The 144,179-nt window shown below is 45.9% G+C and overlaps 2 protein-coding genes across 10 annotated transcripts in view; one reads left to right on the top strand and one right to left on the bottom strand.

Moving 5' to 3' along the window:
* eea1 (early endosome antigen 1) overlaps positions 1-43,089 on the top strand; it is a 96,823-nt gene extending 53,734 nt beyond the window's left edge. For all 3 annotated transcript variants that reach the window (XM_072562344.1, XM_072562343.1, XM_072562345.1), the window contains 14 exons: positions 4,091-4,204; positions 5,782-5,937; positions 9,239-9,378; positions 10,853-11,171; positions 11,445-11,546; positions 18,035-18,229; positions 18,444-18,626; positions 22,718-22,903; positions 25,104-25,235; positions 30,222-30,407; positions 32,192-32,430; positions 35,191-35,311; positions 38,285-38,383; positions 41,262-43,089. In XM_072562344.1, coding sequence (XP_072418445.1) covers positions 4,091-4,204; positions 5,782-5,937; positions 9,239-9,378; positions 10,853-11,171; positions 11,445-11,546; positions 18,035-18,229; positions 18,444-18,626; positions 22,718-22,903; positions 25,104-25,235; positions 30,222-30,407; positions 32,192-32,430; positions 35,191-35,311; positions 38,285-38,383; positions 41,262-41,384 — 2,295 coding nt within the window. In that variant the 3' untranslated portion in view covers positions 41,385-43,089. The remainder of the gene's footprint in view (positions 1-4,090; positions 4,205-5,781; positions 5,938-9,238; positions 9,379-10,852; positions 11,172-11,444; positions 11,547-18,034; positions 18,230-18,443; positions 18,627-22,717; positions 22,904-25,103; positions 25,236-30,221; positions 30,408-32,191; positions 32,431-35,190; positions 35,312-38,284; positions 38,384-41,261) is intronic.
* A 3,386-nt stretch (positions 43,090-46,475) lies between these two features.
* plekhg7 (pleckstrin homology domain containing, family G (with RhoGef domain) member 7) lies at positions 46,476-143,211 on the bottom strand. 7 transcript variants are annotated; one of them, XM_072562336.1, is made up of 17 exons: positions 143,064-143,210; positions 121,772-122,488; positions 104,463-104,491; positions 96,969-97,102; positions 96,759-96,799; positions 94,023-94,118; positions 92,534-92,683; positions 88,301-88,396; positions 84,749-84,832; positions 82,959-83,069; positions 81,252-81,426; positions 78,761-78,876; positions 69,282-69,375; positions 68,192-68,271; positions 53,012-53,165; positions 50,774-50,871; positions 46,476-46,743 (listed from the first exon to the last, which is right to left on the bottom strand). In XM_072562336.1, exons 2-17 carry the CDS (start codon positions 122,459-122,461, stop codon positions 46,633-46,635), a joined length of 2,259 nt encoding a protein of 752 aa, XP_072418437.1. In that variant the 5' UTR covers positions 122,462-122,488; positions 143,064-143,210; the 3' UTR covers positions 46,476-46,632. The 7 variants fall into 7 exon arrangements, with proteins under 7 accessions (XP_072418437.1, XP_072418436.1, XP_072418441.1 ...); XM_072562335.1 differs by having other exon boundaries at positions 143,082-143,210; XM_072562340.1 differs by having other exon boundaries at positions 104,463-104,488; positions 143,082-143,210.
* Positions 143,212-144,179: the final 968 nt, after the last annotated feature.

The raw sequence follows: 144,179 nt of genomic DNA, 5'->3' as shown, positions 1-144,179 counted from the left end.
ACAGGTCGGCGCAGCATTGAGGGCTGTAATGTTCTATGTTCTTTGTAAAGCTGTAGAATTCCCAAATGGAGAATGAAGTGCTGTTCTTCCAGCTTGTGCTGAGCTTTACTGGAGCACTGCAGCAAACCTGAGAGAGATGTTGGCCAGGGAACAAGGCGGTGTGCTGACGTAGCAGGCAAGTGGAAGTTCAGGGTCATTTTTGCAGACCGAACATGGGTGTTCTGTGAAGCAGTCATCCAGTCTACACTTCATTTCACCAATGTAGAGGAGACAATATTGTGTGCAGCGAATGTGCAGGTAAAGCACACCTGGAAGATGCTTTTGGGCCCTTGGATGCTGAGGAGTGAGAAAGTAAATGGAGAGGTGCTACACCTTCTGCAGTTACAGGGGAACATGGCATGTGGCCATCCGCAAGGCACAAGTCAGGATGTCATGGAATATTCCCCTCTTGCATGGATGGATGTAGCTCCAACAACTCTCAAGAAGCCTGACATCTTCCAAGACAAGACAGCCTGCTTGACTGGTACCACATCTATTCCCTCCACCACTGATGCTCAATAACAGCAGTGTCTACTCCTAGGGCTCCTTAGACAGCAATATTCAAACACACGTCTTTGCCATCTAAAAGAAAGAGGGAAGCAGATACCTGGGAACACACCACCTGCAAGTTCCCCTCCAACCACACTCCATTCTTGCTTAGAAATACAGGTGCACAATCATTTATCCAAAATGCTCGGGACCAGCTGGTTTTCGGAATTCAGAATTTTTCAAATTTCAGAATAAGTGACAATTTGGTGAAATTTTTAAAAACCTTACGGGAGGAGTAGACTCACTGAGTAAAACTGGCCTTGAGACAGAATTGAGGCCTGCCAGTGCTGGGCAACTCTCCCCCATGTTGTATTTGAGTGGCACGCATGGAGTAGGTATTGACTTGGGTTAACTGTTTGCGCGCCAAACAACCTTGTTAATGAGAAAAAAGCTTCATAAAAAAACCTTCGGACTTGGAGCTTTTCAGATTTTGGGTAAAGGGTTGTCTATTTGTATGTTGCTGTTCCTTCAGTGTCATTGGGTCAACATCTGGGAATTCCCTTCCTAATGGCATTGTGTGTCTAATGACAACACGCGGACTGAAGTGGTTCAGTAAGGCAGCTCATCACCACCCTCTTAAGGGCAACTAATGATGGGCTATAAATGCTGGTCTAGCCAGAGACGCGCACATACCATCAGTGAATAAAAACAATAGGAAGGAGCTGTTTCCATTGATAGGTGTTGGTACTTGGTAGATATAGATTTCAGATCTTTGGCAAATGAATTGGGGAAGATGATTTGAGTAGCAGCAAATTGTGATGGAAAACGCATTACCTGAGAGAGTAATGTATAGGTTCACAAATTACTTTGTAAAGAGTATTGGATAAATACTTGAAAAGGAAAGCTTTTTGTAGGGATCTGAGAAATGAGCAGGAGGGTGGTAATAGTTGAATAACCCTTTCAAAGTGGTACTATGTGCCAAATAGCCATGTCTGTTGGTTGCTCGGACATTTATGGACATGACCTCTAGAGCTTGCCATGTGTCAAATTCAAAAAGTCGTGGTGTTCAATAGGAATGAAGAGATAGGTATTTTAAAGTTTTGATATTGATTGGGAAATAACATCCCACTTGAAGTGTTGAGATGACCTAGTAAGGTAGAAACCTGACATGTTTATTAAAAAGGGTGGCATTGGTGGCTCAGTGGTTAACACCACTGTCTTACCGCGCCAGGGACCCAGGTTCATTTCCAACTTCGGGCAACTCTCTGTGTGGAGTTTGTACTTTCTCCCTGTGTCTGTATGGGTTTCCTCCCACAGTGCAGGTTAGGTGAATTGCTAAGTTGCCCATAGTGTTCAGGGATATGCAGGCTAGGTTCCTTGATCTGCATTGTAAAGTTGTTTCAGCTGCATAACCCCAAGTTCAGTTTAGCAAAATGCCTCCACTGGATGTGAATTCAAACCAAGCACTTTTTCTAAACAACTCCACATTCTGGGCAACGGCGGAAACTATCTGTGAAAGTTCAACATACAGCTAAGAGATAGTCAAGTGAAGATCAGAGTTAATTTCTATATCTCACACTCTGATGTTCATGTGATATAGGATGAAAATTGAACTCCACCTCACGACAACATGGCCTGCACAATATAACTGAACTTGTGGTTCAAGTCTATCCATTTCTGGAATATGAAATAGACTAGTACTTAAGGATCCAGTTATGTGCAGGAGCAGTGCTCAAGATCCACTGATCATGGTTGCACATTGAGCTTACTAAGATGGTGAGGTGGGTCATTGAATCATAGAATTCCTACAGTGTGGAAACAGGCTATTTGGCCCAACAGGTCCACACCGACCCTCCAAAGAGTATCCCACCCAGACCTATTCCCCTCCCCTACAACTCTATATTTCCCTAACTAATGCACCTAGCCTGCATATCCCTGAACACGATGGGCAACTTAGCAATTCACCTAACCTGCACTGTGGGAGGAAACCCATACAGACACAGGGAGAAAGTACAAACTCCACACAGAGAGTTGCCCGAAGTTGGAAATGAACCTGGGTCCCTGGCGCGGTAAGACAGCGGTGTTAACCACTGAGCCACCAATGCCACCCTTTTTAATAAACATGTCAGGTTTCTACCTTACTAGGTCACCTCAACACTTCAAGTGGGATGTTATTTCCCAATCAATATCAAAACCTTAAATACCTATCTCTTCATTCCTATTGAACACCACGACTTTTTGAATTTGACACATGGCAAGCTCTCGAGGTTGTTCAACCCTTCAGGCCTTTTTCCAACATTCAGTTATGTTGAGACTGATCTCTCCCTCTGCTCCATTTGCCTGCTTATGTACTATTAATTGTTTTTAATTATCGTGTTTTTAATTAAGAATCCATCTATCGTGGTGTTGGGTGAGGGACATTCATGCTAAATGTTGTAATCAGGTGAAGTGGACTTGGAGGCAGGTTAATTGGACCAGGATCTGTAAAAAGAAAATTCTGACCTAATTTCCAAGTTACATATTCTCCTCTTATTTGAATATTTCCATTGTAGATTTTTTGCGATAACTCTCGCATCGCTTCACCAAGAGCCCCTGTCCAATGAACTGCTGAACAGATAACCAACCTTTCTCTTGGAGAGCTCTACTTCTGAATACCAGGAGTTCTGCATTTGTCCTGTGCCACACACTGTAATTCTGACCACTCAATTAGTCTCTTTGTCTTTTTTAGTTCCCCAGTTTTCATTTCAGTAGCCACCTGAGGTAACAGGTGTCAAATGGTCTCACTCACCATCCTGACTTGGAAACATAGCACTGTTATTTCAGTGTTACAGGGTCAGAATCCTGGAATTCCCTCGCTTATATAATTGTGGTGTGTCCCTACAGTAGACAGACTGCAGTTTAATGCCAGCTTCTATATGTCAACAGTCAATTGTCAAAAATGGTCCTGCCAGTAAAGTCCAGGTCAATGAACAAATAAAGAAAATGCTAGACATTCCAGTTGCATCTTTTTCATGAGCTTTGTTTGGTTTTCAATTTGCTCAAGAGGATATTTCCAAAACTTCAATCTTTTTACAACATTGTTCACCAAGTGTGAGTAGGACAAGGGCACTCAACCATTCTCCTCACGTGAGTCTACTGGAGGTTTCCAGCCCATTTGAACTGGATATTTCTTTGATTTTTGAATTGCAGAAATAAACAAAATGTTTCATTCTTATTCAATCTATAATAATTTATAGCGAAATCTAGAAGCACTTTTATCACACACAGGGAAGTGTAGATCCCTCCACTGAAAAGCTGTGGCTGCTGAACATTGAGGTATGAAATGACTGGATTTTTGCTGGGCATTTTATAAGGAATGGTGGAACAAAGACTGCTACATGGAATTGAGGTGCAGAGTGGAATTGAGGTGCAGAGTGAACTTGATCTAATTTAATGGCAGGGCAGGCGTGAGGTGCCAATTGCCTGCCTCCTGCTCCTATGCACCAGCCTTAAATGAGCTATTCGGACCCCTGAGGGGGCTAGCTGTTTGTGTAATTCATATATTTTCTTAAATCCTTTTCAGGTGAAGGGAAAAACTGAGCTGCTGCTGTCTGCGGAAGCATCCAAAACTGCACAAAGAGCTGACCTGGAAAACCATTTAGAAACTGCCAAGCATGCCCTTCAGGATAAAGAGCAGGTACTGGAGTTAGGTGCATCCTTACTTTTATGTCATCTTTCTAAATTCCTCTGTCTGCAGTACGATGGAAACTGCCTACGTAAACATGTCACATTATAATTGCACCCTCCTGCCAGTTATGGTGCCATTGCATAAACGGCAAGAATGTTTAATTACCTTGTGATAAGTTAACGATTTAATTTGTGTCTGAAATTGATATGCCCAAATTTATAATGGAAACACACTTGCAAGAGATTTCTGTGGATTTAAAATGAGTACATTATTTATGATTAGCACTGGCTTGCATTCTTTCTTCAGAAGTAAATGTCAGGTGGTGTCAGCACAAGCATGATTCCAGCACAACAGCTACTATTTGTTTGTAATTGACAGTACGCTGTGTAAAATTAGGGAAAGTCATGTGTGACAACTGCACGAGGCGTGCCCCAACACACACTGGCCAGTGAGCTGGGAGTTTTTACAGCTTGTTTCGTCCCTTTTTTTTTAAGTGTGTCAATTTGAAGTAGCCAACAAAGCTTTACTTTCAACCGGGACCCAAAATTAGTTTATTATACAATTGTCCCTGAATATTAGACTGTTTTTAAAACAAAAGGTGATAGTTATTAGCTAAAATTTCAAATCAAAGACTCGAAGATGCTTAAAGTCGAAAGAAAGGCCCAATCTGTCATTGCAACAGGAATGTAACACTTGTTTTGAAGATTGTGTTTTTCAGAGCAAAGGGATTGTAAACTTGAAGTTAAAATTGAGCAGTAATGATGGCTTCTGTAGTCGAGTCGATGACAGTTATTTAACAGCCTGATGTCCACATGTCAAGTTATGTTGCAAAATACTTTGGAAATGTAGAAGGGTTTTTGTTTTAGTTTAACACAAACATCAGTTTCACCTTTTCACTGTCCAGAAGCCAGTCTGTTCAGAGATGTTTTGACACACCTCTGGAGCAGGTGAAACTTGAACCCAGCTCTTCTGGCTCAAAGATCAGGCCACAACCACTGTATCATGAGCATTCTCTGATTGAGGTTTTGGTCAGTAGGTCTAACATCTGCTTGTGTGCTTTTTAATGTTCCTTGGAAACAGCTGAAATATTTTTAGTACGTTAGCAGTGCGATTCATTGAAGTTTATTGTTAAACCATATTGCCCCAAATCTCACGGTTGAAAGTTCAGATCCCACTCCAGTCCTTGAACACAATAATCAAGGCTGCCATGCCAGTGCCATATGGAGGGAGTGCAGCACTGTCAAAGGTGCCATCTTTGGGATGACAAGTTCAACTCAAATGTTGATTTAGTGATCTAAATGCTCCCACGACTCAATTTTTAAGTCAAAGCGTAGAGTTATTTTGAGAGCCATGGCCAATATTTATCCCTCAGTCACATTGCTGTGTGTGGGAGCTGGCTGTGTGCAAATTGGATGCTGTATTTTCTACAGTATAGCCGTGATAATGCTGTCTGTAATGTGCATTGTTATGGCTGTTGGTCATAAGAAGCTAAGGAAATGGAAGTTGGTTTTTCTAAAGTGACTGAACCACATTTTGTTCATGTTCTCTCGTTTTCTCCCTCTTTCCCCGCTCCACCAACCTCGCAGGAACTGGCCAAAGCTCAGGCTCAACTGGACCAGACAGCAGCAAAACTCAGTGAGAAGTCAGAGTATTGTACTCAGCTGGACAGCTGCCTTAAAGAGTACAAAGAGAAGCAACTAGCTTCTGAACATACAATAGAACAGCTGGGAACACAGATTAAGGTTTGTAGTAAATATATGAACACAAATTGTATTCTAAAGTTTATAAAAAAATGATTTATTCTGAGAAACTGGTGCATTAATGTCAGCGTATAATTTGCTTAATTGAGTTGTCAAAACTGTGTAAGCATGGTAGCTGAGAAATTGACTTTTTTTAATTTTCTGAAGCTCATGGGATGTTGGCATTGCTGGCCAGCATTTGTTGCCTGTCCCTAGTTTAGATTAGATTAGATTACTTAGTGTGGAAACAGGCCCTTCGGCCCAACAAGTCCACACCGCCCCGTCGAAGCGTAACCCACCCATACCCCTACATCTATATCTACATCTACCCCTTACCTAACACTACGGGCAATTTAGCATGGCCAATTCACCTGACCTGCACATCTTTGGACTGTGGGAGGAAACCGGAGCACCCGGAGGAAACCCACGCAGACACGGGGAGAACGTGCAAACTCCACACAGTCAGTCGCCTGAGGCGGGAATTGAACCCGGGTCTCTGGCGCTGTGAGGCAGCAGTGCTAACCACTGTGCCACCGTACCGCCCTTGAGATGGTCGTGATGAGGTGCCTTTTTGAATCGCTGCTGTGGGTAGACCCACAATGCTGTTGGGGAGGGAATTCCAAGAGTTTGACCCAATTACAATGAAAACATAGCAATATATTTCCAAGTCAGGAAGGTGAGTGGCTTGGAAGCGGAACTTGCAGGCATTGGTGTTCCCATCTATCTGCTGCCCTTGTCTTTCTAGGTGGTAGTGGTTGTGGCTTTGAAAGGTGCTGTCTAAGGAGCCTTAGGATGGATAGTACACATTGCTGATACTGAGTGTCAGTTGTTGAGCGAGTGGATATTTGTAGATTTGGGGCCTTTTAAACAGGATGTTTTGTTGTGGATAGTGTCAAGCTGCTTGAGCATTGTTGGAGCTGCACCCATCCAGGCAAGTGGAGAGCATTCCCTTCCACTCCTGACTTTGGCTCCCAGGTGGTGGACAGGTTTTGGGAACTTAGGAGGTTAGTTACTTGTTGCAGGATTCCTAGCCTCTATTTAATATATCTAAACTGATTGATTTTGAACATCTGTTGAAATTTCCCTTTAGTTTTCCCTGCTGTAAGGAGAAGAATCTTTGTTTCTCTATGTATAATTAATCTGAGTCATTTTTGTTGATGTTGTGTATATTGATTTCAGTAAGGCATTTGATAATGTTCCCCACTGCAGGCTATTGCAAAAATACGGAGGCATGGGATTGAGGGTGATATAGCAGTTTGGATCAGAAATTGGCTAACTGAAAGGTGGGAGGTTGTTGGGAAATGTTCATTCTGGTGTGTCTGTTGTCGGGCCACTGTTGTTTGTCATTTTTATAAACGACCTGGATGAGGGCATAGAAGGATGGGTTAGTAAATTTGTGGATGACACTAGGATCGGAGGAGTTGTGAATAGTGCTGAAGGATGTTGCAGGTTACAGAGGGACATAGATACGCTGCAGAGCTGGGCTGAGAGGTGGCAAATGGAGTTTAATGTGGAAAGGTGTGAGGTGATTCACTTTGGAAGGAACAACAGGGATGCAGAGTACTGGGTTAATGGTAAGATTCTTGGTAGTGTAGATGAGCAGAGAGATCTCTGTGTCCAGGTACATAGATCCCTGAAAGTTGCCACCCAGGTTGATAGGGTTGTTAAGAAGGCATACGGTGTGTTAGCTTTTATTGGTAGAGGGATTGAGTTTCAGAGCTACGAGGTTATGTTGCAGCTGTACAAAACTCTGCGGCTGCATTTTGGAGTATTGCGTACAGTCCTGGTCGCCGCATTATAGGAAGGATGTGGAAGCTTTGGAAAGGGTTCAGAGGAGATTTACCAGGATGTTGACTGGTATGTGGGGGAGATCTTATGAGGAAAGACTGAGGGACTTGAGGCTGTTTTCATTGGAGAGAAGAACGTTGAGAGGTGACTTAATTGAGGCATATAAGATAATCAGAAGGTTAGATAGGTTGGACAGTGATCTCCTCGGAAGGTGATGGTTAGCACGAGGGAACGTAACTTTAAATTGAAGGGTGATGGATATAGGACAGATGTCAGAGGTAGTTTCTTTACTCAGTAGTAGGGGCGTGGAATGCACTGCCTGCAACAGTAGGAGACTTGCCAACTTTAAGGGCATTTAAATGGTCATTGTGTAAACATATGGATGAAAGTGGAATAGTGTAGGTTAGATGGGCTTCAGATTGGTTCCACAGGTCAGCGTAACATCGAGGGCCGAAGGGCCTGTACTGCGCTGTAATGCTCTATATTATGATCAGTTTCAGGGTAGATACTCTTAAACATCCTGTTCAGGCACTCCTATAGACCAGCTAGGACTTGAATCTTGGCCTTCCAGTAGCACATTACCACTGCACCACAAGAAGGTTATGGAATACCCATCTATCAAGTGGGGGAGTATATTCCATCATACCCCTGACCTGGTCCTGTAGACGGTGGAGTCAGCAGGACAGTTACCCACCACAGTATTGCTAGCCTCTGCTTGGCTCCTCTTTTCATATAGATAGACCAATGCAGTGAGATGGTCATGATTAAAACAAAGAACAAAACAGCACAGGAATAGGCTGTATGGCCCTCCAAGGCTGTGCCGACACATTATGCCCTTTCCTATTAAAACAGTCTTCACTTACAGGATCCGTATCCCTCTATTCCCTTCCTATTTATGTATTCTTGAATACTGCTGTCATTACTTGCCACCTGTCAGCCCAGAAGTAGTTAATGACCTGCAATCACATCATCCAACAAAAATACTGCAGTAAAGGCAACAAGAAGTCAAAATATAGAATAATTTAATATATTGAGATCATTTTTGTAAATTTTTAAACCAAATTTCATTTCAGACCGCACTAAGTTAGTGCTGTAATTAAAAATACAAAACCTTTTTTAATTAACTGGCATCTCTGGGATCAGGAGTGTGCTGGTTAATCAAATATTCCAATTGATCAAGGGGACCACATAATTAATTTAGAAACATTAGGAGAAATTTAATGCAGGGGGGTATACACATTATTGTTGTACTTTTATTTCAGTGATTTATGCTGTAAATATAATAAAACTTTAAGTCTTAAATAAGACTTATTGACAAAGGGCCTCCTCGCTTGCACCCTCAACTGACTACTTGGGCATTGCGGTAGATTGTGATAATACATTTAAACACTGTGGTGTTTGAGGTATATAATTTGTGATGGTTAAAACCAAGTCTGCTGAAGTTAATCTTGGATCGCACGATGAGAGTTTTACCCAGACTGCTGAAGATGTGTACTAATGAGGTGGCTGTTTTTAGAAACTGGAATCGGACATTAAAAAGGCCGAGATGGGTGAGAAACAGGCCCGAGATGACCAAAGTCGCCTCCAAAAAGAGCACTCTGCTCAAGAGAAGCAAATCAAAGACCTGAACCAACATCTCAAGGCTGATAAAGAAAGGTAAGGAGTGAAATTACTGTCTGCTTCTGAAGTTGATGGATTAGAAACTTAATGCACAGAAAGACGCCATTCAGCTCGTGTGTACCAATGTTTCAAAGACCTATCCGCTAGTCCTGCTTGCCTGCTGTTATCCCTATAGACCTACAATTTTTTTTTTTTTCTTTTCCTTTTTGAATGTTTATCGGTGAATCTGATTCCACCCCTTTCAAGCCATGCATTCCCAACGTTATAATTCACTGTGCGTTTTTAAATAATGCCCTGTTATTCCCAAGTCCAGGCCAATATAAATAAAAGAAGCATGGTTCTGGTACTGAAGTAAATGCATAATACTGCAGATACTGGAGATGTGAAATAATCCACAGTTCTGAAAAACAGCCTTAGTTAATTTAAAATTACACCCGTAGGAATGGGCAGTTCAATACCTGAGGCTGCCCCTCCATGATTCTATAAAATCATGGCTAATCTGCCCCAGGCCTCAATGCCTTTTTCCTGCCAGCTGCTAAAAACCTTCAACTCTTTGATATTTCAAGAACCTGCCTACCTCCTTTTTCAGTACTCCTAGTGATCTAGTGTCCATAACTCTGGAATAGAGAATTCTAGACCCTAGGTGCCATCAGGGAGATGAAATTCATTTGTTTCTCAGTTTTAAACGAGTATCTGCTAGTTTGAAACTCCCCTACTAGTGGAAATGCTATCTCAATGTTTGCCTTATCAAGCTCCTCTGAATTTCCTAGGTTTCAATGAGGTCGCTTATTATTCTAAACACGAATAATTAACAGCCTAACCTGTTGAGCCATGCTTGATAATTCTGGATATCTCAGGAAAAGCATCATGAATCTATTTTGAGCTACATTCAATGCCAGTATCTCTGTTTTTGGGGACCCCAAAACTAGACACAGTACTCCAGGGTTTGTCCTCACCAGCACCTATACAGTTGTAACAAGACTTTCTTATTTCTAAACTGGAACCCCCGAGAAGTTGCTATTTGCCTCATTCAGTACTTGCTGAAACTGCATGGTATCTTGTTGAGTTTTGTGCAAAAGATCTCTCCACACTGTAGTCTTTTAGAGTCTATGTCCATTTAAATAATTGTCGGACTTTTTAATTCTTTTTACCAAAGTTACAAATCACACAACACCAGGTTATAGTCCAACAGGTTTATTTAGAGGTACTAGCTTTTGGAGCGCTGCTCCTTCATCAGGGAGCAAGTGGGGCAGGATCATAAGGCAGAGAACTTATAGTAAAAGATGAAAGTGTCAGACAACTGACGTGATGTATTGAACAAACCTAGATTGTTGTTAAGTCTTTAATTACTTAAGTGATTAAAAACAGCATTTTGTGATTTCAAATAAACCTGTTAGACTATAACCTGGTGTCATGTGACTTCTGACCTTGTCCACTCCAGTTCAACACTGGCACTCCACATCATGTTATAAAGCAACTCAGTTTAAACCTAACGTTTCCTTATTTCCAGTGTGTGTAGTATAAGGCTGGAACTGCAGGAGAAATCAGAGGCCCTGGACCAGGCTAGGAAAAAGGTGCTGGAGTTGGACAAAGATCAAGCTGAACTGGGCCGGGGGCTGGAGCAGCTGAAGGAGGAGGTAAAGACTAAGGCAGAGAGTGCGAGCAAACTGCAAGGAGAGCTGACAGCGCTCAGATTGGAGAAAGAGGCTTCATCGAAGGAGCTGAAAGAAACTAAGCAAGGCCTCACTCAGGCCTCAAAGGCTCTTGTGGAAACACGAAATGAGTTGGAAAAGGAGCGGCATTTGATGAAAGCTACCCATGATGAAAAGGTCAGTGTGTACTAGCTGCTATGTAAATGGATGTAGCTTGGATATTGAACAAAAATCATTCTTGAGATGTGTGTGTTTCTCTGGCAAGATCAGCGTGTGCCTTATTACCATCCCGCTGTGTTAATCATTTGAATGCTGCAAACTAGTCTGAATCTGCAAGCATGAACATTTTAACAAGAGAGTAGACCCTTGGGGTACCTGTGTTGGGGGAGGTGGGGAAGATGTCTGTTTCATTCTTTCAGAAATAACTGATCCCATTTCCTACTTGTTCAGGAAAAATCATACGAGCGTGACAAACAGGAGTTGCAGAAAAAGTTTGAGAGTGCAACCAATGAAGTGAATGAGCTGAAGAGTTTGGTGCAGAGGAAAGAAGAGGTGAGCCAGATGGGATCGTGTGTATGTTGAGGTCATTCCCAAGTAAATGTGCGCGATTCCGTCTGATCTGTAAGACTTTCTTGTTCACCCTAAGAACAGCAAGACTCCTAATTCAGTAACTAACTCCACAGGTCCTCACCCAATTGGCAAGTGACTTTGTCTGACAGCAAGCTGTGATTAGAGCAGTTATTTTTTATTTCAGGAGAGGTTCTGCCAACTGGGGTGCTGTAGATTCTGTTTGGCTACACAGGAGGGCAAAATCCCAGACAGTGGAAGTGTGAAATGCAAACTGAAAGTGCTCGAGAAACTTAGCAGGCTTGGTATCTGAGGTTAGACAAAACTGGTTTAATTTGCTGGGCCAGACTGGAAAAAGTTAGTTCTGATATTTTGACAACTCCTGTTTCTATTTTTAACAAAAGTTTTAATTTTGCTGTGAATGTTTTGAATATGTTTTAATGCTGTGTTGTGATCTCACTAAATTTTAGATTATTCTGTTCCTTACTTCATATTTAAAAAACCTCACTTGGCTTGAGGCCTGTTTACAGAACTGTTGGTGACTGTGCAGTCAAATTTGTGGTAAAGTCTCAGATGCACGTAGCAGGAACATCATTTTTCAGAGGTGTGAAAGTTGGAAGGGAGAAATTTGCAGGGTTTTGTGAAATCAGCCCCTTTTGAGATTGGCTGAGCTGCTCTTGCATTGTGGGAGATTGACTGCAGTGAGACATATTCCTGAACACTCGATCTCTGTAAACTCCACCAAAATATCTCACTCCGGTTCTACACGCCTGCACATCATCAGTTTTAATTGTTCCACCATTGGAGGCTGTGCCTCCTGCTGACAAGGCCCTGATTCCCCCTTTAAACCTCCTCCACTTATTGCTACTCCTTGAAAAACCAATCTGATCACAATCAGTCAATGTGACCATAAACTCAGAGGCAAACTGTTTCGCACTCAAATCAGGAGGACTTGTCAATCCAAGTGGTTGAGGAAAATTGGGAGACTTGTCCTCCAAAAGGTTGTCAATGTTGGAAGTTGATTAAAACTTTCAAAACTGAAATCCATAGATGTTTGTGGCCTAAGAGTATCCAGGGATAGAGCATAGAACATTACAGCGCAGTACAGGCCCTTTGGCCCTCGATGTTGCGCTGACCTGTGAAACCAATCTGAAGCCCATCTATCCATTCTATTCCATATACCTATCCAATGACCATTTTAATGCCCTTAAAGTCGGCGAGTCTACTACTGTTGCAGGCAGGGCGTTCCAAGCCCCTACTACTGAGTAAAGAAACTACCTCTGACATTTGTCCTATATCTGTCACCCCTCAGTTTAAAGCTATGACCCCTTGTGCTAGCCATCACTATCAGAGGAAAAAGGCTCTCACTGTCCACCCTATTAATCCTCTGATTATCTTAGAATATAGAACATAGAACATAGAACAATACAGCACAGAACAGGCCCTTCGGCCCACGATGTTGTGCCGAACTTCTATCCTAGATTAAGCACCCATCCATGTACCTATCCAAATGCCGCTTAAAGGTCGCCAATGAATCTGACTCTACCACTCCCTCGGGCAGCGCATTCCATGCCCCCACCACTCTCTGGGTAAAGAACCCACCCCTGACATCTCCCCTATACCTTCCACCCTTCACCTTAAATTTATGTCCCCTTGTAACACTCTGTTGTACCCGGGGAAAAAGTTTCTGACTGTCTACTCTATCTATTCCTCTGATCATCTTATAAACCTCTATCAAGTCACCCCTCATCCTTCGCCGTTCCAACGAGAAAAGGCCGAGAACTCTCAACCTATCCTCGTACGACCTACTCTCCATTCCAGGCAACATCCTGGTAAATCTTCTCTGCACCCTCTCCAAAGCTTCCACATCTTTCCTAAAGTGAGGCGACCAGAACTGCACACAGTACTCCAAATGTGGCCTAACCAAAGTCCTGTACAGCTGCAACATCACCTCACGACTCTTGAATTCAATCCCTCTGCTAATGAACGATAATACTCCATAGGCCTTCTTACAAACTCTATCCACCTGAGTGGCAACCTTCAAAGATCTATGTACATAGACCCAAGATCCCTCTGTTCCTCCACCTGACCAAGAACCCTACCATTAACCCTGTATTCCGCATTCTTATTTGTTCTTCCAAAATGGACAACCTCACACTTGGCAGGGTTGAACTCCATCTGCCACTCCTCAGCCCAGCTCTGCATCATATCTAAGTCCCTCTGCAGCCGACAACAGCCCTCCTCACTGTCCACAACTCCACCTATCTTTGTATCATCTGCAAATTTACTGACCCACCCTTCGACTCCCTCCTCTAAGTCATTAATAAAAATTACAAACAGCAGAGGACCCAGAACTGATCCCTGCGGAACTCCACTTGTAACTGGACTCCATGCTGAATATTTACCATCTACCACCACTCTCTGACTTCGACCGGTTAGCCAGTTTTCTATCCAATTGGCCAAATTTCCCTCTATCCCATGCCTCCTGACTTTCCGCATAAGCCTACCATGGGGAACCTTATCAAATGCCTTACTAAAATCCATGTACACTACATCCACTGCTCTACCCTCATCCACATGCTTGGTCACCTCCTCGAAGAATTCAATAAGACTTGTAAGGCAAGACCTACCCTTCACAAATCCGTGCTGGCTGTCCCTAATCAAGCAGTGTCTTTCCAGATACTCGTAAATCCTATCCCTCAGTACCCTTTCCATTACTTTGCCTACCACAGAAGTAAGACTAACTGGCCTGTAATTCCCGGGGTTATCCCTATTCCCTTTTTTGAACAGGGGCACAACATTCGCTACTCTCCAGTCCCCTGGTACCACCCCAGTTGCCAGTGAAGACGAGAAGATCATTGCCAACGGTACTGCAATTTCCTCTCTTGCTTCCCACATAATCCTAGGATATATCCCGTCAGGCCCGGGGGACTTGTCTATCCTCAAGTTGTTCAAAATGTCCAACACATCTTTCTTCCTAACAGGTATCTCTTCTAGCTTATCAGTCCGTTTCACACTCTCCTCTTCAACAATACGGTCCCTCTCGTTCGTAAATACTGAAGAGAAGTACTTGTTCAAGACCTCTCCTATCTCTTCCGACTCAATACACAGTCTCCCACCACTGTCCTTGATCGTCATTCTCAGGTTTCTCACATACGCATAGAATGCCTTGGGGTTATCCTTGATCCTATCCGCCAGGGATTTTTCATGCCCTCTCTTAGCTCTCCTAATCCCTTTCTTCAGGTCCCTTCTGGCTATCCTGTATCCCTCCACTGCTCTGTCTGAACCTTGTTTCCTCAACCTTATGTAAGCCTCCTTCTTCCTCTTTACTAGACATTCAACCTCCCTCGTCAACCAAGGCTCCCTCACACCATTTCTTTCCTGCCTGATCGGTACATACATATCAAGGACACGTCGTATCTGCTCCTTGAAAAAGTCCCACATTTCCACCACATCCTTCCCTGACAGCCTATGCTCCCAACGTATGCTCCTCAAATCCTGTCTTACAGCATCGTAATTTCCCTTCCCCCAATTGTAAAAACTTCCTTGTTGTGCGCACCTATCTCTCTCCATAACCAAGGTGAAAGTCACAGAATTGTGGTCGCCATCACCAAAATGTTCACCCACTAACAAGCCCACCACTTGTCCCGGTTCGTTACCGAGTACCAAATCCAATATGGCCTCCCCTCTGGTTGGACAATCTACATACTGCGTTAGAAAAGCTTCCTGGACACACTGCACAAACACTGCCCCATCCAATCTACTTGATCTAAAGAGCTTCCAATCAATATTTGGGAAGTTGAAGTCGCCCATGACTACGACCCTGTGGCTTCTGCACCTTTCCAAAATCTGTTTCCCAATCTGTTTCTCCACATCTCTGCTGCTATTGGGGGGCCTATAATAAACACCCAACAAGATGACTGCACCTTTCCTATTTCTGACTTCAGCCCATACTACCTCCAGAGGCAGATCCCCCTCAAACTTCCTTTCTGCAGCCGTTATACCATTTCTAATTAGCAATGCCAACCCCCCTCCTTTTTTACCACCCTCCCTAATCTTACTGAAACATCTGTATCCAGGAACCTCCAACAGCCATTCCTGTCCCTCATCTATCCATGTTTCCGTGATGGCCACAACATCGTAGTCCCAGGTACCGATCCACGCCTTAAGTTCACCCACCTTATTTCTGATACTCCTTGCATTGAAGTATATGCACTTGAGCCCATCTGTGTCCGCAAGTAGTCCCTGTCAGTGCTACCTTCTCCACAGCCTCCCTACAGTCTTGGACATCTTGACACACAGCTAGCTTACTTGCTGGACTACAAGTCCGGATCCCATCCCCCTGCCAAATTAGTTTAAACCCCCCCGAAGAGTGCTAGCAAACCTACCCCCCAGGATATTGGTGCCCTTCTGGTTCAGGTGCAACCCGTCCTGTTTATACAGGTCCCACCTTCCCCAGAATGCAGTCCAATTGTCCAAATATCTGAAGCCCTCCCTCCTACACCATCCTTGCAGCCACGTGTTCAACTGCACTCTCTCCCTATTCTTTGCCTCTCTGTCACGTGGCACCGGCAACAACCCAGAGATGACGACTCTGTCTGTCCTAGCTTTTAGCTTCCAGCCTAACTCCTTGAGCTCTTGAATGACCTCCCCACCCCTCTTCCTACCTATGTCGTTGGTGCCAATGTGTACCACGACTTCTGGCTGCACACCCTCCCCCTTAAGGATTCTGAAGACACGGTCCGAGACGTCTCGGACCCTAGCACCTGGGAGGCAACAAACCATCCGAGAGTCTCGCCCATGTCCACAGAACCGCCTGTCCGTCCCTCTAACTAGAGAGTCCCCTATAACTAGCGCTCTCCTCTTCTCCCCCTTTCCCTTCTGAATCTCAGAGCCACAGACCCCTTCACTGCAGCTTACACCTGCAAGGCTGTCCCCCCCCAACAGTTTCCAAAGCTGCATACTTATTTTTTAGGGGAACGACCACAGGGGAAGCCTGCACTGCCTGTTTCTTCCCCTTCCCACCTCTAACTGTTACCCAGCTACCTTTGTTCTCTGGCGTAACTATGTCCCTGTAGCTTCTATCGATCACCCTCTCAGCCTCTCGAATAATCCTCAGCTCATCCAGCTCCAGTTCCAGTTCCCTAACTCGTTCGGTGAGGATCAGGATCTGACTGCATTTCCTGCACACGAAGTCGGCAGGGGTATCGGTGGTCACCCCTACCTCAAACATCCTGCAGGAGGAACATTCCACCGCCTGCGCTGCCATGACTGTACACTGTCTCCAAAAACAAGAACACTGAGTCAATAACCTGTGGACTTTAAAGTTAGGTTAGAGGAGGAGGGTGGGAGGGAGGCCCTACGGAAGTAGGACCTGGGGTCTAGAACACACCCACTCAAATACTAATCACTTACCTTCCCGCCCAGCTATGCGCTCCAACCTCACTTCCGCTGCCCGCTACAGGTAAGTAATTTTGAAACAAACTGTCTTACCTTAGCTGTAGTCTCCCGGGTTCGTTTTTCCTCGGCCGCTGCTCCCACTCAAATGACCGTTGGTGATTAAAGGGGGAGTATTTATACTCACCGTTCTCCTTCCCGGCTGCCCCTCTGTTTACTGTCACTTCCTCTGCTGCTCCCGCTCTTTTTGTGAAGAGAGAGAAAAAAAAAACCGCTGCCCGCTACAGGTAAGTAATTTTGAAACAAACTGTCTTACCTTAGCTGTAGTCTCCCGGGTTCGTTTTTCCTCGGCCGCTGCTCACACTCAAATGTGTGAGTGTGTCTTATGTCTCAACTAAGTCACCTCTCAATGTTCTCTGAAACAAAAACAGCCTCCAGTCCCTTGGCTTTCCTCATAAGACAGATATCATGTCAAGACAGCTAAATAAAGCTGAGGTACAGGTCAACCATGAACTAAATGAATGGTAAAACAAGTTCAAGAGGCAAAATGGGCTCCTCTTGTTGTTCCTCTGTGTGCTTGGTCCATTAAGTGTTAAATTTCCTGAACCCCTTTGATTTTTGCAGCCCTATTTAAGCACGCTACCTGCTTAAATCCAATTATTCCTACTTGTCTGTGTATCTTCAGCTTGCGTTGTTCTAGTGATTATGATGCTGTGTCCCGACTCTTTCAGCAGCTTCTGGGCTGCCTGCTGAGAATCAGAGATGTCTCTCCCACTCTAAGTTTGACAAGGTATCATTCAGTTTTTGATCCCAAGGTGTTAATTTGATTTTGAAACATTTGTGGATCTCAAGAACTGTCATTTAAATTGTGCTTCTGATGCAGTAAAAATCCCAAAACCTTGTTATTGTAATGTAACTAGACATTAAATTGATACTAGGACAAAGAAAGGACCTAAGGAACAGTCAACTGAACACTTGGGGTAAGGATGTACAATGTCTATCAAATCGCATGAACTGTTGGGATGGAGGATGTGCCAGATGTGTGATTGAAGTTTTAATGATGATTCTTGTTTCAGACTGAGAAGCAGCTAAAAGCCAGCACTGATGGGCTGACAGTCCAAGTGGCCAAACTGCAGGAGGGTTTGAAGGAGAAACAGAAAGGTGAACAGCAACTCCAGACAAAACTGAAAGAATCACAACAATCTCAGGAGCAGCAAAAGAAGGAATATGATGCCCAGCTCAAAGAATTAAAACTGGAACTTTCTCAAAAGGTATGTCATTTTAGGAGCTTCTAGCCATTAATGTATTTTTCTTTATCCGTCTCGATCTCTCATTTTCCTCATTCTGTCGTTTCCACGCCTCTTTCGTTCTGCGCCATTCTCACTCTCTCTAACTATCCTGCCTTCCTCCCTCCCCTATCACAGGCCAGTGTCTTCCTTTCTCACCCCCATCCCTGTTTCTGACTCTCTTCTATTTTCTCTTCAGGCTGACGCACTGTCCAAACTACAGCAGCAGGTGGCAGTGCAGAGCGAGCAGCTGGTGATGAAAGACGGGAAGCTGTCAGAGCTGCAGAAGGATTTCGAAGCCTCTCAGACCAACTTGGCCAAGCTCCAGTCAGACATTTATGGGAAAGAGTCTGAACTGTCTTCAACCAGACACGACCTGAAGGTGAACTGATTAATGTCCCCCTGTTTCTCAAGGGAAGGATGTTGGGTTGGTATACCAGCACTTGGTTCTGGTTAGGGTACAATTTGGTATGCTTGTTCCTTCAATGACTTCCAGCTGCACCACCAACAACATGATGGGCTGAAGGGCCTCTTTCTGTACTCTGATTCTATGTCGTGTCAGATTTTAGCCTGAGAAATTACTAGGACAGAGCCACAGAAAAAACTCCCAAATTTTTATCCCATTGATCTGACTGTGTTCTACTGTGTGTAGTTAAGGGTCACACTTCACATTCTAATTCACAATTGAACCAAGAAGTCCAGGTTAAGTTTGTGGTGCAGCACTGAGAGTGCTGTCATGCCTGAGGTGTTGAGACAATAAAACAAATTCCTGTTTGCTGGCTTGCTGAGTGGAAATTATCAGGGATTCCTCCTTGAAGGGGTGGCATAACTGTTCTTCCCACTATATCACTGAGACCTTTATCATTTTGCTGCTTGTGGGAGTTTGCTGTGCTACATTTCCTGTATTGCAACAGTGATGATACTGTAAAGAGTATTTCATTGGGCACAAAATGCTTTGGGATATCTTGAGCCAGTACAAGGCTTTAGAGAAATGCAAGTTATTTTTCTGATCAAACTGGGACAAGACCTGCCTTTCCATCCAGCCAAGAGACCGGTGTTAATTTCAGGCATGTGAACATCTGAAAGTGTAGAAGGCCCTCTGTGATCAGTGTTGAATTTCTACTCTGTTGTTGATTCCATGAAATTATTCTTAGTAACCTCTGTAGGAATGACATTTCTCGCGCTCTCACTTGCACATTCCCGCTCGACCACACAAGCAATATCCATTGTGTTAAAACTCTGTCTGGTTCCTTCATATCTTTTTAGGAAAGGAAATCTGCCACCCTTACCTGGTATGGCCAGGTCAGGTGCCAGCAACGTAGTTGACTCTTAACTGCCTTCTGGGCTGTGACAGATGGGCAATAAATACTGACCCAGCCACTGACACCCACTTTCCATGAACAAATTTTTTAAAACCTTCTGTGTGGGATCTCCTAATCCTTCATTTATCACAAGGCACCCATATTCTGACTTTGGAGTCCTGACCTGCCTAGGCAACTTTCATTAATATCTTACCATGGGGTTGGGCTGTTGAAGAAGGAACGATGAGACCTTTGTTTTGTTACACTGCAAATTGTTATAGTCTAGAATGTGCTGTTTCAATGAGTGACAGTAAGTCTCAAAACGATATTGGACACTTACTTGAAGAGGAATGGCCTGTGAGAAAGGTGGAGGGGAGTACAACATGTTGGGTAACTTACACTCAGCAGGTAGAGGCTGAATGGCTTCCTGACTGGTTCTTTAACACGTATTGATTAATTTATTAATTTTTACAGTTTAGACTAAGAGGTGATCTTATCAAAGCATAAAAATTAATTTTAGGACTCTGTAGGGTAGATGCAGGAAGGATGTCCCTCTGATTGGGGCAGGAGGATGTAGATCCAGGATCCAGAGTCTCTGAACAAGGGGAGGGTCTTTTAGGACTGAGGCAAGGGGGAGTTTCTTCACTGACGGACTTCTCTACTCCAGTGGGCTTTCAAAGCTCAGTCATTGACTTTTTTTCAAGACAGAAGTTGATAAATTTCTCAATTAAGAGTATTGGGGATACAGAGTGTGTGCAGAAAAACGGTCAACCGTTGTCATATTGAATGGTAGAACTGGCTTAATGTGCTGAATGATCTATTCGTCCTGTGTCCTATGATCCTATGTGACAGTAAAAGTCGTGTTTAAACAGCTTGGACGCCTTTATCATGTTGGAAATAGGGGTTTGTCCATTTCAGCAAGTTAGGAGAAATTTGTTGTCCATTCAAAATGGAGAGTAGGAGGACCTTTTTGTTTCTAACACTGAGATTATTAACTGCACGTGTATTGTTAGAAAAACAGAGACCTTGTTACTATCAAATGGGACTAGATTAACTTGGGCGTAACTGGTCAGCATGGACAAGATGGACCAAAAGGTCTGTTTCTGTGCTGTAGAACAATAACAAGACTCTATTAAGAATAGGTTAGATCAGTGAAGGAAGGAAGGGATGTGATGTGATGTAAGGATTGGCCTGGCATGTGGAATCAGAGTATTACCCAGGAATAGCATAAACTCTAACAGACACTGCTTGGCTGGAGTAACCGGTTTCTGTGTGAAAACTTCAGTCTAATTCAAACTAACAGCCAAAGAAAATGAGTACATTTGTACAGAGTGATAAGTGGGAAATGGTTCAATCTGGGTAATAGTGAGTGGCCAATGCCTCAGTTCCCTGTGAGCTTTGCTATTCTGTAAATAAATTGTAAACCTTATTATAAGTGGCAAGTGTTTGGCTTCTTGCAGAAAGGGGAGGTATAAATTTGTTTCAATCTGTGATTAAAGGATTAAGGAGACAGAAGGAGCAGAACTTTTTCTGCAGAACGATGATCTGGATGTTTTATTAGCTTGGATGGGATGACATCCTTTTATCAGATGCTTGTCTGAAAGCCAGTACTGGAGGAGCAGACATTTTCTCCAATTTGGAAAGACTGAAGCCTTTGTTTTCTAATGACAGAGACTGATCTCTCTCCCTGGTAACCATCTAAGCTGAACCAGACTGTATGAAGTCTTGTTGTCAGCTTTGACCCTAGCAACCGCACGACTGCAGCGTCATTAAAATCATCACTTTCCATCTTTAACATCGCTCTACTGTGTCCCTGCTTCAGCTTATCTCCTGTAGAAACCTTCATTCAAGCCTTTGTTATTCCTAGGTGTAACTGCTCCAGTGCACTCCTGGGTGGCATCCTGGCTTCCATTCTGTATAAGATTAAATGCCCCTAAAAATTGATTGCTAGTGTCTTAACTCAGGCTGAGTGTTGTTCCCCTGTTACTTGGGTTCTCTAAGTGTGCAGCTGTTCTGAGGTTCCAAAGTCACCGATTGCTGCAATCAGTGTGTGCCAATACATTGACTTCCAGTTTCGGAAGTCGCTGGGAGGTCTGTGCACTGAAAGAAATAAAAGGAGTGTCGCCTGTCACCCTCTGGCTCGCTGACCTCCATTGGCTCAATTGGTTCTTAGTTCAGCAGCATTTTAATTTGAACATTTACCTCCATGTTTCCAATTCCCTTCCCTGCCTAGCCCCCCTCTATTCTGTAATTGCATCCAGCCCTAACCCCTCGAGATATCTGTATTAATCTAATTATGGCCTCTTGCTCATCCCTAGGTTAATCACTTACCATTGGTGGCTGTACTTTCAACCTTCTTGAATCTGAGCTTTGGAAATCCCTCCGTAAACCTTTCTCTCGTTTAAGACGCTTTGACCAATCTTTTAGTCACCTATCGTAATATCTCTGTATGTAGCTTTGTGTCAAATTTTGTTTGATAATGTTCCTCTCTTGGGGTGGCTTATTATATTAAAGGGGCTGCATCATTTTTTTGTTGGGAGCAGACTGAGTAGTAACTTTTGAAATGGAACTGGATAAATCTTTGCAGGGGGGATATTTCATGGTGAAGGGGAGAGAGTAGGGCAGTGGGAGTAATGGGATAATTCTTTGAGTAATCACTTGCCCAATGGACCTATTGGTATCCTTTTGTGCCATAAGCAGTGTGAGGGGCCGAATGGCTGCCTCTGTTCCTTTTAAGGCAGTCCGCGAAGTTATTTTTGATACTCGGGTAGAAATGACCAGGTTTGTCTTCCCTATCTCAGGGAGCTAATAGGATTTAAAGTTCAAAGAATAAAAATCTGGAATATGAAAATAGTTTCACTGGTGACCATGAAACCAACATTTTTTTCTTGTTGTAAAAACCCACCTATCTCACGTGTGTCTTTCAGAGAGGGAAGTATGTCATCCTAATCTGGTTTGGCCTGCATGTAACTCCCAGACCTGCAGCAAGGTGCCTGACACTTAACTGCTGTCTGAAATGGCCAACAAGCCACTTGGTTCAAGGATGGTTAGGAATGACCAACCACTGACACTTACATGCTGTGAAAGAATGATTTTAAAAAACCCTGGAATCTGCAGCAGCAGGTGGTTTGAGAGAGTTCAATGAAAAGTTGGTTCATGTCTTCATCCACAGACTAAAGAGGAGAAGTTGTTCCTGGCTGAAGAGGAGCTGGTGACCAGCAGAAATCAAGCAGACAGCAGTTATCAAATGGTGCAAGAACTGAAAAAAGCCAAGGCTTCACTGGAGACAGATCTGGCTAACAGCGAAGCTGTAATAAAGGACAAGGAGAAAGTTCTGCTGCAGACAGAGAAAGAAAAGGTTTGTAAAAGGAATCTTTTCTCATGTTGCAACACCAAATGAATAGATTCATCTCCTTTTGACACCCCCATCCCCCATCTCTCATTCCAATGTCGAGATGATTCCTCAAGGCCTGAAGTTTGATATTCTGTTTATCTGAACAGTAAACTGCATTGCATATTATTTCCCTTCATATCTCAAAGATAGTGTATGGAAAGAGGAGGAAACCATTCAGTCCCTTGAGTCTGCCCTGCCGTTTGTTAGATTATGGCTGTTAGTTTACTCTCTGTTGTTTCAAATCCTAAGCATATCCAAAATAAAACCAGTGGAATTGTAAGCTCCAATTGATCACCCAGCACCATAGACTTTGAGGCAAACAATTCTAGATTTCTGCAGGTCATTGTGAGGAGACAGGTGGAAGACTGAGGGTGGTGGTGGAGGGTTGTTTTTCAGACTGGAGGCCTGTGACCAGTGGAGTGCCACAAGGATCGGTGCTGGGCCCTCTACTTTTTGTCATTTACATAAATGATTTGGATGCGAGCATAAGAGGTAAAGTTAGTAAGTTTGCAGATGACACCAAAATTGGAGATGTAGTGGACAGCGAAGAGGGTTACCTCAGATTACAACAGGATCTTGACCAGATGAGCCAGTGGGCTGAGAAGTGGCAGATGGAGTTTAATTCAGATAAATGTGAAGGGCTGCATTTTTGGGAAAGCAAATCTTAGCAGGACTTGTAAACTTAATGGTAAGGCCCCAGGGAGTGTTGCTGAACAAAGAGACCTTAGAGTGCAGGTTCATAGCTCCTTGAAAGTGGAGTTGCAGGTAGATAGGATAGTGAAGAAGGTGTTTGGTATGCTTTCCTTTATTGGTCAGAGTATTGAGTACAGGAGTTGGGAAGTCATGTTGCAGTTGTACAGAACATTGGTTAGGCCACTGTTGGAATATTGCATGCAATTCTGGTCTCCTTCCTATCGGAAAGGTGTTGTGAAACTTGAAAGGGTTCAGAAGAGATTTACAGGGATGTTGCCAGGGTTGGAGGATTTGAGTTACAGGGAGAGGCTGAAGAGGCTGGGGCTGTTTTCCCTGGAGCATCGGAAGCTGAGGGGTGACCTTATAAAATCATGAGGGTCATGGATAGGGTAAATAGACAAGGTCTTTTCCCTAGGGTGGGGGAGTCCAGAACTAGAAGGCGTAAGTTGAGGGTGAAGGGGAAAGAAATAAAAGAAACCTCAGGGGCAACTTTTAAACTCAGGGGGTGGTGGGTGTGTGGAATGGGCTGCCAGAGGACGTGGTTGAGGCTGGTACAATTGCATCATTTTAAAAGGCATCTGGATGGTTATATGAATAGGAAGGGTTTGGAGAGATAAGACTGGGTGCTGGCAGATGGGATTAGATTGGGTTTGGATATCTGGTGGGTATGGATGAGTTGGACTGAAGGGTCTGTTTCCAAATTGTACATCTCTATGACTAGTCAAAAAAATTCGATTATTATTAAAGTTTGTACGGTAATTAGATGAAAAGTAATCAAGATGGAGGACAGAAAGCAATTATGGCTGTAAGAGTTGCTCCTCCTTTTAGGTATTTTCAGTGTTGGAGCTGTTTTTCTCGAATTTTTAAAGCAGTTTTATAAGCTGTTAAATTGTTTGGGGACTTCGGGAAAAAATCGAAACAACAGTACTTTTAACAAGGAGGAACAGAGACCAGACAGATACCACATGTGAGGTGAAAATATTGAGACAACATTTAAAAGGCATCTGGATGGATATAAGAATAGGAATGGTTTAGAGGGGCATAGGCCAAATGCTGGCAAATGGGAATAGATTAATTTAGGATATCTGGTCGGTATGGGCGAGTTGGACCGAAGGGTCTTTCTGTGAATAGTTACCAATTTGAGGCTAAGATTGTAGTTTAATGAAAAGATTGTTGCCATGCTACTGTCCAGGGATATGACTAATATTTCAGCATCTAATTATACTATTTTTAATGTTCCACAAATTTGTGTATTAAACTTCTGTTTGATACTTGCCTGGAGAATGTTAACACTTTCAAGTCAAGTATTTTACAGCTGTTGGAGGTAAAGCGTGAGAGACGCAAGCATGTGTTGGAGTTCATTTTGGAAAGTGTATCGATTTTTTTTTTCCTTTAATTTCCACACCCCCCCCCCCCCCCCCCCCCCACAATATTCTTTTAAAATGCTGACTTTTTTTTCTCCCCACACGAGACTTTGAAAGAAGATGAATTAGCAAAAGAAAAACTCAAGAATGAAGAGCTTCAAGGGGCCGAGACGACTCTGCAGAAAGAACTGAACAAACTAACCGAGGAGACACGATTCAGCAATCAGAAATATGAGAAGGTCAGACCAGAAAGCGAGAACTGCTTGTGTAGCTTTTAAACCCCTCAAACGTAACCACTAAATCATCAAAGTAATTTTGACGGCTGTTTTTGGTGACTGAGATTACTAGAGAAGGGAATCATGAAATGAGCTCGGTTTGAATTTATTCACTTCACCAATTAAACCAGTGGATGTTGGAATCTCTGAATTGTCTGCCCAGGCAATTTCTTTATACTCATTGAGTTATGGGATGTCTGGAGAAGAGGTACCCAAAATTTTCCCTTGAAGAATTCCCCTCTCATTTTGGAATATTTTCACCAAACTGTCCCCCCTCCAGTATTAACATGACACGAGTTATTTCATAGAATCCCTACAGGCTATTTGGCCCAACAAGTTCACATTGATCCTCCAAAGAGTAATCCACCCTACTTTTCTACTTTTAAAGATCCAGTGCAGACAACATTGGGACTTGTGTGCTTTAATGCTCTGACAGGCAATGGATCATTTCCGTGCAGTCTGAATACAAATTGTCATTATCCTGCAAATAGCTCACCTACAAGAAAAAATCCTTTAGTGCTTCATGTTACAATGCCGGAGTATAGTACTGAAGAGTAAGGATATGAGTTTGATCTCAATACACAGAAATAGTGCAGATGTGCTGTTTGTTTTTGTTTTAATCACCTTTTTAATCAATCTGTTCAGAGATGTTAGTATGCGTTTCTGGAGCAGGTGAGACTTGAAACTAAGCCTTCCAGCCCAGAGGTAGGAACATTACCACTGGATGACAACAACCCCTCTTGTCTGGTTTAAAATTTAAACAAGACCTGGTAGCTAATGGTCAATCAGTGTTAATGGATGCATTCCCCATTGTAATTCCTCTAACAATCAGTCAACCAATCATCACTCCCCTTTCATGCAATATAATTGGTTTTCTCTTTGAATTGGTATTCTTGCAAAGTGTCCTGATGAGTGCAAGATGAAAAGCATGAACAAAGTAGATTTTTTCAGGAATTCCAGAGGTGAAAGTGACTATCCATATTTGCTAAGAGTTCAGCATCAAGGAAACCTGGGAAGATTAGAGTCAGTGGGATTCCAGATGAAAACACTAATAATTGGAGTCATACTTGGCGTGTAGGAAGATGGTTGTGGTTGTTGGAGGTCGGTTGGAGGTCAGCTCCAGGGCATCTCTGCAGGTATTTTTTAAGGTGATGTTCTAGGCCCAACCATGTTCAACTGCTTCATCAATGACCTTCCCTCCTCCATAAGGTCAGAAGTGGGGATATTCACTGATGACTGCACAATGTTCAGCACCTTTTGTGACTCCTCAGGTACAGAAGCAGTCCACATTCAAATGCATCAGATCTGGACAATATCTTGGGCTTGGGCTGAAAGTGGCAAGTTATATTTGTACCATACAAATACCAGGCAATGGTAGATTCTCCAAAAGAGAATCTTACTCATGCTCCTTGAAATTCAATGGCATTACCATCACCATCACAGAATCTCTTACTGTCCGCATCTTGGGCATTACCGTTGACTACAAACTGAGCTGGACTAGCCAATATAAATACTGTCCCTACAGATCGGCCCAGAGGTTAGAAATTCTGCAGCAAGTAACTTGCCTCCTGTTTCCCCAGAACCTGTCCACCATCCACCAGGTTCTCCTTACTTGCCTGGATGAATGCAGCTACAACACCACTCGAGAAGCTTGATGCCATCTAGGAGAAAGCAGCCTTCTTGGTTGGAACTACAACAACAAATATTCATTCCCTCCACCACTGATCCTCAGTAGCAACAGTGTGTACTATCTACAATATGGACTGTAGAAATTCACCAAAGCTCCTCCATACAGCGCCTTCCAAACCCACCACCAATATCATCTAGAAGGACAAGGGCAGGAGGTACATGGGAACACCAGTCCCTGCATGCTCTCCTTCAGCCACTCGCTGTCCTGATTTGAAAATATATTGATGTGTCTTTGGCATCACCAGGTCAAAATCCTGGAACGTCTTCCCAAATGGCATTGTGGGTATCCCTATACCATATGGACTGCAGTGATTCAAGAAGGCATGGTGACTCATTGGTTAGCATTGCTGCCTCACAGCGCCAAGGATCCAGTTCGATGCCAGCTTCAGGCAACTGTCTGTGTGGAGTTTGCACATTCTCCCTGTGTCTGTGTGGGTTTCCTCCGGGTGCTCCAATTTCCTCCCACAGTTCGAAGATGTGCAGGTCAGGTGAATTGGCCATGCTAAATTGCCCTTGGTGTTCAGGGGTGTGTAGCCTAGGTGCATTAGTCAGGGGTAAATATAGGGTACGGGAATGGGTCTGGGCGGATTACTCTTCAGCAGGTCAGTGTGGACTTGCTGGGCCAAGCGGTCTGTTTCCACACTATAGGGATTCTATTATTCTAAGACAGCTTCCCACCACATTGAGATAGATAAATGTTGCCTCAGCAGTGGCACCCATTTCCCATGAAGGAATAAAAAAAAGCACGCAAATAGGAAATGTTTGACTCAAAACATTGGGATAATTTGGTGATGGTTCTGGGGTATTCCCCATATCAGGTACTAAAATCATCATCAACATTAGATTTAAACAATTGATGTTGTTTTTAAATGGTGTGTTTCCAAATAACCTGTCAAATTTCATGAATTATGGATGTCGGTTTGCTCACTGAGCTGGAAGATTCATTTCCAGACGTTTCGTCACCATACTAGGTAACATTGTCAGTGGATCCCATCTACCACCTCCTGAGAAAAAGAACAAGAAATGACAGCACCACAGGAAATGACATCACCAACCCAAAGAAACCCAAACATATAAATCGAAAGCAGATTTATCATCAGTGCTTCGCCTGGAAGCCTACTGCAGATGTTACCTAGTATGGTGATGAAACATCTGGAAATGAACCTTCCAGCTCAGTGAGCAAACCTACATCCAGAACCTCAACCTGAGCTACAAATCTTCTCAAAACCCACTTCATGGATTCTGGCATGTTAGGACAGAGCCTAGACATTTGGGACATTTGGCAGTCATTTAATCGTATGTTTGGTTTCAACTTCCTAAAATTCACAAATACTATTTGCAAATCTCTATTACTCAATTATTTTACTGCATAATCAGGTATAGTGTGTCCAGTGGCAAACTGCAACTTTAAATGTTCACTAGGCCCCCCCACAATTGTCAAATCATCTTTCCTAATTGGACAACCATTTATATCTCTATCTTCAGTCTAACAATATTAAATAGGAATTTGCTTCTCGTATCTGGTCTCAGATTCACCTTCAAAGTGATAGAAATGAATATTCATTTAAAAACAATTCTGCAGAGATCATGGACTTCTGAAACCCATAGGTTGCTCAAGTGTCTTGGAACTTGATTACAAGACAGAACATCGATAGTACGGGCACTTTATTCTGTTAATGCTTCCTGTGTTCATTCTGAATCTGTGTTAAAATCAATCTTCAGCCTGACAGTTATGTGATGTAGATTCAATATGGTAGGATCATATTTTACAGCAAGTGATATGAATTGTAACCCTCTATTTTCTGCTCCAGGAGAAGTTGAAACACTTTCTCAATCCTATCTCTTTAATGCTTTCGGTATCTTCGACAGATCACCCTCTTGCTTCTGTACTTGCATGAATACATGCCAGTTGCAACTGGTCCTCCATGTTCTACCAACCCTAATGAACCTGCAGTGTGTCACTTCCCTGACCAAGTTATGATTTGGAGATGCAGGTGTTGTACACCCCTGTCCAGAGTTATTAATCGCACAACACCAGGTTATAGGCCAACAAGTTTATTTGGAAGTACTAGCTTTCGGAGTGCTGCACCTTCATCAGGTGGTTATGGAGTATAAGATTGTAAGAAACAGAATTTATAGCTGTTGTACTATAACCTAGTGTTGTGATTTTTAACTTCTCAGACCAACACACTATTCCTGTGGTTCTCTGCCCTTGTCGGAACGCAGATGGAATCTGGCTACCTTAGCATAACATCTGTTTGCATTTATTTCTAATTCCTGTTTCTAATCCAGATTGTTGTAAATGAAGGTCAGTTTTGATTTACAAATGTGGTATGTTTGTGTCAATTTTTGTCAGTTGGTTTTCAATGATTTTGTATTTGGTCTCCTGCATTTTTGCTTTTCTACAGTTCCTAGTTTCCCAACGTTTAGAAATTTAGACTTATCCTTTCTGCAGCGAAGGCAAACACCGTCACATTTGCACTCGTTGAACTCCATTTACTGCAATTTTGCCAAAATAATCCATTAGTATCTCCATGTAACTGCTTAATGTACTGTGCTCAGCAATGAAAAATGCAAAGATGTTCCATCCTCCTTTTCTCTTTCACACTGTTTCATACTCCGCCCACTGCCACCACCGTTTGTATCTCACACACCCTTTTACGCATTTGAATCCTCCTCTTTCCCTGCCCCCCCGCCACACACACACACACACACACACACACACACACACACACACACACACACACACACACACACACACACACAATTTCAAACCTGAGTTCAAAGGCAGCTTTCAATGTTAGACACGTAGGAATTGTTCTTTCAAGTGGCTAACTGAGCTAACCATCTTTCCGTAAAAGTGGATGACTGAGTCTCCATGCTGAAATATCCCGAACCCCCACCACCACCACCTTTGGAGATCACTGTACTACATCGACTAGACCTTGGAGCATTTATCTCTCTATTGAGTGCAAAGAGTTAAATGAAACAAATGGAGACTGCTGGAGATCCTCAGCAGATCTGGAAACAGCTGTGGCTTATGAAATACAGTCACCATTTCCAGTCTGATATGACTCTTAGGAAGTCAACCTGGACTCAGTATTAACTCTGTTTCCTCTCCATAGATACTGACAGACCTGCTGGAGTTCTGTCCAGCATTCTCTGTGTTTGGGTTCAGATTTCTAGCACCTTTTTTAGTTATTGAATGAGACTGAAGGGTTTAACCCTTGGGAAAACTGATGATTTTCCTTTGGCCGGCAGGAGTTGACGGGGCTGAAAGAGGCCAAGCAGTTGCTGATCCAGCAGAAACTGGAGCTTCAGGCTAACGTGGACAGCATTAAATCAAAGGTGGAGCAGGAGAAGAGTGAGCACCAGCTTACCAAGACCAAACTCAGTGAGGCACAGGCAGAGATGAAGAAAACCTGCTCCGAGTTGGAGGCCCAACTGGTTTGTAGCTGAATAACACCCTGAAGTGTTGGCACTTTAATGTTATTGAATGATTCTCTGATGTACTGATGCAAGATTTGCCTTTTTTTTTCCAATTGCAAGTGTTCACACTAGTTTAGATTGGGAGGGTCATTAGAGAAGCAGTGCAAGGTACACAGAAGACTGGGAAAGACAAACCATATGAGAGGTTGGAATTATTCCGGTATGAGCAGGATCTGTCAATAAATCAACAGTCTCAGATTTAGAGAATGTCTGCAACAACATGGTAAGTATGGTTGGTGAACTGCAGACATAGGGTTATAGGATATGTTGGCAGTGAGACACACCCTGGGTCCAATAAAATATCATTTGGGAACTTAAAAATTTTGAAGCCAGAAATGTTGGGAATGATGATGCTAAGAAGGAAGGAGAGGAGGAGGGTGACAGGAATTGATCACTATTCAAATACAGCAATTAAACAGAGGATCTGTATCCATTGCTGTATGTCCGTATACAGTTCACTTCATTCATTCATGTTCTCCCCAAAGGCGGGTTCTTGGCTCTCAGTCGGCTGCTGCTTCACTCTAATTCAAAACCCAGACCATTTTTTGTCAGTGGTATTTTGCCACTCCCTTCCACGCTCAGGGAGGCAGCTCAGCCAGAACAGGATTTGAACCTGTGCTGTTTGCATCATTCTGAGTCCCGCACTTGCTGCCTAGTCAACTGAGCTAATGGACCCCACATGTACAATGGAAAGGTCTGTAGTGGACAGATGCAGAAGCAATAGAGCACTGACCATGAGGACCTTTGGTATATACTAGAATAGCAACAGTATTATGTGCAAAGAACAGGAGGAATCCTTGAAGTGAGATCCTGGAAACTTACTTTCCCTGTTAGACTGGAAATACCATGATCAGGAAATGGTGCTGCCTGTAACTCTGGAGAATGAGAGCCAGTACAGTGTGTCATTGGGCGAGCATTCAGAAACTGATTAATCGTAGAGAGTTAAAGACAGGGCACAATCAAAGGTTAAGGTGCTAAATTGGCAGAAGACCAATTTCGGTTAAGGGGGACGTCTGTCCCAGGTAAATTGGAGTGAAAGATTAGCAGGTAAAGCAGCAAATTAATAATGGGAGGCTATTGTAGAAGGGTTAGTCTATGTCTAGACTGTATACGTTCCCATGGGGTAAAAGGCCACAAAATGAGAGCTCCAAGGCTAACTAAAAATATACGGAGGCTTCTTGATAATAAATACAGGAAATGTTGAAAATATTCAGGCTGCTTCTGTGGAAACATGATTTGGAGGTGCCGGTGTTGGACTGGAGTGTACAAAGTTAAAAATCACACAACACCAGGTTATAGTCCAACAGGTTTAATTGGAAGCACACTAGCTTTCGGAGCGACTCTCCTTCATCAGATGATTCAATCAATCAGGATTGATTCAACCACCTGATGAAGGAGCGACGCTCCAAAAGCTAGTGTGCTTCCAATTAAACCTGTTGGACTATAACCTGGTGTTGTGTGATTTTTAACTCTGTGGAAACAGTTAACATTTCAGGTCGGCGACCTTTCGACAGAAAGGACTGAGGTTGTGAAAGGCATGCATAAATACAACGTATTTCTTTCTCTGTGTTGGGATTAGCCTGTTTACATTGGAATGGAAAGTTAATTTTATGATCGACTGAACTTGGACTTAGGGACAAGGACGACATCAGTGGCATGTACTGACGACATAGAGGAAGGGGGTTGAATGTGGCAGCGTTTTGTATCTTGTATGTGGTGAGGTTTCTGTTTTTTCCATGCAGCAGGGTGAGCTGAAGGATAAGGAAGGGCAAAGTAAGCAGCACGAAGAGGCCGTGATCAAGCTCAACATGCAGATTACCGCATTGAATGAAAACATGGCCACGCTGAAGAAAGAGTGGCAAGGCAGTCAGCGACGGGTGAGTGAGCTGGAGAAGCAGACCGATGACCTCCGTGGAGAGATTGCAGTGTTGGAAGCCACTGTGCAGCATAACCAGGAGGAGAGGCGGGCTCTCTTGGAAAGGTGTGTGTCAGTGCTACCTCTCTTTCATTTGGCTCAAATTTGAGCTGTGGTTTCCCCCAGTGTTACCAGTCTGTGAATGTTGACCTGGTCCACTCAGGAATTTACAGGAGAATCCTCCTGTCAGTTTAGTGTCAGTCTCCTGAAATAAGACCCTACTGTTCTGAGCACAAAGAACACTGCTCCTGATTGTGATGTACTATCAGTTGTGTCTCACTGGGACAGAGTGTTATGGTTTTATGATCCATTGCTTAGATGTGATCATGTAATTCAGGCTGACACTCCAGCAGAGCTCCAAGTGAGGCCTGCACTGTTAAAGGGACCGTCTTTTATCTGAGATGTTAAATTGCAGCAGAACTGGAGATGGTCTTCGATCTACGACCTGACTGGAGTACTTTACAAGGTTGTTGTGGTTCTGTTCGCCGAGCTGGGCGTTTGTGTTGCAGACGTTTCGTCTCCTGTCTAGGTGACATCCTCAGTGCTTGGGGGGGCCTCCTGTGAAGCGCTTCTGTTTCCTCCGGCATTTATAGTGGTTTGTCTCTGCCGCTTCCGGTTGTCAGTTCCGGTTTGTCCGTTGCAGCGGTCGGTATATTGGGTCCAGATCGATGTGTTTATTGATTGAATCTGTGGATAAGTGCCATGCCTCTAGGAATTCCTTGGCTGTTCTCTGTTTGGCTTGTCCTATAATAGTAGTGTTGTCCCAGTCAAACTCATGTCGCTTGTCATCACCGTGTGTGGCTACTAAGGATAGCAGGTTGTGTCGTTTCGTGGCTAGTTGGTGTTCATGGATGCGGATCGTTATTGTCTTCCTGTTTGTCCTGTGTAGTGTTTTGTGCAGTCCTTGCATGGGATTTTGTACACTACATTGGTTTTGCTCATGCTAGGTATCGGGTCCTTTGTTCTGGTGAGTTGTTGTCGGAGAGTGGCTGTTGAGCCAAACAGAGAACAGCCAGGGAATTCCTAGAGGCATGGCACTCATCCACAGATTCAATCAATAAGCACATCGACCTGGACCCAATATACTGACCACTACAGCGGACAGCTGGAACTGACAACCGGAAGCGGCAGAGACAGGCCACTATAAATGCCGGAGGAAACATCACAGAAGCGCTTCACAGGAGGCTCCCAAGCACTGAGGATGTCACCTAGACAGGGGACGAAACGTCTGCAACACAAATTCCCAGCTCGGCGAACAGAACCACAACAACGAGCACCCGAACTACAAATCTTCTCCCAAACTTTGAACTTCACAAGGTGCCATCTCATTCCTCAGATTTGTGATGGCTCACTGATTGATTACTATCAATAACTGCCGTGCTCTGGTTAGAATTCTGATCTTGAGTGTCTCCATAACCTTTCAACGCCAGCAAGTTCAGGGGCTACACATGGACCCCTCTCCCCATATGGTACAGGGCATTAACGTGCTGCCAGTGTTGATCCCACCAGAACATTGCTTTGTAATTTTTGGGGTGCCGAATAATTCCACCGGCTGCCTTCTCGAGAGGCTTTGCCAGCAGTTTTAATCGATTTGCTTGTATTTTCTAAGTCAAAGCAATTGATGGGAACTGGAGAGCTGCCAACTTTGAACCCTTGGCTCTCAGGTTCTTTTTCTTTCTGATGGAGTTCCTCAAACCAATTCCTTTGTTTTCTACTCCAACCAACATTCCCATCTTTTGACCTGGAATTCTGACTTAGTAACCACTAGTGTGGACTTTCAAGTACACATCACAACTGACTGTGTTCTCTTTGAGAAAATAAGGCCTGGTCAGATTGGACTACCTCCCTCCTTTGAAAGCTGTACTGCCCTCAAAGTTGCTGTATAAAAGTTCTTGCCCCAAACAGTCAGTTCCTATTATTTTAGGAAGATGGCACCACCCTTCCATTTTGCAGAGTTGTCTTTCCCCTAACAATTTGCTTGAACTGCATGTGGAGATTAAAAGCTAAACTAATTAACCCAGTTGTGGGCAAGTGAGAGTCTGGGCTTTTTGAGATTTTCATGGTGGCTTTGTATGTGTCTCCCTCTGCCAGGCATCACCCTGTCTCATGCACTCTCTCTATCTCTCTTTCTTCAATCTGTTTCACGCTCGCTGTCAATCTTCCATTCTTGTGCTCGCTGTCTTTCAGTCTGTCTCTGTTTCACATGCTGCCTTTCGCTCAATCAGCCCTTCTCTCTCCCATTCTCTCCCTTTTTCTCTCGGTCTTCGTTACTTTCTCTCGGTCTTGGTCATTCGCTGTTCTGTCACTCTGTGCCACACTCCCCTCGCTGTCCCTCCCTCCAGGCTGAGTCTAATTGATTAACACACAGCCTGGACTGAAGCTTGAACAGACCTTGTTGAAATCTAACCCACAGCCTCAGACCATCTATCACAGGAGCACTGGCATGTGACATGAAATGGTTCTTCACACACAAATAATTTTTAATATCTGATCTGTTACTGAGGCAGAAACAGTGTAGTTCCCCACAGGATGATGGAGGAATCTTTACACCTGAATGAGCTAAGCTGTAAAGACAGAGATTTCTTCCTCCGCAAATACCAATATGTAGGTGGGAACATTGCTCCTTGCAGAGACAGCAGAGAAACTGAAACTCCGTATTTAGCAGCACACCGTCTTCACTTGTGATTAAAATATGTCCTTTTATTTGAGCGTGTTTCTTGTGTCGGATTATCTGTGTTTGTCAAGCTCCTCTTTGTTGGAGCCAGTTAACCCATTGTGTTCCTGAGCCTAGCGTGCTTATATAAAACTCTTGTTCTTGTCTGTTAGATGTCTCAAGAGTGAAAGCGAAACAGAAAAGCTGCAGGGGAAGGTGGTAGACCTGAGACGGAGGCTGGATGATACAATGGCTGCCATGCAGGAGTTAGGACGAGAGAACCAAGCTCTGCAGGTAAGCAGATACGTGGTCAGCATAAGGGCTATATTGAGTGACATGTGTCTATTGGAGCTAATTCTCCCTTACCAGTGACATTGGCCTTGCACAATGTAGTCTCGTTACCCAGTGTGGCCGCTCATGAAATTCAGCTTTATCTTGGACCCAGAATTAAAATTGAGGCGAGTGCTGTAGCTGATCCTGGAGTCACTGACGTCAGTAAGAGTCTCCCTGGTGGGCAAAGTCACTCTCCACTCTTGATCAGAATTCTGATTGTGATGTCAATATCCAATCTACACAATATGTGCTAACCCAAAGTTCTGAAGTCCTCACTGAACAGCATTAAATTGAAGTTTTAAAAGTAAGTGGCAAAGGTTATTGGTAAACCATAGGATTTCCAAGGGTTTAAAGGCCAACAAAAGGTGTCCAAAATGTAATAGAGAGCAGGTACACTGAGGGCAAATGAGCAAGTAATATAAAAATGGACAGTGAGTTTTTTAAAATATAAAAAGCGAGAGAGAGACTGAAGTGAGCATAATCCCCTCGGAGAACGAGACTGGGGAAGTAATAATAGAAACTGGGAAGTAGCAGAGGAATTATAGAGGACCATTCCAAACGTATTAAATAACAAGGTGCTAAAGGGATGGGACACAGTAAAACTAACGATCATGAAAAGAGAAGGACTAAGAAAACGAATGGGGCTAAAGCTTGCTAAATCCTGATGGATTACAGCCTCGGATTTTGAAGGAAATAGCTACATATGTTGGGGATGGATTGGTCCTGAGTTTTCAAGGCAAGTTCCAGAGGATTGGGAAACTGCCAATATAACGCCCTTTTTCAAAAAGAGTGGGAGACCCCATTTCGTATTTTTTTTCCGATCAGCCAGTTAGCTTGACAGCTACCTTAGGGAAAATGGTAGCTTCTCCTGCAAAGGATCTAATAGCAAAGCATTTCGAAGGGGTAAGTATGTCTGATGAATTATTACAGTTCTTCGGTTGTGGGGTGTAACAGGCAGGATAGACAAAGGAGAACAAGTAAGTGTAGCATATATGGATTTCCAAAAAAAAAATTCAATAATGTACCAAGCTTAAGGCTCCTTAATTAGACAAGAGCCCATGGTGTTGGAGATCCATCAGCATGGATAGAGAATTGGCTAACTGAGAATTAAATAAAGGAGGCATTTTCAGAATGACAACCTGTAACTCGTAGGTTGCCATAGGGATCAGTGCCGGGGCCACAGTTATTTACAATGTATATTAATAACTTGGATGAGGGAAATAAATCTACTGTAGCCACGTTATAGGCTATAAAAGTAGGTGGGCAGAAACTTGGCAGATGGAGTATAATGTTGGATAATGTGAGCAAAGTACTTTAGTAAGAAGAATAGAGGAGCTGAATGTTATTTCAATGTTACTGCCTCCATAATTAGCTAACATTTTGATTGAACCTTTGAACCTGAGTTCTGTGACTCTATTCCAATCAGCTGGAATCGAATATGTCAATAAATCTCCAGAAGAAAGCAATCATTTCCCCAGTCTAATGTGTTAGACTAGTGCATTTAAAGCTTAGAAACGTAGGAGCTGGAGGAGCTTTGGCCTGTCAAGCCTGCTCTGCCATTCGTCATGACTATGATTGATCACCCAACTCTATAGTCTCATCCTGCTTTCTCCCTATAATCTTTGATCCCATTCACCCCAAGTGCTATATCTAGCCACTTCTTGAATACATTCATTGTTTTGGCATTAACCACTTCCAGTGGTGATGAATTCAAAGGCTGACCACTCTTTGAGTGAAGAAATGTCTCCTCATCTCTGTCCTTAATAGTCTACCACCGACTGTGACCCCTGGTTCTAGATGTGACCACTATCAAGAATATCCTCCCCTGTATCTACCCTGTCTAGTCCTGTTAGAATTTTTAAAGTCTGAGATTCCCTCCCCAATTTGTCTGAACTCCAAAAACAATCCTCGCCAATCTCTCCTCATCCGTCGTTCCTGCCATCCCCAGAGTCAGCCTGGTTAACCTTTTACTGCACTACCTCGACAGCAAGAGCACCCTTCCTCAGAAAAGGAGACCAAAACTGCACGCTAAAAAAGCTAGTCACTAATGTGGGAAATACAGCTGTGTACTGACCCATAATAACTTCACACAGCATAGAAAATTACTGTTGTTTGTGTGATTTTGGTTGAGCGATTAGCATTGACCAAGTCTGTAGGAAATTAAATACTTCAAATAATGGCATGAATCTTTTACTTCCCATTGACTGGGGAAATGAAGCCTCTGTGTTTACTGTGTCCAGCAAAAGGAGTGTAGTACCGAGAACGTGCAACTCTATTGGACTGTCAGCCTAGATTTCCCGGAATGGGGCGAGAAATTGCAACCTTTTGACATTCATAGGGATAGAGCACTGTTAACCTTTCTATCAGCCACTTCAATCAAAACTCCTGGCTATCAATTCAGTCAAACACCAGTAAGATTTGTACGGTAGGAATCAGCTGGGGTGATGTTGGGTGAGGGAGAAGAGGGAGTTTGCTTGCAGGTGCCATCTGCAGACTGTGGCACAGTGCCTGGCCTAACTAGTTGTTGGCCAGCCAGTTGACAGCAGCATCACCGACCAGTGACCATTCCCAATTGTTTAAGGTCGGGGCCTGAACTAATGTAAACAATTAGATTGCTGTGGGAAATATTAACTGAGAGGTGATTGCTTTGCTGTCTGGTGGAATATACAGTCAGTGCGGTGGTTCTGTTCTCGTGCGACCCTGTGTCTTAAGAAAATTGCATAATAGCAGCACCTTTGAAACTAATGAGGCTGGAACCACTTTATAACTAGCGCACACTTTAGAAACAGTGTTACCAATTCGTCAATCATGTTGAAGCGAATTTGCATTAATGAAATGTGTATTATAGCAGAACTATTTGTACAAAACTTTATGCTGTATCAGTCTTTCCAATTCAGAAAGTGAAGGTGATGGGTTTTGTTTTTGCTTTGCCAGATTAAACACACCCAAGCGTTAAACAGGAAGTGGACTGAAGATACTGACGTGATGAATTGTATGGCCTGTGGAAAGGGATTCTCAGTCACTGTACGGAGGGTAGGTACCCACTGGTTCACACCCTGAAATCCTTTGAGCTACAAGCCCTTTGGGCTCTGGGAAATGGGACTTCACACAAAGAAAGCACATTGTTCCCAATGTTTTTTGCTTTCATAAAATAAATTCAATTTTTTTTTTTGATGGTGAAAATCTGCAATTAAGAAAACAAATGCCGGAAAGTCCCAGCAAGTCTGGCCATGTATTTGATCAGAATTGGAACAGATTGTTGTTGACCTGTTTCCCTCGAGTCTCCCCAAGTGATAAAATTAATATTTTACAACATTATGGTAGAAGGCTGAAGTCTGGAGGTATGTAGCTATTCATCAGAATCTCCATTTGTGAGGCATTGTGAAGCATTCCATTTGAGAAATTATGTTGTAATGTCTTTGCTTCAAATGTGCATTAATACTGAAGGACCAAAGAGACAGATTAATACACTATTGCAATCACATTGAACCCTGTTCAGAGACTGGGATGCAGAATGGCTACAGTTCCTGTTGCTGCTTCAGTAGCAACGCTGACAAGGTGCAGATTAGAATTCTCCCGTTAAGTTAAAAGGTGTGTGTAAGATAATTCCTCCCTCAGTGTAACAATTCTTTTCATAACATTGAGACTTCAGCCCCCTCCCTTATAATGGCACATTCCAAAATGCAAATGGAAGGATGCTGAGAAGCATTGTGTCTATGAAGAGCAAGGGGACTATGGGGTCTTGCCTTGGTCAGGCTTTGTGGTGAAGGTTACATAACCTCAAAGTCATCCACTAATCCCATCAGCTGATCGTTTTCTCTTCACTGTTTTATCACCATGATCAATGGACTCATATTTAATTGCCCGTGAGCCCTCCGTGGGTAGCACCGTTGCCTTGGAGACGCAAGATTCTGCTTTGGGGCTTTAGCATGATGGTCCAGTGGAGTATGGAGGGAGTGTGCACTATCGGGGCTCTCCTGTTTGAGAAGATGTTAAATTGAGGCCTCAGCCTGTTTTGGGTCAATGTGAAATACCCACCATTAACATGATCTGGAGTCATTCAGTCATAGAGATGTACAGCATGAAAACATGTCCAACTCTTCCATGCCAAACAGATATCCTAAATTAATCTAATCCCATTTGCTAGCATTTGGCCCAAATTCCTCTGAACATTTTGTATTTGTTTACCCATCTGAATGCCTTTTTAAATGGTGTAGTTGTATCAGCCTCCACACTTACTGTAGCAGCTCATTCCATACACTCACCACCCTCTGCGTGAAAAAGTTGCCCCTTAAATCCCTTTTCAATCCTCCCCCTCCCCCCACCTTAAACCTATGCCCCCTCTAGTTTTAGATTCTCCTACCCCAGGGAAAACACCTTGACTATTCACCATATCCATGCCCCCTCATGATTTTATAAACTTCTATAAGATCACCCCTCAGTCTCCAACACTCTCTACGGAAAATAGCCCCAGCTACTCAGTCTCTTCCTAAAGCTGAAACTCTCTATCCTTGGCAACATCCTTGTAAATCTTTGCTGAACCCAGAACCTTCACCCAAACAGGCTGAGGCCTCAATTTAACACTACCTCAGACAAATGAGACCTCCAGTAGTGCAGCACTCCCTCTGTACTCCACTGGACCATCATGCTGAAACCCTAAAGTGGAATCTTTCATCTCCAAGGCAACGGTGCTACCCATGAGGGGTCATAGGCAGTCAAATATGAGTCAATTAATCATGGTGATAAAACAGTGAAGAGAAGTTTCACAACATCCTTCCTATAGCAGGGAGACTAGAATTGAACGCAGTATTCCAAAGGTGGCCTTTTAGTGAGGAGTAGGGATTTTCTGTTTGTGTCCCTCCATCATCTCACCAGCAACTTATCAGCTCACTCTCATGTTCCTGTTTGTGGGAACCTGTTCTGCCACATGTCTGATATTACAACAGTGGCTGCACTGAAAGAAAAATGCCCCTGTGGCTGAGAAACCCGTTACGATGTCCGGTGATCGTAAAAAGTGGTATAGTAAAGGCTTACCTTTTTATTTATCTTCCATAATGATTTTGCTGAAATGTAAGCACATTGTCTGTGGGCCGCAAACTCAGGCAAACCTCTGTATTATCTGCAAATTTATAGATCTTTCCCTGAAGTCCTACAACCAGATTATTAATAAAACCTGCAAAGAGCAATAGTCCTAGCGCCACTAGTTTCTACCTCGATCTTACTTGACAGATCTCTGTCCAGATTTATAACTTACCCCTAATATCAAAGATCTCTTCCCCTTCTAAACCTCTGAGACTTGAATACTAAACATGTAATTGTCATTTACTCAGCAAGTTTTGAGAAGATTTGTAGCTCAGCTTGAGGTCCTGGATGTAGGTTTGCTCACTGAGCTGCAAGGTTCATTTCCAGACATTTCATCACCCTACTAGGTAATATCTGTTTGAGAGGTGTCTCTATCAGTTAATAATCCTGCCTAGTTTTACCCAGAATTCAGTGGGTATTCCACCCTTTCCGCCAAATCCAACTCTCTTATCGTTCACTGGACTGAAGAGACTATCAGACTTTAACCGTAACGTGTTGGGAGTCTTCATCCCTTGAGTTAGATCTGAGATGGGGAGCCTGGCAATGTCTTAAGTGATTACTTGCTAACATCTTCAGTGGGCCTCAGTTCACTGTTCGTGATTCCTGCTTTCTATTTATATATTTGGGTTTCTTTGGGTTGGTGATGTCATTTCCTGTTCCTTTTCTCAGGGGGTGATAGATGGGGTCTAACTCGACGTGTTTGTTGATAAGAGTTCCAGTTGGAATGCCATGCTTCTAGGAAATCTCCTGCGTGTCTCTGTTTGACTTGTCCTACGATGGATGTGTTATTTACTCCCAAGTTAACGTTCCAATTGTTGTCCTTTTGCAGCATCACTGTAGAAACTGTGGAAACATCTTCTGTGCCGACTGTTCTGCAAGGAATGCCTTAACCCCATCCTCAAAGAAGCCTGTCCGAGTCTGTGACACATGTTTCGAAGAATTACAGGGATGAGTTGCCCCAGCACTTTGCCTGGGGCTGGAAAAGTCTCACTATTCCTCTTGTATTCATGCACTCACTTCGTATTTTCTAAGACTGTGTATTGAAAGTGTAATAACTGCTGACCACTGTAATTAGTTGCTGTCAGTGAGAGTCTATTGGTGTGTGTTCTGCAGCTCATTCCCAACTTTCGCAACTGCCAGCACTCCCTAATTCAGCCCCAGACTAGAGAAAGGCAAGTTTCTGCAATTGATGGGTTTGGGTAACAGCTGTTTGAGAGGAGTCTCTGTCATTTAATGATCCTGCCTAGTTTTACCCAGAATTCAGTGGATATTCCATCCTTTCTGCCAAATCCAACTCTTATTGTTCACTGGACTGAAGAGACTATCAGACTTTAACTGTAACGTGTTGGGAGTCTTCATCCCTTGAGTTAGATCTGAGATACAACCATCTCTCACTGAGCTGGGGATCTTGGCAATGTCTTAAGTGAAACATCAAATTCCTTTGAAAACTGAGCATCCTGAGAAACCTCCAACTTCACTTCCCAGAAGGAGTGAGACTTTGTGATAATCTCCAGCCAGCCCCATCTCCATCTCTCATTACATTTAAGCTGGTTGCTTGCTTTCTTGAAAGTGTTGATGTCAGTTGTTAATATTCCTCCTCTTTTCATCATCTGCTTTCTCCCTCTCTTATCCTGTCAATAGTTTGGTAATGTTGGTGATTGGAGTGAAGGCTGGATCTGTACTGCATGTACTGAACTAATCCCTGGAAACTATCCTGAGTGACTGCCGCTGTCTTTTACACCTCAGCCTTGTAATAACCAACTGGCAGGAGCTCCCCTTGGATATCTCCCCGTTCCCCATCTCTGCTTCCTCCAGACCTGTCCTGTTTTATCCAAGTCTCTGCACTTCACTGTGTTAGTGACAGTTGGAATCCAGTATAATGTTTTCTGTGGTGTGCCCATCAGCCTCTTGCTTTACAGTCCAAAACCCAGCAAGGAATTGAGAGCCTGTTACTTTCCCTGAGCTTGTCTCTTCTCCTTACTGTCACTTTACTGAGAGCTGAGTGAGAGGGAATGAGACATGGTGCAACTCAGGCCAAATGCTGCCTGCTTTGTTTTCCTGTACAGATTAATTGGTCTGCATTCACTAATCAATCCAATTGTTTCTTTTATTAACTTGCTTAACTGGTCCCCAGGTGGGGGCTGTTTCCCTTGGACCTGATCCATGTACGTGGCCAAATTTAAACCCCCATATTGAATTCACAGGACCCTTTCACAGAGAGAGTACAGGTGACAGTGTCATGTGTGAGTTAGTTGTCCATGGTCTCTGTGCCACACACAGCTTCACTTTGCTGCTTCCTTCCTTATGAAACACTTCTGCTAGCAGTCAGCTTGAGCTTGAAAGGTTTTTTTTTTGTCAGCCCCGTAATGAAAAGCTATGAACTGACATTCTCTGTTCTGATAATGCCTGCATCTACACAAAACATCAGTGACAGAAACTAGCTGCTTTCATGCTTTTTGTTGAAATAAAATGGTGTGTATAATAGAGAATTGTGTACAAAAATGGTATTAACTTCCATATTATCATGTGAACCTATGTATAAATATTAAGCAGTTTAATTCTGGCTATTGAATGAAGATTGTAACCTGTTTATAGCAAAAAAAAAGTTAATTTGAATGATGCAACCTCCACAATTAAATTTGTTTAGTAAAACAGAATTCCTAGTCATGTCTTTTTTGAAAAGTTGTAAAATTCTGTCTGGAAGATGTTTTTATCAACACATTTCACTGTGTTTATAGTTGTGGTCTAGGGGTGTGTTCTAGACAGTAATTACAACTCAGCAGAAATGTCCCTTCATATACAGCTGAACTACACGCTGTGATCGCAGGGTTGTATATTCGTCTCGAGAGCAAACGTCTGTTCGGAGAGTGGAAGAGAAGGAAGGATGGTATAGTCAGTTCATTGGGCATATCAGCTGTCTCTAGTATTATTGTAGTCAAACTGTGATCATACCAATAAGAGAAAGCACAGTGTCAATACCGGGTTGGCTGGAAAGGAAATGGTACTGGCTAAATTGGTCTTGCAAATGGCCAGCACAGACTTAACAGGTTGAATGGCCTCCTGTGCTATAGTTGCCCTTGGATTCCAATAAACCACCCAGTTCTCTGCTCAGTGTCCACAAAATACTAATATGATATCATTGTACCATGGTAGGCTGATGGAGAAAGTAAAGTCCTGTGTGGTCCAGGGTGCACTAGCTCGATGGATAGAGAACTGGCTGGGCAACAGGAAACAGTAGTGGTGGAAGGGAGTTTCTCAAAATGGAGACCTGTGGTCAGTGGTGTTCCACAGGGATCCGTGCTGGGACCAATGTTGTTTGTGACATACCTTCCTCCAAATCATTTACGTATAGGTGGTTGGATTAGCAAGTTTTCAGATGACACTAAGATTGGTGGAGTAGCAAATAGTGAAGGAGACTTTCAGAGAATACAGCAGAATATAAATAGATTGGAGAGTTGAGCGGAGCAATGGTAGATGGAGTTCAATCTGGGCAAATGTGAAGTGATGCATTTTGGAAGATCCAATTCAAGAGCAAACTATAAATGGAAAAGTCCTGGGGAAAATTGATGTACAGAGAGATCTGGGTGTTCATGTCCATTGTTCCCTGAAAGTGGCAACGCAGGTCAGTAGAGTGGTCAAGGAGGCATATGGTATGCTTTCCTTCATCGGATGGGGTATTGAGTACAAGAGTTGACGGGTCATGTTACAGTTGTACAAGACTTTGGTTCAGCCACATTTGGAATATTGCGTACAGTTCTGGTCGCCACATTACCAGAAGGATGTGGATGCTTCGGAGAGGGTGCAGAGGAGATTCACCAGGATATTCCCTGGTATGGAGGGCGCTAGCTATGAAGAGGTTGAGTAGATTAGGATTGTTTTCATGAGAAAGATGGAGGTTGGGAGGGGGGTGCGGGTGGAGGAAACCTGATTGAGGCCTACAAAGTCCTGAGGAGTATAGACAGGGTGGATAGCAAGAAGTTTTTTTCCCCAGAGTGTGGGACTTGTGACCCCTGGTAATTAAGTTCAAAGTGAGAGGGGAAAAGTTTAAGGGACATATACATGGTAAGTTCTTTATGCAGAGGGTTGTGGGTGCCTGGAACACCCAGCCAGTAGAGGCAGTCACGATAGCGTCATTTAAGATGTATCTAGACAGATACATGAAGGGCAGGGAGCAGAGGGATACAGACCCTTAGAAAATAGGCAACAGGTTTAGATAGAGGATCTGGATTGGCGCAGGCTTGGAGGGCCGAAGGGCCTGTTCCTGTGCTGTAATTTTCTTTGTTCTTTGTATGTAATAGCTATTGTACAGAAGTTATTTCAACCTGTCAACTAATGCCACCATTTTAGTTCCATGAGTTACAATCCAACTTACAATTGCTCAGTCATGTTGGATATTCAAGTATCTTGATAAATCAACAGCATTTCAAAACAAACGTTCAGTAAGATCATCTTCACAGAACATCCCCGCACCTTTCACTGCCTGCAAGGATAAAGGTAATAGCAATGTGTGAAAACCCCACCACCTCCCACGTTCTCCTCCAAATCACAGACCATCCTGACTTGGAGCTATGTTGCTGTTCCTTCACTGTCCATGAAGCTCCTATTGTATGACTTTACTGGCACCAGGTGGACTGCAGTCACTCGAGAGAAAATGGAGTTCCCAATCACCTTGTGAGAAATTGGGGACGGGCAGTAAATATTGCCAAAGATGCCCATGATCTGAGAATTACCATTAAAGAGATTGAAAAAACTCCCAATTTAGTGTACATCATGTATTGAAACAATTGAAATCTCACCTAAGTTAATTATCCTTGACTTCTGGTTAAAGAGGACTAGGCAGAGTAAACAGGAAGAAGGTTTGGGATGACCAAGGAGTCTATAACCAAGGCTCCCCATTTAAGGATACAAGGTGGGCCATTTATGACTCCAATGAAAATAAATTTCTTCACCCAAAGAGTGGGAGCCTGCGGAATTCTCCACCACAAAGCAGTTGAGGCCAAAGCATTGAATGTTTTCCAACTAGAATTATAGTTTTTTGGGACTAAAGGGATCAAAAGGTATGACAAGAAAATGGGAACAGGGGTCTGAGTCAATGAATGGTTTGGGAACGCTCCTGGATTGATCTAAATGACCTGATGGGCATACAGAAGAACATGCTAGAATATTTTCCCTTATCAACCCTGGTAAGAAAGGGTGACAAGAGCAGCTCAGAGGCTAAGTTTACTGCAGCAAGTAACTCCCCACCTGACTCCCCAAAACCTGTCTACTATCTACAAGGCACAAGTCAGGCATGTGATGGAATATTCCTCACTTGCCTGGACGTGTGCAGCTCTAACAGCACTTGAAGCTCGACACCATTCAGGACAAAGCAGTCAGCTTGATTGGCACTATATTCACTCCCTCTGCCACTGACACTCAGTAGCAGCATATCTCAGTATCCAGAAGATGCACTACAGAAATTCACCAAAGATCCTTAGACAGCTGTCCAAACCCAGAATCGTTTTGATCTAGAAGGACAAGGGCAGCAGATACTTGGGAACACCACAACCTGCAAGTTCCCCTCCGAGCCGCTCACCATCCTGACTTGGCAAAATATCACCATTCCTTCAAGATCCTGGAATTCTCTCCATAAGGTCATTGTAGGTCAACCCAGAGTACATGGACTGCTGCAGTTTGAGAAGGCAGTCCTACCACCATCTTCTCAAGGGCAGCTCGGGATGGGCATTAAATACTGGCCCAGCCTGTAACACCTACGTCCCAAGAATGAATAAAAAAATCCCTCTCTCCTTCCTTACTGCTTAAAAGTCCCTCATTTCTGGAACACTCTTCTGTTTCCTCTCAAGTATTGTCACATCCTAAGGCTGTGATCATGAATATTCTGTAGTCTAATACTCAGAGATCTAGATCAGAGAAAGCAGTGGTCCCAGCACTAACTGTTTGGAAACATCACTGTTTACCTCTCTTCATTTTGAAACACAATTACTAACCAGGACTCACTCAGTACTTCAGCTGAGTATTTAAAACAAGGACACTCTGCCTCTTACAATGCTTTTTATTAGAAAGAAGAACCATTTTTAAGTCAAATAGAAGAGGTAGATTTCTTCAAAGTGCACTGACCCAAACTGGGGCACTGATTGAGTTTCCTGTTGACCTATTTCGACTGAAAACAGGACTTCGGTACGTTGCACACATTTGGGGAGTTAAATTTCAGACGATTCATTCACTGCGAACCTCCCCAGCAAGGGTTGTGGTGGGTCTAGAATGTTCCGGTAGCCAGTCACTGCTGTCTCGATGTGTAACAGCCACGTTCTCTGTAAGAGAAGTAATGCAATCAGTTTTACAGTATCCTTCACTGGCTCATCCGATGAAATCAGTACTTCATTGGAAAGCTAAATACATCATGTTTTGTACAACTGGTATGAGAAAACAGAGTGCCTTGGACTGAGACAGTACTGATTGTAATGAGGTCAAACAGTCACATGGCATGGAAAGAAACCCTTTGTTTCACCTCATCCATGCCAACTAGATATCCTAAATTAATCCTAAATTAAGCTCCCATTTGCCAGCATGTGTCCCATATCCCTCTAAACCCTTCCTATTCATGTACCCATCCAGATGCCTTTTAAATGTTGTAATTGTACCCAATTCCACCACCTCCTCAGACAGTTCATTCCATATACGTTGCCACTCTGCGTGAAAACGTGGCCCCTCAGGTCTCTTTTATATCTCTCCCCTCTTACCTTAAAACTATGCCCTCTAGGTTTGGACTCCCTTAACTTGGGAAAAAGAACTCCCTATCCATGTCCCTCATGATTTTATAAACCTCTGTAAGGTCACCCCTCAGCCCCTGACGCTCCAGACTTTGAGTTGACGATCGAGAGTAACTGAATGCTGTGAATGTTCAGGTTTATTCACTGTTCTGTAGAGGGAAGAGGAGAACCCCCACTAAATAGTCGCTGTGGTTGCTGCAACTTTTAAGAAACCATGAGGTGCCAGAACCACGCAGTTCTGTACCTTCACAGGGAGTCTCTTGGAATCCTCGTCATTAATCAGCACAGCTCACATCTGAAGGGTGATTGCTGACCATCTCCATACTCACAATCATTGCAGCTGCACAGAGCCACCATGCAGTTGGTGGGTGCTACACCCTGGCTTCGTACATTTAACATTTCAGCTAAGACCACTCCACCACCACCAGCCCCACCACAAACCCCATCCTATCCCCCTGCTCTGACCCAACCATGCCTAGGTCACAGTCAGGATTGGGGGTTGGGGGGAGTCTTGTTCCAGTCCTGAAAAAGGATTACACCCCAAACATTGACTTCTCAACCTCCTGATGTTGCATGGCTTGCTGCGGTCTTCCAGCCTCCTGCTTGTCTACCCAGGAAGGTACATGACCTCCTGGGAACGCCCGGGTGTCCAGCGTTGATGTGACTCAGACAGGAGGAGGGAGTTGGCCCTTTACCTGGGGAGTCAGAGTGACTGAGACAGGGGGAGAGAGCTGGTCCTTTACCTGGGGAGTGAGTGTGACTGAGACAGGGGGAGAGAGCTGGTCCTTTACCTGGGGAGTCAGAGTGACTGAGACAGGGGGAGAGAGCTGGTCCTTTACCTGGGGAGTGAGTGTGACTGAGACAGGGGGAGAGAGCTGGTTCTTTACCTGGGGAGTGAGTGTGACTGAGACAGGGGGAGAGAGCTGGTTCTTTACCTGGGGAGTCAGAGTGTGACTGAGACAGGGGGAGAGAGCTGGTCCTTTACCTGGGGAGTCAGAGTGACTGAGACAGGGGGAGAGAGCTGGTCCTTTACCTGGGGAGTGAGTGTGACTGAGACAGGGGGAGAGAGCTGGTTCTTTACCTGGGGAGTGAGTGTGACTGAGACAGGGGGAGAGAGCTGGTTCTTTACCTGGGGAGTCAGAGTGTGACTGAGACAGGGGGAGAGAGCTGGTCCTTTACCTGGGGAGTCAGAGTGACTGAGACAGGGGGAGAGAGCTGGTCCTTTACCTGGGGAGTGAGTGTGACTGAGACAGGGGGAGAGAGCTGGTTCTTTACCTGGGGAGTGAGTGTGACTGAGACAGGGGGAGAGAGCTGGTTCTTTACCTGGGGAGTCAGAGTGTGACTGAGACAGGGGGAGAGAGCTGGTCCTTTACCTGGGGAGTCAGAGTGACTGAGACAGGGGGAGAGAGCTGGTCCTTTACCTGGGGAGTGAGTGTGACTGAGACAGGGGGAGAGAGCTGGTTCTTTACCTGGGGAGTGAGTGTGACTGAGACAGGGGGAGAGAGCTGGTTCTTTACCTGGGGAGTCAGAGTGTGACTGAGACAGGGGGAGAGAGCTGGTCCTTTACCTGGGGAGTCAGAGTGACTGAGACAGGGGGAGAGAGCTGGTCCTTTACCTGGGGAGTGAGTGTGACTGAGACAGGGGGAGAGAGCTGGTTCTTTTCCTGGGGAGTGAGTGTGACTGAGACAGGGGGAGAGAGCTGGTTCTTTACCTGGGGAGTCAGAGTGTGACTGAGACAGGGGGAGAGAGCTGGTCCTTTACCTGGGGAGTCAGAGTGACTGAGACAGGGGGAGAGAGCTGGTCCTTTACCTGGGGAGTGAGTGTGACTGAGACAGGGGGAGAGAGCTGGTTCTTTACCTGGGGAGTGAGTGTGACTGAGACAGGGGGAGAGAGCTGGGCCTGTAGCTGGGGAGTCAGAGTGACTGAGACAGGGGGAGAGAGCTGGTCCTTTACCTGGGGAGTCAGAGTGTGACTGAGACAGGGGGAGAGAGCTGGTCCTTTACCTGGGGAGTCAGAGTGACTGAGACAGGGGGAGAGAGCTGGTTCTTTACCTGGGGAGTGAGTGTGACTGAGACAGGGGGAGAGAGCTGGTTCTTTACCTGGGGAGTCAGAGTGTGACTGAGACAGGGGGAGAGAGCTGGTCCTTTACCTGGGGAGTCAGAGTGACTGAGACAGGGGGAGAGAGCTGGTCCTTTACCTGGGGAGTGAGTGTGACTGAGACAGGGGGAGAGAGCTGGTTCTTTACCTGGGGAGTGAGTGTGACTGAGACAGGGGGAGAGAGCTGGTTCTTTACCTGGGGAGTCAGAGTGTGACTGAGACAGGGGGAGAGAGCTGGTCCTTTACCTGGGGAGTCAGAGTGACTGAGACAGGGGGAGAGAGCTGGTCCTTTACCTGGGGAGTGAGTGTGACTGAGACAGGGGGAGAGAGCTGGTTCTTTACCTGGGGAGTGAGTGTGACTGAGACAGGGGGAGAGAGCTGGGCCTGTAGCTGGGGAGTCAGAGTGACTGAGACAGGGGGAGAGAGCTGGTCCTTTACCTGGGGAGTCAGAGTGTGACTGAGACAGGGGGAGAGAGCTGGTCCTTTACCTGGGGAGTCAGAGTGACTGAGACAGGGGGAGAGAGCTGGTCCTTTACCTGGGGAGTGAGTGTGACTGAGACAGGGGGAGAGAGCTGGGCCTGTAGCTGGGGAGTCAGAGTCACTGAAACGGGGGAGGGAGCTGGTTCTTTACCTGGGGTGTCAGAGTGACTGAGACACAGGGAGAGAAAACTGGCCCTTTACCTGGGGAGCGAATGTGACTGCAGTGGGGGAGAGAGCTGGTCTTTTACCTGGGGAGTCAGTGTGACTGAGACAGGGGGAGAGAGCTGGTTCTTTACCTGGGGAGTCAGAGTGACTGAGACAGGGGGAGAGAGCTGGTCCTTTACCTGGGGAGTCAGTGTTAAGGGGTTACACCTCCTTCCAGACTGATTGCTGTGTGCACTCTGTGTCTGCCTTTTGGAGCAGTGGTGGATGATGTATTACTGTAGGGGGTGTTGACTTCGGTGACATTACTTCTCATGTTCCTCCTCCCAAGTTGCGCGGTGGAGCTGGCTGAGTGACTGAACTGCTGTGGTGAAGTGCTGATGGTCTGTACATGCCAGACCAGGTGTAGCGATGTGCATGAAGCCTGGCGTCGAAAGCACACTGTGCTACAGAGACTGTGAGCAACACCATAGTCTCTCCTGACTATGAGTCCCAGCCTTCTTGTGTTCCCAGGGTCACTGTGAAAACTCTGCCCACCTCAGGTACCCGAGTGAGTTTGGGTAAATAGCGTGCTGCATCTCAACGCTAGAGCGAGTGGTTTAGCAGCAATACCCAATAGCTCCAAAGAGGGGCCCCCCCTGCTTGCCTGCAAACATTCCAGGTAAAAGTGGACAAGGAAGGGGTCATTTCAATCCCAGTTTTGGGAGATTAAACCCTCAGCGCACATCCCTACAGCCTTTCCCCTTGAGGAGATCAGTGCCCTATCCCCCACCCCACCCCACCCCCTCCCAGGCAGAGAAAATCTTCAAGTCTTCATCACTCGTCGACTTACCTTAACAGGGTCTGAGGGAGCTTGCAGGGTGAAGATTCCGATGCATTGCTGATATCGGTTTTGATGTATCACTAGAAAAACATTATGTAATCCACAACCTGCGAGAGACAGGGTATTTAGTAAATGAAAAGAAATAAAAGGTGGTACAGTGGCTCAGTGGATAGCACTGCTGCCTCACAGCGCCAGGGACCTGGGTTCGATTCTACCCTCATGCGACTGTCTGTGTGGAGTTTGCACATTCTCCCTGTGTCTGTGTGGGTTTCCTCCGGGTGCTCCGGTTTCCTTCCACAATCCGAGATTGTGCAGGTTAGGTGGATTGGCCACGCTAAAATTGCCCCTCGTGTCCAGGGATGTGCAGACTAGATGGGTTGGCCCATGGGGAATGCAGGGATAGGGGGTAGGTCTGGGTGAGATCCTTTACAGAGGGTTGGTATGGACTTGATGGGCCAAAGGGCCTCCTTCCACACTGTAGGCATTCCATGACTCCCAAAGGAAGAAACAGCGATTGCGTCTTTCATGGGGTGTGGGACAGAGCAGGGTTTGTCTTAGTCAATTTGCTGACCTTGCGTGGCATTGCCCATGAAGTGTTCGGGATGGAGCCTGACTGGAGATGAGTTTGTCCAAGCAGCCTTTTGAAAATTCCCTGTTCTCAGCATGGAACAGAGAAATTGCTGGAGGGACTCAGCAAGATCTGGAGAGAGAATTAAGCTTTGAGTCCAGTGAACCCCTCTTCAGAACATTGAAATGTTAACTCTGCTTCTCTCCCAGACCGCACTACGTTTCTCCAGCATGTTCTGTTTCTCGGTTCAGATTTCCAACATCTTTGGATTATTTGAGGAAGTCCTCTGCGTCTGCATTTGACCTGGTTAGTTCACAAATGCCTTTGCCGGGTCAAACTCCCATAACTCTCTCTCTAAGGACACTGGGGGGCTTCCCTCACCCCAATGGATTACAGTGATTCAAAGAGAAAGCAGCTCACTACCTCTCAGGGGGCAACTAGGGATGGGCATTGGCCCAGCCAGTGACACCCACATCCCACGACTGAATTTTAAAAACCTGTCCAGGTTGGCAACTCATTCCAAGTCCCTGACTATTCCCTTCCATGACGTGGAGTATTCCAGTGTTGGACTGAGGTGGACAAAGTCAGATATCACACGAGACCAGGTTATAGTCCAAAACATTTATTTAACATCACAAGCTTTCGGAGCGTGACTAAGGGGCTATGCTCCGAAAGATTGTTATTTCAAATAAACCTGTTGGACTATAACCTGGTGTCGTGTGATTTCTGACTTTATTCCCTTCTGCGTTTGTCCATTTTGCAAGAGAAAGTATTGGCTTTGAGGCAACTTGCCGTTTTTGAAGGGAATGCTGTACTTTTTCTTTCTGAATGATATTTGGAGATGACACAACCAGGATTGTTAGTTTCTCTCTATGCATGCACGGAATGAGGGCAGCGCTGGCTAGGCCCAGTTTATTGCCCGTTCCTAATTGCCCAGAGGGTAGTTAAGAGTCAACCACATTGCCGTGGGTCCGGAGTCACGTGTAGGCCAGTCTGGGTAAGGATGGCAGTTTCCTTCCCTCAAGGGCATTAGCGAACCAGATGGGTATTTTCCAACAATCAACAATGGATTATGGTCATCGCCAGACTCTTAATTCCACATTTTGTTTCATTGAATTCAAATTCCACCATGTGCCATGGCATAATTCAAACCCAGATCCCCAGAACATTTTCTGCATCCCTGCGATAACACAGTCCAGCGATAATACCACCGGGGCCTAACAGAGGGGGAGGCGGTGGTGATATACAGTCAAAGCCTCATCCTGAAGGTTAAAACTGCAAATTATTTATTCTGGTTACTTCAACATTTGTCCCCTGGTTAATTCTTTAACTGAGTACTGTCCAATAGAAATCACTAATAGCAACACTAACTTGAAAGTTCATCTAAAACCAATCACACATATACACAGGATAACAGGTGAATGAACAAACATCTCTTGTGATTTAGTAACCATGGAAATAAATCACTCAGTGAACCTCCTCCCATCGCTTTAGCAAAAAGATTGAAAAAGGTCAAAATGAACCCAGGAACCAGAGTGGCACTGACGATTCATTTTGTAATTGACTAATCAGAAATTACAAAGAGCTGCTTGTGGTTTCCTGATGATTGTACCACATTATTCTACTACAATCACAGTGCCCACAAACAGCCCTTTGCCAGATCGAGGTGAGACACGTACCTGCTGAATTTAATGGATCAATGTTCTTCAACACCAACCTGTCCAGGGGAATCGGCTGGTCGAGTATGGAACATACAGTGCCATCTCTCCCCATTCCGAGAATGTCGGGATTGGGTGGTGGGATTCTCACCCCAGTGTCTAAGGCTCCAGGTTTCTGCAGGCAAACCAGGTTATAAATCTGGTCAGCTACAAACACAACGCAGAAACAGCTCCATTCTCTCCCCACTAACCCCCATGGTTTTAGTAACCTTACAACATTACACACACACACACACACACACACACACACACACACACACCACCCACTCACACACACCACCCACTCACACACACCACCCACTCACACACACCACCCACACACACACCACCCACTCACACACACCCACCACCCACACACACCACCCACACACACACACCACCCACACACACCACCCACACACACACACCACCCACTCACACACACACACCACCCACCCACTCACCCACACCACCCACTCACATACACCACTCACACACACACACACCACCCACTCACCCACACACCACCCACTCACACACACACACCACCCACTCACCCACACACCACCCACTCACACACACACACACCACCCACTCACACACACACACACCACCCACTCACACACACACACCACCCACACACACCACCCACACACACACACCACCCACTCACCCACACACCACCCACTCACACACACACCACCCACCCACTCACCCACACCACCCACTCACATACACCACTCACACACACACACCACCCACTCACATACACCACTCACACACACGCACCACCCACTCACACACACCACCCACTCACCCACACACCACCCACTCAAACACACCACCCACTCACCCACACACCACCCACTCACACACACCACTCACACACACACACCACCCACTCACCCACACACCACCCACTCACACACACCACCCACTCACCCACACACCACACACTCACACACACCACCCACTCACACACACCACTCACACACACACACCACCCACTCACACACACCACCCACTCACACACACCACCCACTCACACACACCACTCACACACACACACCACCCACTCACACACACCACCCACTCACACACACCACACACTCACACACACCACACACTCACACACACCACCCACTCAAACACACCACCCACTCACACACACCACCCACTCACACACACCACCTACTCACACACACCATCCACTCACACACACCACTCACACACACACACCACCCACTCACACACACCACCCACTCACACACACCACACACTCACACACACCACATACTCACACACACCACCCACTCAAACACACCACCCACTCACACACACCACACACTCACACACACCATCCACTCACACACACCACTCACACACACACACCACCCACTCACACACACCACCCACTCACACACACCACCCACTCACACACACCACACACTCACACACACCACCCACTCAAACACACCACTCACACACACACACCACACACTCACACACACCACCCACTCACACACACCATCCACTCACACACACCACTCACACACACACACCACCCACTCACACACACCATCCACTCACACACACCATCCACTCACACACACACACCACCCACACACACACACCACACACTCACACACACCATCCACTCACACACACACACCACACACTCACACACACCACTCACACACACACACCACCCACTCACACACACCACCCACTCACACACACCACCCACTCACACACACCATCCACTCACACACACCACTCACACACACACACCACCCACTCACACACACCATCCACTCACACACACCACTCACACACACACACCACCCACTCACACACACCACTCACACACACACACCACCCACTCACACACACCACCCACTCACACACACCACACACTCACACACACCATCCACTCACACACACCACACACTCACACACACCACTCACACACACCACCCACTCAAACACACCACCCACTCACCCACACACCACCCACTCACACACACCACTCACACACACCACCCACTCAAACACACCACCCACTCACCCACACACCACCCACCCACTCACCCACACCACCCACTCACACACACCACCCACTCACACACACCACCCACTCAAACACACCACACACTCAAACACACACTCACACACACACACCACTCACTCAAACACACACCTCCCACTCAACACACCACCCACTCACACACACCACCCACTCAAACACACCACACACTCAAACACACACCTCCCACTCACACACACCTCCCACTCACACACACCACCCACTCACACACACCACCCACTCAAACACACCACACACTCAAACACACACTCACACACACACACCACCCACTCACACACACCACCCACTCACACACACCACACACTCAAACACACACTCACACACACACACCACCCACTCAAACATACCACCCTCGAAGTGGGCAGCACGGTGGCACAGTGGTTAACACTGCTGCCTCACAACACCTGAGACCCGGGTTCAATTCCCACCTCAGGCGACTGACTGTGTGGAGTTTGCATGTTCTCCCTGTGTCTGCGTGGGTTTCCTCCGGGTGCCCCAGTTTCCTCCCACACTCCAAAGATGTGCAGGTCAGATGAATTGGCTATGCTAAATTGCCCATAGTGTTAGGTAAAGGGTAAATGTATGGGTGGGTTGCGCTTCAGCGGGTCAGTGTGGACTTGTTGGGCCGAAGGGCCTGTTTCCACGCTGTAATCTAATCTAAACCACACACACACACCCCTCTCTCTATAACACATTCAAACACACCACTCACTCGCACACACACACATACACACACACACACACCACTCTCCCTCACACACACACAAACCACCCACTCAAAGACACACACACACGCACCCCACCCACTCAAACACACACACACACACCACCCACTCAAACTCACACACACATACACCACCCACTCACACACACACACACACCACCCATTCTCTCTCTCACACACACACACACTCACACCACTCTCTCTCACACACACACTCATATCTCTTGTAAGTGGGCAGGCAGGAAGCTCAGTCTTTCTGTCAATGTCATTCTGAACTGGGGCAGAAAGAAACACTGAAAATAGGAGCAGCAGTAGGCCATTCGGCCCTTCGACTTCTCTGCCGTTCAATGTGATCATGGCTGATCATCCAAACCAGTCCCCTGTTCCTGCTTTCTCTTAGTAGGAACCTGTTAAAATCTATCATAAAATCATAAAATGCCTATAGTGTGGAAACAGAATATTCAGCCCATTAAGTTCTCACCAACTCTCTGAAGAGCATCCCACCCAGACCTATCCCCCACCCTGTCCCTGTAGCCCCACATTTCCCATGGCTAACCCACCTAGCCTGCAAATCCCTGGACACTATGGGCAACTTAGCATGGCCAATCTACCCTAACCTGCACATCCCTGGGCACTATGGGACAATTTAGCACGGCCAATCCACCCTAACCTGCACATCCCTGGACACTATGGGGCAATGTAGCACGGCCAATCCACCCTAACCTGCACATCCCTGGACACTATGGGCATTGTAGCATGGCCAATCCACCCTAACCTGCACATCCCTGGGCACTATGGGGCAATTTAGCATGGCCAATCCACCCTAACCTTCACATCCCTGGACACTATGGGGCAATTTCCCATGGCCAATCCACCCTAACCTGCACATCCCTGGGCACTATGGGGCAATGTAGCACGGCCAATCCACCCTAACCTACACCCTTTTATCGAACTCCTTCTTGTTTAATGTTTTGGCCTCACTGCTTTCTGTAGCAGAGAATTTCACCAGCTCCCCACTCTCTGGGTGAAGACATGTTTCCTCATTCCAGTCGCATCCTTAGTCTGAGACCCCCTGGTTCTGGACTCACGGTCACCAGGAACATCCGTCCTCAGCTTACTCTGTCTAGCTCTGTTAGAATTTTATTGGTTTCTATGAGATCCCCTCATTTGTCTAAACCCCAGGGAGTATATCCCTCACCGATCAAGTCTCTCTTTATACAGCAGTCCTGCCATCCCAGGGATCAATCTGTTACGGTAAATAGCATATAATAAAATCCCATCCTTCACAGGACACTGCAATCCCATGAAATCTCATCAATAAACCTCCCAATGGGAGTCACATGCTTAGCTTCCAGCCGTCCTGTCTGGAGTATTGTCCTTCAGAGTGCAGAGCTGAAATGCACTTTCTCCACCACTAGATGTTGCGAGACACCAGCTTCCACTTTCCACACTCCCAGCATTTTATAATCCGGGACGTACAGCACAGAAACAGACCCTTACGTCCAAACCATGGCCTGGCCAACCTGATATCCTCAATTAATCTAGTTCCATTTGGCCCATATCCATTTAAACCCTTCCTCCTCATTGTACCCACTCAGATGCCCTTTAAATGTTGTAGTTGTACCCATCTTCATCACCTCCTCTGTGTAGGAAAAGGTTGCCCCTTAGGTCCCTTTTAAATCTTTCCCTTCTCATGTTTGCAGGTTCATAGTTCCTTGGGTGTGGAGTCCCAGGTAGACAGCGTTTGGTGAAGGCGGCGTTCGGTACGCTTGCCTTTATTAGTTAGTGCATTGAGTATAGTCGGTTCTGCAATAAGGTGTGTTCCTTCAACACGAGTTGGCCTTAATGCATTTGAAGAATTTAGACCATCATTTGTAGGTTGTGAACGTTCCTCACCTGTATTAGCTAGAATTGGATTCGGGCCCTATTAGTTTTCATGGTGCAGCTATTGTGCGACTTTCATATAATGCGAAATTGCACATGAATGGAATATATCAGAACCGACTGTATAAGAATTGGGAGGTCATGTTGCAGCTGTACAGGACACTGATTAGCCCACTTTTGGAATATAGCATTCAATGCTGTTAAACTGAAAGGGTTCCGCAAAGATTTACAAGGATATTGTCAGGGTTGGAGGGTTTGAGCTGTAGGGAGAGGCTGAATAGGCTGGGGCTGTTTTCCCTGGAACATTGGAGGCTGAGGGGTAGCCTTATAGAAGTTTATAAAATTATGAGGGGCATGGAGAGGGTGAATAGTTTAGGTCTTTTCCCCAGGGTAAGGGAGTTCAAAAGGATAGGCTATATGTTCAAGGTGAGAGGGGTAAGATTTACAAGGGACCTAAGGAGCAATGTTTTCACACAGAGGGTGGTACGTGTATGGAACGAGCTGCCAGAGGAAGTGGTGGAGACTGATACAATTACAACATTTAAAAGGCATCTGGATGGGTATATGACTAGGAAGGGTTTAGAGGGATATGGGGCAAATGCTGGCAAATGGGAGTAGATTAATGTATCACATCTGGTCAGCATGGATGAATTGGATTGAAGGGTTTGTTTCCATTCTGTATTATGTCTCTATGACTCTATGCCCTCTAGTTCTGGACTCCCCTACTCTCTCAGTCTCTCCCTTCAAACCCTCCAACCCCGGCAACATCCTTCTACATCCTTTCAGGTTTCATGACATCTTTCCTATAGCAGAGACCAGAACTGAATGCAATACACCAAAAGTGGCCTAACCAATATCCTGTACAGTGGCAACATGACCTCCCAACTTCTATACTCAATACACTGACCAATAAAGGCAAGCATACCAAACGCCTTCTTCACCACCCTATCCACTGTGACTCCATTTTTAAGGAACCGTGCACCTGTACCTCTGCAATTCACGGACTCATAGAATCCCTACAGTGTGGAAACAGACCATTCGGCCCAACAATGCACAGACTGACCCTCCAAAACGTATCTCACCCAAACCCATTCCCTCTACATTTCCCCTGACTAATGCAATTAACCTATACATCCCTAAACACTATGGACAATTTAGCATGACCAATCTACCTGACCTGCACATCTTTGGACTGTGGGAGGAAACTGGAGCACCCGGAGGAAACCCACACGGACACATGGAGAATACGCAAACTCTACACGGACAGTCACCCAAAGCTGGAATCAAACCTGGGTCCCTGGCGCTGTGAGGCAGCAGTGCTAACCACTGAGCCACTGTGCCGGCCCAAGGTCTTTTTGCGCAGCAACACTCCCCAGGGCCTTACCATTAAATGTATAAGTGCTGCCCTGATTTGCCTTTCCAAAATACAGCCTTTCCTCACATTTATCTAAATTTAACACCATCTGACATTCCTCAGTCCAGCAGCCCATCTGATCAAGGTCCCATTGCACTCCAAGATAACCTTCTTCATTGTCCACTATACTGCCGACTTCGGTGTCAATTTTCTTTCTCTCTTGTTTGGACACCTTGCCCTAACCACTTTGGCTCCCATAGTGCTCTCTGTACATTGTTTCAAAATGGTGGGCAAGTCAGCATTTGTAGACAATGACCTCACAAAGATCTTTCATGTTGTTCAGTGAATCCACGAGAGACAAAGTGAGTGAGGAAGTTTGACTGAGTGGAATTATTCTGCCAGGGGCAGAGGCTAGAATCCTTCTCCTTAGAGCATGAAGGTCTGATGGAGCTTTTTAAAACCATGTTTTCCAAGTGGCCGAAGGGGTTAGTAACCTGATGTCAGAGAGTCAAGGTGATTGGCCAAAGAACCAGGAGTCACATGACAAACGTGACCCGTTTTGACTAGAATGCAGGTTCCTGAGTGACGGTCAAATGTGAATCACTCCGAGCAAACGGTGTGTGTGTCTGTATGTGTGAGTGCCTGTATGTGTGAGTGTCTGTGTGTCTGTGTGTGTCTGTGTGTGTGTCTGTGCGAGTGTGTGTCTGTGTGTGTGCCTGTGTGTGCGTGTGTCTGCATGCGCGTGTGTTTGTGCATGTGTCTGTGTGTCTCTGTATGTGTGTGTCTGTGGGTGCGTGCGTGTGTCTGTGCGTGCGTGTATCTGTGTGTGTGTCAGTGTGCCTGTATGTGTGTGTCTGTATGTGTGAGTGTCTGTGAGTGTGTGTCTCTGTGTCTGTGCGTGTGTGCGTCTGTGCGTGCGTGTGTCTGTGTGTGTGTCTGTGTCTCTGTATGTGTGAGTGTCTGTGTGTGAGTATCTGTGTGTGTGTCTCTGTGCGTGCGTGTCTGTGCGTGCATGTGTCTGTGTGTGTGTCTGTGTGAGTATCTGTGTGTGAGTGTCTGTGCGTGCGTGTCTGTGTGTCTGTATGTGTGTGTGCCTGTATGTGTGAGTGTCTGTGTGTGAGTGGCTCTGTGCGTGCGTGTCTGTGCATGCGTGTGTCTGTGTGTGTGTCTATGTGTCTGTGTGTGTGTCTATGTGTCTGTGTGTGTGTGAGTGAATCTGTGTGAGTGTCTTTGTGTGTGTGTGTGTGTGTGTGTGTCTGCGTGTGTGTGTGTGTCTGTGTGTGTGTGTCTGTGTGTGCGGGTCTGTTTGGGTCCGTGTCTGTGTGTCTGTGTGTTTGTATGTATGTGTGCATGTTGGTTTGTATGTGTGTGTGTCTGTGTGGGTGGGTGTCTGTGTGGGTGGGTGTGTCGGTGTGTGTGTTGGTGTGTGTGTGGGTGTGTGTCTTTGTGTGTGTGGGTCTGTCGGTGTGGGTCTGTGTGGGTCTGTGTCTGTGTGTGTGTGTGTGTGTGTGTGTGTGTGTGTGTGCCTGTGTGTGTTTGTATGTGTGTGTGTATGTTTGTATGTGTGTGTGTCTGTGTCTGTATGTGTGTGTGTCTGTGTGGGTATGTGTCTGTGTCTGAGTGTGTGTGTCAGAGTGTGTGTCTGCGTGAGTGCGTGTCTGTGTCTGTGTGTCTGAGTCTGTCTGTGTGTCTGTGTGTGTCTGTCTGTGTGTGTCTGTGTGTGTGTCTGTGTGTGTGTCTTTGTGTATGTCTGTGTCTGTCTGTGTCTGAGTGTGTGTCAAAGTGAGTGTCTGCGTGATTGTTTGCGTGTCTGTGTCTGTGTCTGTCTGTGTGTCTAACTGTGTCTCTGTGTGTGTGCGTGTCTCTGTGTGTGTCTGTGTGTGTGTCTTTGTGTGTGTGTCTGTCTCTGTGTGTCAGTCTGTGCCTGTCTGTATGCGTGCATGTCTGTGTGTGTGTCTGTCTGTGCCTGTGTGTCTATCTCTGTCTGTGTGTCTGTCTGTGTGTGTGTATGTGTGTGTGTCTGTGTCTGTCTGGCTGTGTGTGTGTCTGTGTGTGTGTGTCTGTCTGCCTGTGTGTATGTCTGTGTGTCTGTGTCTGTGTGTGTGTCAGTCTGTGTCTGTGCATGTCTGGGTGTGTGTGTGTGTGTGTCAGTCTATGTGTATCTGTCTGTGCATGTCTGGGTGTGTGTGCATGTGTCTGTCTGTGTCCGTCTGTCTGTGTGTGTCTGTCTGTGTGCGTGTGTGTCCGTGTGACTGTGTGCGTGTGTCTGTGTGTTGTGTCTGTGTGTGTGTCTGTGTGCGTGCCTGTGTCTGTCTTTGCGGGTCTGTGTCTGTGTGTGTGCGTATGTGTCTGTGTGCGTGTCTGTCTGTGTGTGTGTGTGTGTCGGTGTGTGTCTGTCTGTCCAGGTGTGTGTCTTTGTGTGTGTGTGTCTGAATCTGTGTGTGTGCGTCTGTGCGGGTCTGTGTCTGTCTGTGTCTGTGTGTGTGTGTCTGTGTGTGTGTGTGTGTCTCTGTGTGTGTGTGCACGTGTGTCTGTGTCTGTGTGTGTCTGTCTGTGTGTGTCTGTGTGTGTGTCTGTGTGTGTGTCTGTGTCTGTGTGTGTGTGTGTGTGTCTGTGTGTGTGTGTCTGTTTGTCTGTGTCTGTCTGTGTCTGCGTGTGTGTGTCTGTGCGGGTCTGTGTCTATCTGTGTCTGTGTGTGTGTGTCTGTGTGTGTGTGTGTGTCTCTGTGTGTGTGTGCACGTGTGTCTGTGTCTGTGTGTGTCTGTCTGTGTGTGTCTGTGTGTGTGTCTGTGTGTGTGTCTGTGTCTGTGTGTGTGTGTGTCTGTGTGTGTGTGTCTGTGTGTGTCTGTGTTTGTGTGTGTCTGTGTGTGTGTCTGTGTGTGTCTGTGTGTGTGTCTGTGTCTGTGTGTGTGTGTGTGTCGGTGTGTGTCTGTCTGTCCAGGTGTGTGTCTTTGTGTGTGTGTGTCTGAATCTGTGTGTGTGCGTCTGTGCGGATCTGTGTCTGTGTGTGTCTGTGTGTGTCTGTCTGTGCAGGTCTGTGTCTGTGTGTGTGTCTGTGTGTGTCTGTGTCTGTCTGTGTCTGTGTGTGTGTGTCTGTGTGTGTGTGTGTGTCTCTGTGTGTGTGTGCACGTGTGTCTGTGTCTGTGTGTGTCTGTCTGTGTGTGTCTGTGTGTGTGTCTGTGTGTGTGTCTGTGTCTGTGTGTGTGTGTGTGTCTGTGTGTGTGTGTCTGTGTGTGTCTGTGTTTGTGTGTGTCTGTGTGTGTGTCTGTGTGTGTCTGTGTGTGTGTCTGTGTCTGTGTGTGTGTGTGTGTCGGTGTGTGTCTGTCTGTCCAGGTGTGTGTCTTTGTGTGTGTGTGTCTGAATCTGTGTGTGTGCGTCTGTGCGGATCTGTGTCTGTGTGTGTCTGTGTGTGTCTGTCTGTGCAGGTCTGTGTCTGTGTGTGTGTCTGTGTGTGTCTGTGTCTGTCTGTGTCTGTGTGTGTGTGTCTGTGTGTGTGTGTGTGTCTCTGTGTGTGTGTGCACGTGTGTCTGTGTCTGTGTGTGTCTGTCTGTGTGTGTCTGTGTGTGTGTCTGTGTGTGTGTCTGTGTCTGTGTGTGTGTGTGTGTCTGTGTGTGTGTGTCTGTGTGTGTCTGTGTTTGTGTGTGTCTGTGTGTGTGTCTGTGTGTGTCTGTGTGTGTGTCTGTGTCTGTGTGTGTGTGTGTGTCGGTGTGTGTCTGTCTGTCCAGGTGTGTGTCTTTGTGTGTGTGTGTCTGAATCTGTGTGTGTGCGTCTGTGCGGATCTGTGTCTGTGTGTGTCTGTGTGTGTCTGTCTGTGCAGGTCTGTGTCTGTGTGTGTGTCTGTGTGTGTCTGTCTGTCTGTGCGGGTCTGTGCCTGTGTGTGTGTCTGTGTCTATGTGTGTGTGTGTCTATGTGTGTGTGTATGTGTGTGTCTGTCTGTGTGGGTCTGTGTCTGTGTGTGTGTCTCTGTCTGTGCGGGTCTGTGTCTGCTTGTGTGCCTCTGTGTGTGTGTGTGTCTGTGTGTGTCTGTGCGGGTCTGTGTCTGTCTGTGTCTGTGCGTGTGTCTGTGTGTGCGTGTCTGTGTGTGCGTGTCTGTGTCTGTGTGTGTCTGCGTGTGCGTGTGTGTGTGTGTCTGTGTGTGTCAGTCTGTGTGTGTGTCTGTGTGTGTGTGTCTGTGTGTGTGCATGTGTCTGTGTGTGTGTGTCTGTGTGCGTGTGTCTGTGTATGTGTGTCTGTGTCTGTGTGTGTGTATCTGTGTGTTGTGTCTGTGTGTGTCTGTGTGTGTGTGTCTGTGCGGGTCTGTGTCTCTGTGTGTGTGTCTGTGTGTGTGTGTCTGTGTGTGTGTGCGTGTCTGTGTGTGTGCCTGTGTGTGTGTGTCTGTGTCTGTCTGTGCGGGTCTGTGTCTATGTGTGTGTGTGTCTGTCTGTGTGGGTCTGTGTCTGTGTGTGTGTCTGTGTGTCTGTGTCTGTGTGTGTGTCTATGTGTGTGTGTATGTGTGTGTGTATGTGTGTGTCTGTCTGTGCGGGTCTGTGTCTGTGTGTGTCTGTTTGTCTGTGTCTGTCTGTGTCTGCGTGTGTGTGTCTGTGCGGGTCTGTGTCTGTCTGTGTCTGTGTGTGTGTGTCTGTGTGTGTGTGTGTCTCTGTGTGTGTGTGCACGTGTGTCTGTGTCTGTGTGTGTCTGTCTGTGTGTGTCTGTGTGTGTGTCTGTGTGTGTGTCTGTGTCTGTGTGTGTGTGTGTGTCTGTGTGTGTGTGTCTGTGTGTGTCTGTGTTTGTGTGTGTCTGTGTGTGTGTCTGTGTGTGTCTGTGTGTGTGTCTGTGTCTGTGTGTGTGCCTGTGTCTGTGTGTGTGTCTGTGTGTGTGCGTCTGTGTGTGTGTCTGTGTGTGTCTGTGTCTGTGTGTGTGTCTGTGTGTGTGTGTCTGTGTCTGTGTGTGTGTCTGTGTCTGTGTGTGTCTGTGTGTGTGCGTGTGTGTGTGTCTGTGTATGTCTGTGTCTGTGTGTATGCATGTGTGTGTGTGTGTCTGTGTGTGTCTGTCTGTATCTGTGTGTGTGTCTGTGTGAGTGTGTGTCTGTGTGTCTGTGTGTGTGTCTGTGTGTCTGTGTGTGTGTCTGAAGAAGACAAATTTGATCTCTTGTTCTAATTGTTTTCATGTTTAAGCTGAGACTCCGCCCTGTTCACCCCTTAACTGGGGAAAAACCGTTGGGATTCAGGGATGTGAATATTTTTCATATCAAATGTGCCGAGTTCCATTTTTCTCACTGTTTCCATTCAATCAAAAGACACAAAATGATTCATGCCACCAGCGCTGAGTAATTTGTTACAAATTCATGAGGAATTTGAGATCCGATGTGGGCCAAGAGTAATGTGTTTGGGAGGAACAGTGGATCTATATTTCTGTGATCTCTCCACAGCTGGGGGTTCACCAGCTGATTGCTGGGTCATTAGTAGAGATCAATCAAGATGATTCAGTCAATAGCTCCATTATTGAATTAATGTGAACAAGACTGACCTTCAATGTTTTACAACACAGCTTGAATATTTTCGAATCAACCCATCCAAAAATGTTATTACACACCTCTGGTGTGGTTTGCACCTGGCCTCCTGGCTCAGGAATAGGGACATTACCACAATAGCCCGAACATGACTCTCTCATGCTTTCGATGAGCAGTGATCCTCCACAGTTCCTCAGAGCTCAGTATGGATAATGTATTTGGATTTCCCTCATTACCTGTTGAATAACTTCGAGACAACTTACAACCTTGAGGCAGGTCTGTCACCTTTCCCCTATCTGCCCCACCCTCCTCTCTGACCTATCACCTTCTCCCCCACCTCCATCTACCTATCATACGCACAGCTACCTTCCCCCCAAGGCTGGGGCCTGCCCAGCCAAAAAGCCGCATTCCTGATGAAGGGCTCCTTGGATGCTGTCTGACCTGTTGTGCTTTTCCAGCACCACTCTCTCTACGCAAAAATGTTATAGAGTCATAGAAATGTACAACACTGAAACAGACCCTTTGGTCCAGCCTCTCACCTTAAGCCTATGTCCTCTATTTCTGGACACCCCCACCTCAGGGAAAAGACTTTGTCTATTTATCCTATCCATGTCCCTCATAATTTTATAAACCTCTATAAGGTCACCCCTCAGCCTCTGACGCTCCAGGGAAAACAGCCCCAGCCTATTCAGCCTCTCCCTGTAGCTCAAATCCTCCAACCCTGGCAACATCCTTGTAAATCTTTTCTGAACCCTTTCAAGTCCCACAACATCTTTCCGACAGGAAGGAGACCAGAATTGCACACAATATTCCAACAGTGGCCTAACCAATGTCCTGTACAGCTGCAACATGACCTCCCAACTCCTGTACTCAATACTCTGACCAATAAAGGAAAGCACACCAAGCACCTTCTTCACTATCCTATCTACCTATGACTCCATTTTCAAGGAGCTATGAACCTGCACTTCAAGGTCTCTATGTTCAGCAACACTCCCCACGACCTTACCGTTAAGTCTATAATTAAGTGCCCTGATTTGCCTTGCTAAAATGCAGCACCTCACATTGATCTGAATTGAGCTCCATCTGCTCCATCAGGGCAGGTCTTGCCTCACAAGGCTTATTGAGTGCTTTGAGGATATGACGAGACAAGTTGACGAAGGCCGAACAGTGGATGTGATGTATATGGATTTCAGTAAGGCATTTGATAAGGTTCCCCACGATAGGCTCATTCAGAAAGTTAGGAGGTATGGGATACAGGGAAATTTGGCTATTTGGATACAGAATTGGCTGGCCCACAGAAGACAGCGAGTGGTTGTAGGTGGAAAGTATTCCGCCTGGAGGTCAGTGAGCAGTGGTATTCCGCAGGGATCTGTTCTTGGGCTTCTGCTCTTTGTAGTTTTTGTAAATGACTTGGACGAGGAAGTGGAGGGGTGGGTTAGTAAGTTTGCTGATGACACAAAGGTCAGTGGTGTTGTAGATAGTGTTAAGGGCTATTGCAGGTTACAACAGGACATTGACAGGATGCAGAGCTGGGCTGAGAAGTGGCAGATGGAGTTCAACCTGGATAAATGTGAAGTGATTGATTTTGGAAGATCGAACTTGCATGTTGAATACAGGGTTAAATTCAGGATTCTAGGCAGTGTGGAGGAACTTCAGGATCTTGGCGTTCATGTATATAGATCCCTCAAAGTTGCCACCCAAGTTGATAGGGTTGTTAAGAAGGCGTATGGTGTTTTGGTTTTCACTAACAGGGGGATTGAGTTTAAGAGCCGTAATGTTTTGCTGCAGCTCTATAAAACTCTGGTTAGACCACAATCGGAATATTGTGTCCAGTTCTGGTCACCTCACTATAGGAAGGATGTAGATGCTTCAGAGAGGGTGCAGAGGAGATTTACCAGGATGCTGCCTGGATTGGAGGGCTTGTCTTATGAGGAGAGGTTGAGTGACCTCCGGCTTTTCACCCTGACGAGAAGGAAGAGAGGTGACTTGATAGATGTGTACAAGGTAACGAGAGGAATAGATAGAGGAGATAGCCAGTGACTTTTCCCCAGGGCAGAAATGGCTGTCACAAGGGATCATAATTTTAAGGTGATTGGAGGAAGATGTAGGGGAGATGTCAGAGGTAGGTTCTTTACACAGAGAGTGGTGGGTGTGTGGAATGCACTGCCAGCGATGGTAGTAGAGTCCGAGACATTAGGGACATTTAAGCGATTGCTGGACAAGCATTTGGTTGGCAGTAAATTGAGGGGTGTGTAGGTTAGGCTGATCTTAGACTAAGATAAATGCTTGGCACAACGTCGTGGGCCGAAGGGCCTGTACTGTGCTGTACTGTTCTATTTATTATGTTCGATGCCACTCTTCAGCTCATTGGCCCATCTGATCAAGATCCTGTTGTGATCTGAGGTAACCTTCTTCACTGTCCACTACACCTCCAATTGTGCAAACTTACTAACTGTACCTCTTTACGCTCACATCCAAACCATTAAATAACAAAAAGCAGTGGCCCTGACGATACTTTGATGTGGGTGATTCGCTATGATCTCAGTGAATGGCAGAGCATGTTAAAGTGCACAGCCTATCACTCCTTACAATCATTCGATAGCAGGCTGCATGTCGATAAGGCACCTCCTGGGGATGGTTAGCAATGCACGTCTGGCCACAGACCCCAGGTCAAATGGGCAAAGGCACAGAATTTCAAGATGGAGGGAACATTGACAGAGTTTGGTCGAAGATTTGTAGCTCAGGTGCTCGTTGTTGTGGTTCTGTTCACCGAGCTGGGAATTTGTGTTGCAAATGTTTCGTCCCCTGTCTAGGTGACACCCTCAGTGCTTGGGAGCCTCCTGTGAAGCGCTTCTGTGATGTTTCCTCCGGCATTTATAGTGGCCTGTCACCGAGACAGGGGACGAAACGTTTGCAAGACAAATTCCCAGCTCGGCGAACAGAACCACAAGAACATTGACAGATTTAATTAAGAAATTTGAGAATGGATAATCGCAGGCCCGGGAGAAATGTGTTCGAGATGTGAAAGAGAGCGAGAAGAGAAGGAACAGTTCGAACCATTATTTTCCAACCGCCTCTGACTACAGGAATACCGCCCAAAGGCAGTGGGATAGTCTAGTTAGAAAGGAGGAGAGGACTACAGAGTAATGACAGGCAGTCAGCATAATCTCAGGAATGGGAAAAACATCAGGGGACTCAGGGACAAGATAAATTGTCATTAATATGAATCGAATGAATCGAAAACCAGCATGGATTCAGGGAAAGCCATGACTGACATGCTGGTGTATATTAAGAGGATCTCCGAGGGTGCACGGTCGAACTGGATTTTAGGATTTGATAAAATTCTTCATGGCGGACAGATCACAGACTAAAAGCCCAAGGAATTCATGGCAAGGTGGCAAGTTATATCCAAATGTAGCTCAGAGGCAGCAAGCACAAGGTTCGATGGTGCCCGGAAGACAGTTCCCAGTGGGTCCCCTTTGAAGACCCCCACCCCCCCGCCCATGTTACCCATGAAACACCTGACTCCACTTTGCAATACCCCTCTCCCTCCCCACAACCCTCCCTCCCTGAAGTGTCCTGTCAGAAATGAAATCATTTGTTACCTTCTTGGCGTTTTTAACTTTTGTGATTAAAAGCAAGTCATCAAACAGGAACAGGTGGACATCCAGGAGTTTTGTCGCCCCTGTAGGGAGAGTGGAATTAGAGACGGCTGGGTTTGAAGAACAGAAGCAAAAAAGCCTAAAGATGCTGAAAGTCTGAAATAAGAACCAAAATGAGTCGGAAAATCTCAGCATCTACCTGACCGAAGGCAGGGTGTACCTGCCACAGAGCGAGTGCAGTAAAAGCTCATCAGACTGATTCCTGGATTATCCTGTGTGAGGACAGATTGGTTTCACTGGAGTTTCGAAGGCAGAGAGGGGAACTTGATTGAACTGTGTTAAATTCTGACACATTGGATGCAGGGAGAATGTTTCTCCTGTCCAGGGATCCAGACAAGGGCTCAGGATCTCAGGAAACGTAGAAACATAAAAAATAGGTGCAGGAGTAGGCCATTCAGCCCTTCGAGCCTGCACCACCATTCAATATGATCATGGCTGATCATGCGATTTGAGTATCCCACTCCTACTCTCTCCCCATTCCCCTTGATCCCTTTAGCTGCAAGGGCCATGCCCAGCTCCCTCTCGAGTATATCTAACAAACTGGCCCCAACAGCTTCCTGTGGGAGAGAATTCCCCAAGTTCACAACTCTACCAGGTAGACCATTTCGGACTGACATGAGGAGAAATTTCTTCTCTCAGAAGGTGGTGGCCCTGGGGAATTCTCTTCCATCGAAAGCTGGGGAGACCAAGTTACTGATTAGTTTTAAGAAACAATTTGAATTCTACAGGTGACAAGGAAATGGGGAAAGGGCGGGAGTATGGCTTTGAGATAAAAGATCAGCCATGATAGTATTGGTGTGAGGTGGAGAGGCCTCACTGAGCAGATTGACCGAGGCTGCTCCTATTTCCTATACTTGTACAGGAGGAAGGGAGTTGACATTTCAAATCAAAGTTTTAAGAGGTCTTCAACCTGGAACGTTTCTCCCGGCACAGGCGCTGAGGTTTCTCGAGCTATTTATTTTGGTCTCATTGTGGTTTCAGGTATTTGATGTGAACACCACCTTCCCCCTGGTCAGAAGGAAGACACACTCACCGGCGAGACTCAGTCGTCCTTCATGCAATAGTTGTCTGTTCACCGGTGACAGGAGACCATCCGCCATGTTGTCTTTGACCAGGTATCGAAGACTCTGGTGAAGATTGGAAGATGTAGGGATAACCATGATTTAGACCTTCATTAAAGTGGCAAGGTGTTACTTGAGTGCACTGCAATTATAACTGTATCCATAGGCGCTGGCTCTCACTCTTGGTATGCCCAGCTAATTAACCCTGGTGCCACAGGACTATGAAACCCAGACAGGACAATGTCCTCACCAGTTTGGATGGGCTAATGTTTGAGTGGAGAAAGTGAGGACTGCAGATGCTGGAGATCAGAGCTGAAAATGTGTTGCTGGAAAAGCGCAGCAGGTCAGGCAGCATCCGAGGAGCAGGAGAATCGACGTTTCGGGCCTGAGCCCTTCTTCAGGAATGAGGAAGGTGTGCCAAGCAGGCTAAGATAAAAGGTAGGGAGGAGGGACTTAGGGGAGGGGCGTTGGGAATGCGATAGGTGGAAGGAGGTCAAGGTGAGGGTGATAGGCCGGAGTGGGGGTGGGGGCGGAGAGGTCAGGAAGAAGATTGCTGGTCAAGAAGGCAGTGTGAGTCCGAGGGTTGGGACTGAGATAAGGTGGGGGGATGGGAAATGAGGAAGGTGGAGAAATCTGCATTGATCCCTTGTGGTTGGAGGGTTCCTAGACGGAAGATGAGGCGCTCTTCCTCCAGGCGTCGTGTTGCCATGGTCTGGCGATGGAGGAGACCAAGGACCTGCATGTCCTTGGTGGAGTGGGAGGGGGAGTTAAAGTGTTCAGTCCATCCTCCCTACCTTTTATCTCCGCCCGCTTGGCACACCCTCCTCATTCCTGAAGAAGGGCTTATGCCCAAAACATCGATTCTCCTAATGTTTGAGTGGACCCGATATCCTGCTTCGATACTTCCTTTAAGAAGATGGGGTTGTAGTTTTGTGTGAAACAGTCAATCGGTAATCAGCAGCATCTTTACATCTCTCAACCAGGTTTTAATCCTGTTGAAGAATTTTCACTAACTCCAGTGAGTTATAATCCATGATTTCTGTTTATATGAGAGGCAACACGGGATGGGCAACAAGGCTGGCCTTGCCAATGATGCCCACGACCTATGGAAGGTAAAGAAAAAAAAACCCTCTACCATCTATTCTCTACCTTCTATTAGAATACTCTCCTTTGGTTAAAATGTTGTATATGTAAACATCCTACAAGAAAGACACCTCACACATGCACCTTAGATTCCCGACAGTGTGGAAACAGGCCCTTCGGCCCAACCAGTCCACACCGACCCTCCAAAGGGTAACCTACCTAGATCCATTACCCTCTGACTGATGCACCTAACACTACGGGCAATTTATCATGGCCAAACCATCTGACCTGCACATCTTTGGACTGTGGGAGGAAACCCACACAGACACAGGGAGAATGTGCAAACTCCATACAGACAGTCGCCCGAGGCTGGAATCAAACCTGGGGCCCTGGTGATGTGAGGCAGCAGTGCTAACCACTGAGCCACTGCGCTGCCCACAGTCATACACCTCACACAAGTGCACCTCACAGTCGTATATCTCACAGTCATACATCCCACACACATGCACCTCACAGTCGTACACCTCACAGTCATACACCTCACAGTCGTACACATCACACATGTACACCTCACACACGTGCACCTCACAGTCGTACACCTCACAGTCATACACCTCACAGTCGTACACATCACACATGTACACCTCACACACGTGCACCTCACAGTCGTACACCTCACAGTCATACACCTTATACACGTACACCTCACAGTCGTATATCTCACAGTCATACACCTCACACACATGCACCTCACAGTCATACATGTCACACATATGCACCTCACAGTCATAAACCTCACGTAGTACACCTCACAGTCGTACACATCACATACGTACACCTCACACACGTGCACCTCACAGTCATACACCTCACACGCGTGCACCTCACAACGGGAACCTCACAGTCGTACACTTCACATGTGCATCTCACAGTCGTACACCTCACACACATGCACCTCAGACACATGCACCTCACAGTCATATACTTCACACGTGATCCTCACAGTCTTACACGTCACACAGGTACACCTCACAGTCATACACCTCACCGTCGACACCTCACAGTCGTGCACCTCACAGTCGACACCTCACAGTCTTACACCTCATACATGTGCACCTCACACACGTGCACGTCACAATCATACACATCAGACATGTACACCTCACAGTTATACACCTCACACATGTACATGTCACAGTCGTACACCTCACAGTCATACACCTCACACACAAGCACCTCACAGTCATATACCTCACACATATTCACCTCACAGTCGTGCACCTCACAGTCGTGCACTTCATACAGTCATACACATCAGTCAAACAGCACGTACACATACACCACATAGGTGTATACCTCACAGATGTACACCATACAGACGTATATCTCACACACATACATCTCACTTGGACAGGGATGCTACACAATTATACCTGTCCCTTTGTTCCTATCACTGTCAGGGAAGAGCCATTCCTGAACTGTTAATTAATTGTTTAATGCGGTGTAACTTCTCTTTAACAATCTCTGCCGATGTCCACAGTCTGAGTGGAAAAAGGTGGAGGTGATGTATCTGTGATGAACATCGAGGGAGATTTAGTCCAAGAGCAAGTGACAAATCTTTTGTTTGTCGACACGTAAATCAGCTACCTGTTAAATTTCAGTTTAATATTTTGTATAATATTTTTGGAAACACAACAATGAATACCAGTCTGCTATAAGCATCAGTCTGAAAAGGATTTCAAACCGTAAAGTGAACCATCTCACCAGATGCCATCTGAATAAGATGAATTATTTTTCAAAACTACAATTATGAGATAAATTACTGCTTTCCTTCCAACACAAACTGGATCTTAAATGGATCTTGGTGGACGATTAAAGCTGCTTATTTTAGGGATGTGATGGCCCGGGGGTATTATCGCTGGACAGCTAATCCAGAAACCCCGATAATGTTCTGGAGACCCAGGTTTGAATTCCACTGTGGCAAACGGTAGAACTTGAATCCAACAAAAATCTGCAATTAAAAGCCTAACAGTGATGATGAATCCATTGTTGGAAAAACCCATCTAGTTCACTAATATTCTTTTGGGAAGGAACCTGCCATCCTCACCCAGTCTGGCCTACATGTGACTCCAGACCCACAGCAATGTGGTTAACTGTTAACTGCCCTCTGGGCAATTAGGGATGGGCAATAAATACTGGGCCTAGCCAGTGACACCCTCATCCCATGCAGGAATAAAAAAAGTACACTGTTGCAATAAGCAGATAAGAGGCAGGTTAGCTAAGTGGTTACAATACAGCTCAGAATAACACCATCATATTGCTATTTACAGGAGCTTGGTTTGTGCAAATTGGTTGCTGGGTTTCTTACAGTGCAGTCGCAACTTGTAAAGGAAATCATGAGCTTTAACTCACGTTGGAATATCACAAGATCCAGGTTTTAAAAAATGCAAGATTCTGGTTTTATTTTAAGATGATTGCTGTCTTGTGGAATGAGGTAGATTCTTTGCACAATGAACCGAGGAGGCAGTGGCAAAGCTGTACAGACAGAATCCAGTCTCCAGCAGTAGCTGCCCTCAGGGAAAACACTTTCCCCCGCAATTCTCTCTCTGTATTACTGTGCAGAGTCTGGCCTCCAGCTGAGCGACCTTTGCCCAGACTCGCCCATCAATAAATATTTGCTAAGCAAGGGGCATCCTCATTTCATCCATTCATTAAACAAAGCAGTAGTTGGTCTCCGACTTTGGTATGACCCTGAGGTGATTGCTGGTGCCTTTCACTGGAGCAATGCTGTTATCCTGCTTGTGGAACAGGGATAGCTGGGCTGGAAAACACACCCTGCAACTCGGAGAGGTTTCCATCTTTGTGAAGGGGCACCCCAGTCTCCGATGTTTCCAAATAGATTCCAAGCATTATGGCAGGACAATGGATCTCCCAAAGAAGTGAGAGTGAGGTCAAACACAGCTGAAAACCATGCTCTGTACCGAAAATGACTATTGACTTATTTATTGGGATGAAGCCACGGATTGAGTTTTAAAGGTATGAACAACAGTATTTCAGGGACTCAGAACAACCGCTTCTAAGATAGCTGAACATTTGCATAACCGAGCCTTAGAATTCTAACCCACAAGGAATACCAGTAAAATGTGGACATACTGGAACCATTCATTACATATAGTGTTAGGTGTAGGGGAGTGGGTCTGGGTGGGTTGCGCTTCCGCGGGTCGGTGTGGACTTGTTAGGCCGAAGGGCCTGTTTCCACACTGTAAGTAATCTAAAATGTAAATATACATCAAAACTGGAAGCCCAGTGAGACCAGTGCAATCAATTCCAATTATCACTGTGCTTTTTTCTATTCAGGAAAGTTATTAAACAGGGTCAGGCTGTCAAAAAGAATCCGGAATCCCATCACCTTAGAATCCTGTGCATAATCTCAGCTTCCACCCCAGTCACAAACTGTCCAGGTACGGCCTGTGTGTGATTAACAGGCTAGGGAAGAAGCCATTGAACACAATCTCTTTGGGCCTTGGTTGTTAGGGGAACAATTCCAGCCATAATATCCATAAACTATAAATCACAGCTGTTAATTTTAAATCTAAGAAAGACTATTTACACAAAAAGTATTAATGGATATGGGCCAAAGGCAGGTATATGGAGCTGGGCCAAAGGATTTGTTCCGTGTGTAATGTTTTTCTGTAGCGTCTACCAAATGCTTAATTGCAGAAGCAATCATCCAACACCCACAAACGGAGCAGCATCAAGACATTATTTCAACGAGGTACATCACATTGCAGCACCCAAGGACTACAAGAAGCAGAAAACAAAAATCTATACAACATGTTCAAGAAAAACAGTTACCCAATAAACACAATCCGCCAATTCCTCAGAAACCAGCCCAAACAAGCAGACACAACACAACCAAAAACTCTAGCCACATTACCGTACATCAAAGACATAGCAGAAATGACTTCCAGACTACTCAGACCCCTTGGCATCATAGTAGCCCACAAACCTACCAACACACGAATGAACCTAAAGGATCCGTTAGATACCACCAGCAAAACTAACGTCATTTACCAAGTTACCATGCAAGAACTGTAAAAAAACACTACATCGGACAAACCAGCAGGAAATCTGCCACCAGGAAACATGAACACCAACTGACCACCAAAAGACACGACCCACTCTCACTAGTTTCCATACATACAGACAAAGAAGGACACCATTTTGACTGGGACAACACACACATCCTAGGACCGGTGAAACAAAGACATGCACCAAAATTCTTAAAGGCGTGGCATTCTAACCAGAACTCCATCGATAAACACATCGATTTAGACCCGTTCTACCTTTCCCTTGAAAAATGGAACCGGAAATGACATCACCCACCTTAAGAAACCAAGACCTATAAGTAGAGAGGTGGGACATACCACCAGCGCTTCACCAGAGACTCTCACTGAAGATTTTACTTAGTATGGTGACAAAACATCAGAAAACAAATCTTCCAGCTCAGCGAGCTAACTTATATACTTATCATCAACCTGAGCTACAAATCTTCTCAACAATCACTATTATCAATTAACTCTCCACATTCTCTTAATTCGATCAAAACATTATGTAGATAAAAACAATTCCATCGAATCTCTTCTCACCCGCCGCATTTCCATGGTAACAATCTCATAGTTCTTCGTTATTATAGCTTCCCATCATCATTGTCTGAGTCAAACCATCCTGCATTTTGTTATAACACTTATTTCACAACCTCCCAAAACTGAGTTTACAGGCAGCACGGTGGCTCAGTGGTTAGCACTGCTGCCTCATAGCGCCAGGGACCCAGGGTCGATTCCAGCCTCGGGCGACTGTCTGTGTGGAGTTTGCACATTCTCCCTGTGTCTGCGCTGGTTTCCTCCCACAGTCCAGAGATGTACAGGTCAGGTGAATTGGCCATGCTAACTTGCCCATGGTGTTCAGGGATATATAGATTAGGTGCATTAGTCAGAGGTAAATGTAGAGTAGGGGAATGGGTCTGGGCGGGTCACTCTTCAGAGGATCAGTGTGGACTTGTTGGGCCTAATGGCCTGTTTCCATACTGTAGGAATTCTATGATCATTATGCCTTGACACAGGCTGGTCCTGCCTTAAACCACCCAAACAATAAGATCCATATCCCATTGTCCTCCCACCTGTGTGTTTGTGGGAGTTTTTGAATGTATGATGTGTGTTTGAAATTCAGGTTGATTTCCTGTTGACCACCTGTTTTGTATAATGATGGCTGAGCACTGAATTGGTAAGGCATATCGCTAAAATGCCCTTTTGTGGTCAGATGAGATGTGGGGAAGCATTTAACACCAGCTGACTCAACAAACAGCTGAAACCCTCACGGTATTATGGAGATGAGAATCGGGAATCATTAATGTATTTGGGATTACAAACCCCTTTTTCCAAATCAGTGCCAAGTCCAGGTTGGGTACAGCTGGGCAGAGGCGTGGGAAGATCCCTTTCAAGACTCTGCTGCCTTGTTCAATGTGAACAGGTACTGCCGTGAGTTCCAGTATCACACTTCGACACCCACTTCAGTTTCATCATCATTCCCAGAGCTACATCAATTCACTTTGTTTTCTGGCCCCTTCATACCACGTGTGAGATGTTTGATCATGAAACAAAATTCTTCGGTGCCCAACAGAATGGAGAGTTAGGTAAAGGTCCCAAATCTAGAGCATAGAACATAGAACATTACAGCGCAGTACAGGCCTTTTGCCCCTTGATGTTGCACTAACCTGTGAAACCTGTGGGTGGCACGGTGGCACAGTGGTTAGCACTGCTGCCTCACAGCGCCAGAGACCCGGGTTCAATTCCCGCCTCAGGCGACTGACTGTGTGGAATTTGCACATTCTCCCCGTGTCTGCGTGGGTTTCCTCCGGGTGCACCGGTTTCCTCCCACAGTCCAAAGATGTGCAGGTCAGGTGGATTGGCCATGCTAAATTGCCCATAGTGTTAGGTAAGGGGTAGATGTAGGGGTATGGGTGGGTTACGCTTCGGCGGGGCGGTGTGGACTTGTTGGGCCGAAGGGTTTCCTCCGGGTGCTCCGGTTTCCTCCCACAGTCCAAAGATGTGCAGGTCAGGTGGATTGGCCATGCTAAATTGCCCGTAGTGTTAGGTAAGGGGTAGATGTAGGGGTATGGGTGGGTTACGCTTCGGCGGGGCGGTGTGGACTTGTTGGGCCGAAGGGCCTGTTTCCACACTGTAAGTAATCTAATCAATCTGAAGCCCATCTAATCTACACGAATCCATTTTTGTCCATAAATCTATCCAATGACCATTTAAGTACCCTTAAAGTTGGCTAGTCTACTACTGTTGTAGGCAGTGATTTCCACACCCTTACTACTACCTGAGTAAAGAAGCTACCTCTGACATCTGTCCTATATCTATCACTCCTCATTTAAAGCAATGCCCCCTTGTGTTAGCCATCATCATCCGAGGAAAAAGGCTCTCATTGTCCACCCTATCTAACCCTCTGATTATCTTTTATGTCTCAATTAAGTCATTTTTCAATCTTCTTCTCTCCAACAAAAACCAACCTCAAATCCCTCGGCCTTTCCTCATAAGACCTTCCCTCCATACCAGGCAACATCCTAGTAAATCTCCCCTGAATCCTTTCCAAAGCTTCCACATCCTTCCTATAATGCGGTGATCAGAACTGTATGCAATACTCCAAATGCGGCCCCACCAGAATATTGTACAGCAGTAGCATGATCTCGTGGCTCCAAAACTCAATCCCTCTACCAATAAGAGCGAGCACACCATACACATTCGTAACAACTTTATCAACCTGGGTGGCAACTTTCAGGGATCTGTGTACATCTCTGCTCATCTACACTACCAAGAATTTTACCATTAGCCCAGTACTCTGCATTCCTGTTACTCCTTCCAAAGTGAATTTCTTCCTGATGTTTTACTTTAAGCTGAAGCCGGTGACCAAGCAGAATTCACAAACCAAACTCTACACCTCCTCCTGCCAGCAGACTCAACTCAATAAAAATTCCAACAGACAAAATTAAATTTCACTGTCTTGACAAGTGAGCTTTAAACAATGGGGATAGTAATTGTGTTAGAGTAAACTGTGATAAATATAATGATTGTTCATGCCAGCGACACCCTGCTCCATCTCTAAGTCAATGTTACCTACCAGAGTCTGCTGAATGAGTTACAAGCTGTTTGGCATAAAGGATATCAAATCAATCAGGATGAGCAGGGTGAAGCAGTATCAATCCAGAGCCTGGTACCGACCAGCTGCTCCGACAAGTGAGAAAAGAGTTTGAGCATTCAGCATCTCTCTGCCTCCAAAAGAACACTGCGTTCCTCCAACTCTGGCCTCTTGCATGCACCCAAACCCCTTCTCCTCCCTCTCCAGCAACTCCCAAGGTCCTAACCTCTGGAATTCTTTCTCAGCCCTATCTTGCTCCTGTTAAGATGTTCCTTAAAACCTCTCAGTTTAGTCAAGTTTATTGGCCACCTGCCTCCTCCTTTGGCTGACTGTCATTTCTCAATGGATTATGGGAATGTGGAGCATCTGGGGGAATTTTCCTAGATTTGAGGTCCTGGCATGTTGTTGTTGCTCCTTGATGATCCCTGTGGAGGGAACTCCTTACTCCCTGTCCAGCTGGGAGTTTCTCACCAATGAGAAAGTTGATCTGCCCTTGGCCAGGAAGCAGACCATTGTAATCGTGCTTTCCCTGAATATGAAAGGAGATGGTGGAAAGGCCGAGAGAGAGCAAGGGAATGAAACTGGGCTCTAGATCACTGAAAGCACAAAGTTAAAAATCACACAACACCAGGTTATAATCCAGCAGGTTTATTTGGAAGCACTAGCCTTTAGAGTACTGCTCCTTCATCAGCTAGTGGGGCAGTATAAATCGTACTATAAATTCTGTGTCCTATGATCCTGCTTCACTAGCTCCCTGACAAAGGAGCAGTGCTCTAAAGGCTAGTATTTCCAAATAAACCTGATGGACTATAACCTGGTGTTGCTTGATTTTTAACTTTGTCCAACACCAGCTCCTCCACATCACTGAAGGCACAGTCAGCGTGAGGCATCTCAGACAGACGAGGGAGATGGGTGTGGGGTTGGGCCTTGAAGAGCTTTCAATATTGCAGACGGAGAAATTTAAATTCAAAGTGTTGAGCTATCAGATGGTCAGCACAGGGGGCAATGAGTGTCAATTCAGAGTTCAGCTTTAGACAAGCCTGGGTTTTACAGAAACTATAAATATGGAACTAATGTGGAAACAAAACTCAGAGTTCACAAGGACTGAGGCGATAGCTACTGCGTACTGAACACAGGCATCATCAAACAGTAAACAGTACCAGCCCACCTCAGGTAGAAATATCTTCTTATTCCTTTCCCAGATTGGAGGCCAGACGATCATCTCCTGAATCTGCTGAAATTTCTGAATCCTGTCCAGCCACTTCACTTTGCCTTCAAGGTCACCTGACAAACACGACACAAGAAGAATCCATAAGGCAATGGACCTCCATGTTCAGATAAGTTTTCTTTGTGCCCTGGAAACCATTGGTGAGTTTTTTTCTTGATTATCTAATTGAGCTGAATGGCGCTGGCATGGTTCTGAGTTTTACCCCCCCTGGAGTAAGCGTCCAATCCAAGGCAGAGATGGTGCCTGGTTATAACACCAATCAGCTGTTTCAGGTGGAAAGTGCGGCATTTGGCCTAGAAAGAGTTAATTTGGGTAGTTTTGGAATCACTCTGCCCTCTGGTATTTAAATAGCTGCCCCTGGAAGGAGTTAGTCAGTTCTAGGTAACTGTTCTAAGTTGTGTGTCTGATTAGTTGTTAGTGTTACAGACATGTTGCATAGACCTAGTACTTAGGAGTTAACAACAGCTCTTACTTAGTGCTAACGTCATTAACCAGCCGTGTAACCTGTTACCATTACCATCATTCAATCAACCCCTTATTGTTAGTCAGCTACATGCCCAATTCATGTGGTTATCTGTCATCAGCAAATAGGAGTGAGATTATTGACTGGGATAATAAGATGTGTCAGTGGCAACTGATCTTCCCAAAGAAGATCCTAGCACCATCACATGCCAGTTCTGGGCATCACTAACAACTGAAAGTGGCAGCTGTCAGCTGGGCAGAGTGGGGATGAGAGGAGGAATGAGGAGCTACCAACTCTCCAGTGTTTCCTGGTGGCTGGAGCAGGTGAAGATCAGTCTCCAGGACACAATTAGTCCAGGAGGGAAAAAGAAATCAGACAAAATCTCATTTTCCTTCACCACTTTTCTTCGCTGGTCACGAGGTGTTGGAGTAGGAAAGGGAGACTGCTGTTTTCAGCAACAGTCAAGAGTGATCAGTCAGATTATGGGGAGATTGTTTTCCAAAGGCTAAAAGATGGTCAGGCAGCACCAGAGCAGGGATGTGTCAGGTGACCAATGGGAGGATTGTTGGAGGTCATGTGGTGCAATCTCCACACAGAGTTGGCAACCCCATGTAGTCATCATGAGCTCATCACTGGGAGAGTGTTCAATCATCTTTGTGTGTTGGCTGGAGGTCCCGTACACATTGCTGTATCCTGATTTTTCATTTATAATGTGGTCCTTGAACCTCGCTCAGCCCCTTGAAAACTGGTGCTACCAGACTGGGAGGTTGCCCAGAAGCAGAGCTCTACCATTTTAACTGCCCCCTCTCTATCTCCCATAGCATGACCCTGAAACGTGAAGCTTCTAATCACTGGTGTCTAGGAGGAAATGGTATTTTGTAAACAGGAATCTAATTTGAATTGAAGCGAAGCATTACAAACTACTTTCACTGTACCATTCGGCAGTCTGTTCACTCACTGAACCGATTTGCGGGGAGGCAATAGCCTGGTATAGTGTTATTGCTGGACTGTTAATCCAGAGACTCAGGTCATATTCCGGGACACATGGCTGATGGTGGAATTTGAATTGAATAAAAATCTGGAATTCAGAGTCTAATGATGACCATTAATACATTGCCGATTATCAGAAAAAACCATCTATAAGACCATAAGACATAGGAGTGGAAGTAAGGCCATTCGGCCCATCGAGTCCACTCCGCCATTCAATCATGGCTGATGGGCATTTCAACTCCACTGACCCACATTCTCCCCATAGCCCTTAATTCCTTGTGACATCAAGAATTTATCAATCTCTGCCTTGAAGACATTTAGCGTCGCAGCCTCCATTGTACTCTGCGGCAATGAATTCCACAGGCCCACCACTCTCTGGCTGAAGAAATGTCTCCACATTTCTGTTCTGAAATGACCCCCTCTAATTCTAAGGCTGTGTCCACGGGTCCTAGTCTCCTCGCCTAACGGAAATAATTTCCTAGTGTCCACCCTCTCCAAGCCATGTATTATCTTGTAAGTTTCTATTAGATCTCCCCTTAATCTTCTAAACTCCAATGAATACAATCCCACTAATATCCTTAAGAGAAGGAAATCTGTCATCCTTACCTGGTCTGGTCTGCATGTGACTCCAGACCCACAGCAAGGTGGTTAACAATTAACTGCCCTCTGGGCAATTGGGGCTGGGCAATAAATATTGGGCCTAGTCAGGGGTGTGTGAGTAAAAGAAGATTAGAAGCCTTATCCTTCTGTCCTCAGAGACTAGACAATGAATAGTTGTTATCTAATCTATAGATGAACCGATGTCTCTTCTCTCTTAAAAGGTGTTGGTAAAACAGAGCTCTGAAAGAATCAAAAAAATGTTTATGGATCACCCTTTGTAGCAAAGCTGGTAGGAGTGAGTGAGTGAGTGAGTGTGGCCTCTCTTTGTTACAAATGTCATTTTAAAGCGTGCGGCCTGGTTGGAGAACACATACTCACAGATCGAATTGTCCACCTGTTTGATGATAACCTGGATTCTCTGTTTCTCCGCTGTCTCTGTGCTTCTCTTCCAGAGGTTCCTCAGGAGCAACGGGTACCTCGTCAACCTCTGCAGGGGCGATACCAGCAGATCGGACAAGTGCAGCCGTTTGCACTGCTCGTTCTGTTCACACCACTGTCCCCATGGAAATAAAACACAGGGTGGTTTCCCAAGGAACAATGCAGCAGGATGAGAAATGTTACGTTAAAAAAAAATAGCAAACGGGGCGCTACATGGGAATGTTCTTGTTACCTCTCTTTGGTTACAAGGGCAGGTCAGGGGCTGCGAATATTGCAGCAAGTAACTCACCTCCTGAATCCCCAAAGCCTGTCCCCCATCTACAAGGCACAAGTCAGGAGTGTGGTGGAATACTCCCCACTTGCCTGGAAGGGTGTAGCCCCAACAACACTCAAGAAGCTTGACACCATCCAGGATAAAGCTGCCCGCTTGATTGGCACCACATCCACAAGCATCCACTCCCTTTCCCAATGACTCTCAGTAGCAGCAGTGTGTACTATCTACAGGATGCACCAAAGATCCTCAGACAGCACCTTCCAAACCCACAACCACTTCCATCTAGAAGGACAAGAGCAGCAGGTACATGGGAACACTACCACCTGCACGTTCCCCTCCATGACACTGACCATCCAGACTTGGAAATATATCGTCGTTTCTTCACTGTCACTGAGTCAAACTCAGTGAGTTCAGACAGCTGAGTGCCAGTTCTGAGGGTAGTAAAGGGACTAACCAGCTTGACCTGTAACAAGCCGCTGGGTGGGGATGGTAGGTCCTTCAAGTGGCATGACTGAGCCAGTTGGTGTTTTATGACTTTCGTGGTCAGTTTCCCAAACTTCTTAAACCAAATTCAAATTCTCACATTTTGATGCTGGGATTTGCAATCGTAGTCTCCGAATTATTCATCTCGTGGCGTGTAGTTCAGTTACACAACCACAATGATGTCATGTTTCCATTAGCAATAGGCGGGATAATAGGTGGGTGGGATAAGGGATGTATCATCAACATTTTTGAGGAGCTCGAGTCCCCATTGTCCTGCTAGATTTCTCAGTTTTGTTGAGTCTCCCTCCACCACACTCTCAGCCAGTACATTCCTGACCTGGATCATTTGCCTTCAGGCCCTCTCTGGTTCTTCTGCCATTTTCCTGACATTTGTGAGTCGCTATGAAAAGGCTGAAATTATTGCGTCCTTCTTACAACCCAAAAGATACTTCCAGAAATATGTGGAATCAACCCTAGAGAGTGGGACTGGGCCAACAGCATAGGTTCAGTGTATGACTTGGGAGGCTCACAGGAAATTCAAGGAAGGTTTTCATTCACCCAGAGGGTGGTGGCTAACTGGAACTCACTACCTGAAAGGGTGGTAAAGGCAGTCATCATCACAACATTTAAGAAGTATTTAGATAAACATTCAAAATCTCATAGCAGGTAAATAAATTGGGATTAGAATAGATAGGCGTTGGATGAACAGCACTGACTTGATGGGCCAAAGGGTCTTTTTCCATGCTGTAAAAACACTTGGGTGATAAAAGCAAGATACCTTTCCATTGTACAACTCGACACAATGGAATTAGGTCTCACAAAAGCTGCAGCACTACCACCGTGACCTCGTTTGTAAGGATGAGTTCAGAGAACCAGGATAAGTGTCATACCTTAAGAAAGATTCCAAAGTCCTCCCTCATCTTCAGGTTATTGAGGTAGAGATTGGCCGAAGAGTAATTCAGGCAATATTTCTGATGACTGCAGCATACGCTCTCCTGAAACTGATGGCAAACATTTGTACTTCAGAAAAGCATCGTCTTCATTGCACTTTGTAAAAATATGGAAGAATTGATCATATCGGAATAAAACACGCCACTGGTTTTCAGCACCACGTACAGAATCGTTGTAGAATCCCTACAGTGCGGAAGCAGGCCATTTGGCCTGTCGAGTCCATACTGACCATTCAAAGCGCATCCCACCCAATCCCTGTAACCTCACATTTCCCAGGCCTAACCTGCACATCTTTGGACAGTGGGAGGAAGCCACAGGCGGAAACTGCAAACTCCACACAAAGTCACCCAAGGCTGGAATCAGGCCCACTTCCCTGGCAATGTGAGGCAACAGCCCTCACCACTGAGCCACCATGCTGCCCAGATATTAATGACAGGAAATGCATAATGTTGTATAGAATAGGCTCAAGGGGCTGAATGGTCCACTACTATTCTAGCTCTTCTGAGCCAATTGCAAACTGCTTCTGCACCAATGTTTCCCGGTCAGTCAGGCAGTGGGGCTGAAGGAGCCTGGTGATGTAGGGAGCAGTCAGGTCATGACAAAGTTTGAAAACAACATTGACTAACACAACAAAACGATCCTTGGGTCTATCCCCATCTTAATCATTGTGGAATTCTCAAACTGAAATCAAGTGTTTAGCCAATGATCTGTCTTTCAGTGCTTTTGCTCTGGCAACTAACCAGCAGAGACTAGATGGGCTGAATAGTTGCTTCCAGCACTGTAACTTCAACGATTGTGACAACAGGGTGCAGGTACAGTTGTATAGAGCCCAGTCACTGCACTGTTTAGAGAACAGCTGAAGAACTCCCACTCTATCTCCACCAATATTTATCCCTCAACCAATGAGAGCAGAACAGGTGACTTGGTCATTATCATATTGCCTTGTTTGGAACATTGCTGTGTGAAAATGGACTACCACAATATCCTGGCCTACAACAATGCCATTTGCTAGAGTTATGGGGCATTGGTGATAAGCAAATGCAAATCTTTTGTATAGTTTCTGCGCACAGGGTACCAAAGAAGTCACTATCTCAGTCCCACCGATGGTTCCATTGGGTATTCCAATTGGAATCATTTTGAGGGAGAGTGTGAACTGGATTTCCATTACCATCACTGGGGAAGACCCAAATGAAGGTCGACCAATTTGGAATCCTTTGTCTGACAGGATCAAACGCGAGAGAAAAGACATCCCGGTTCTGATTCTAAACCAGTCTCGGTGGGCTCATCTCAACCGAGCAGCATTAGGGAAACTCCAACTGGGACTTCAGGAGTAAAACCAATCAGGGCTGCCCTTGTTCATTGGTCATCAGAGTGAGCTTTCATGGTATAGGGGCCTGGCGATTACAATGAGGTGGTTATCTAAACTCCAGTGTTACATAGACCAAGGAAGAGCAGGAGTCTGGATTAGAGTGGTGCTGGAAAAGCACAGCAGGTCAGGCAGCATCCGAGGAGCAGGAAAATCGAGCCCTCCATTCCTGATGAAGGGCTTTTACCCGAAATGCCGATTTTCCTGCTCCTCGGATGCTGCCTGACCTGCTGCGCTTTTCCAGCACCACGCTCTCGACTCTGATCTCCAGCCTCTGCAGTCCTCACCCTCTCCCTGTCTAACATCAGTGGATTCACTCAATCCTATTTAAAATCTATCTGCAAAATATTTAGTGGCAATTACCTTTGACAACACACCAAGGAGTGATGGTAATGTCCAACAGTTCTCTATTGCATCCAGGAGACTGGTCAAAAAATCGAAGCTCACCTGTCATGACCACAAAATACACAAGTTTACATTACAAACGGAAGGCTCATTGGGACTGTCATGTATCTTGTATGTCCTGTTCAAAATTTAAATTGCACAAACTAGTTTTGGATCAGGCACACAATTAAGTTGCCATTGAAAACCCCCTTATAATTCAGTATCAATGCAATAAGGTTCAGAATGGACAATGTGTAACTTATCAACTCATCTTGCATCAATAAATGTGGAGAAAGATTATTCACTAACAGCTTTCGGGAAGGCCTAGGGTCTGGGCAGGATGCTGTCCATTCTCACACCAACACAGTCGATCTTACATGGCCCAGGAAGCCACTCTGTTGTAACCAATCACTCTCTGTCATTTCTCCCATCCTCGTTGGAGGGCTGGACCTCCACTGGATTGGTCCATGATTAGGGACACAGCACTGCAATGGCTTGCCATTGGTGGCTGACCAGGAGACCCCCCCCTCCCTCTACCCCAACTCCTACCCCTGCCTTCACTCTTACAGCCTGCCCATTGGGTTAGCTCTCCTAACAAACCATTACCCATCACCCTCTAAGCTTCAGCAATAAATCCAGGAGTCGGCTGGTTGGCTGCTCCTCGGTTCAAAGGGATCCTGTATCTCAATGCCATATTCCCGATGTGTTCGCAGACCCCTCAAGACCTGTAAAATCTAAATATGTATCTTTCTCCTTCTTGAACATATTCAGTGGCTTGGTCTCCACAGCCTTCTTTGGCAGAGAATTTCACAGGTTTCACTAGACTCTCACCTCAGCCCTGAATGTGTATCATGAGACAATCTCCCTGGTTCTTGACTCCCCACCCAGGGGAAACATCCTGCCTGTGTCTAGTCTGTCCAGCCCCATTAGAACTTTATCCATTTCAATCAGACCTCCCCTCATCCTTCTAAACTCTGGTGAATACAGGCCCAACTGAACTAAACTCTTCTCATAGGACAATCCTGCCATCTCTGGTATCAGCCGAGTGAACCTCCACCGTACTCTCTCTAGGGAAGGTATATCATTTCAAAGGTAGAGAGAACAAAACTGCCCACAATACTCCAGGTCTCAGAATCTCTTTGAGAATGGATCTTGTAGGAGGATGAGGAGAACCTTAGAGAAGTTTATAAAATCATGAGGGGTATCGATTGGGTCAGTCATAGGTATCTTTTCCCTAGGATGGGGGATTTCAAGACTAAGGAGCACATTATTAAAGTGAGAGGAGAGAGATTTAAAAAAAAGACAACAGGCAATTTTTTTAGATAGAGGGTGGTTCACGTGTGGAATAAACTTCCTGAGGAAGTGGTGGATTTGGTACAATTACAACATTTAAAAGACATTTGGATAAGTATGGAAAGGTTTGGAGGGATATGGGCCAGGAGCAGGCAGGTGGGACTAGTTTAGTTTGGGATTGTGTTCAGCATGGACTGGTTGGACCAAAGGGTCTGTTTCCGTGCTGTATGACTCTATGGCTCTATTGGAGGTGTCTTAATGTGATTCAGAGGAGGACGGAAGAAAGTAACATAATAAAATAGAATAGAATACAACAGTACTTTATTGTCACTTGTATTTTTACAAACAAATACAGTGAATAGGATTTAAGTCCCCATACTCCAGTGCCAATTGAGAACAAATTATTTATAAAAACAAAGAAAAAAATTAAGATAAAGTCCATCTTTGCTGAATTCACGCCTGCAAGTTTAAAGAAAAACCAGGACCCACATTGTTCACTGCTGCAGAAAAGCTGACCCTGACAGGAAGGCCAGGACAGACCCAGCACACTGCTGAAGATGCTGACCCTGGGGCATGGACTCACTATGCCCATGAAGCCACCCATCACACTGTCAGATCCATCAGAATGTTCCCCCCTCAATGGCCATGAGGACAGGCCAGATCCACAACACCTTCACCTCCTGAAACCTCCCCCTCTCCACTGACACAGCCAAAAGGCACGGTGGCTCAGTGGTTAGCACTGCTGCCTCACAGCTCCAGAGACCCGAGTTCAATTCTCACCTCAGGCAACTGTCTGTGTGGAGTTTGCACGTTCTCCCCGTGTCTGCGTGGGTTTCCTCCAGGTGCTCCGGTTTCCTCCCACAATCCAAAAATGTGCAGGTTAGGTGAATTGGCCATGCTAAATTGCCCGTAGTGTTAGGTGAAGGGGTAAATGTAGGGGAATGGGTATGGGTGGGTTGCGCTTCAGTGGGTCGGTGTGGACTTGTTGGGCCAAAGGGCCTGTTTCCACACTGTAAGTAATCTAATCTAATCTAAAAGCAAGATTCAAAGAGAGCATGAGAAACCTGGTCAAACAAATGGGTTTTATGCATCGTCATCAAGGGGTGGGGAGAGAGTGGTTTGGAAAGGGAGCAGGAGGCATAGCCCCTAATAACTGGGCAAAGGAATGCCCAGGACAGGGAACAAATTAGAATCCCTATATGTGGAAACAGGCCCTTCGGCCCAACAAGTCCACACCGACCCTGCAAAGAGTATCCCACCCTATATTTACTCCTGATTCACACACCTAACCTATACATCCCTGAACACCATTGGCAATTCAGCATGGCCAATTCACCTAACCCGCATATCTTTGGATTGTGGGAGGAAAACCACGCAGACAGGGGGGAGAATGTGCAAACTCCACACAGACAGTCGCCCGAGGTGGGAACCAAACCCTGGTCCCTGGTGCTGTGAGGCAGCTGTGCTAACCATGGAGCCACCATGTCACCCGCAATGCATTGTTGATAGCAATAAGCACAGTACCACACTGTGCGTGACCTCCGTTTCATTACAGCACCCACGTGTCAACATCCTTCCAAAGATATTGGACAGTTTCAGTTTAAACCTAACTAAGAGTTGAAGTGTGCATCAGTTGACATGAAGGTATTTAGTGACACACTCACCTCTTTACTCCAAAAGATTAAGCTGATGCAGAGCAAATCCCCAGTGTGCCTGGGACTACAATGGGTCTTTGCTAAAAGCCACCACACATTAAGATGTTGTAGCTTCATGGCAGTCTCTGACATGAAGAAATACCACCCACTAATCAGTAAGTGTAGAATGCTGAGGAAAGGAAATAAAGGATCAGGTGATCAATACACTATCACCAACTTGAGGTTCTGATTGTGGTGATTAGTCCCATATCTTCTGCCTACCAACATTATAACTGAAATCTCAGCGGCTGAGCATACTGTAGTGTTTGGAACCAGATGGACCTTGTTGATTACGAGATCTCTGAATTGGGTTGTTAACTTGGGCCTGGCTGACTAATTTAAAAACAGGGAAAAAGAAATTAAACACGGGATTTTATAATCTCCCCAGTTCAGGGGACTGACTCTGAGCTGGCTGGCCGGAGCCAAAGTACTGTGTACAAATAAATAAAGGGTGACTTGGTGATGGGATACTGACCTCTGTCCAGTTATGTCACCTGTGTATTCCTAGTTTAATACTGTCTCACATTCCCTATGGGGCAGTTACCTTGGACAATTCACTGAGGTTTGCAAACAGTCCCCAAGGGTCAATGTCCAGAAGCCATTCTTCGCTCTGGACCTGCTTCAGTGTATTCAGGAAAACCTTTGTGATAAAAACAAAACATGAGAAGTCTTCAGAAACCAGACTGTCAATGTCCACACATTCACCCATAGAATGGTTCTCCTGTCCTACTTGTCAGTCTACTGTTTGAATGTATGATTGATTATTCCACAGCACCCTGCCCATCCCACAACATAACTACTTAATAAATCATCATTTTAAGTACAGAACAGGAATATTGCTGCAAAAAAGACATATTTGCCTGCAACGGTAGCAGATTCGCCAACTTTAAGTACATTTAAGTCGTCACTGGACAAGCATATGGACTTACATGGAATAGTGTAGGTTAGATGGGCTTCAGATTGGTATGACAGGTCGGTGCAACATCGAGGGCCGAAGGGCCTGTACTGTGCTGTAATGTAATGTTCTATGTTCTATGACCTGATCAGGAACATATACAAGAATACCAGTTCAAGGGGAATAGCAACATTTCTACCATATGAGAGAAGAGTGCTGATTGATATTGATTGGTAGAGGCATTGCCATGGAGAATGCAACAGTTAATAGTGATTGACAGTTAACAGCCACATTTTATTTCAATTTCAAATCAGGTGGGTTAACTCTGATAGGTCAAGCCATGAAACCAACACTATAACTGAAATACCACATTACTCACTGTGTAATGTTATATATAAATTTCAGTTTCTGGATTAGTGGTGCTGGAAGAGCACAGCAGTTCAGGCAGCATCCAAGGCTCTTCCAGCATCACTAATCCAGAATCTGGTTTCCAGCATCTGCAGTCATTGTTTTTAACCGTATAAATTTCAGTGTTGATGTGATGCCAGGTATAGAGAGCTTATATCCCAAGGTCTGGCAGATCATATCAAACAGCATGTCTCTTCAACTGTGCAAAACATGCAAGATGCTGACCATTCCCAGCCTTTCTGCAATTGCAAAACTTGCAAAGTTATGTCCAGCATTAGATGTGATTCTGAAATTGGATAACATTTGCTGGATAATTCTGAGTGTGCAAAGATGTATCCCCTAACTCATAATTCCAAACTGACAGTCTGGCTCATTATAATGGAAGGTATTTTTATTAATACACACGACCCCGTGCTGTGCGAATAGAAATAATCCTGTGCATGCACTACATCAGTTTCGATTCACTTGTAACGTCTATCCAATGATTCACGTCTTAGGACAATGCCCTGATCAATCTGGCTGGCAGTCAACTGTCAATCATCACTAACTGTTATAATCTCCATGGCAACACTTCTACTAATTGTACTCCATTTGCCAAACAATGAGCATTCTCCTCTCAAACAGTAGAAATGTTGGTTTCTCTTTTATTGGTATTCTTGTGAATTGTCCCGATAAGGGCAGTTGAGAGGCTTCAATACAATCTGCCTTTCTTCAGCAATACTAATATGTTAGACATGATTTCTCCTCTGTTGAAACATGAAAGCACATCTTGGAGTTATTTTGGAGTGCATAGCATTGCTGATTAGATTGTTCAAAAGCAGAGCCCCCTTAAATTACAGTCAGTGTTTGAATACAACAAAGGGCTATATGGGCTTCGGTAAGGTATTCGACAAAGTTCCACATGGTAGACTGTTTAGCAAGGTTAGATCACATGGAATACAGGGAGAACTAGCCAGTTGCATACAGAACTGGCTGAAGGTAGGAGAGTGAAGATGGTGGTGAAGGGTTGCTTTTCAGACTGGAGGCCTGTACCCAACAGGGTACCACAAGGATTGGTGCTGGGTCCACTGCTTTTAGTTACTTATATAAATGATTTGGATGTGAACATAGCAGGTATAGTTAGTAAGTTTGCAGATGGCACCAAAATTGGAGGTGTAGTGGACAGCGAAGAAAGTTGCCTCTGAATACAATGGGATCTTGATCAGATGGGCCAACGGGCTGAGGAGTGGCAGATAGAGTTTAATTTGGATAACTGCAAGGTGCTGCATTTTGGAAAGGCAAACCAGGGCAGGACTTCTACACTTAATATTAAGATCCTGGTGAGTGTTGCTGAACAAAGAGACCTTGGAGTGCAGGTTCATAGCTCCTTGAAAGTGGAGTCACAGGTAGATAGGATAGTGAAGAAGACGTTTGGTATTAGATTAGATTAGATTACTTACAGTGTGGAAACAGGCCCTTCGGCCCAACAAGTCCACACCGCCCCGCCGAAGCGCAACCCACCCATACCCCTACATCTACCCCTTACCTAACACTACAGGCAATTTAGCATGGCCAATTCACTTGACCTGCACATCTTTGGACTGTGGGAGGAAACCGGAGAACCCGGAGGAAACCCACGCAGACACGGGGAGAATGTGCAAACTCCACACAGTCAGTCGCCTGAGGGGGGAACATGTTTTCCTTTATTGGTCAGAGCATTGAGTACAGGAGTTGGGAGGTCATGTTATGGCTTTACAGGACATTGATTAGCCTACTTTTGGATTACTGCAGTCAATTCTGGTCCCTCTGCAATGGGAAGGATGTTGTGAATCTTGAAAGGGTTCAAAAAAGATTTACAAGGATGTTGCCAGGGTTGGAGGATTTGAGCTATAGGGAGAGGCTGAATAGGCTGGGGCTGTTTTCCCTGGAGCATCAGAGGCTGATGGGTGACCTTATAGAGGTTTATAAAATCATGAGGGACTGAATAGGATAAATAGGCAAGGTCTTTCCCCTGGGATGGGGGAGTCGAGAAGTAGAGGGCATAGGTTTAAGGTGAAAGGGGAAAGACTTAAAAGGAACCTAAGGGGTAACTTTATAATACAAAGGATGGTGTATGCAGGAATGAGCTGCCAGAGGAAGTGGTGGAGGTGGACACAATTACAACATTTTAAAAATTGGTTATATGAATAATAAGGGGTTAGAGGGATATGGGCCAAATGGTGGCAAATGTAAATAGATTAATTTAGGATATTGGGTCAGCATCGACGAGTTGGACTGAAGGGTTTGTTTCATACTGTACAGTCTATAGTTCTATGACTATGACCCTATCAACCCCAGCAAGGAGGACCCATCACCTGAAACAGGCCATTACTCAAGAGAATGTGGCTTTAATTTTAGATTAGATTACTTACAGTGTGGAAACAGGCCCTTCGGCCCAACAAGTCCACAGCGACCCGCCGAAGTGCAACCCACCCATTCCCCAACATTTACCCCTTTACCAAACACTATGGGCAATTTAGCATGACAAATTCACCTAACCTGCACATCTTTGGACTGTGGGAGGAAACCGGAGCACCCGGAGGAAACCCACGCAGACACAGGGAGAATGTGCAAACTCCACACAGTCAGTTGCCTGAGTCGGGAATTGAACCCAGGTCTCTGGCGCTGTGAGGCAGCAGTGCTAACCACTGTGCCACCGTGCCGCCCCCTAAGGGCCTGAGGGTTTGTGGTAATTAAATATGGGTAGAGCAGCCCCAGTATGAAGCTGTTACTTACCCCTTGTTTAATGCCAATGACAGCTCGTTCACCCCAGCCTCTCACTATCCAGATCCAAACATGAAGAGCAAAGCAGCTGTACTCGAGGATGAGTGGCAACTCACGTGCACCACTGTGTTCAGATATGTGGGGGGGTAATGGAGAATGGGGGTGGGGGAAGGAGTAAGGGGAAACTGGGGGAAGTGTAATGGGAAACTGGGGAGGGATAATGGGAAACTGGAAGAGGGGTAATGGGAAACTGCGGGAGAGTTAATGGGAATCTGGGGGAGGGATATTGGGAAACTGGGGGGTAATGGGAAACTATGGGTAGGGCAATGGAAAACTGGGGGAGGGGTTATGGGAAACAAGGGGAAGGGCAATGGGAAACTAGGGGAGGGGTTATAGGAAACAGGAGGAGCTGCACCATGAAACTGGAAGAGTGGCATCAATAAGGTAGAGAGGAGCAGTGGGAAAGTGAGGCCAGTGAAAAAGCAGCAAGACGCCCAGAGGAATTCTTTGAAGTGTTGAGCATTTAGGTAAAGCATATTACTTCACATTTCAGTTTCAAGACTCTGTTCATGTTTAATGCCCTCGATTCTCTGCCTACACTGCCAGCCGTACTGAATATTCCTATATTCAACATGTTCAATATACATTGATCTGTTTACTGTATATAGAACTATTTCTGTTAACACCGGGAATGGTGCAGATTAAAGCAATAGGTAAGATTGACATTCCCACCTCCTCCATCACCAATAACTTGTCACCGAAGTAGGTGCATTCACTGGTGAAGATCTCCCACATGGCCTCCTGTAGCTTCCTGTCCTTCTGCTCAGCCCTGGTCTCAGTGCTCAACTTCTGGATCTTTGTTACATACGTCCAGTTTTTATCCTGTCGAAGAGTAATACAGACCGTAATATTCACATCCTTGGGCACCCCATACCCGGAATCTCCAATACACCACCTCCCCCTCAATGACACGGTGCTACGGTTACTGGAGAAAGGAAGGTGGATGGTGTCAATCTGTAATGTTTACAAATGTCTACAATCAAAAGACTCAAATGTGGAGAGGCTCCAAGCCACGTTTCGGTTCAAGTCTGATTATTCCCACAGTGTCGAGTAGATTAACCATCACCACCTGATCATGGTGCACCCTGTACAACATGACTTCAACAGCATTACTGAAGCATTAATGATTGGGTTCTGAGGTACTGACACACCTGGGTGACCAAGTGCACAGATCAGAGAAGCTTAATAAGACCATAGGAAATTGGAACAGCAGGAGGCCATTCAGCCCCTCTAGCCTCCTCCACCATTCAATAAGATAGTGGCTGATCTGATATTCCTTACATCCACTTTCCTGCCTTTCCCCGTAACCCTTGATTCCCCAAATGATCATGAATCCATCTATCTTAACCTTAAATATACACAGGGACTCTGCCCCCACAGCCCTCTGTGCTAAGAAGTTCCAAAGACTCACAATCCTCTGAGAGAAGAAATTCTTCCTCCTCTCAGTCTTACATTGGTGTTCCTTTACTCTGAGACTGTGCCCTCTGGTCCTAGACTCGCCCATGAGGGGAAACATCCTCTCAGCATTGACCCTGTCAAGCCCCTGAAGAACCTTGAATATTTCAATGAGTTCACCTCACGTTCTTCGGAACTTTAGTGAGTAGAGCCTTTGCTCATAAGATAATCCCTCCATCCCAGGGGTCATCCTAGTGAACCTTCTCTGAACTGCCTCCAATGGAATGATTTATTTCCTTATATTTGGGAATATGTGGTCTCATCAGCACTTTGTACAGTTACAGTAAGACTTCCTTACTCTTATCCTCCAACCCCCCCACCCCCCCGCCTTGAAATAAAGGCCAACATTCCATTAGCCTTCCTGATTACCTGCTGTACCTGTGAGCTAGCTTTCTGTTTTTAATGCATGGGAAGGGAACACAAGGAATGTATTAATTGACATGGTGGACAAAGGGGGCTGTAATCCAGTGAATGACAGTACAGATCTAAGGCATGAATGGCCTCCTCCTGGTCCTGCAGTGGTTAACAGGCAAATTCCAATTGATTTATGAGAGCAAACTAATGCATTGGTTTTAGCTCTAGAAGCAACTGACATTGGTAGAACTCCACCAGAGGTCAAGGTCAGAGAGATGCCAGTGGCTTCACTCGAAGAGATGGGTGTGCAAAGACGATTGGTCAGGGGCAATGACCAATGAGAGGGAAGTACCTTGTACCGTTGGAAAAAGTGATCTGTGCAGTCCCTGACCACCAGTGAGGCCAGAAGATTTTCCAAATGCGATATCTGCTTTTGTTTCACTTTGCTCTGGAAACGAGAAAGGTAGAACAATTGTGTCAAGTTAGTGAGATAAAATATGGGCACTTTCACCACACAGCTCGGGAAGGAGGGGTCCGTGGAAAGGTTCCATTTTTGGGAGCACGATTTACCTCAATCCTTAAATTCATCAGAAATTCAGCTTGAAGATCCCTGACCTCTCTTGGAGATCCCAGACCTCTCTTGGAGATCCCTGACCTCTCTTGGAGATCCCGGACCTCTCTTGGAGACCCCGGACCTCTCTTGGAGATCCTGGACCTCTTTTTGAGATCCCTGATCTCTTGGGTACTTGTGAATGGGGCTCATGTGTGTGGAGGCTTTACCCAGATGCCCTATCCTTGATTAAAGGCCCACATACACGGTGCATGATTTATTGACTGACGAAGGAAACGGTGGGGAAATTGTGGCAAATGGTGTGCTAGACATTGGATATGTGTTTGTTAGTAGGCAAGTCTAAAACAAACGGATTTTCTAAATTGCAAGGTTTTGGGCATCTCTGGTGAGGCCTCATTTTATTGCCCATTGACAATTTGCTTCAGGAAGGAGCTGGCCCTCGAACCGAAAGTCTTTGAAGTGGTTTTGAGAACAACTCAGTGGCTTTCTCAGCTATTTCTAAGGACGGGTAAGAGTCATGCACAGCAGCCTGTAGGCAGAAGTGGTAACATAGTGGTCATGTGGCTAGGTTCAGAATCCAAAGAGCCAACTAAACCTTCCGGAGACACTGGCTTTAAATCCCACAATGGCAGCTGGTGGAATCGGAATTCAATGAACAACTCTGAAACTCTTAAAGAAAACGGATCTCAGTAAAAGATGACCATGCAATTCATTTGGTTCACTCATGTCCTTACTTGGCCTGACCTACATGTGACTCCAGGCCCACAAAACTGTAGCTGACTCTTAATTGCTCATGAAATGGGCCTTACGAAAGCTCAGTCCAAGGTGATTAGGAATGGTCAACAAATACTAGCCTTGCCAGGGCCACCCAATTCAATGAAAAAATAAAATTTAACTTATTGGCCAGAAAAATGTAGGAATGCAGATTTCTTTCCCCAGAGGATACAATTCTAAAAGGGGTGTAGGAGCATACAGAGACCAGGGGTCATGCGTGTACAGAGCATGGAAGTGGCAGGGTAGGTTCAGAAAGCACTTAGCACAGCATTCAGAGTCCATTTTTATTCACTCATGGGCTGTGGGTGTCACTGGCTAGGCCGGCATTTATTGCCTGCCTCTAGTTGTCCCTTGATAAGGAGCTGTCTTCTTGAACTGCTGCAGCCCACCTGCTGGAGGTTGACCCACAATGCCCTTAGGGAGGGAATTCAAGGATTTTGACCCAGCAAGAGTGAAGGAATGGCGATATATTTCCAAGGCAGGATGGTGGGTGGCTTGGAGGGGAAACTTACAGGGGGGGTGGTGTTCCCATATGTCTGCAGCCCTTGTACTTCTAGATGGAAGTGGTGATGGGTTGAACGTTGCTGAGGGAGGAGTCAGTAAGTTTCTGCAATCTATCTTGTATATGGTACACACTGCTGCCTACTGAGTGTTGGTGGTGGGGGGAGTGGACATTTGTGGATGTCATGCCAATCAAGCAGCTGCTTTGTCCTGGATGGTGTTGAGCTTCTCGAGTGTTGTTGGAGCTGCACCCATCCAGGCAAGTGGGGAGCAATCCATCACACTCCTATCTTGTTGATGGTGGACAGGCTTTGGGAAGTCAGGGGTGATTTACTTACCGCAGTATTCCTAGGCTCTGACCTGCTCTTGTAGCCACAGTCTGCTGAGTCCAGTTGAGTTTCTAGTCAATGATAACCCTCAGGATGTTGACAGTGGAGGATTCAGTGATGGTAACACCATTGTATTCAAGAGGTGGTGGTTAGATTGAACTTTATATATAAAGACATAGAGTGCAAAAGGAAGGAGCCTATGATCCTTTACCAGCCTCTCTCAGCCAGGGGTGAAACAGTGGTGTGTCTGGATGAGGCAGTTTAGTTGATAGTTATTTCACGGGCAGTAGATTATTGAGCATTGATTAGGTATTTATGGGTTTCAACAGAGAGAAAGGCAGGAAGTGTGATCCTCTCACTGGCCTCTTTAAAATGGGAGACAGGTCAGGGCAGTGAGTAGATGGTGTGAAAGCCTCGGACTGCATTTTATGTGTCTGTCAACCTCCCCCCTCCAACCCCCCCCCCCCCCACCGCCTTCAAACCCCCTCCTGGAGAGTAGGTGTTTAAATCTGCTCGTTGTGTTGTTTTTACAAGAGCTTCCTAGTTAATGCGATATAACATGAACATTATACATAGCAGTGTTTAGTGTTGGAAAGAAATCTCAGGCACTGTTGCTACTGTTTGTGAATATACAGCTAACACCATCAGAGGTACAGCACATTAGCATCACGCTTCAGGTCAGATTAAACAAGTTTGTACCTGTTGAATTTATCAGGGTTTGAGGGAATCACTGAAACATAACCGCCCCAATCTCAAATACCAGGCGATTGAGGTACAACTCATTGCTATCTTGGGAAGTGTCAGAAATAAATTGCACAGTATTATTTATTTAATCTTTCCTGTCCTCTAACTACAATATCTGAGGGAGTGCTGGAAGTTTCAAATACATGAATAAAATATTAGACAGCGTTACCATTCCCCGTTTTGCGAAAGGCCATTTCGACTTCTTGGATTCTGAAAGAGATTTGGATGGATTTAGGATTTTTCCAACAGGTTACATTCCTTCAGATTACCCAACACTCAGGCAACAGAATGTTTAGCCAATCAGAATTCTGATATAGAAACTGTCATCAAAGCAATCTCGAAGATTGAAGATTCTCTCCACATGGCTCTATGACCTTACCCGTACTGAGTGAGGGGGTAGATGCTGTACGGTAAAGATGTTCCACACCATGAGAAATTAATAAATCACCAGGAAATATCTCGAGTCCCGGTAAACAGACAACCAATGAGCTGCGCCGACGTTGAGAGGTGCACCTGCAACATCGAGAAGAACAAGCAAAACCGAGTGTGTTTTTCCACAGTCAATTATTTCAACCCTGCTGTACCAATAGGGTCTGATCGTAGCAACAGTAATGTTCAATGAACACGCAACCTTTTGTTAGGAAATTAACCAATCTTTGATCTTGCAATTGAAATCACACACTCTCTCGCGCACATGCAATACACAACCAACACACAAACTCTGACAATAGCCTGGCTTTACAAGGTGTACTTCATCCTGATTTTTCTTGTTCAGAGATACTAAGACAGAGGTGATCAGTGGTCACTTTCAAGCCAATAAAGTAGACAGCTTGTGAAGCCTTGGGGCTTTTTAAAAAGTTGGAACAATAGAAACAGCCTGAATGGGTGGAGTCAGGCTCCCACACAACCAGGGATTTAGTTTAGTTTTCAGCAGGTGTTGGGGTTTGGAAGTTGACTTTGGAAGCTATCTCTCCCTCTCTGCTACAGCTAAAAGTTTGCGTTCATCTCTCTCTCTTTCTCTGTTGGACCGAAGGGTCTGTTTCCATGCTGTACATCTCTATGACTCTGTGACTCTATGCCAGAATTGCATGTGAGACAATCTGTTTTACTGACTTTGCCTTTGACAAGGGTGTGTTTATGGGATATTACTATATCGGAGCAGTTATCGTTTAGCAGTTAAATGATCTAATATTCTGTTCAGGTTTCCAATGCAGGTAAAGTTGCACCAATTCTTCTTTCTTTTGTTTGCATTTTAACTGTAGTGTAAGAAAAAAGTGTGCTTTGCTTAAATTGTAACCAATCGAATTACATCTGGAACATAGCACCTCACACTTGTCTTCAAATAAAAGTTAAATTCCAGGTTACCTCCTAGATATATTTGAGGGGTGTTTGGTCTGGTCCACAACACAGACACAGACACTCATCCACATGCAGAACACTCACAACACAAATACAACACACACTCACAATCAATACAAAACACCCTCTTCACATACTCATTTTCACTGACAGGTTCGCCTGAAGAGCCCTGAAGTAAATGTGACCTTATTATATCTGCATAAAACAGTTGTGAAAGTATAGAATCATAGAGTCCTTACACTGTGGAAACTGGCCATTTGACCCAAGTCCACACTGACCCTCCGAAGAGTAACCCACCCAGACCCATTCCCCTACCATATTACTCGACATTTCCCCCTGACTAATGCACCTCGCCTGCACACCCTTTTCCCTAGTTGCTATCATAAGAAATGGGAACGGTGGGGGCCTTGATTTCCTAAAAATCCATCTATCTCAGCCTTAAGTATACACAAGGACTCTGCCCCCGCCCCCCCCCGCCATGACTTTCTGTGACAAGGAGTTTCAAAGGGTCACATCCTCTGAGAGAAGATATTCTCCCAATCTCAGTCATAAATTGGCACCCGTTTATTCTGAGACTATGCCCTTTGACACTCTCAACTCTCCCTACTCTTACACCACAAAGAAATAAAGGCCAACATTCCATTCGCCTTGTTAATTACCTGCTGCACCTCTGTGCTATCACACAATGGCCTACATCTTTTTGAAAACAAGAGCATCTTCTCACCAGACTTCCCCAATGAGACCCTGTAGATCCTGACCAATGGCACTGAGTCTAGCAGATGCATCTTGATATAATGTGCAGTCATGAGGATACAACTTACAACGAAGAAGGTCTACTATCAGAGACCAACTGGAATACCACCATTTGCAAGTTCCCCTCCAAGCCACTCACCTATCCTGACTTGGAAATATACTGCTAGTCATTCACTGTTGCTGAGTCAAAATCTGGGAATTCCCTTCCTAAGGGTATTTTGGGTCAACCTACAGCACAAGAGCATCTGTGCTTCAGCAGTTCAAGAAGGTAGTTCACCACTACCTTCTCAAGGGCCAGTTAAGGACGAGCAACACCCACATGCCCGAATGAACATTTCAGTCCCCCTGAGCCACTGGGGACAAGACCATCTTCCTGGAAGGTGCCTTTTGACATCAAACTGGGAGCAGGGAGGAGGTTATGCAACACTTCAAGCAGGCTGTGAGCACAATCCCACCCCATCTGCCTGACCATAGCTGTGACCATAGTCCTTTCTGCTCCTGGCCCTGCCACAATGGTAGCCGAGAGAGAAAGAGAGAGAAAGAGAGAGGGAGAACCTCAAAATGGAGGTGTCCTCTCTCAATCTTTCTCTTGGCTGAACTGCTGCTCCTTGTTGCCATTCATGGACTCATAGAGGTTTACAGCAAAAAAACAGGCCCTTCAGCCCAACTTGTCCCAGTTGGTCTTCCACCCTCAGGAGCCTTCGCTCCCTCTTCAAATTGAACAGCAAGAGTTCATCCTCTGGACATTAACTGGCCAATTTGAGGAAAATTACCGTAAGGTTCCCATTCAATGGGATCCTGTATCTCTAATATCAGGGTCCAATCCCCAAAGGGCAAATCCTGCCCCCCCCCCCCCATCCACCCATATCACTTTTGCCATTTAACAGCTCCTGGCCTCCACTCTGTCAGAGGCACACCACACCCACCCCCCAACCCCCTCACCCTCCCTCGTCTTTCTCTGCCTCAGGATTGGCTTAAAAGCTGCTCATGTCTAACTTTACCAGTTCTGGTGAAAGTTCATCGGCTTGAAATACTAACCCTGTTGGCCTCTGCAAAACAGCTTACAGAGCTGTAGGGAATTTCCAGGAATATTGGCTTTCCAGTTTCCTGGTACTTGTAAAGCTGGTTATGTGGACTGACCTCCAGTTTATATAAACTAGCTGAATCCCTGAAATTTCTACCAGCACCGGGTTAGCATCTCTGCCGAAGTGTATTTTAATGCCTTACACTTCTCTTGTACGTTGTGTAGAAACAGCACTGTTTTATTAAACTGGGAAAGAATTGGGATGTAACACGATCAGTTTTTTTTCATACAAACATTGCTTTTGTTTCTGTTGCCCAGTTACTGCACCGGCAGCTCCCTCTGACTGATATTTCTTTGTCACTCACCAATCACCAGAGTTCCCAATGCTCAATCAACTTAGAAGGCAGAAAACTCAAGGTGTAATTAAACCAGCTCATTGCTTATTATCCCAAAGTTCTGAGTAACTCCATGAAACCAATCAGCCAGAATTATAGTCTTTTAATTTTTTAAAATTTGCATTAAATGCCTGGATTTGCACTAATCCCAGAACCATTTCCTGTACACTCATTTGTCCACACTACCTATACTTTGGGAATTATATGTAGCTCTACACAATTAGGGTTTATTTAATTCAGCTTTACCAACAGTTGGGTGTTCCAAATTCTATTCTAAACTCAACAACACAATATTTCTGCAGTCAACTAAAACGTGTCATTGTTTTTCTAAGTAGGTGACTTTGCTGACACAGTTTACAGGTGCATTGATGTAGTCCAACCGCATAACTGCATGAGAATTGATTTGTTGACTAGGCTCGTAGAACGTAGAACAGTACAGCACAGAACAGGCCCTTCAGCCCACAATGTTGTGCCGACCATTGATCGTCATGTATGCACCCTCAAATTTCTGTGACCATGTGCATGTCCAGCAGTCTCTTAAATGTCCCCAATGACCTTGCTTCCACAACTGCTGCTGGCAACGCATTCCATGCTCTCACAACTCTCTGTGTAAAGAACCCGCCTCTGACATCCCCTCTATACTTTCCTCCAACCAGCTTAAAACTATGACCCCTCGTGTTAGTCATTTCTGCCCTGGGAAATAGTCTCTGGCTATTGACTCTATCTATGCCTCTCATTATCTTGTATACCTCAATTAGGTCCCCTCTTCTCCTCCTTTTCTCCAATGAAAAAAGTCCGAGCTCAGTCAACCTCTCTTCATAAGATAAGCCCTCCAGTCCAGGCAGCATCCTGGTAAACCTCCTCTGAACCCTCTCCAAAGCATCCACATCTTTCCTATAATAGGGCGACCAGAACTGGACGCAGTATTCCAAGTGCAGTCTAACCAAAGTTTTATAGAGCTGCAATAAGATCTCACGACTCTTAAACTCATTAACCCTGTTAATGAAAGCCAAAACACCATATGCTTTCTTAACAACTCCTCCAGCATTTTGACTGAAATGAAATGGATGGATTCAGAAAGTTTTGTGATCAGGTGTGAATATTATTAGGGAGGTGGGGTTCTTCAGAACCCTGGGTGACCTTCAAAGGAATTGAGAAAATCCTATTTATCATTCAGTGAACTTTATTACATTAGCCATGTAGCTAAATCATGGTACTTCAGAAGTGACATTTTCATACTGAAAGGGCTACTTTACCATATAAAACAAAATGTTAGAAATATGAAGCAATGCCAAACCATAAGAAAATAGGAGCGAGGAGCAGGAGTAGGCAATTCAGCCCCTCAAGACTTCTCCGCCATTTAATACTATCACGTCTGATCTCAGCATGGCCTCAACCCCACTTTCCTGCCCACTCCCCATAACCCTTTAATCCATTACTAATTAAAAATCTGTACATCTCTTCCTTAAATTTACTCAGTGTCCTGACATCCACTGCACTCTTGGATAGGCAATTCCACATATTCACAACCCTTTGAGAGAAATTATTCCTCCACATACCATTGGTTTATCATGGGCGCTGGTGGTTTGGCAGTCAATGTTACATCTTCTGATTTTAAAATACCTTGAATATATGCCACAGAAACAGGCCACTCAGCCCATTTAGCCCACGCTGGTGTTAGGGCTTCACTTAATTTTCTTCCCATTTTCTCAAATCATTTTACGTTCACCATCATAACTGTCCATTCTCCTTCATCACCTGGCCTCATTTCTCCTTTAATGCTTCTACAATCTTTGCCTCAAGTGCTCCCTTGAAAGTGAATTGCACATTCCCACCACTCTACAAGATGAAGAGGCTCCTTCTGAATCCCTGATTGGATTTCTTGTGCACCATCTCGTACTGACAGAGTCTAGTTGCACTCTTCCACATAACCGGCAACATTTTCTCTGGATCCACTCCACCAAAACCTTTTAAAGACCTCGAATAGATCACCCTCAGTTTTTTTTCTCCAAAGCAGAGACTTAAAGTGTTAACTTTCTCCTGACGTTTTTACCCACACATTTCTGGTATGGCGCCCGTTAATTTTTTCTGCTTTCTGTGCTTTATGGGAGTTAATTGACAACCTGGGGTAACTTGAAAGAAATCGTTTTTTTGCCAGAAAAACACAGTTTCGGAGATGACATAATAGAGTGTCTCTATCTGCTTTATCTAATATGGTGAGAACCGTCCTCTCATGGTGGTCTAACCCAGGTTAAACATTTATCAGTTCAGTCTCTCGCAGTCTAGTGCGTGGCTTTTCCATGGCCTTAACATCCAGTGGCTCACCGTTTAGTGATTGATGTTACTTGTTCTTTGAGAGCCCTTTGTTCCTCTACCCCACCTAGAGTTGCAACCTTCCAAGGAATGAGCTTACAACCTCACATTTATCTCTCCATATGAACTTCATTTGTCAATTATTTGCCCTTACTGCAGATTTATTGATGCTCTCCTGTCATTTATCCTCCTTGTACTGATTATCTCATCCCTCCTCCAATCCCTCAAATTGGTGCCACAGAAAATGTGTTTTTAAGTTGGAAATTGTGTACTTGAACTCATCTTAAAACAGACTGGTAGTGTCAGGCCTTCCTCAGCGTGTGAAGAAACCTTCCCCTCGGGTGTCAATCTGTAACTTGAACTTTTAACTTTGTTAACTCAATCTCTCTTCTCCTTAATGTCTCCCCTGCCTTAATAAGCTCCTTCAAGCCTACCTCCCTCTTTGAACAAACTTTCACTTCCCTTCCTAATCTCTTCTCATGTAGCTCCGTGTAAAGTGTTGTTTACTGTCTACATGAACAAGGTGTCTGAGTCACTATTTAGCTCATGTGTCATTACCCTTTGACTAGCCAAATAGTCTAATTTTGACTTAAATTAAAATTCTTTCTGTATGAACCACAATCTCTCAAATGAATTATACAGCTCACAACCCATTGTGGTGAAATTTCTCCTGATCTGATGTTCTAAACCCAATATATCGAACCTTGCATCTATGACCCTTGTTCTCATCTTCTGACCTAGCATTTCTCTCCATCTATTTAGGCTTTTCATTTTAAACACTTCCATCATTTCATCTTAGAGGCTGCGTTAGAACAAAGAAAGACAAAGAACAATCCAGCACAGGAACAGGCCCTTCGGCCTTCCAAGCTGCCACATTTTGCCCTTTCGTATTAAAACAGTCTTCACTTACAGGATCCATATCCCTCTATTCCCTTCCTATTCATGGATTCGTCCAGGTGCTTCTTGAATACTGCTATAGTGTTCCTCCTGCTGCTATAATGCTTCCACCACATCCTCTGGCAGCTTGTACCAAGCACTCACCACCCTTTGTGTGAGAAACTTGCCTCGCACATCTCTTTTAAACATGTCCCACCCTGTCACAATGAAACTGTGTCCACTAGTAATTGACCACCCCCCCACCCTGGGAAAAAGTCTCATGCTTTCCACTCTATCCATGCCATTCACAATTTTATAAACTTCTATCAAGTCGCCCCTCAACCTCTTGCAAACACAGTCTAGCCAACCTTTCTTCATAACTAAAATCCCCCCTACCAGGCAACATCCTGATAACCCTTTTCTGCACCTTCTCCAAAGCATCCACATCCTTCTGGTAGTGTGGTGACCAGAACTGTATTCCATATTCCAAGTGTGGCCTAACTAAATTTCTATAAAGCTGCAGCATAACTTGTCTATCCTTATACTCAATGCTTCTTCCAATGAAGGTAAGCAGGCCACAGGCCTTTTTTACTACCTTATCTCCTGGTACTGCCACCTTCAGTGATCTGTGGACCTGCACACCCAGATCCATCTACAGATCAAAACTCCTAAGGATTCTGCCATTCACTGTACAATTTCCAACTGCACTTGACTTTCCAAAATGCATCACCTCACATTTGTCTGGATTAAACTCCTGCCACTTTTCTGCCCCTGCTTCCAACTGATCTATATCCTGTTGTATCCTCTGATAATCCTCCTCACTATCTGCAACTCCACAATCTTTGTATCATTTGCAAACTTACTAATTAGACCAAGCATGTCTTCCTCCAAGTCATTTGTGTAGACCACAAACAGCAGAGGTCCCAGCACTGATCCCTGTGGAACACCACTAGTCACAGCCCTCCATTCTGAAAAGTATCCTTCCATCACTACCCTCTGTCGGCTATGACTAAGTCAGTTCTGTGTTGTTCTGACAAGAAGAGTTTTTTCAAGTTACTTCTAGTTCTCAATGAATTCCCATGTGAACTCTAAAGCAGAGTGGATCGACTGGGTTTTCATTGCTTGATGAAGTTTTGGATAAGATGTTGCGTACCTCTCGGGTGTTGCATCTTGGGACGTCTGCTAAAAGAGGAGAAATAAAATCAATTGAGAACCAGGAGACACTGTTAAAGTAGTTTCATCGAACTTAGTGTGGCAAAAAAAACACATTGATATACATTATAGAAATCAAACAAACTTCATTAGAATAGCAGGTCTGGCCACATTAATGGGCGGCACAGTGGCACAGTGGTTAGTACTGCTGCCTCACAGTGCCAGGGAATTGGTTTGATTCCACCCTCAGGTGACTGTCATTGTGGAGTTTGCACACTGTGTCTACGTGAGTTTCCTCCGGGTGTTCCGGATTCCTCCTACAGTCCAAAGATGCATAGGTGAGGTGGATTGGCCATGTTAAATTGCCCATAGTGTTCAGGGATGTATAGGTTAGGTGCGTTAGCTGTGGGAATTGCAGGGTTACAGGGATAGGGTAGGGGGATGGGTCTGGGTGTTATGCTCTTTGGAGGATCATTGTGGACTGGTTGGGCTGAACAGCCTGTTCCACACAGAAGGGATTCTATGGATCAGTGCACAGCAAGATCCCAGAAAAATCAATGGGAGTAGGACCAGGTAATTTGTATTAGGCATTGATTGAAGAATAAAGTTTGACACACTTGTGCCTGTGCACTGGAATCCTTGCTAGAGGCATTTCTTGCTATTTCTGCCATATTGGTTTTTGTTCATTGTTGAGTTTGAAATTCCTAATGTGAGCACCTCAGGGTGATTGAGTAACTGGGTTCCTACAATTCCCTCAAAATATTTTCTGATTTTCATTTTCTTTCATCAGTAAATTAAAATTCATGACATTAAAAATACAACTGAAACAAAAGATTTCAAATTCCAAAATATTGAATGCTTTACCAAAACATATTTTACCTGTTAATTTGTCTTTTAATTACCTTATTCAAGTTGTACTTCAAGAAAGTAGCATCTCATACATAGATTTTGAAAACAATGAGATGATAGTTAACAAATGACAAGTGGACAGTACGGTGGCTCAGTGGTTAGCACTGCTGTCTCACAGTACCATGGACTCAGGTTTGATTCCTGCCTTGGTTGACTGCCCATGTAGGGTTTGCACGTTCTCCCTATGTCTGTGTGGGTTTCCTCCAGTTGCTCTGCTTTCCTTCCACAGTCCAAAGATGTGCAGGTTAGGTGGAGTGGCCATGCTAAATTGCCCCTAGTGTTCAGGGATGTGTGGGTTAGGTGGAGTGGCCATGCTAAATTGCCCCTAGTGTTCAGGGATGTGTGGGTTAGGTGGATTAGATTTCGGAAATGCAGAGTTATAGGATGGGGTGGGTCTGGGTGGGAAGGTCTTCAGAGGGTCAGTGTGGACTCGATGGGCTGAATGGCCCTGCTTCTATTGTGCTATGACCCTATCACCTTGATCCTCACTCCAAACATTCAAAAATGGCAGATACCATCAAAACATTATCATGCCACCCATTGGTTATAAAGGTTCAACCTTTACCAAATCCAATGGCAAACTTCATAAAACTCCTAGTTTGCCAGAAACAAAAGGCCAGAAATGAAAACCTGCCTCAACAGGCAAAGGAACGCCGACCTAACAATGTGAAACTAAACTGGTCCAACCATAAGTCAGGAGTGTAATGGAATACTCCCCACTTGCCTGGATGGGTGCAGCCCCGACAACATGCACCAAGTTTGACAGCATCCAGGACAAAGCAGCCTGCTTAATTGGCACCACAAGCACCCACTCCCTCCAAAACCATCACTCTGTGAGAGCAGTGTATAACAACGACAAGATGCATTCACCAAGAGTCTTCAGACAGCACCTTCCAGAACCATGATCCCTTCTATCTAGAAGGGCAATGTCAGCAGATCCACGGGAATATGTTCACTATGTTCAAGCTCCCCTCCACTCACTATCCTGACTTGGAAATATATTGCCATCCCTTCACTGTCACTGGGTTAAAATCCTGGAATTCCCTCCCTAAGGGCACGGTGGATCTACCTATAGCAGGTGGACTGCAGCGGATCAGGAAGGCAGCTCATCACCACCTTCTCAGGGAATCACAGACAGGTCCACCAAAGAAATCCTTCTCAGGTATTTGATCTCACGGACCAGCTCCCTCATGGCTTAAGGCTGGTGCTCACTGAGTAATAACCGTCCCTCTGAGTCAGTCCAATCCTGGAACACAAAATCTAGGATTTTAAAAGTGCATTTGTAGGATGCGAGCAATGCTGGTTTGGCCAGTCTTTGCTGCCTGTCCCTAGTTGCCCTCAAGATGTGGTCCCACTGAGGGCACACAGTGCTGACACAGATGAGAAACTAAACTGGAAACCTCCTCTTCATGAGAGTGTCCACTACCAGTTTGAATGGCCATGGGTGATCCTTTCCTTCAAAACCCTTTGGTTGAAGGGAAGTTTTAAAAATGTTTGCTGTTAGCTGTTTAAAAAATATTTCATACCTGCCTGGGTGATGTTTAATTTATTTTGTTACCAATTCTTTGGTAACAGGGAATATAACACACGCACATAATTCATAATCCTGGGCCAGTTGTACATTTCAGGCAGAGCGATTGTAGAGGACGTGGGACAGTGGAAACAAATGTAGTAGTCATACATTCAGAACTGACTTAATTTCTAATGTATGAATTCCCAACTTGCTGCTGCATAATTATAGGCTTGGTGTTGTAAGGGGGAGGCAGTAATTACCACATGATGTGTTTACATAGCAATTTCCATTGTACATGTGGAGACACAAATTTGTATTCCAGAAAGTCCATAGGAAATACATACAGGTATAACTTGTTTTTAAATAAATTACTCATTAATCTTTTGTAGTCTTGTGTATAAGTACCTCGAGGAATATTGTTTGTTACTTCTAGGTGTCATGGGACATGGTTTTCTCTATGGCCCACAGGTCAATGTTGCGTTCCTGTCCTCAATTTGACTTGTTTGTCCTGCTGTCCTTTCGGCGACATCCTTTTAACTGGGGAGTCGACTGAGATTAGTTCAAATATGTTGTCCCTACCCATTCCCACCCCCACCCATTCTCCACACACACTCAGTCTGACTGAAATAATCATTCATCCCTTAAATCGTCTGTACTTTCCATTCCTCTGACACTCACCCTTACCCCCTCCCCAAATTAAACTTAAACCATGTTTTCCCTCTAATTACTACCCCCCTCTCCCCCACCCAATATTCTCCTCCCTTCTCAGTTTCCCTCAAAGAGGCTTTAATTGCTTTCAATATTGAAGTGTTTTGGGAAAAAAAAAATCATTTTAGAATGAGGAAAGACCCTGGCTCTCTCCTGATTTCTCTCCCTGTATGCATCCTCTCAATGACAGAACACTATTTTCACAGGGTAAAATAACAGCTATTGCATATAACATAACTTCTGGCTTTAAAACACAAGATTAACAGGAACTTTAGGATTAGATTAGATTCCCTACAGTGTGGAAACAGGTCCTTCAGCCCAACCAGTCCACACCGACCTAGAGTAACCCACCGAGACCCATTTCCCTCTGACTAATGCACCTAACACTACGGGCAATTTAGCATGGCCAATTCACCTAACCTGCTCATCTTTGGACTGTGGGAGGAAACCGGAGGACCCGGAGAAAACCCATGCAGACACAGGGAGAAAGTGCAAACTCCACACTTTCAAACAACTGACAGTGCTGACTTGATGGGCTGAATGGCCTCTTCCTGCACTGTAGGGATTCTATGATTCTTTGAAGCTCAGGTTTTGAGGTACATTGGAATGTTGCAGATTGATCATTGTCTCCACATGTACAATGGAAATTGCTATGTAAACACATCATGTGGTAATTACTGCCTCCCCTTACAACACCAAGCCTATAATTATGCAGCAGCAAGTTGGGAATTCATACATTAGAAATTAAGTCAGTTCTGAATGTATGACTACTACATTTGTTTCCATTGTCCCACGTCCTCTACAATCGCTCTGCCTGAAATGTACAACTGGCCCAGGATTATGAATTATGTGTGTGTTATATTCCCTGATTATTATTACTATTACTACCAACCCACGCCAACTGTTCCAGTTCTCACATTTCATGGAGATCTGTTTTATTACCCAAAAAAGCAAAGAAAGGAAAACCAATCGCTGCACAGTCCAACTACATCAGACCCAGCCAGCAATAATGCAACATCAAACAGCATGTTCTTCACTTGCTCATAACAGGCAGAGTACAGACTATATCTAACCAGCCCTTGCCTGCTCAACCCAAAACAAAACATCTGGTGATGTCATTCCATGATTGGCAGCACTTTCTAGATAATCCTGAGTGTGTGCTGATAGCTACACCAACAATAAATTTAAGATGATCAGTCACACTCATAGAGTGGCTTATTTATGGTCACCAGAGAAAAACTGGAACACATGGTTTGCAAACAGAAGTGATATGTTCAATCTTTGTGCCTTTACTGAATTAGTCAGGAGCTTGGGAAGCCTATGGTTCCCCACTGCTTTCTCCATGGCAACGCCTCAGTCAACCAGAATTGACTCATCAACCAATCAGCACCCTTTTCCCCTGCAGTGCACATAGCTCACTTTTCAGCAATAATGCAAAATTGCCCTCAGCAACATTACGTATGTGTGTTAACCCACTGGGCAGAAAGTTCACTCTGACTTGGGGGGGGGGGGTTCCCTGAGGTTCCACCTCATCTAGACATGGAGAGGTATTCGCTGAGGGCACTGGGAAGGCTCTCCAACTGGAAGGCGAACCTGGCTTGGTGGAGGGGGACAGTACCAGGAAGTAACTATGGTGGGGGGAGGCTTCAATGTGCACACACCTTCTCACTAACAAGGAGGGTGGTCACCAGAGGAAGAGACAGAACGCTGTGGGGAAAAAGGAGGGCAGCACCGCCCAAACAGGGAAAGTCGATCCCTCTGAGGGGACGGGTAAAGGCCTCCCTCCACCCGGTGAGAACCAAGAGGTACCCATGGCCCACAGCTCCAGGTAACTGGGAGCAGCGGTCCTGTGACAGCCCCGCTGTCAGATGGAAAACTGGACGGTGCAGACCCTGGGCCCGACCCGAAGACACCAGAGCGGGGAAATGGCCCCAGCGTGGAGCCGGACAGCTACCTCAGCCCTGGGAGGGTCCAGCAGTTTGCCGTTACCACGGGGATGCACACAGCTACTCTAGAGAGGCAAGACCAGCAGCAAATGGACACTGCTAACCTTGTAAACTGTTAAAATGGGGATAAGAATTGCCAGCATCAATGTGCTTCGCATCAAATCAGCTATGCGATGTGTTTCTATGATGGCCTTCCTGGCCAATGTTAAAGCAGACATCCTGTTTCTGCAGGAGTGTGGGACACCGCACCTCAGCAGCTACAGGAGATGGTCGAGCTTGTGGGCCCATGGGCCGTCAGTTTGATCGGGAGGCAACGATAGCCGCGCCTCCGGCCTGGGTATCCTGTTGCGAGGAGGCAACTTCACCATCTCCGAGGTTAAGGAGGTGGTGGGCGGGCGCCTCCTTGTCACCAACATCACATACAGGAATGCTCCCCTGAGACTGATTAATGTGTACGCCCCAGTGGGTAAGAGTGAACGGTTGGCCGTCCTGCAGCAGCTTCCACTGTTGCTGGCTACGTCCAGGCCAGTCATTCTGGCCGGAGACTTCAACTGTATCATTGATGCAGATGGACGATCCAGCGAGGGGGGGGGGGACGGACAGTAAACCGGACGCTACGTCCAGAGCCCTGATGGACACGGTAAAAAATGCCAAGCTGCACAATGTCTTCAGCACCGCTGCAGATGGAGCGCAGCGTAGATACACCTGGTCACGGGCAGACGGGTCTATCCGCTCAAGGATAGATTACCTGTTTGTGTCCCGAATGCTCTCGGTCAGATCCACCGACATCAAGCCGGTGTTCTTCTCTGACCACTGCCTCCTGCTGGCCGACTGTCACCTGCAGGGCGAGCAGCGGGCTGGTAAGGGAATGTTGAAACTGAACACAAAGCTGTTGACCCCGGGAAACATTGAGGAGCTCAAGAGGGACTACGCAGGTTGGAGAACCGTGAAGCCCCTCTTTGTGTCCCCAGCGGACTGGTGGGAAACAGTATAAGGGAACATCAAGAGGTTGTTCATCCTCAAAGGTGTTCAGGAGGCGAGAGAGAGGCGGGGAACACTGTCCCAGCTCCAGGAAAGTATGCAGAACTGCTCCTGCTGCAGACGATGGGGGTGGATGTCACAGAGGACCTCCAGGAGGTGAAGGGCCAGCAAGCCTCGCTCTTTGCCTCGGAGGCCTCCAGGATAATCTTCCGGTCCAGGGTCCGCTCGGTGGAGCAGGACGAGACGTGCTCACGTTTCTTCTTCCAGAAGGTGCACAAAGAGAGCTCCGTGCTCAGCAGCCTGAAGGAAGAAGATGGCTCCATAACGTCATCTCAGGCTGACGTCATGAGGATCAGCAAATCCTTCTATGCCAGTCTGTATGAAGCGAAGCTGACCGACAGCGCGGCCTCCCAGTCGTTCCTGTCCTCTATCACAGAGGTCTTAGACGATAGAACACGAGAGGCTGGACCAGCCGCTATCTCTGGACGAGCTGACCAAGGCCCTCGAGTCCTTCGAAAAGAATAAAACTCCCGGAAGCGACGGCTTACCGGTTGAGCTCTATTCCACTCTGTGGGACTTGATTGGCCAGGACCTGCTGGAGGTGTATGTCAGTATGCTTCGGGCAGGTACCATGAGTGAATCCATGAGGAAAGGCCTCATCACCCTCGTCTACAAGCGGAAGGGGGATAGGGAGGAAATCAGAAATTGGAGACCAATCTCACTGTTGAATGCGGATTACAAAATTCTGTCAAAGGTAATCGCCAACCGGGTCAGGTCTACTCTGGGGTCGGTGATTCACCCTGACCAAACCTGTGCTGTACTGGGCAGGAAGATCACTGAGAGTCTCACACTCCTCAGGGATACGATCGCCTACATGCAGGTCAGAGGGTTGGACACCTGCCTGATCAGCCTGGACCAGGGGAAAGCCTTTGACAGGATATCACACAGGTATATGAGAGATGTTCTCTCCAAAATGGGCTTTGGGGAGGGAATCTGCAATTGGATCAGACTGCTCTACACCAACGTTGTCAGTGCAGTCTCAATCAATGGGTGGGAATCAGATAGCTTCCCAGTCAGATCTGGAGTCAGGCAGGGCTGCCCTCTCTCTCCTGCCTTGTTTGTGTGCTGCATAGAGCCATTTGCTGAGTCCATCAGGAAGGATGCGAGCCTGAGAGGGGTGACTATTCCTGGCAGCGGGGGCCTACAGGTTAAGGCCTCCCTGTACATGGCTGACGTCGCCGTTTTCTGCTCGGATCCACTGTCCGTGCACAGACTCATGTGCATATGTGACCAGTTTGAACGGGCCTCGGGGGCCAAGGTCAACCGAGGCAATAGTGAGGCCATGCTCTTCGGGAACTGGGCCGACCAATCCTTGATCCCCTTCACTGTCAGGACTGAAGGTGCTGGGTATTTGGTTCGGGGCGTGCGCCAAGTCTTGGGAGGAGTGTATCAGCAAAGTGAGGCAGAAACTGGGCAGATGGAAGCTACGGTCACTCTACATTGCGGGAAAAAACCTGGTCATCAGGTGTGGGGGCACTGTCATTGCTGTTATACGTGGCATAGGTCTGGCCTATTCCCAGAACCTGTGCTGCTGCAGTTACTCGGGCCATCTTCCAGTTTATATGGAGGTCAAAGATGGACCAGGTCCGAAGGGACTTGCTGTACAAAGATCTGGGCAACGGGGGGAAAAAATACACCCAATGCCACCCTCACCCTGATGGCCACCTTTGTGTGTGGCTGCATCAAGCTGTGCGTGGATCCCCGGTACACAAACACCAAGTGTCACTACATACTGAGGTTCTACCTGTCCCCGGTGTTGCGAAGGATGGGCCTGGCCTCGCTGCCGTGGAACGCTCCGAGTAGTTGGACCGTTCCGTATCACCTGTCCTTCGTGGAGAAGTTTATGAAGAAAAACACCTTTGACCACAAGTCCATCAGGAAGTGGTCAGCACGTAGTGTCCTTGAGACCCTTCGGGAAAAGGAGAGGGCGGATCCTATCGAGCGGTTCCCTGAGCAGACTGTCAAAGCCATTTGGCAGAATGCCTCATCGCCAGAACTTTCCCACAAGCACCAAGACACGGCTTGGCTGGTGGTGAGAAGGGCTCTGCCTGTGAGATCCTTTATGCACGCCCGGACTCTCAGCCGCACCGCACGCTGCCCTCGAAGTGGCTGCGGGGGGAGGGGGGGGGGAACGAGACTGTCACACACCTCCTTCTGGAATGTGCCTACGCTGAAGAAATCTGGAGAGGAATGCAGTGGTGTTTGTCAAGGTTCGTCCCAAGCAGTGCCGTGACGTGGGACTCCGTGCTCTACGGCCTGTTCCCGGTGACGCACACCGAAACGAACATCAACTGTGCCTGGAGGATCATCAACTCGGTGAAGGACGCTCTCTGGGCGGTCTGAAACCTGTTGATCTTCCAGCTGAAGGAGTTGACCCCGACTGAGTGTTGCAGACTGGCATATTCCAAGGTCCAGAACTACGAGTTGAGGGATGCACTGAAGCTTGGGGCAGCTGCTGCCAAGGCGCGGTGGGGAAAGACCACTGTGTACCATCTGCCTGCCTAAGAACAGGGGGCCCACGCAGTCATTTGGGCTCTGCTGACGCCTCAGCTAAATATATGGACGTATGATTGATAAATGTACAGACCTGTGTATACAAATGATAAATTCTGATCTCTGTATGTAAATGTTTACGTATGTCTGGTATGACCAACTGTACAGACCATCAAATTATTTTATGAATAAAATATATTTTTGAAATTTAAAAAAATTAAAACTTTTTACACATTCTTAAAGACAAAAAGTAGGAGGTGTAGCCAGGTTGAGGGATTGTGGGCTGCAACCGAGGGTGATGGGGTTTAGATATCCCTCTCTGATATGATTTAGCAGGTTCCTGTGAGCCTCCTGGATTGGAAAAAGAGTGCCCAGCTCTAGACAATTCCACAGCCACCTCCACACTTTACTCACTCTAGGAAACACAAACTCAACGGGAAAACCCTGGAATTTCCTTCCTAAACCTCTCCATCTCTCCACCGCACTCTCCTACTTTAAGATACTTCTTCAAGCTAACCCATTATTAATTTTTCCTGGTGTCTGCTTGTGTGGCTCAGCCTGGAATATTGTTCAATGATCCTCTTGTGGAACAGATTGGGACATAGGGCAGTGTTAAAGGTCTCTGCACCTGTCAGTCACTGTTGTTGCACAGTCAGAGGTGACTCCCAAACTTGAGACAAGTCACATAGTTTGTCCTGAATCAGACAGTTCTGACTCACCAGTAACAATTCACTTCAGGGAACATCATGCCAACTCTGCACAGCTGCCAGTCTCAATACTTGCCAACTCAAAGAGGGTACCCTCTTCTGGAGGTAGCTCCTAGATTTGGCCTGGCAACAAATGAGTCCCTGGTCCGAGCGCTCATTTATTGGTGGTTCCTTGGTACAAGGATGATGGCCATTCAGCCTCATAGGCTCCTGTCGTGGATCCCCATGTGACTGGGCAGACCAATTCTCTACCTACAGATCTTCAGGCCAGTGGAACTGGATGTCTCACAAACTAAAGGGATTCTCCCAGAAGCTTCAATGTGTCAAAGAGGTCTACAGTGTTAAAAAGGACCCTTCTGCCTGTTGCATTGGTGCCAGTCTAAAACCACCACCTTACTGTTCTAATCCCATTTTCCATTCATTCATGGAATGAGGGCATCACTGGCTAGATCAACATTTATTGCCCATCCCTAATTACCCAGAGGACAGTTAAGAGTCAGCCACATTGCTGTGTGTCTGGAGTCACATGTAGGCCAGACTAGGTAAGGATGGCAGTTTCCTTTTCTCAAGGGCATCAAATGGGTTTTTCTGGCAGTTAACAATAGATATATGGCCATTATCAGATCCTTAATTCCAGATTACTGAATTAAAATTCTGTCACCTGCCTTGTGGGATTTGAACTCAAAACATTAGCTGCGTCTCTTGATTATTAAACCTAGCATTAACACCACTAGGCCATTACCTCCCCTTAGACAAAAGTGAGGACTGCAGATGCTGGAAATCAGAGTTGAGATTAGAGTGGTGCTGGAAAAGCACAGCAGGTCAGGCAGCATCCGAGGAGCAGGAAAATCAAGGTTTCGGGCAAAAGCCCTTCATCAGGAATGAAGGCAGGGAGCCTCTGGGATGGAGAGATAAATGGGAGGGGGATGAGGGTGGGGAGAAGGTAGCAAAGAGTATAATAGGTGGATGGGGGTGGGGATGGAGATGATAGGTCAGAGAGGAGGGTGGAGTGGGTAGGTGGGAAGGAAGATTGACAGGTAGGACAGGTCATGAGGACAGTGCAGAGCTGGAAGGTTGAAACTGGGGTTAAGGTGGGAGGAGGGGAAATGAGGAAACTGGTGAAGTCCACATTGATGCCCTGGCGTTGGAGTGTTCCGAGGCGGAAGATGAAGCGTTTTCTTCCTCCAGGCTCGTGTGGTGATGGACGAGGCCCAAGACCTGCATGTCCTTGGCAGAGTGGTAGGGGGAGTTGAAATGTTGGGCCACGGGATGGTGAGGTTGATTGGTGCGGGTGTCCCGGAGATGTTTCCTAAAGCGCTCTGTGAGAAGGCATCCAGTCTCCCCATGCTGCATCGGGAGCATTCCAGCATCACTCTAATGTAACATAACCTCTCTACGCACAGCTAATGTTATGATGGTTTCTGCCTCTATTACCCTTTAAGGCTACTTCACTAGGACTTCCGTTGACCTGTGAAGGTCTTCATTGTCAAACAGTCTTTGCTGTAGTTTGTAGGAGGATGAAGGGGTGCAGCAGATCTGTGTAGGATCTCATCGTCAAGGGTGGCCTTCTGAGAGGTCGTTGCTAAGATCTAGGGCATATTCAATATATTCCAGACTCTCCTTCAACAGACGTAGAAGCTGGATGTGGCTGTCCATGCCTGGGATGTTAGGAGTTTTGTTTTGACAACATTCAAGTACCAGTCACATTTCTGCAGAATTAAAGGATTGAGAGTGGATGCAAATTTGGTGCAGCGCTGGCAACGATGCTGTTAACTATGTATGTCTACAACAGTCTGGTTAGGTTTAACAATACTTAATACTCACAGCATGTAGGCTGTGGAGATTTTATTAGCCATCCTGGTAACCAGATTTCTCAAATGCACTTGCACACTCAAATGATGAAGGTGGCGGCCTAATGGTATTATCACTGAACCATTAATCCAGATAACATCTGAGGGACCTGGGTTCAAATCCCACCATGGTAGATAGTGGAATTTGAATTAAGAGTCTAATGATGACCATGTTGATTGTCAGGAAAAACCCATCTGGTTTACTAATGCTCTTTAGAGAAGGAATCTGCCATCCTTACCTGGTCTGGGCTACAAGTGACTCCAGACCCACAGTAATGTAGTTGACCCTTCACTCTCTTCTTGGCAATTAGGGATGGATAATAAATGCTGCCTAGCCATTGATGTTCTCAATCCGTGAATGAATAAGGAAAAAAAAATGACTCTCTGACTTCAATTGGAGCTTCTCACTTTTGACAGAGATCCTCGCAGAGTACAAAGGACGATTCCTTTTAACGCTTCTGATGGATTGTTTGTACACAATTCCCAGAATCGGGGAAAGCCTCTCTCTGAAGTGGTTTGCTGAACAAATTTAGCTGATTGACATCAATTAAAAAGTCAAGAAAGCAATCAGTGATCAAAGGGAGTACACAGGGTGTGGAATTGGAGGTAAGGCTTTGATCTGGGTTGGTAACAGGCTGGGACCTTCGAGGCAATTGGAATAAGTAGTTCTCGGCTTCAAAGTTTAGGAAGGGTGTCAGAGCCTTGAAAGTGGTGCAGGTTTACTCCAATCATGTGGAGGAAATGGGATTATTCTCCTTGGAGCAGAGCAGGAAGGTTTAATGGAGACATTCCAAACCCGGAAGTCTTTCTGCTTCCCTTGTTCCTTCTGCTCCCTCAAGTGGACATAAAATAACCCAAAGTACAACTAACCTTCAGGAAATAAGGGAATACAATGTAGAACGTGGAGCACAAATTTTCTAAAGGTGACAGAAAGCTGAACCAGCACCTGGGAACTGCAAATTTGGGTATTCAGATGTTTGAACGCATGAAAAGATCAACAGTAAGTCTGATCAGTGAAGTAATTCCCCACTTTATAAATCATCGGTGTAACCACACACACACATAGAACACTGCGTACAGTTCTGGTTACCACAGAACATAAAGGGCATTTCAGCTATTACAAGGTCAGAAGTCATGCGACACCAGGTAATATTCCAAAAGGTTTATTTGAAATCGCAAGCTTTCAGAGTGCAGCCCCTTTGTCAGGTGAAGAGCAAGAGAGAACAGCACACAGACACAGAATTCATAGGCAAGAGAGATAAAAAAAATCATACAACTGCTGTGAGTGGAATGTCAGATACTAAGTGTCTGCAGGTGACCCAAGAATGTTAGACAGTGTGAACAAATTGTCAACAGCTGAATAACAAGCAAAGGGATGACCTATAATCCAATTAAATGATGCAGAGAGATAATTAGAAAAAACTAAAAATAAGGTGGTGCTGGAGAAAAACTAAATGACTGGAAGAACATGATAAGTGTAAGGGTCACAAGCCAAGGGTCTAATCAAAGTAATGAGTAATCCAAAACTGTACAAACTAAGGTAGAGAGATCATAACAATTTTTCAAGGTGATGGTATCAAAACAGGACAGGTAGGAAAATTTTACAAATACAGAACAGTGTGGTGGGGCCACATGTAGCTTGACACTTATAGAATTTTTTATAGAATCCCTACAGTGCAGAAACCGGCCCTTCGGCCCAACAAATCCACATCGACCCTCTGAAGAGTAACCCACCCAGACCAATTCCCCTACTTCTCTACATTTACCCATGACTAATACATCTAACCTACACATCCCTGAACACTACAGCCAATTTAGCATGACCAATTCACCTAACATGCACAACTTTGGATTGTGGGGGAATTTCAGAGCACCCACAGGAAATCCAAGCAGACACAGGGAGAATGTGCAAACTCCACACAGTCAGTCACCAATGCTGTGAGCCCAAGGTCATGTTTGAAAATGACCTGCGTTCAAGTCAAGTTTGCTCTAGAGGGGTGTAGTAACATCTCTGATTAGAAAATATCTATCTACAAGGCCTAAGGAAGTGAGCTGTGAGGCCTGACCTTTACCGCTAACAGAGCCTAAAAAAAGGTAGGTGTCTTGGCTTTTTGTTTCTGGCTGTACCTCGTACCATGAACTCCTCACCCTCACCGTCTCGTCTTCCCCCTCCGTGCCCACCCATCTGCAAAACGATCCACACAATTCTCAGTCTGGAGATCACAACAAGTATAAAGCATTAAAGTGGGCCAAAGTGGGAAAACAGTTGGCAAGCATTAACTTACAGCTTTGAAGACTGACCAATCAGGGATAGGGGGCAAAGGTAGATCAAGGATAGAGGTCAACCTGCTTGAATGGACACCGACATGGAAGGTGAACTTTTGCTCTTGTGAAAATAATTCTTTTGGTAAACTTTCAACATTCTCTTAATTCGATCAAAACATTATGTAGATAAAAACATTCCATCTAATCTCCTCTCACTTGCTGCATTTCCATGGCAACAATCCCATAGCTCCTCATTACTATAGCTTCCCATTGTCACTGTCTGAGTTAAACCATCCTGCATGTTGTTCATAGAACTTATACCACAACCTCCCAAAGCTGAGTTTACAGGTGGCATGCCGGCTCAGCGGTTAGTACTGCTGCCTCACAGTGCCAGGGACCCAGGTTCGATTCCTACCTCTGGCAGCTGTCTGAGTGGAGTTTGCACATTCTCCCTGTGTCTGCGTGGTTTCCTCCCACAATCCAAAGATGTGCAGGCCAAGTGAATTGGCCATGCTAAATTACCCATAGTGTTCAGGGATGTCTAGGCTAGGTGCATTAGTCAAGGGTAAATGTAGAGTAATAGGGGAGCGTCCCGGGAAACAGACCATAGAGCACAGAGTCCTGCGTCACGGAGCTACTCAGGACAAACCTCGACAGGCACTACTGCATTCCTCTCCAGACTTCCACTGCATAGGCACATTCCAGTTTACTCTTTGGAGGGTCAGTGTGGACTTGTTGGACCAAATGACCTGTTTCCACCTGCAGGGATTCAATGATTCTGATAGTCTCTATCCAAACTTCTCAGATTGGCCCCCAGTTATAAAATAGGGGATAGTGAGCACTGCAGATGCTGGAGATCAGAATCGAAAAGTGTGGTGCTCCAAAAGCACAGCCAGTCAGGCAGCATCCGAGGGGCAGGAGAGTCGGTATTTTGAACATTCCTAATGAAGAGCTTATGCTCGAAATGTCGAGTCCGCTGCTTCTTGGATGCTGACTGACCACTTGTGCTTTCCCAACACCACATTCTTCGGCCCGAGTTCGAAGATCCCCAGTTTATGATGTCCTAATGTTTTGGGCTCCTTTGCTCTGTCTATATCAGTGTTCAATATGAACCTCTCACATTTATACAGCGGTCTCATACACATCTCAAGTTGCTGCTACCTTGCTGTGGTTGCAGGGAATGTAATCAGGAACCACTTCATTTCTGCTGCAACATTGAATGTGAGTGGGTGTTGTGCAGAGTTGGCTCAACCTGAACCCCACCCTGTAAGGTCAGTGAAAGAACTGGGTTCTTATCTGAGACAATAACACCATTTCAGATAACACCAGTTGCCATGGAATATACTTTAGTCATCCACTTTGCCTCAAGCAATGGCACAGTGTCGTAATCATGGGTGGAATGGATTTACACTTCGATTATTTTAACTCATTCTCTCGATGTGAGTGTTACTGGCAATGACAGCATTTATTATCCACCCCTAACTGATTTGCTACAACTCGGTGACTTGTTACATCACTGAAGGAGCCAGTGTTGATTTTACCCCAACTGTGGCTGCCCCATAAAGTGGCAGATTGTTAACTGGCTTCATCAGCGGTGTAACAAATCATCGAGAAAGCAGCTGAGGCCAAAGCATTGAATGTTTTCGAGAAGGGGTTAGATATAGTTCTCCAAAGAGTTTGGGGAGAAAATGGGAACAGGGCATTGAGTTGGATAGTCATTGTGAATGGTGGGGCAGACTGGAAGGGCCCAATGGTGTACTTTGAGCTGATTTTCTATGTCTCTTGATGTCAATGGAGAGATATGTAAACAGCAACTGAATTGGCATGACCACTTAATCTTTAACAGCACCTATGACAGTAGATGTGACCTCAGCTTAACCTCCCATACAAAGTGGGCAAGATTGAAAATCTTCTTTCCCCTGCTTCACACCCCACCTCACCCTGCACCCCTCCCACACTCATGTCAGGGTGAAGGGTGACCCCTCCCACACCTGTGTCATGGTGAAGAGTGACGCCTCCCACACTCGTGTCAGGGTGAAGGGTGACCCCACCCACACCTGTGTCAGGGTGAAGGGTGACCCCTCCCACACCTGTGTCATGGTGAAGAGTGACGCCTCCCACACTCGTGTCAGGGTGAAGGGTGACCCCTCCCACATCTGTGTCAGGGTGAAGAGTGACCCCTCCCACACTCGTGTCAGGGTGAAGAGTGACCCCTCCCACACCTGTGTCAGGGTGAAGGGTGAAGGGTGAAGGGTGACCCCTCCCACACCTGTGTCAGGGTGAAGGGTGACCCCTCCCACATCTGTGTCAGGGTGAAGAGTGACCCCTCCCACACTCGTGTCAGGGTGAAGAGTGACCCCTCCCACACCTGTGTCAGGGGGAAGGGTGAAGGGTGAAGGGGTGAAGGGTGAAGGGTGACCCCTCCCACACCTGTGTCAGGGTGAAGAATGACCCCTCCCACATCTGTGTCAGGGTGAAGAGTGACCCCTCCCACACTCGTGTCAGGGTGAAGAGTGACCCCTCCCACACCTGTGTCAGGGTGAAGGGTGAAGGGGTGAGGGGTGAAGGGGTGAGGGGTGAAGGGGGGTGAAGGGGTGAGGGGGTGAGGGGGTGAGGGGTGACCCCTCCCACACCTGTGTCAGGGTGAAGAGTGACCCCTCCCACACCTGTGTCAGAGTGAAGGGTGACCCCTCCCACACCTGTGTCAGGGTGAAGGGTGACCCATCCCACACCCGTGTCAGAGTGAAGGGTGACCCCTCCCACACCTGTGTCAGGGTGAAGGGTGACCCCTCCCACACCTGTGTCAGGGTGAAGGGTGACCCATCCCACACCCGTGTCAGTGTGAAGGGTGACCCATCCCACACCTGTGTCAGGGTGAAGGGTGACCCATCCCACACCCGTGTCAGAGTGAAGGGTGACCCATCCCACACCCGTGTCAGTGTGAAGGGTGACCCCTCCCACACCTGTGTCAGGGTGAAGGGTGACCCCTCCCACACCCGTGTCAGGGTGAAGGGTGCCCCACCACTCTCAGTGTCTGGGTAAAAGCCTCTCCCTGCACCTGGCTGTTAAGTATAAAGTCCTCTATGCAAAGTTCCAGGCCAAAACGTTCACACGTTTGAGATGTAGAGAAAGAGATTCATTTGTTCAAAAGAAAAGAAGATTTGGATTTGTTACAGAACCTTCCATAACTACAGGAAGGCAAATGCTGTCATTGCATTGATATGCAGGAATGCCTTCTCCTCACTGCTGCCCTGTCACTGACAGTGATATTTGCACAGTCTGCCAGGTTAACCTCACAGACAGGGGTAAATTCTAACAGCCTTCAACTGATGTCTGATAAGAAAACTGACTCGGTTATGTAAATAGTTCTTCAGAATCGGAGCAGTTCCAGTTTATAATCTCTTTGATAAACAAAGGGGCTGATTCTACTCCTGTCAGTCACTGCCTCTGCACTATGGTGTGGAAGCAGGCCAATCAGCCCATCGAGTCCACACCAAAGGGCATTGCACCCAGACCCATTCCCCATCTTATCCTTGTAACCTTGCATTTCTCATGGCTAATGCACCTCGCCTACATATCTCTGGACACTATGGACAATTTCCCATGGTCAATCCACCTGACCTGTACATCTTTGGACTGTGGGTGGAAACTGGAGCATCCAGAGGAAACTCACAGAGGCATGGGGAGAATGTGCAAACTCCACATAGACATTGATCCAAGGGTAGACTTGAACCTGGTGCTGTGAGGCAGCATTGCTAACCACTGAGCCACCCTGCCAACCTAAGGGTATGATTTCTTGGAAATTGTTTAAGTGGATTAGTTTGTGCCAAGTGTAAGCTAGATGCAGTGGAAAAACTATAAAGTAAAGTGTGTTTTACCTCCTGAAGATCATCCAGCAAAGTGAGTGTGCAGTCACCCTTTCGTCTTGCCCAGAGAGGAATGTCTTTATCAGGTGGGATGATTGGTGTATCCCTGACATGGTCACTCTTTTGCTGGCTGTCAGGCAACAGGCCTTCTCCACTTTGCGGAGAGTCTTGCTGTAGATGTGTTGGAACCTCCTTATCTGCAGCTCTCTGGTCAACAGAGGCTGTCTCCGTTGTAGGACATGGGATCTGTAAGTAATCGGCTGGTACAGAGGAGTCAATGTCGGAGACAGGCTCTTCAGGCTCTTTCAACAGCCTCTGAGCCCTTCCAGCACTCCTCGGGGAAGCTGGGGACGCCATCATCTTTCTCCTCATTCTCCGTAGGGACGGGGACAAGGAGACCCTGGCAGGGGCCAACCTGTCAAACTGAAAGCAGGGACTCTGGGAAACCTCGACATCCGGGGAATATCTGAAGATGGGCAATGGACTGTGCACCAAACTCTTGATGTGTTCGTCCTCTTTCTCTTCCTTAGAGAATGGACTTGCCTGGGCTTCTGCGTCATGCTCCCAGGCACAAAGACCCTCTTTTAAACCATTCTTTCCATCAAAGGTCTCTTCTTCATGATCTAAATTCACGACTTCACAGGCCCGATCTCGCATTTCCAAATAGGAGTCAGTGAGCAGATTTTGCACATTGACTTCCATGAATCATCACTTGTAGAGTTTTACCTACTGAAAAAAACAAACAGAACATTGATGTAGTCTAACTCATATAACTTTATTGAAGTGAAGGTTTGATCACTCTGACATGACCTAACATAGTCTTCGGACAAAGGAGGAGTTGCCTCATGGCTCTCCTAAAAGTTTGATATTTTTAACTGTCCTCTCCCTTAAGATTTGGTTAAGAGGTTGGTCCTTCAACTCCATTCTGCTCAAAACAAAAGACAACCCTTGACTCCACCCTCCTTGTAATCCGCTGCTCAATCCCCAACTTCCCTGTCCCCTTCAAAGTCCTTGAATGTGTTGCCGCTGCCCACACTCATGCCATCTTTCTCAGAATGCCGATCAGATTACCACATCATACCGAAGACACTCTTACTGATGAAATCTTGTGATGGGCACTTTTCACCTCATCCTTTTCAATCTGTCAGCCTTTGACCATGGTTGATGACACCAATCCCCTCCGACACCACTCCATTCAGGTGGACGGGTCAGGCCTCACCAGGTTCCATCTTTATTTATCTCACCATAGCAACGGTTTCAGTTCCAATGGCTCCTCTTCCTACTCCTGATCTGTCTTCTGAGGTTCCCCGCAGATCTACTCTTAATCCCCCTCTGCCTTCTCGCCTATCTGCTACTTCTTGCCAACTTGAACCGATGACACCTCATCAATTTTATGCTGACATGGTCCAGTTCAACCTTACCACTTCCTCTCTCAACCGATCATTGACCAGAAACTGAACTGGACTGGCCATATTAAAACTGTTGGCTGGAAGAGCTGGGCTATGAATTTTGTGGTGACTGGCTCACCTCCTGACTCTCCACACAAAGCCTGTCTACCATCTATAGGACACAAGTCAGAAGGGTGGCAGAACTGCCTGGTGACTGCAGCCCCAGTAACAACCAAGAAGTTTCAGACCATCCAGGATAAAGCAGCCCGATTGATTGGAATTCCACTTACAACCTCAAATATTCACTCCCGCCACTACTTTAGTCACCTGCAAGATGCCCTGTAGCGACTCCCTTAGCTTCCATCAACAGCACCTTGCAAACTTGCAAACTCTACCATCTCGAAGGAGAGGGGCAGCACATGCATGGGATTGTATCATGAGAGCACCAGTTGTTTGACTCCCACTGAGACACATGCCAACCCAACTTGGAATGATATCACCCATTCCTTCACTGTTGCTCGGTCAAAATCCTGGAACCCCACCCCCCTACCATCAGCACTCTAGGTGCACCTACCTACACCAGATGGAGGGGAGCAGTTCAAGACAGCAGCTCACCACCACCTTGTCCACGGTGCTTAGGGATGGGCAATAATGGGTCAATGGGAGCACACCTTTGGACTGTACCAGTAAATGATTGCACCACATTCTGACAGAATTTACAATCAGGCTTCTGTGTGTCAAAAGGCAGTTCACAAGGTCAACCAGTGCAATCTATTACATGAAAGACAGGATTCTTCCTCAACGGAAAACTGGTATGCGAGCCTCCGTCAAAAGTGCAATCCTAAGTTTACATTTACAAAATACCTCGCAAGAACCGTAACAAACACTACAGTGGACAATCAAGCAGAAAACTAGCCACCAGGATACATGAACATCAATTAGCCACAAAACATGACCCACTCTCACTAGTATCCTCACATACGGATGAGGAAGGACACCACTGACTGGAACAACACATCCATTTTAGGACAAGCCAAACGGAGACTAGAATTCCTAGAAGCATGGCATTCCAACCGGAACTCTATCAACAAACACATTGACTTGCATCCCATTTACCATCCCCTGAGAAAAAGAACATGAAATGACATAACGACAGGAAATGACATCACAAACCCAAAGAAACCCTGGGTGGCACGGTGGCACAGTGGTTAGCACTGCTGCCTCACAGCACTAGAGACCCAGGTTCAATTCCCGCCTCAGGCGACTGACTGTGTGGAGTTTGCACGTTCTCCCCATGTCTGCGTGGGTTTCCTCCGGGTGCTCCGGTTTCCTCCCACAGTCCAAAGATGTGCAGGCCAGGTGAATTGGCCATGCTAAATTGCCCGTAGTGTTAGGTAAGGGGTAGATGTAGGGGTATGGGTGGGTTGCGCTTCGGTGGGGCGGTGTGGACTTGTTGGGCCGAAGGGCCTGTTTCCACACTGTAAGTAATCTAATCTAAACCTAAACACATAAATAGAAAGTGGGCCATGCCAGCAGTGCCTCATCCAGAGGCTCACTGAAGATGTTACCTAGTATAGTGATGAAATATCTGAAAATGAACTTGCAGCTCAGCGAGCAAACCTACATCCATGACAATCCTAACTTTGAAGGTTTTTCACTCCCGTTGTTCCAAAGTTACAGCCCCTTAGCTTTGGTAATTTGACTGACTTTTGCCCAGCTCGTTACCATCCTGCAAAGCAAGGACCAACAACTGAGCTTCTTAAAGGCCCCTGGTTAAAATAAACCCCGGCCAGAGATTCAAATCGAAATAAGTACTGGCCCAAAGCAGCAAAGTTATGCAACGTAAGTTATGACACTTTGGATTCCCAAAGTTATTTCAAGAAGTTTGCAAAATGGCCAAAACAACTCTATATTTGATCAGTTTTTAGTTACCAAAACATAAGAATTGGCAAGAGGTGGCCATTTGGCCCATCACCATTTAATATGATCTTGGGTTTCAACTCCACTTTCCTGCCCACACCCATATCCCTGGATTTCCTGAGACAGCGAAGTTCTATCTTATCGTGAAGTATTGAAGGATGGAATATCTACAACCCTCTGGGTACAGAATTCCATAGATTTCACAACCCCATGCTTGAAGCCGTCTCTCCTCATCTCAATCCAAATGATCGCTCCCTTATCAGGTGGCTGTGGTTTAGATTCCCCGGCCAGTGGAAATGTCCTCTCAGGGTTTTCTCGCTCAAAATCAGAATCTTGTATGCCTCGGGGGAAATTGTCTTCTTGACTCGAGCAAATATAGACCTGTATTACTCAGACCCTCATCTTTGAATGACTTCCCTCCCTTTCTGATTTCAGGCACCAATTGAGTGAGCGGTCCCTGTTCAGCCCTTTAACGCATTATACTCAGACTCTCGGCAAGGTTCCCTTATCTAATGTTCCCGATGGGGATCCCCAAGTAGTTCAGCTCCCAGGTGAGGAGGGATGAACTGGCTCCTGTTTTAATTCACCTCCTGCATCCTCCACCGGCCGGTCACAACAACGTCAATTTATAAACAGACGTCATCCCTTGTGGATGGCTTTCTCCCAATCTGAAATGAATTTGTGTTTTAAAAGGAGCCAATTAAACCAGACTCTCTGAAGTTAACAAAGAGTGAATTTTCTAATGACTAAGCATGAGAAAAATTATGAATGCAACACCCATACACAGCTTAGATGTAACAGATAAGTCCAAAAAAAAGATAAAAGTTTGATAAAAGATACATAGGTCGGTCTTTGAATTGCGGACGAACACCTGACAATTGAACTCTGCAGAGACAGATGTAGTAACTGCAGATGCTGGAGGTTAAAGTGAAGATTAGAGTGGTGCTGGAAAATCTCAGCAGGTCAGGCAGCATCTGAGGAGCTGGATAAATCGACGTTTCAGGCAAAAACCCTTCATCGGGAAAGAATCTGCAGCCTGCAGTCACTGTAATGGAGATTACCAGTAACATGTATGTTGGTGGTTGTTCAGTTGGTTTCATGATCCTTTGTTTTGCAGATGGGTTGAGATTCTGTGGTTCTGATTCCTTGTGATTGAACTCTAGCATTCAGCATGAGAGAACGTCCATTGGGACCAACCGAGCTCCTCACCCAGGAGCTAGTTCCTTTTGAACTGGTTTGCAGAGGTTGGAGTGAGAAAGGGTCTTTACTTACAACAGAGGGGTAACCAGGGGATAGTAACACAGCAACATAAATGCACAAACCCAGGCTGGTACTCACAACAGCATGCAGTCCCACTAGGCCACTCATGTAGATTTGAAACTGACTTTTTCTGCCCTGGCCTTGTGTAATCTTCAAAAGAAAATGTGCCTGCAATTTGGGACATAATCCACGGGGGTGGCTTGCAGTTGAATAGTCAAGCCACTTCAATTATCTTTGCAATGACAACAGTTTACAGTCAAGTCTGACTTGACTTACCTCTGCTCCAGTTTAAAGAGCGTATGCTTGAAATAGTTCAACAGCTTCACGAACACCTTCCACCCTGACCTCAAAACACTTCCATTGGTGACGTCACCCATGATACCATAACCACACCCACTCTAGAGACAGCCTCTTCCCTCACGCCTAACTTCAGCTCCCCACCTAGCTCCCAGCCCTGCCATGTTTTTACCATCCCCCCCAAACTTCCCCCTCACTGAGTAAAGACTTTACCTTACTCCAACTATGCTCTCGGATCAATGAATTCAATGCACGTTGTGATATCGAATTTTTCTTTAGCCATCTCCATCTCCGAGCTTACTTTTTCCATCAGGAATGCCACCCATCCTCAAGGGACCCCTTCTCCTATCTCCAACACTCTCCATCCACTTGGACACCCTGTGCTGGTCTGTTACCCGCTCTCGATGTCTACATTTCCAACTGCCTCTGTGGCATTGACCACCTCAACCTGTCCATCCCTCTCACCCACGCCAACCTCTCACCCTCACAACGCGCAGACCTCCACTCCCTCCACTATAACCCCAACGGCAACATCAAACCAGTGGACAGGGGGGAGCAGTGGTAGTTTTGTGCACCAACCTCTACACCGCTGAAACCAGCCGTCAGCTCGCAGACAACTCCTCCTACTGCCCTCTTGACCATGACCTCGCCTCCCATTTCCAATCCATCATCTCCCAGACCATCCATAACCTCATTTCCTCAGGGAATATCCCACCTACAGCCTCCAACCACATAATACGGGAACCCCACAATGCCCGGTTCTACCTCCCACCCAAAATTCACAAACCTGACTGACCTGATCGACCCATCCTCTCAACCTATTTCTGCCCTACCCAGCCTATCTCTGCATATCCTACCCCCCTTGGTCTAGGATCTCCCCACATTCATCAGGACACCACCCACACCCTCCATCTCCTCCATGACTTTCGTTTCCCTGGCCCCCAATGCCTCGTCTTCACCATGGATATCCATTCCCTGTACACATGGCAAAGGCCTCCAAGCCCTCCATTTCTTCCTCTCCCATCGTCCCATCGTTACCCTTCCACTGACACTCTCATTTGATTGGCCAAACTGGTCCTCACCCTCAACAATTTCTCCTTCGAGTCCTTCCAGTTCCTCCAGACCCATGGGGTAGCCATGGGCACTCTTGTGGGCCCCAGTTATGTCTGCCTCTTCATTGAGTACATGGAATAGTCCATCTTCCACTGTTACACAGGCACCATTCCCCACCTTGTCCTCCGCTACATTGATGACTGTATTGGCACCACCTCATGCTCCTACGAGGAGGTTGAACAGTTCATCAACTTCATGAATACCTTCCACCCTGACCTCAACCCCCCTTCCTGGACCTCTCCATCTCCATTTCTGGTGACCGGCTCAACACAGACATCTACTTCAAATCCATCAACTCCTACAGCTACCTGGCCAACACCTCCTCCCACCCTACCTGCTGTAAACATGCTATTCCCTACTCCCAATTCCTCTGCCACTGCATCTGCTCCCAAGAGGACCAATTCCACCATAGAACATACCAGATGGCCTCCTTCTTCAATGACTGCAATTCCCCCTCCCACATGGTCAATGATGCCCTCCAGTGCATCTCCTCCACTTCCCACACTTCCACTCTTGAACCCTACCCCTCCAGTCGCAACAAGGACAAGACCTCCCTGGTCCTCACCTTCCACCCCCACCAACCTCCCTATACATCACAACATGCTCCGCCACTTCTGCCACCTATAAACAGACCCCACCATTAGAGATATATTTCCCTCCCCACCCCTATCTACATTCTGCAGAGACTCTTTCCTCCGCAACTTCCTTGTTAGGTCCATGCCCCCACCAACCCACCCTCCCCTCCCAACACCTTCCCTCGCCACCAGAAGAGATGTAAAACCTGTGCCCACACCTTCCATGTAAGGCCCTAAAGGATCTTTCCACATCTGGCAGAGATTTTCCTGAACTTCCACACACATCATCAACTGTATCCATTACTCCCGATGTGGTCTCCTCTACACTAGGGAGACTGGACGCCAACTTGTGGAATCCTGTGGCTGACCACTTCAACTCCCCCTCCCACCCAGCCAAGGAGCTCCTCCACCGCCAGATTCTAGCCATTTGACGCCTGGAGGAAGAATGTCTCATCTTCCACCTTGGGATCCTCTAACCACACAGGATTAATGTTGATTTCACCAGTTTCCTTATCTCCCCTCCCCCCCAATTTACGGCAGATCCAACCTTCCAACTTGGCACCACCCTCTTGACCTGTCCATCTTCCTTCCCACCTATCCACTCTGGCCTATCACCATCACCTCCCCTCCCCCACCTTCATTGCATTCCCAGCTGCCTTCCTCCCAGCCCCACCCCCTTCAGGCCACACCTCTCCCCCCATTCCTAATGAAGAGCTAATGCTCGAAAAGTCGACTCTGGTGCTCTTCGGATGCTGCCTGACCGGCTGTGCTTTTCCGGCACCACACGTTTTGATCTGATCTCCAGCATCTGCGGTCCTCACTTTTAGAATCTTAGAATCCCTACAGTGTGGGAACAGTCCCTAAAGTCCATACTGACCCTCCAAGGAATATCCCTCCCAAACACATTCCCCATCACTTTACACTTACCCCTGACTAATGCACCTAACCTACAGATCCATGAATGCGATGGGCAATGTAGCATGGCCAATTCACGTAACCTGCATATCTTTGGATTGTGGGAGGAAACCCACGCAGACAGGGGGACAATGTGCAAACTCCACACAGGCAGTTGCCCAAGGCTGGAATTGAACTCGGGTCTCTGGCGTTGTGAGGCAGCAGTGCTAACCACTGAGCCACCGTGCCGCCTTTCTCCTTGTTTTTAAAATAGCCTTCACATTCACACAGGTGACATTCCATGAGTTCTCTCTCTCTCTCTCTCTCTAGTTGTACCGGCCCTCTTTTGTAGAAAATCCTGGAATTATAACTTTTAAAATGTCGGCCCCAAAACATGTTGGTCTTCCAGAGCAAGGACTTCACCTTAACCTGGTGTTGCACACTGGCACATTCCAAGATCCAGGACTAGATACTGAGGGGCACACTAAAGCTGGACGCAGATGCTGCCAAGGTGCGGTTGGGAAAGACGACTGTCTGAGATCTTTCTGCTGGAGGCAAATGGGGGAGGGTTCAGTTCTCGAAACCATCCTAGTGCATCAATAAATGTAAATATAATCTTGTATACGTAAGAGATGTCTTTCATTCTTTTGGATAGCCAATGTTCGATTGTTTCCTTGATATGTTATGGTACAGAACTGAACAGCGTTGGTGATATGAATATGTACAAAGACATTTCTTATGAATAAAGTATATTTTTAAAATTAAAAAACACACCCAAATGACACATGTAATTCAGTCAAGGTTGGAGCCATTATTCACCTGGCAATATTTTATTTGTTAGCAAGTATAGGAATTCCAGACAGTTGGGTAATGAAGAGAAACCTGCAAAACCACTTCCCCGTTGTGTAACCCACACCCTCAATCATAACGAGAGACTAAACTGCTATTGCTTCCACTGGCTGGGTTCTCACACATAAATGAACAAGCTATTTATGCTAATCTCAGGTCAAACCTTGCAGGCTCCTTATGTTCCATCGGTTAGTCTTTGTGGGGAAGAAAAGGGACCTTGATGACTTCATTTAGATTCATGAAAAAGACCCCATCAAGTTATTTTTCAATTTTCTTCCCCCAGAGGGTGGTGCGTGTATGGAATGAGCTGCCAGAGGAAGTGGTGCAGGCTGGTACAATTATAACATTTAAAAGTCATCTGGATGGGTATTCCAAAAAGTTCAAGAGAGACTTGGAGAAAGTGAGGACTGCAGATGCTGGAGATCAGAGTCGAGAGTGTGGTGCTGGAAAAGCACAGCAGGTCAGGCAGCATCTGAGGAGCAGGAGAGTCGATGTTTTGGGCATAAGCCCTTCATCAGGAATGAGACTTGTGGGCCGGGGGGGTGCTGAGAGATACATTGGAGGGGTGGGTGGGCCTGGGGGGAAGGTAGTGATAGGTAGATGAAGGTGAGGGAGAGGGTGATAGTTTGGAGAAGAGGGTGGAGCGGATAGATGGGAAAGAAGACGGATAGGTCAAGAAGGCAGTGGCGAGTTGGAGGTTTGGGACTGGGATAAGTGGGGGGGAGGGGAAATGGGGAAAGTGGTGAAATCCACATTGATTCCATGTGGGTGGGGGGTGTCAAGGTGAAGATGAGCTATTCTTCTTCCAGGCATCGGGTGGTAAGGGTTTGCCGATGGAGGAGACCCAGGACCTGCATGTCATTGGTGGAGTGGGAGGGGGAGTTAAAGTGTTCAGCCACGGGGTGGTGGGGTTGGTGGGTGCGGGTGTCCCAGAGATATTCTCTGAACCAATCCACAAGTTGGTATCCTGTCTCCCCGATGTAGAGGAGACCACATTGGGTGCAACAGATACAGTAGATGACAGGTGTGGAATTACAGGTAAATTTCTGTCAAATGTGGAAGGATGGAGGTGAGGGGGGAGGTGTGGGCACAGGTTTTGCCCTTTCTGCGTTGGCTGGGGAAGTTGCCAGGAGTGGGGTGGCATTGACCTGACAAGAGAACCATGGAGGGAATAGTCTCTCTGAAATGCTGATAGAAGTGGGAAGGGAAATATATCCTTTGTGGTGGTGTCTGTTTGTCGGTAGCAGAGGACGATACAATGTATCCGGAGGTTGGTGGGGTGGAAGGTGAGGACCAGGGTGGGGGTTCTGTCCATGTTGCAGTTGGTGGGGTGGAGTTCAAGTGCAGAGGTACAGGAAGTGGAGGAAATGCACTGGACTGCATCGTCGACCATGTGGGAAGGGAAATTGTGGTCTTTGGAGAAGGAGGCCATCTGGGATTTTCTATGGTGGAACTGGTCATCCTGGGAATAGATGCAGTGGAGGTGGAGGAATTGGGAATAATGGATAGCTTTTTTACAGGAGGCAGGATGGGAGGAGGTGTAGTCCAGGTAGCTGTGGGAATGAGTGGGTTTGTAGTAGATGTCTGTGGTTAGTCAGTCACCGGAAATGGAGATGAAGAGGTCCAGGAAGGGGAGGGAGGTGTCCAAAATGGTCATCTCCAAAACCTAACCATCTGACACCTGGAGGAAGAACGCCTCATCTTCCACCTTGGGGCCCTGCAACCACACGGGATCAATGTGAATTTCACCAGTTTCCTCAGTTCCCCTCCCCCCACCTTATTCCAGTCCAAAGCTTCCAACTCAGCACTGCCCTCTTGACCTGTCCATAGTCTTTCCCATCTATCCTCACCACCATCTTCTCCAACCTATCACCTTCTCCCCCACCTCCATTCAGCTATTGCACTCTCAGCTATCTTCTCGCCAGTTCCACCCCCCTCCCATTTATCTCTCAGCCCCCTCGGCCCCCAAGCCTCATTCTTGATGAACGGCTTATGCCCAAAACGTTGATTCTCCTGCTCCTCGGATGCTGCCTGACCTGCTGTGCTTTTCCAGCACCACACTCTCAATTTAGAGAGATATGGGCCCAATATTGGAAAATGGGACTGGATTAGTTTAGTTCTGGTAAGCATGGATGAGTTGGACTGAAGGGTCTTCTTCTGTGCTGTACAATTCCACCTTTCTCTCTCCTGCCTTTCTTCCAAGGCCCACTTCTTCAGCTGTTCTTACTCCTCACAGCTCAGAGATTACATCAGTGGTCATAGATGGTCAAAGTTACTACTGTCCTCGGTGTCACTAGGAGTGCCAATCCTTCAGGAATGTCTGGGCAATTCACTGTCAACCTCCCGATGACAGTTCCCGGGGCTCGGATATGTGCCCACTTCCTGGCCAGTGTCCATGCTATATGGCCGTGTCACCCAATGGTCCTCGACATCCAAGCAGCAGAGGGAGCAGGGCACACCTCACCTACCTTCATGCAGCTGAGGTCAGGATTGGAGGTGAGGGGGAGGGGGCCACTAGAACTGGCAGATGGACAGGGAGCCTCCGTAAACACTCTGCGCTGCCTGCAAATCCCAAAAGGTGAGGCCTGTAAAAATCCCCAGGTGGCCACGGACCTGCCTGCCGCTGGTTTGCTGGAAACTGTGTGTGAAGTGGGCAAGATCCCTGGCAGCCATCTTGCCTTCACCCTAACTGAGGGCCCCAATTAATGGCTGCATAAGTACCACTTCCTGGCCAGAGGCAATTTTGAGGCCAGAATGACAACATTGGAGATAGTTCTTGGGGCTAAAGGGATCAACAGGTATGGGGAGAAAACAGGAAGAGGGGACTAAGTTGTGTGATTAGCTGTGATCAGATTGAATGGTGGAACAGACCCAAAGGGCTGAATGGCCTATTCCTGCTCCTATTTTCTGTCTTACTTGGGGGGAAGGTTTAATACCTGTCAAGTTGACCCCACACAAACCCTCTGGTTGGAAAATTGGGCACGGCAAGTCTCCCTCACGTGCCCCTTTTCTGATGGAGGACCCCCAACCTATCAGACACTCCATTTCAGCTACTCCCTGCTCTCTTGAACCCAATTCCATCCCATTCACCCAGCCTCCCAAGGACATTCCCCAGCCCCTGCACTCCCTCTTGCAGTTCCTGTGCAAGACTCCCTAAATCCACCTCATCCTGGCATTTCGAAATTGGCACTGTTTACGATGCCAGCAGTGACCACCTCTCCCAGCACTGCCAGGACTCCAAAACTGGCAGACAGTCAGAAAACTATCTGAGGGCGCGTCCTGTCAAGTGGGGTGAGGGCATCACTGGCTAGACAGCATTGATTGTCCATCCCTAACTGCCCAGAGGAGAGTTAAGAGTCAACCACATTGCTGAGGTTCCTGGGTCACATGTAGGTGAGACCAGGCAAGGTTAGCCGATTCCATTCGTACCTGGGTCTCGGGATTAACAGGCCAGCAATAATACCACTAGTGAGGGATAGAAGTCCTGTGTCTACCCAATAAGTGTTCCTCAGAGCATCCAAACAACTACAAGACACCTTTGGCCACTGTCACATACAGGCTCACATCATCCCTGTTCCTACTTGAGATATTTGTTATTTAAGAAACATCCCATCGTAGCTTCTTCTTGCCACAAGGCTGCAAGAAAGAGGGAGCAAGATCATCACATTGCATCACTTCCTGTGATGATATATATTGTCTTATTAGCAGACAGACTTAACCCTTTAGAGTCTAGTTAGCAGCTCAGGTGCCAATGCCAGGGAGGTTCCACCTTATGTACTAGACCTGGCTGGATTGTGAGATCCATAACTGAATCTCCTCTTAACTTGTATCTGAGGTGATTAATTCCAGTCTGTCCAGTTTCCCACAAGTTGTGGAAATAGAACATAGAACATAGAACATATGTACCCAAATGTACCTAAATTTCACAACTTCGGTTCTCAAATTTCAGCACACTCCTGAATGACAAGTTGATTGTCAAAAACATCTCACATTGACTCTCAGCCATGCATCTTTAAAGTAAACCTTGCCTCAGGTCGAGTTTACGCTGTCAGACATTTAGATTAAACACACAGAGTGATTCATGTGTGGAATGAACTTCCAAAGGAAGTGGTGGATGCAGGTAGTTACAAAGTTTAAAAGACATTGAGGTAAGTACATGAATAAGAAATGTTTGGAGAATATGGGCCAATCGCAGGCAGGTAGGACTGGTTTAATTTGAGGTTATGGATGGCATGGACTGGTTGGACCAAAGAGTCTGTTTCCGTGCTTTATGATTCTATTATCTAGTGAAATAACCAGATCAATGATTCCAGCAGAAGCCCCCCACTCTAAACCTGGCTGTTGAAATGTGCTGAATGCCAGCATGTTAATAATGCATCCTCAACAAATCAACTGAGTGTCCACACTGTCAGATTGCAATGCAGACTCCAACAGTGATTGCAGTGTTTAAATGAAATGGGTAAATTAACAGTGTGAAACAATACACTTTCTCTATTCTGCTTCCATGATTAAAGCATTAAATGTGCCACTCCTCTCCCTGCACACAGACTGTGAAACCTGTAGTTGGTAAACTATGCCTCAGCATTCTCACCTGCAGGTACAATGTGAAACGCAAAACTGTTCTCCTAACTGAACAGCAGTCTGCTTTCGGCCTGCACAAGTCAAACAGAGATACCATTCATGATTTGGGGATGCCGGTGTTGGACTGGGGTGTACAAAGTTAAAAATCACACAACACCAGATTATAGTCCAGATTTAATTGGAAGCACTAGCTTTCGGAGCTCTGCTCTTTCATCAGGTGGTTGTGATATCGTTCAGCATGTAGCTCTTGGTCAAAACTACATGGGATAAAAACCTCTTCATTGATTAACAATTACATTACTCCCCCCAATCCAAATTCTATTTCCAGCAATTTAAGGACCTATACAGCTGGCCTTGATAAGAACAATAATAAAAAGGAGTGGATAGAGAGCATTCAGCCCCTTATGCCTGCTGCATTATTCAATGAGATCATGATGGATCCATTTTCCATTTTCCTGCCTGCCCATCCCCCGCCCCATAAACTTTCACTCACTTGTCGATCAATAATCTGCCTAAACCCCCCCCCCACCTTGAACATAGTCAATAATCCAGCCTCCACTGCTCTCCGGGCAAGAGAATTCCAAAGACGGACGATCGCCTGAGAGACAAAATTCCTCCTTGGATGAAAAATGAAAAGAACTGTGGATGCTGTAAATCAGAAACAAAACGTTTCCAAGGAAGGGTCACGGGACCTGAAATGTTGACTCTGGTTTCTCTTCATAGATGCTGCCGAGCTTTTCCAGCAATTTCTGTTTCCTCCTTGTATGGCTTTCCTCCTTATTTTGAAACTGGGCCCTCCAGTCCTAGACATTGCCACAACAGGAAGCATCCTCTCAGTATCTATCCTTTCAGCATCCTGTGTTTCAGTAAGATCACCTCTCATTCTTCTGCGCTCCATGAGTCATGGCCCAACCTTTCCTCATCCCAGGAGTGAAGCTTCCCCCAGTGGTTTCTGATGTATATAAATCTCTCCTGAAGCAAGGTGATCAAACCTGGATACAGTATTTCAGGGGAGGTCTCACTAATGCTCTATACCAAGGGAGCAAGAATTTGATGCTCCATTCTCCTTGCCTAAAGACTACCATTCCATTTGCCTTCCTGATTACTTGCTGAAGCTGTATGCCGACTCTAGAGGAGAATAGGGATTCACTGCCCAGAGAGAAACGAATGAGGCATTTCACCTTTTCACCTCTAAAACTTACCCATTATACCAATTTACATATATGTGATACCTCCTTCTTCCCTGGAATCAGATAATGTCATGGTGTATTTGACAGGGATTAAATTAGATTAAATTAGATTACTTACAGTGTGGAAACAGGCCCTTCGGCCCAACAAGTCCACACCGACCCTCTGAAGAGCAACCCGCCCAGACCCATTCCCCTACATTTACCCCTTCACCTAACACTACGGGCAATTTAATATGGCCAATTCACCTGACCTGCACATTTTTGGACAGTGGGAGGAAACCGGGGCACCCGGACGAAACCCACGCAGACACGGGGAGAATGTGCAAACTCCACACAGAGAGTTGCCTGAGGTGGAGAATTGAACCCGGATCTCTGGCGCTGTGAGGCAGCAGTGCTAACCTCTGTGACACCGTGCCGCCCACGAATGTGATAACACTGGAGAGGGTGCAGAGGAGGTTTGCCAGGGCTGGAGAGTTTCAGCTCTGAAGAGAGATTGGACAGACTGGGGTTTTGGCAGAGGAGATTGAGATTAGATTACATTCCCTACAACATAGAAACAGGCCCTTTGGCCCAACAAGTCCACAATGACCCTCCGAAGACTAACCCACCCAGACCCATTTCCCTCTGACTAATGGACTAAATACTATAGGCAATTTAGCATGGCCAATCCACTTAACCTGCACATCTTTGGACTGTGGGAGGAAACCGGAGCACCCGGAGGAAACCCACACAGACATAGGGAGAATGTGCAAACTCCACACAGACAGTCGCCTGAGTCTGGAATCGAACCTGGGACCCTGGTGCTGTGAGGCAGCAGTGCTAACCACTGAGCCACCATGCTGCCCCAAAGGGGGCATGATTGAGATAGATAGCTTGGGATGGGAAGAAAACTCTCCCTTGATGGAGGGATCAATGACCAAGAGACATAGATTTAAGGAAAGGGGCAGGAGGTTTAGAGGAGATGTGAGGAAAGGCTTGCTCACTCAGAGGCTGGTGGGAATCTGGAACTCACTGTCAGTAAAGGTGGGAGAGGCAGAAACCATCAAAACATTCAAGTATTTAAAGGTGCATTTCTTATGTCAAGGCATACAAAAGGCTATTGGCCAGGAGCTGGAAAATGGGATTAAAATAGTTAGGTGGTTGTTTTTGACCAGTGGGGATATAATGGGCCAAAGGACCTTTGACTGTGCTGTAGATTTTTATGGCATCCATCCAAGTAGTCAGTTCAGACGTTGGTCTAAGGAAATTCAGCACGTCCACAAGGGACCCTTACCAACGTTCATTAAGGCAGCATAGAAAGCATCCCATCTGGATGCATCACAGCTTGGTATGGCAACTGCTCTTCTTAAAACCGAAATAAATTACAGAGAGTCCTGAACACAGCTCAGTCCATCAGACAAACCAACCTTCCATCCATTGACACCATCTATACTTCCGACTGGCTCAGCAACCAACATGATCAAAGACCTCTGCAACCCTGGGTTATACTCTCTTCCAACTTCTCCTGTCGGGCAGAAAATATCAAAGCTTGGAAAAACGTACAAAGAGATTGAAGAAGAGCTTCTTCCCCGCTGTTATCAGACTTTTGAACAGACCTCTAAATGTTAATTCTGATCTCTCTCTCTCCACCTTCGCTGGGCTGTAACACTAAATTTTGCACTCTGTTCTGCTACCCTGGTGCACTTTGTATGGTACGATCTGCCTGTATAGCATACAAGACAACACTTTTCACTGTATCTCACTACGTGTGACAAGTACATGTGGAGTGTCAGCATTGATCTTAGTGCTGAAGCCCTGAAGTGGGTCTCAAACCAGGATCGTGTGACTTGGAGGCAAGAGTGTTAACAACTGACTCATCGTCTGACACATCTAAACTAGGTTGGTGAAGTGGCTTAGTTGAAGAGTGTGGTGCTGGAAAAGTACAGCAAGTTGGGCAGCATCTGAGGAGCAGGAGAATCAACATTTCGAGCATAAGGTCTTCATCAGGAAATATGATAAGCTCTAGATATGCTCGAAATATAGACTCTCCTGCTCCTCGCATGCTGCCTGACCCGCTGTGCTTTTCCAGCACCACACTCTTTGACTCTGATCTCCAGCATCTGCCATCCTCACTTTCTCCCTGTAGAAGAGTCTTACTCGAATGGTGTGCAAAATTGCAAAATGATTGATAGTAATCAACATTTTACACCTTTCTCAATATTGACTTCCATTAATAACAGCTCCTGATTCACTCACACTGACTATATATCAGCACGTTAAAACAGAATTAACCCAAGGTGCTTGTCAGTATTCCTCATGAACAACACAACTGATGTGACAACCTTTCTACCACAGACCCAATACTTCCACAAGACAGCTATGGATAACTGATGGGACCCTTGTCAGTGTCTGGCTTTTAATCCATCACACATTGTTTTTGACAATAAATGGTCCAAGTACAAAACAAAATTGAACAAATTAACATATATATGGTCATAGAGATATACAGCTGGGAAACAGGCCCTTGATACAACTCGTCCACGCCAACCGGATATCCTACATTAATCTAGTCCTATTTGCTAGCACTTGGCCCATATCCCTCTGAACCCTTCCCATTCATATACTCATCCAGATGCCTTTTATATGTTGCAATTGTACCAGCCTCCACCACATCCTCTGGCAGCTCATTCCATACACGTACCACCCTCTGTGTGAAAAGTTGCCCCTTAGGTCCTTTTTAAATCTATCCCCTCTCACCCTAAACCTATGCCCTCTAGTTCTGGACTCCATGGCCCCAGGGAAAAGACCTTGTCTATTTATCCTATCCATGTCCTTCATGATTTTATAAACTTCTATAAGGTCAACCCCTCAGCCTCCGTTGCTCCAGGGAAAACAGCTCCAGCCTGTTCAGCCTCTCCCTGTAGCTCAAACATTCCAACCCTGGCACCATTCTTCTACAGTAAAGCCTTTCCGAACCCTGTCAGGTTTAACAACATCTTTCCTATAGCTCTGTCATTGTTATATTTTAACAGATGCTCACAAGCTGTTTCTATTCTAATTTATCTGTAGGGTAAGACTGCAATGCTAAATCCTTGGCAGGTCAGTGCTAAAGTTAAGCTTCCAACTGTATAAACCATAATTATTTGCTGGTTCTCTGTTAACATCCTGATGTGAACAAACAATTTCCACAGAAGCAAAGCCATTCCCTCCCCCGCCCAATGATGCAGTGCAAACTGACCCGCCTGACTGAATTTACAAGGAGAGAGTGAGGACTGCAGATGCTGGAGATCAGAGTCAAGAGTGTGGTGCTGGAAAAGCACAGCAGGTCAGGCAGCACCTAAGGAGCAGGAGAATCGACATTTCGGACATCAGCCCTTCATCGGGGCATTTCGACAGGGTTCTGAAGAAGGACCACTGGACTCGCAACGTTAACTCTGTTTCACTCTCCACAGATGATGCCAAACCTGCTAGGTTTCTCCAGCACTTTCTGTTTCTGTTTCAGATTTCCAGCATCTGCAGTTCTTTGCTCTAATTTAGATTGCACGTGGCCACCTCAGAGAAAAATCTGAAGGCAGGAGTTCCATTCAGGTGCTACTGTTTTCATACCAGCTAGTTTAAACAACTTTTGCTGGTCTGGCAGAACGGGGGATGGGGGATGGTTAGAACAGGCAGCGCCACTGGCAATGCCTGCATCGTCTCTCTCTCTCTCTCTCTCTCTCCAGGTACTCATGTTTGAAGAGGGCATTGGTGACCAACGGCTTCCATTAGATTGGTTCACACTCATCGGTCAAAGTCCGGAGATGGTTGGTCATTTTTGTCCTGAACCCCAGGACATACACCGAGACAAAGATCAACTGCGACAGGAGGACCGTCAACTCAATGAAAGACGCTCTTTGGTCTACCTGACACTTGTTGGTTTTCCAGTGTAAAGAGTTGACCCTGACCGAGTGTTGGAGACTGGCACATTCCAAGGTCCAGGACTACGTGCTGCTGAGGGACCCACTAAACCTTGTGGGACGCAGCTGCTGCCAACACATAGTGGGGAAAGACCACCATCTAAGGTCTTTCTGCCAAAGTGTAATGAGGGTCCATTCTGTTATCAGACCCTCTCGGTGCCTCAATGTTTATAAGCATTGTCCTTCCTAAGTAAGAAATGCCTTGAGTTTTTTTTTTGGAACTGCAGGGAATGCCAAATTCCAATGTTTGTTGCCAAGACTGTACAGAAGTGCTTCAGTAACTGTGTATGTCTATAAGGAAATAAAGCATATTTTCCCAATTTTTAAAAAATGGCTGACCAGGAGACCCACCCACTCTTACTGAAAGGATTTACTGGCTGACAGTTGCCTTTTCTCTTCAGCGGTCAACCAGGACTCCAGGAGAGTTGGTAATCCCAATTCCTTGAGTTTAGATTCTCCAACAGTAAATCCGACAGGAAGCGCAGGCAAGGATATCACTGGTAAGCTTGTTGACAGCTGGTGTGACTGTGGAAGCCACAGATTGGCCAGAATTCCCAGGGCACGGTATTCCTCAAGCCCTAACTGAAATGTCTGCTCACCAAAAAGCACATAGTGGTATCAGTCTGAGAGCCGTGTTCATCGTCTACAATCCAGACATCTGCTCCCATTTTGAAAGGGTGTCCCACCTCGGAGAGCTGACAGTCAAGCTCTGTGAGGAGAAAATGCATAGATGGGGTAGAGGAAAAGGCTGCTTGACCAACTAGTCAAGAACTATTCAATCTGATTGGCCAGCAGCCTTAAAGTCCCAGCAGCCCCCAATGTTGAACGGTGTAGTGTATGAGCCGGACGGTCAAGGTAGGTTCAGTTGCGCTGGCAGGGTCTAGTTGGCAGATGCCAATGAAGGGAGCAAGGGGCTTGGTTATAGAGAATGGGAGAGTGGGCCAAAAGGAGATTATTAACTTAAGATGGTACGCCAACAATGTCCCCCTTCCCTCAGCCCGACACCAACACTCACTTGTAAAAGTTGACAAGCTGCCTGTGTGCCATCTTTGGTGGGTAAGGTAGAAGTGGAAACAGAATTAGGCACTTAATTGTCCATTGCTCAGTGGAAGGTGGACAGGCCATGCGCGACACCTTAAACATCCCTCCACCCACTTTCAGACATGCCAGCAGGGGACTGTAAAATCCAGCCCACCATCTAGACGTACTCTGCATAATGATTCATCACTGCTAGAATATTTCCTTCATAAACACAGAGATGACAACTGTTGCATACAGAAATATAACCACAGGCATTATGACAAAAAAAGTTCTTTGGAACTACTTGAAAAATCTTTACACTGGGCAGACTGGTTTCTGATAAAAACTATCCCTAAAATATCAGTCAAATTAGTACCAAGTTCCTTTTTTGTACTTTTTGTTTGGGATACAAAACCCTCTGGCTTGTACAGTGCAATGTTGCTGGGACAAAAGGCATTTGTGAAGGGAGCTTCAATGCACAGTCGAACAGCAATCGATATTTTTACATTTGCTCTAACCAAATTGTGTCAGGGCATTGTCTTCAGTTGGACAGTGTGCAATGAACCAAGAAACTAATTGATCAAAAGTGCAGATAGTCACTGGGAACGATCCCTTCAGCTTGGCTGGTGGTGAGCAGGTCGCTGCCAATCAGATCCTTCACGCACATCCAGTCTCTGTGCACCGCCACATGCTGCCCTCAAAGCGGTTGTGCTGGCAAAGAGACTGTCACACATCGCCTTCTGCAATGTGTCTTTGCAAAGAAAGTCTGGAGAGAAATGCAGTGGTTTTTGTCGAGGTTCGATCCGAGCAGCTCCGTGACGCAGGAGTTTGTGCTGTATGGTCTGTTCCCCGAGACAAAGATCGACTGCGCCTGGAGGACCATCAACTCAGCGAAAGACGCTCTTTGGTTTTCCTGAAACTTGTTGGTCTTCCAGAACAAGGAGTTGACCCTGACCGAGTGTTGGCACATTCCAAGGTCTAGACTACGTGCTAGGGATGCACTGAAGCTTGGGGCAGATGCTGCCAAGGCACAATGGGGAAAGATCACTGTCTGAGGTCTTTCTGCCAAAGTATAACGAGAGTCCTTTAAGCTTTCAGACACATTGTTGCCTCAAAATGAATGTAAATAGCTTTCTGCATGAGTAGAAAATGCTTTTGTTTTTGCAACAGTTCCGAGGAATGTCAAATTCCATATTGTTGATCGTTTTTCCTCTCTGTAACGAATGTACAAAACTGTCCAGAACCTTTTGTAGATACTAATTTATAAATTCTTTATGTGGAAAGCATATTTTTTCACTGAAAGGAATGAGCCCTTCAGCAACCCTTCCCTGGTACTCAGAGAAATTAAAACCTTGCATTTACATAGAACCTTTCATTACATTGGCCTGTTCCAAAATGTTATACTGCCAAGGTACTTTTGAAGTGCGACCACTGCTTTATTGAAGAAATACGCCAGGCAATTTGCACACAGCAAGCTCTCACGAGCGGCACTGGGGCATGTTGGTTAAGAGACGGGCAGGATATGTCAGTAGAACTGCCATGTTCTTCTTTACAGTGATATTAAGGGATGGCAGAGGAGCCCTCGGCTCTTCAGACAGTACAGTGCTCCCTCTGTACTGTCCCAAGTGTCAGCTCAGATCAGGGCTTTCCCAAATTATGGGTCAATGCACCCCCCCACCCAGAGGGGTAGTGAGATCAGATTCTAGGGTCACCCAACTCCAGACACCAATATGGCTGCCATGGAACACTCGTCGACTGTCATAAGCTGTGAGGCACCTTTAAACTCTCCTCCTTTTCTTAAAGGAGGGAGCAAATGTGCTCGAACCGACCGCCTGATTCCTGCTCCAAAAGAGGCAGTGCTAAAGGGAGGAATCCCTGAGGATTAAACATGTTGCCCTGATCCCCTGCTCTCACACTGAGGGGTGATGGCATCTTTCAAGCCTCAAAATGAGTTTTTAGTCAAATGTCTGGATTGTGGGCTTTACCCCACAAGAAGGGCCAGAACAGCTAGAACTGACTGCTTAAATAATGCCTGTGTATTTCGCTTAAGCCTTGGTGCTAATCTCTGGACCTAGCTAATAACACCACCTGAATAATGGAAATCTGACCCACATTGGCCGCCGCTGCTGTTCAGTTGGCATTAGCTCAGCTCTCCTGCCAACTTGACAGTATATGACTGCTTTTCAAATGAACCCGCAACTGACAACAATACTTTTTAAAAATCACATCACCCCAACGCCTCCCTAACCTGTCTGAACACAAAAAATGTGTGTTTTTTTTACCATAAAATAAAAATGCACCTTGTGACGGGAAGGTTCAGCAGGTCAGTCCACACGTTTCAGCAGCTGCTGTCCTGTTCTGGTTCTGTGAAGGGACCGAGATGTTGCCTGCTTGCTCCTGACTCCGGCTCCGATTCTTTTCAGCTTCCTCTGAGAGAGTTTGGAGGGTGGAGCCAGGTCTGAGACAGGGAGGGACTAACAGAGGGAGGTTTGGCAAATGCAGCTCAACGTGCTTACCTGCTCCAAAGTGGCAGCAGCCACCACAAAAAGGTTGTGGAGAGGAGCTGACACCCTCTCCAGGTAAACCCTTGCTCTTAATCTGCTTCTATGCCCAGTAGCTTAATAGCAACAAGGCTGCTTGGAGCCCCCAGGTTAGAGTAAGAATTGCATTATTTACATCAGACCCAAAAGGTTCACTATATGAGACTAACCTCAATTGACTTTTTCAAAATTTCCTTGCCAAAAGAAAACTGGATAGACCAGTATGATTTTCTCTTTGTTATAGACCATGTTCATATCTTTTTATTCTGCAAACCTTTACTACAAATTATGCCATTCCTTCTTCATATTTTTACCGACTGTCAACCAGCAAGTTACCTCAACATTTTTTAACCATATATTTTGCCACAAATTATTACCACAAACTTTATAAAACAATTTTTGCCACAAACATTTCTCTTACAATTTTTACACTAATAGTTACCACAAACCTTTAAGTTAATGTTTAACACAAGCTTTTACCTCAAAAGTTTTAACCACGTCTTTTACCATAAATTATTACCACAAATCTCTTTTGACAATTTTTACCACCAACTTTTTTTCACAATTCTTACTAATGGCTACCACAAACAATGAAGATCATTTTAATACAAATTTTTACTTCAAAACTTTTTAAACACAATTTTTACCTCATTTATACTGTTTTACTGCAGCTTCACTTTAACCTTTTCCTCCCTTTATAATCTGCCCCACCCCCCCTTTACACAGACACCAGCCTGCTTTGCGCTGTACATATAAGTCCGCAAATGCTGTCTCCAAGTAAAATCGCTTCTTCATTTAGGTCATTCAATTCTAAGCAATGCAGGTACAGCTAAAAAGTATCCAATTTCATACTTGTGC

The sequence above is a fragment of the Chiloscyllium punctatum genome, chromosome 44 (assembly GCF_047496795.1).
Source record: "Chiloscyllium punctatum isolate Juve2018m chromosome 44, sChiPun1.3, whole genome shotgun sequence".
NCBI lineage: Eukaryota > Metazoa > Chordata > Chondrichthyes > Orectolobiformes > Hemiscylliidae > Chiloscyllium > Chiloscyllium punctatum.
This window is presented reverse-complemented; position numbering and strand designations above follow the sequence as displayed.

What these genes read in the sequence shown, in the direction of transcription:
- plekhg7 (XM_072562336.1), bottom strand. Translation starts at nt 122,461, where the DNA reads ATGGAAGTCAATGTGCAAAATCTGCTCACTGACTCCTATTTGGAAATG. An exon ending in ACTTTGGAATCTTTCTTAAG is followed by an intron (nt 81,427 to 82,958) that starts GTATGACACTTA and finishes CCATGGGGACAG; the next exon opens with TGGTGTGAACAGAACGAGCA. An exon ending in AAGTTAAAAACGCCAAGAAG is followed by an intron (nt 53,166 to 68,191) that starts GTAACAAATGAT and finishes GTTTGCCTGCAG; the next exon opens with AAACCTGGAGCCTTAGACAC.